Source organism: Gallinula chloropus (genome assembly GCF_964237585.1).
Source record: "Gallinula chloropus genome assembly, chromosome: 9".
Taxonomy (NCBI): domain Eukaryota; kingdom Metazoa; phylum Chordata; class Aves; order Gruiformes; family Rallidae; genus Gallinula; species Gallinula chloropus.
Window position 1 is genome coordinate 5,580,998 of NC_140094.1, and position 116,704 is coordinate 5,697,701.

The 116,704-nt window shown below is 48.3% G+C and overlaps 3 protein-coding genes across 4 annotated transcripts in view; 1 reads left to right on the forward strand and 2 right to left on the reverse strand.

The window, feature by feature from the left end:
* The window catches only part of ADPGK (ADP dependent glucokinase), an 8,765-nt gene extending 2,134 nt beyond the window's left edge, over positions 1-6,631 (forward strand). Inside the window, exons 2-7 of one of the 2 annotated variants that reach the window (XM_084267876.1) lie at positions 847-1,072; positions 2,262-2,324; positions 2,616-2,736; positions 3,728-3,924; positions 4,683-4,781; positions 5,566-6,631. In XM_084267876.1, coding sequence (XP_084124002.1) covers positions 847-1,072; positions 2,262-2,324; positions 2,616-2,736; positions 3,728-3,924; positions 4,683-4,781; positions 5,566-6,117 — 1,258 coding nt within the window. In that variant the 3' untranslated portion in view covers positions 6,118-6,631. The remainder of the gene's footprint in view (positions 1-846; positions 1,073-2,261; positions 2,325-2,615; positions 2,737-3,727; positions 3,925-4,682; positions 4,782-5,565) is intronic. The other variant, XM_084267877.1, reaches the window with a different exon arrangement.
* A 5,883-nt stretch (positions 6,632-12,514) lies between these two features.
* Positions 12,515-50,695, reverse strand: BBS4 (Bardet-Biedl syndrome 4; the record flags this gene model as incomplete). Its single annotated transcript, XM_084267924.1, has 16 exons — positions 12,515-12,666; positions 13,451-13,661; positions 14,055-14,196; positions 18,787-18,856; positions 19,315-19,486; positions 19,583-19,735; positions 20,801-20,869; positions 21,922-21,976; positions 23,686-23,813; positions 25,526-25,579; positions 27,983-28,055; positions 28,753-28,864; positions 29,637-29,700; positions 33,114-33,193; positions 49,039-49,090; positions 50,672-50,695. 16 exons carry the CDS (start codon positions 50,693-50,695, stop codon positions 12,515-12,517), a joined length of 1,611 nt encoding a protein of 536 aa, XP_084124050.1.
* Positions 50,696-52,754: 2,059 nt separating this feature from the next.
* Positions 52,755-109,322, reverse strand: ARIH1 (ariadne RBR E3 ubiquitin protein ligase 1). The gene is made up of 14 exons (XM_084268279.1): positions 108,929-109,322; positions 84,946-85,013; positions 76,934-77,078; positions 72,137-72,229; positions 71,698-71,753; positions 67,670-67,736; positions 67,126-67,232; positions 66,688-66,730; positions 65,541-65,612; positions 58,611-58,741; positions 58,452-58,509; positions 56,911-57,171; positions 56,034-56,146; positions 52,755-53,372 (listed from the first exon to the last, which is right to left on the reverse strand). Exons 1-14 carry the CDS (start codon positions 109,295-109,297, stop codon positions 53,288-53,290), a joined length of 1,668 nt encoding a protein of 555 aa, XP_084124405.1. The 5' UTR covers positions 109,298-109,322; the 3' UTR covers positions 52,755-53,287.
* Between the last annotated feature and the right edge of the window lie 7,382 nt (positions 109,323-116,704).

Below are 116,704 nucleotides of genomic sequence, written 5' to 3' on the forward strand. Positions count from 1 at the left end.
TTAAATGTTTGGAGTATATCAAAGTCTCTCTGAAATGAAGGACTTGGAAACAAGGGCAGGTGTTGGTAAACTTTCTTCCTGTTTGCAGCCCAGAAGCTTTGCTGTTCCCTGGTCTGAATTAGGCTGTGTTTAAATTGATGTAATCGATAAGAAACGGAGAGTGGAAGATTTGAGCTGCAGGTTAGGCTTCTCATGAAGTGTAAATCTGCTAACATGGTTTTTCCTGCTCCCCAACTATTGCAGGATTTTCCTTCTGTTTCCAGTATTTGAGAGAAGGCAGCATGGCCATTCTGGAAATTTGGGATGGACCTTTTGAAATTGCAGTTTGCAGTTATTTCAGCTGAACCATCGCTCTCCTGACTTCTTATAAACAGGACCAGCCTGGGTGGGGGATGTTTGTGTGTGTGGTTCTGGTTATTGGTAGGAGTAATTGACACTCCAGAGGCTCTTCTGGTAGACTTAAATATTTTCAGGGTTGTTGGGGTTTTTTTTTAAAACTATTCTGAATTGAATTGTATGTACATTTTAAACCAGAAATATGTATTTTATAAAGCCCCACCTTATTATCATAAGAATTAAGAATTTAAAAGTGTTACTGGGCCTATTTTCTTTTGAGCAAGACTAAGGCAGCACACAAAGCACGAAATGTGCACCTTTGGACCACGAAGCTTAATCGTTCATTTTAATTCAGCAGGATGTTAGCAATCCTTCTCTCCAGTGCTGGAATGCATGTAAAAAGGAGGATGCTTTAGTAGAGAATTTGATGGAATTCTCATGCCTTTGGGTTTGTTTGGGGTGGTTTTTCATCTGGTTTGTTGTTCCCAGTGTTTTCCTTCTCTCTTCCAGTGTCAACGCCTGCGTAGACGTGGTTCTGTCTGGTGTGAAGTTGTTAGAGGCGCTCGGTCTTGAACCTGGGGATGGAAAGAATCATGTGGTCTTGAACTCCAGGCAGGACCTGAAAGAAGCATTCACTCACTTCATGGAAAAGGGGGCAGCTGCTGAGCGCTTCTTCAGCGATGCCGAGTCCTTCCATCACATTGCACAGACAGCCTCTGAGTACCCTGGTGCACAGGTATGGCTTCCACCTGAAAAATAAGCCTTGAGAAGCGTGTTTGTTATTTTCTGCATCATTGGTGGCTTTCATTCTCTGCCTAGTGAGATGTCAGATCGTTTAGGAAAGAAACCAGTGCCACAGCTTGAGCATGTTGGTGACTTTGCACACAGTGCTGGGGTTTTGAATAGTCTGTCCCTTGATTGCTTTCCCAAGACCGACAGGTCAGTCAGAGGTGTCTCTGTGTGGGAACCAACAGGGCTGATGCTGTAAAAGGCTCCAACGTCTTCTGATGAGGGAGGAGGTGAGGAAATAGATCCCAGCACTAAGAGTTGTAAATGCTTTGATCAGTTTTAGCTGCTCGATATAGAATTTAAATTCTCTCTGGAATGAAAATAAATAATTGTCTGGGTTTGTTTTTTTTTTTCTTTTCTGAAGCCTCTATTTCCAAAAGTGAAGGTTTGTTCCTCTAGTCTATAGGGGGTCTCGTGAACCTGCCTTGGTAACTTGTTTGGCAGGTGGATAATTTTCACAAGCTATGTAATGCAGCCTTCTGTGAGGTTCACCAGCTGCTTTTGAAGATGAGGAAGAACTCAGGGTTTTTCTGTTGGTCAAGCCTCTCTTGTGTTGACTTGGCTCTCACTCCATTGACTTTCTGGCATCCCCTCATTCCTAGCTGTACCCTTTGATAGCCTGGTTGCTGCCATGTCTGCCTGCCTGCCATCCCCAAGACAATCTGTATTCTCTGGTTTCCAAACTCACATTGGAATTTTCTTTCTTGAAAGGTTGATCTTTCTTACCTGAGGAGACTTTCATGGTTCCACTCAGTGCACATGGGTAGCAGCTTTAACCATGATTTCACACTGGACTGAAGTGTTATTGCAGTTTTTAAATGGTTGCTTGTCAGTCTTGCTAATACACGTTACACAGAGAAGTGCACTGAAGTAAGGGCTGTTTATGTTATGAATAAGTTTGTGAAGGGCTGCAAGTTACCTAAAGGCAAATATTTAAATACAGAAGGAGTCAGATTTGTGATCTCTCAGAGAATTGTAAAATTGTTTTGCCTTCAGCCTCAGGAAACTTTATTAACTTCCATAATGCTAGATCCTTTTCTAAGAAAGCTGAAATCTCTTGCTGATAGTCCTTACTCAGCATGTATAATGCTGTCAAAGCAAGGGAATGCCCACACCTGCCTCTGTTTGTTTTACAGCTTTATGTAGGAGGAAATGCTGCTCTCATTGGCCAGAAGCTTGCAACAAATCCGGACCTGAAGGTACATGTCCCAAACGTTTCATGCTAACCGCTTGCCTGTAATGAGGCTCACATCATCTGTAGAATTTAGGGAGCTGGCCATTTTCTTAGGTTCTGGTGGAACATATGGTTGGCCTTACAAGTTACGTAGCTGTTGTGAGGTTTTCTTTTTAAATTGAATTAGTCTCTCTTATTTTTTTTTCTTTTTTTTTTTTTTAAAGCAATTGTCTAGGTGATGCTTGAATGTCCTGAAATAGTGGCAGGGGACAGGGACAGGGATCCTTGATCCTTGATTGCTTTTTCTTGCTTCTAGATCCTCCTTTGTGGCCCAGTTGGTCCTAAACTTCATGAACTACTTGATGACAATGTGGTTGTGCCACCTGAATCCATGCAGGAAAGAGATGAATTCCATCTTATCTTGGAGTATCAAGCAGGTACGTTGCCAAAGGCTGGATGTTGGATGGGAACCCTGAATATCACTCAGACAGTCCTGGTTTTAAAAGTGGGGGGTTGGGTTTGAATTCCAGAAGGACTGTAAGTTCCATGTGCTTCGGGCAGCTGTGGTAGGAGAACAGACATCTAACAGTCTTTTGAAACCTTTTCCTTCTGTAATACAGTCACTGTAAATGCAGATTCCTGCTGCCATCTTGCCATCCTTTTGGTTCTGTATACTACAACCTATAGAAGCCAAGCGGGCTTTTCCTTTCGTTGTGGTGCACAGCCTGAGCAGCCTTGACGGGTGTAATTCTAAAGCTGTATGACCACTGAAATCCTCTGGTAGTGTTCTCTGAGAGCAAAGGTACCGCTCACCCACGCGCAGAGGGAATTCAGGGTAACCCTAACACAGGCAGACTGGGTTTAACCATTGGATTTTGGAATCATTCTGCTGGTCCTGTCTCAGTGTATAGCTGCAAAAAGAGTTACATCAGCCTGAGAGAAGAGGGAGGATTTGGGAAGGAGGGGAGTCAAGAACCCCCAGAATTAAATCTTTTCAGCAGCAAAACGAATGTGGAGATTCTGCTTAGAATACCCCAAAACTGCTTGTTTCTCAGGCTTTCTGTTCAAGCTGCTGTTTGTAACCAGTGTTTGTTTATTCCCTTATGCTTCTTTCTGTCTGGTTATCCTCACTGGCACAAGGAACCGCCCAGAGATGCGTATACGGACAGGGAGAACTGGTCGGGTGGACTGTGATTCCTGTAGTTTGGATCCTCTCTAGGCTGTCATTACCCTCTTTTCTCCCAGCTTGGTGTCCTGGCAATGGAGCCCACAGTTTATGCTCTTACCCCGGTATAAACCAGTTAACACAAACAGTGACGATGCCGTTCCGTTCCACAGAGCGTTTCCAGGAGCTGCGCAGTAAGGAGCAGTCAGAACCATGATTGGCTTCTCTTCTGAGTTAACTTGCCTTTTGTTGTTTCACCCTAGGTGAAGAGTGGGGGCAAGTGAGAGCACCCCATGCCAACCGCTTTATCTTCTCCCACGACCTATCAAATGGCGCCTTGAACATGCTGGAAGTGTTTGTGTCCAGCTTGGATGAATTTCAGCCAGATCTTGTGGTACTTTCAGGACTTCACATGATGGAAGGCCAGAGCAAGGAGATGCGCCAGAGACGACTTATGGAGGTGAGATACGGAATACCAGAGTCTCTCCTAATTTCTGTTCCAACAAATGCTTCATGGCAAAGCCTTGGTTTCCCAGGTTTGAACTTGTAATTAGGCCAGATCTTCAGATCTTCTCAATACTGCATGCTAAAAGAAGGTGAACTGGAGGAATGGCCAAAGTCCAATCCCGTAACACTCATGTTGCTTGGATTCAGTGGGCTGTCTGGGGAGGAAAGGTATGGTCTGGCTGGAGTGTGCTGGCGCTGTTACTGGAGCTTCTCCGGTGGCTAAGTTACACTTCTCTCCTGGTGCTAACATGGTTCAGGGTATGACCAAGGTTTGCATTCCTTAAGCACCACCTGTTAGATAATCCAGAAAGCAGCTTTCCCATCTGAGCCCAAGAGAGCTACACCACATTTTCCTGTCTTCAGCCAAGTGCCCTTCCTGAGGCCTCTTTTTCCTTCATTTTCTCTGTTCTAGGATCTGCTCTGTTACAGCTGCTTCAGATATGTCCATTAGCAAAGCGCTGAGTTGGGCACAGATTGGGGCAGATAAGGTTTTCCTGCTCTGGGATTCTGGAAGCTAGAGGTTGTTCTTCCTTCTTCCCCTCAGCAGCACATTCGGGCACCTGTCAGACATCCTGTTTGGAATTGCTGTTAAAACCATACTCCAGAAGATGAAGGGATGTGTGTGTCTGAGTCCCAAACCTGTTTGCTTTTTCTGTTGCTTAACGTGTATGTATTTTAGGGTTGTCTTTCTCTCTTTCTGCACTCCTGTAGGCTGTGGCCTCCATCTCAGATATCCCTACTGACATTCCCATACACCTGGAGCTGGCCAGCATGACTGATCAGGATTTTATGAGCAACATCATACATCAGGTAACAAAAACAAAAGGATGTGCTCTTTTTTACTGCTTTCCTTTAGTATCACCATGTACAGACCTTCAAAATAAGGGCTGCCCATTTGAAGATCCGTTACGAACATGGGGTTAATGTCACCTGTTCTGTTTGGAATGCTTCTGTTTTCTCTCCTGAGCTTACCAGTGCCTCCTCTGTGCAGCGAAGGAGAACTGTAATGACTTCTGGCATAGCAGAGGACAGATTTGTTTTCTTGGCTCCAAGGGAGTACTCTAGATAGATCTCTCTGGGACCTTTCACTAGGAAGGTATCTTACAGTGCTCCCAGTTGACGGTCAGACCCTTTTCAGCAAGGGCTGGGAGCTTTTTTGCAAATCTGAGTTTATTCAGCAACCATATCCAAGAAAAATACTATGCAGTACAGCTGGGCTCTGTTTTCTGACACACAGATTTGCAGTCATGAGGGGGAAGGTGACCCAGGAGAATGTTCACAACTCTATAGATCCAAATAACTTTGGCTGGTTTTAGATTTAGCAGGCTTGCAGGTTTCTAGAAAAAAACCCCAGGATTTTAATTTGAGCTGAGTTAAAATAACCCCACTCTCTATTCCATTGCAGAATTTCTTTCCTGCAGATTCTGATGGGTCCCAGTTTTTCCTCTGCAGGAAACTGGGTGCTCTCTTCTGCTCAGCACGCTGGTGGTACAGCCAGTAACGCAGCACTGTTAAAACAGTACCCTGAAGGAGAGAGACCCAAGTCTGATTCTCTCTCTGAAGGGAAAACGGTTGTTCCTGTGGTTTCTGTTAGCAGGTCTTTCCCCTGGTGAACTCCATCGGGCTGAACGAACAGGAGCTGCTGTTCCTCACGCAGTCTGCCTCTGGTCCCCACGCCTCCCTCGCCTCCTGGAGTGGGGTTCCCGACGTGGGTGTAGTCAGCGATATCCTCTTCTGGGTCCTGAAGGAGCACGGGAAGACGGAGGAGCGGGCCTCTGACCTCACACGGATCCACTTCCACACCCTGGCCTACCATATCCTTGTCACAGTGGATGGGTACTGGGGCAACCAGGTTGCTGCTGTGGCTGCCGGCGCTCGAGCAGCGGGGACTCAGGCCTGTGCAACCGAAACCATCGATACCAACAAAGTCTTCCTTAAAGCTCCTTTGGAGTTTGTGACCTCCCAGATAGAGGCACCTTCCAAAATCATTTTGAATCCAGATGAGCCAGTGGTGCATTGGCACAGGGAAGGCATCTCATTCCATTTCACCCCTGTTTTGGTGTGTAAAGATCCCGTCCGGACCGTGGGACTTGGGGATGCTATTTCAGCTGAAGGACTCCTATACTCTGAAGTACATCCTCAGTAGAAGACTTCAGACCCTGCTTTTCCTCTCGATACCGTTTGGTGTCCGAGGAACACACCGGTGTTCTTGTTAGGATTTCAGCAGTGATGGTATAGGAACAGAATTGGGGTGTGGTGTGTTTTCTGGGTATAACTGAAAAAGAGCCAAAGAATAATTCCAGGTATAAACTGTCAGATACATTCCAGTCCCTTGGTAGTGACTCGAATGCGTCACGTTTGGGTGCAGACGTTTCAGTATTTAATGTGAAGCTTGGCTTTGCTTTGTTTTAAACGTGTGAGTGAGGAGGGAAACAAGTATCAACACCCCTGTTTGGCATAGGTGTGCTGTTTGTAACCCCGAATGGGTCTTGCCTGTCAGCGCTGGGAAGTCTGGCAGCTGGGAGAATTCCCTGTGTCTGGGTCCCAGGGAGAGCACGACAGCGCTCGTCCCTGGCTTGCCTCTGATACATTAAAATAAAAGGCTCTTGCATTACCTCCTCGCAGCACATTGCCACGTGGCAAGAGCAAACCTTTCGCTTGCTTGGTGTGATGATGAAATCTTTCACTGATGAAATTACCTCTGGACCTCGGTGCCCCCAGCACTGGAGGGAGCTTGGGCCCCGAAATGTGACGCACCCCATACCTCCCCCTTAAATGCACCGAGAAAACTCAACTCAGGGTTGCAGAGGTTATTTTGGGCATCCATTCTCTCTGTGACTGAAGGTACTCAGCTGAGCCCCAGCAACTAGAAATTACAATAATCAGGGTTTATACTGGGAGACAGCATTACCATCCTGCCAGATAAGCCACAGATGGTTCCTTGTGTTGGCTGTACGCTACACACCGAGAGCTTCAGTCAACATTGCTGGTGTTCTTTGCTCGCAGGGAGTGTCTCTATCCTGTAGCTCACAGAAAAGCTGTTGAGTGCTGGAGATGAATTGGGTTTGGTTTGAGAAGGGTTGTGCAGACTTTTCCATAATATACTGGGGAAGGGCCTTCCTGAGGCTTAAAAGCTGCAACAGCGTTCTCCAGGTAAGACCGAAGCCAGGAAGGGGTTTTCTTTAGGGTGTGACATTGGTTTGGTTTCTTCCTTTGATTTAAGCCACTGATAGTTTCATTCCTCTGGACTTGAAATTAAAAAAGTAGAACCACATCTCCTTGTTAAATACTCTGCTTACTGTTTTTCTTCCTGGTACCTGCACAGAAGCATCACTGTATTTATGATGTTTCTCCTTTCCAGGCATGGTTTGTCTCTGGCTGTTTCCAGAAACTTCCAGTATATTTGTGTAATGGGGTTTTTTTCAGTGCAACTGTATGAAATGCTGTCAGCCTGTCTCCATGAGCCTGTGCTGGACTGGAATTTCTAGGAGGTGGCTTTAGCTCAGTCTCTGCATCTGAATGGAGGGGAGGAGAATCCATAATATTTTGGGCTGGAGTGATGCGGTTCACTGATGCTGTCAGCGATGTTCTCCTAGTGGAACATGCCACAGTAAATGCTGTGTAAGGGTTAAAAAACACTGGCTGTTCTAACTCGTACTGACCTCACACCGTGCTGTCTTGTCAGTGTGCATGTCACTTCTGCTGCCCTCTGCGTTTTACCAGAGGAGAAACAGGGGCAGGGCTGTTTTCCTGCAGCTTACCCCATCCTGATCTCCCCTTGCCTGTCAGCATTGATCTTGGTGTGGGATCTTCTTAAGACTGCAAGTATTTTGATGCAGGTTTATTATTATTATTATTATTATTATTATTATCATCAATAAATTGTAGCATGGGACTCCAAGTTCTGTTTTAGTCTTCCTGCAGGAGAAAAATAATTTGGAAAGGTGTCTCCTTTTAGCTGTCTGGGGCTGGTTGCAGATTGTTCTGCAACCTTGTATCGCAGCTGTCTGGCTCACTGCCCCCATGGCCACCCAAGGCCCTGCATCTTGCCAGCTGGAGAACTAACCCGTTGCTCACGTTAGGTCCCACTTGCACAATGTTGGGCCAAGCACGGTGAATGCGTGAATCCAAAGTGAAACATCAAACTCACCTGGTCACCAACATTCACTTAGCAAGGATAATTCTTAACAAGAGTGAATGCTTAATAAGACATGCCCTTAGTATCCCTGATTAAATTTTGAAATGATCTGGGTGATGATAAAACTGAACTGAAGGGCAGGACCCAGCAGCCCATTTTAACTTGGTGTTTCATGTGATGTGCATGCCTTCTCCCGCCTTCCCTCTTGGAAGGCAGGCTCCAGAGTCCCTTGCAATCCTTTTCCTGCACACAGAGGCCATCAGCACCTCTGTGCAGCTACAACAGTGACAGCAAAGCAGAGCTGCTTGGCTTTTAACAGGAAGGGAAATCGCTGGAAAGGTCGTGCTGGAAAAATGTAGCGATGTTTCTAGTGACTGGAGGGGAGTTTGGTGTTTGGTTTGTGAAGTGCTTGGCAGGTCATTTTAAAACACACATCTTGCAGGTTCTAAAACTCCAGAGCTCTTTGCCACAAAGAAACAAAATGTGCAGAAGTACCAGAGTGGCAGCCCCAGGCTTGGTGTTATCTCTGCTTTCCCCCATCCTCCCTGTCCACAAGTCCTGTTTGCTCTTGTGTGTCACTGCTCTGTGGCAGATGACTGAACACACAGAAGGGTTTCCATGTTGGTATTTCTGCTTCTGCAGGCCTGTAGCTAGTGCAGCCACGTTGGGTGAGGTTTTCTGTCTTGTCCTTGATGAAAAACAAGTGATACTTTGTGCCTTTTCCAGGCATGTCACCTACAGAAGGTGAAGGGCTGGGTTATTTGAGGAGATGAGTGAATGGCAGGAGGCTGGCAGGCCTTGAAAGGATACCTTCCTTCCCTGCTCTGCCCAGGGTGATGTGGGGTTGCTGCCCAGCCGTGGACAAACCTGTCCCAAATTCAACTATTTCCAAAGGTTTAAAGGCTCCTTATGTTCTTCCTCTGCATGCAAGTTTGACTGAGGAATCACTTGATTTTCTTTACTTCTTTATCTTCTCTCCTGTAGCGGTGTGTGAGGTCCAGGTGAGTTAATTCTTCTCAGAGTTCCTTTGTACAGAATTGGTGCTGAGATTTTCCTCCTTTGCCTCTACCTGTTGCCTCTGGCAAAGACCAGTTAACTGCTTTGACTGACTATATGTGCCACAGGGTCACCTCTCCAGCCATGCCCTGAGGAAGGGGGGTGTGAGGGAAAGTTAAATAGTGGGACAGTTTTTTCCGGAATGACACAATGCATCCTGACTCCTTCCAGTTCCCCTGACAGCTGTTTACACCTCAGTGCTCTTGGGCACTTTTTTTGGAGAGCTGAGGTGAAAGCTGACGCTGCTGCCAAGAAGCGAGCAGCTAAATCATCTCTGCGGTGGTATTTGGCTCTGGCTGCCGCTACTCGTGCTGTCTCGTGGCGTGCTGCAGTGCCGCTTCCAGCATAAGGAAACTCAGCGATGGTTTCTTAGCACGTTCAGGACAACGGTGTCAAAGTGGAGGAACAACCAGACTTTACACTGTTGACTGCTTGAGTTGGCTTCTTCTCAGTCCCGTGGCAAAGCAGGATTGGAAAAGCGGTTGTTTCTTCCAAGTGCGTTAGTCCTGTTCTTCCCCAGGCCAACAGATGCTTTGGTGGAAGCAAGACAGTTCAGTTCTGGACCTGTGGTGATACCAAAGTGGTAGTTATAGATAATGTCATTATTTTTAAACCTTTACACTTGTGGGTTAAAATGACTAAACCAGACAATCTCGTGTTCTTCACTCAAGTTCCAACGAGCCAAAAGGAGAGCAATGAAGGTTTGGGTCTGAGTGGCAGTCAGACGCGCTCACAGAGCCAGGGTGATGGTTCCGCTTGTTCCAAGGTGTCAGGTGGACGTTTCTGAAACACATGGAGTGGTTTCCTGGATAATCTCTCAGGTGGATCCTAAGCACCGACTGAACATCTCAGGGACGTCCTGATCCAGACTTGTGGGAGGACGTTCCCTCAGCAGAGGAAAGAAACAGAGGTTGGGAAGAGCGTGCATGGCCGTTTCCTTCTGCGCCTGTCGCCTTCAGAGCTGAGTGCAGTGTTGGCCTGTGGTGAGCAGAGCTCGGAGCAGCTGAAGCATCCAACCACCAGCAGCTAAGTAAGCCATATGACTTACCCTGGTCAGTGCTACGTGTTCTTCTACAATTGGGGGGGGAAAGCCCTAAAGCAGATGGTTCCTATTTCCCTGGAAATTAAGCTCATTATTTTCCATCTTAAAATTTCAATTACAGAGGGAAAAAGAGATTAGAATCATGGCTGACACCAGAAACAGGTTTCAGACCATACGGTGCAATTTCCAGAATCCCTGAGTGACTTGGGCTGGTCCCGCTGAACAATCCCTCGCTTAATTTGAGTTGGGAGAAGGGTCCAGCCCCATCTTCACCATTAGATCACCTTAAAAAAGGTGTCTCCACAAAGACACATGGAATTTACTGCATGCAAACGCCATCGTCCCACCACCCAGGAGGAGAGGGAACAGGACAAGGAGTTGCAGCTCTATTTATTATCCAACTGTCATTACGTATTTAAAACCGGTTCCTTAACTTCCAGACTGTAACAAGGTGCTACTGCTCCTTCTCACTGGAGGAGAATTGGTTCATCTCCGTAGGCTTTTCTCCAAACTATTTCTCTTAAGGACCAAGTACCTCCCAGCATAGTATACCCTACATCCACCCCCCACAGTGTAGCATACCCTACGTATTAACATGTAACATTTACTCCAGAAAAGAAGGTAGCAGGTTGCAGTAGGAGGATGGGGTGAGAAGAGAGAGATCGTGGGTGGTTCCTTGCCTCTGATGGGCTAGAAGTTGAACATGGGGTGAGAGGGGGGCTGCTCCTGGCCAGTGCATAACAGAGCAAAGGAGTTTAAAAAAGATCATAACCATCAAAATGGTCTTGAACTAAAGTTCGGGGGGTGAGCTAAAGCGTTCCCTACCCTTGCTCTGTACTCGTAGCTGGTTCTTCCTAGTAACTGGTGGTGTAAAACCTGAATGTGATGCCAAAGGTTGCGCTGTACCCGAGTTACACTGCTGCTCTGGTTTGTTTAACTTTGCTGCTGCCCCAGGGCAGATCGTGTTCCCTCCAGCCCTGTGCCCGAGAAAAGCCCAGAAGAACCCAGCAGTGGCTCACAGCAGCTCCCTGCTGGGGAGGGACTGGGGATGGGACACGCTGCTCTTTGCTGCAGCGAAGTTTCCATTAGGGAGTGCTGCAATGCAACACTGTGGAGCTAAAACAGGAGAAAGGCTTTGGAGAGTCTGGGCAGCCTCAAATAGTCTTGAATACACTGAAGCTTCAGCTTTGCTGGGGAAGTGCTCTGTGTTCTGCTGGGAAAACTGGGATCAGAATTTCTCCAGCCATGTCAGCTCTGCGTACATCTCCACACATAGAGGGGAGAGATACAAAAGCCCCATTCCCAAAACCAGTTGTTCTGAGGGGCTGGCTCCAGCTCTGGATAAATCCCAGAGCAGCAGGGAAAAGGAAGGTTCAGGTTTTGCTGTCCAAGGACAGAAACATTTCCAAAGCTTCTCTAGTATCACCCGGGCATTAACATTCCTCACGCTGCCTGGCAGCCGGTGTAAGCAGCCTCTCCTAAAACTCAACTCTAAGGAGGGCACAATGACATTACTCAGAGCTTGGCTGCTGTCGCCCTATGGCCGCTCAAATTCAGTGTCAAAGCTGAATCGCCCCTTCTGAAGAGGTTTGCTCTTCTCCACCCTCAGGCTGGGCAATGCACATTGCCAGGGAAGAGCTCTGGCCATAAGAGCACAGAGCTTCTCCAAGGCTCCCTTACCCCAGTTCTCAGAGAACAATTACAATGTGGGAGACTTCTTCAGCTGTTGTGGCAAACCCGCTTCCAGCCCAGGCGGCCTCTGAGCACCAGCCTTACTGTGGGCCAGCTCTGTGCTTTTCTTGGCTACCCCAGGGAAACTTATCTTTAAAAATAGGTTGGATTCAAGAAATTAAAAACAGGTTGGATTCAAGACTGCTCCTGGTGGGATCAGAAGGTGAAAAGCCCTAAAGTAGTGGGCACTGTCAGCCCACCCACACTCCCGCTGGCCCCTCTGCTTTGGCTCCCTTTCCTCAGCCTGGGAAAGCATTTACAGGGCCAAGCCCCTGGTTCACAGTAAGCCAGGCTCTGCTAGTCCTGAGCCTGGCTAACCACTCTTCATTTGCCCTGGCCAGGTGCATGACCCTCACCCCCTCTCTGAGCACATTACCACTGACCTAACTACAGCCCGCATAGGACTTACTCAGCTCAGCCACTGACAGGGTTTGATCCGGGACACTAGGTAGAGCCCAAGTCCTAAAATCATTAGGAGAAAACAGTTGCAGTTGGACTAATGGATGCAGGGTGAAGGGCCTATCCCGACAGGTCAGGAGGCAGCTCTGGACCTGCCCAACCTGACCAGAGTCCATCCTACTCTGCTGCCTGTCGGCTCTTGCGCTTTTCCTTCTTCTGCTCCTCGGCCACTGTTGGTGCTGAGGTCTCCTCAGGGCTCGTTTCTGAGCCTGATTCTGGTTCCAGGGGCAGTGACGGAGACTTCGCAAGCGGAGCCGATGCTCCGGCACCTGGGGAGAGAAAAGAGTTACAGGTACTGTATGACTACACGTCCTCTGTCGATTCTTTTGGCCCTTCCCAGCAGCACAGTGATGCAGAACCACCACAGCCAGTAACTACACTCAGTTCCCCTGCCCGGTATTATCTTATCAATAGTATTTGACTCATGTGACTTACCCAGGAGACCTCACAGTGCCCCAAGCCCTACTGAAGGGTATGGGAGCTCATTCGGGGCTGCTGTTGGAGGTCAGGACAAACTTAGGAATTAACTCCTGTGTTGGAAGGGGAGAAGTTCCCTGGAGGGCGGGTTGTACTCACGCTGGAGCCAGAACCACAGCAGCGCTTTCAGCTCATGGTTTCAGCAAACTCAGGGAGAGTTTCCAGGCAGTTCAAGTCGCTGCTTCCAGAATAAAACCCTAAGAGGCCACTTGCATGCCCAAGCTGTTCCCACAGCTAGATTTAGGCTGACAACTGACATCATGAACCAGGTCCCTTTTCTGATGTGGATGATAAAGTCCCTTGTGCAAAGCCTGGTTTACTATCCAACTTCCCTAGGCTTTCCACGCAGGAGAACCAGCACAGTTCCTCTAGGGTGCCAAAGAAAGTGGCCTGGATTGCACAGCCAAGGGAAGCATCATGAGCAGTATCTCTGGTGCACTTCTCCTCAGCAGGACGATATTGCCCAGCCCTGGCAAGAAGCGCCACATACAGCTGGAACTCAGTACTCCAAGAGAGATTTCTCTTCCTCTCCCTTCTCCCCACCCACAGTTCTGCTTTAAAGAGAAAGACAAGTACCTGAGGGAAGCTGCATGGTTTTCCCATAGCCCGCAGCTGAGGACATGGCTTGGCCCAGGGCCTGGTTAGAGCCCAATGGCTGCTGAGCGCTGGAGGATTTCCCCGACGGAGCAGCTCGCTGCTTGGATTTAGATTCTTTAGAAGTTTTGGTCCAGACCAGGCTCTCCCCAACCTGCAGGGCAGCTCCCATCTTCTGGGCAACCTCCACCATCTTTGCAAGCAAGAGAAAGAGGAGATGCTCATGAAGAGGAGCACTTCAGACAACAGAAAAGTCAACAACACTGCCAAAAAGAAAGAAAAAAAGCCAGAAAGCGAGAGCCGCGCAGCGCTGGCCACTGCCATGGCGCTCGAGGGAAACAGCTCTGCTAATAATTCAGTCTCTTAATTAAGAGGAAATCTTGTCTTGCTGCGTATTGATTGAAAAACAGGGCTTCAAAGAGGAGAAATGAAGCGAGCAGCTCTCAGCAGGTGGCTGCTCTGCTCAGAAAAATCTCATAAGCAGAGTTTCTCCCTAATCATTGGACTCCAAAGTCAAATTTCCTCCTCAATTGTTGCCACTCTTAGGGTGGCTACTTAGTTCAGCTGTCAGCTGGTAGGCACATACCTCAGGGTCAAAGTCAAGAGCACTGCTCTCCTTGGCAGCTTGGACCTTCTTCTCCATCTCCTGATACTGGCAGAGGGCTCCCTTCTTGTCACCCTGGTTATAGAGCAGGACAGCATAGTTCAGGTTGACAAGGGGGTTGCACCTGCAGGAAAGACACAGGAAGCTCGGACATGTCGGAGAAGCAAGAGCAAGTCCTTGGAGAGACTCGGTGCACGGGCTTGGTGATGACAGTGTAAATGATTCCTCTGTTTGCCTCGGCCCCCACAAGACTCTTCTCTGCAACAGCCACGTCTTAGCACTTGGGGACAGCTTGGGACTGTCTGGAGGAAGCAGCAGTGCCCCCCCCCCAGCTCTTGGCACAGGGGGCTTTCATCACACTGCAAAGCTGCCCCAACTTACCCAGGGCTCTCGCGGCTCTCCCAGTTTGTAGAGCAGATTTTAGTGGGACGAGGCAGCAGAACAGCCTCTCATGCTATTTTCCTACCTGACATGCTACAGAACACACTGTTTACGCTGCATCTCCCACCTCTCCTGTTCACCTAGTAAACCCATACACAACCCTATGCAGAGAAACTGGGTGGTATCTGCTAAGGAAGGACTCAAGGAGCCCAGCACCACAGGTAAGGCTGTGACCCTACACAGTCCCACCTTCCTTCCCGCTCAAACACTTCAACAAGGCAGAATGGCTCCGTGTAATTCTCATTCTCCGGAGGAGAGAGAGCACTGCCTCCCTGGTCTCCGTACATGGTAAGAGAAGGTCTCCAAGACCTGATCCGCCCTCAACTGCGTCAGCAAACCGTTCTGGGCATACTTCAGCGGTCTGGATTTCACCCTTAATTCGGAGAAGCGAAACGCACGTGTATTACGTGACAAAACAGAATCGGGAGGGTGACCGGCCGCAGAACCGGAGCTCAGGCGGATGCTCAGCCCGCCCATGTCGGACTGCGCGGCGTGGGCGGCGAGAGGCGCGTCCTACAGTTCGCTCAGTAAACCTGAGCGTGGGACTGGTGCCCTCTGCTGGAGCCTGGCAGGGGTAAGCCGGAGCCCTCCGGCACTCCGCACCCAAGACAGAGAAGTGTCAAGACAGAGAGACAAGCCTTCCCTTTGTGAACAGTGCAGAAGGGAAGGCTTCTGCTAACGCTGCTCAGGGAGTAGAAAGCGTGACCTGTGAGCCAGGACTACCCGTCCTCGGTAAGTTCAGTGACAGTGCTGTGGGACAGGAGATCTGGTGGTGTTTCAAACCATCCACCTTCAACGGAGAAATGGGAACACTCATCCTGGCTCAAAGAAAGAAAAATCCAAGCCCAAACCAAAGCCAAAGCAAAGGAAGAAATGCATGAAGAAAGAAATATTACCCCCCACCCCCATTTCTTTGGCAGGGGGTTGGGGAGCCGAAAAAGACCACACAAAAACCCACACCCACATATTCAAACACTGAAAAGGAAGATCAGAGAGATCTGGAAACAGCCAGTTTTAAAATTAAATGGACCTTATCGAACTAATTAGCCTTCAGGAGCTGAGAAGCAATAGGACAGTTAGAAAAATCATTAGCTAAATCACAGCAGCAAGAAAGGAGAGCTCCGAGCTGGAACCAGGGCTAAGAACCACTCTGGCTTTCCATGCCAGAGCGCCACAGGGCACTGAGGCCAAACGTCACAGCTCCACCACAGAAACTCTGATGGCAACGCAAAGAGCCAGAGCTCTTCACCCAGCCACCTTCATCCCACCCAGGCAGGTCCTGATACGCCAGTAGAGAAAGCTGGTGGGGACCTGGGTCCAGCCTTCCTCCTGATCAGAGCTCATCAGCTCACGACTGAGCAGCATGAGCAATCTCGAAGGCTCTGTCCTGCCCTGCTGGGCATGGAAGGAAGGCAAAGGAGTCAGCTGGACTCGGTCAGTGATGCTGGGAGGAAAGACCAACGTGTCATTGCAATAACAATGAAAAAAAGAGAGGAAAAAATAGGGGGAAATTATGAAAAAAGGTGAAAAGAGTGATTAAAAATATGAGAGATGTGAAAGATATGAAAAGGCATGAAAAATATGGGAAAATGATGAAAAATGTATAGAAATGTCATGAACCGTTTATGAAATGTTTATGAAAATATTGGAAATTATGGGAACATTATGAAAAGCTTCTGGAAAACTGAAAAATAGTGAAAATTTAAAAATGTTTTTTACATTGTGAAAAAATTGCGAAACATTGTGGGAAAATTCTGGGGAAATGTGAAAAATTGTGGGAAAATGTGGGGAAATGTGAAAGAATTGTGAAAATTATGAAACATGAAAAACTATGACATTTATGGAAATTGTAGGGAAATAGGAAAATTATTAAAAAGTACAGGAAATTAAGAACAATTCTATAACTTTCTGACAATACATGACAATATTATTCCAATATTATGAAAATATAAAGATTATGAAAACTGTGGGGAAATATTACAAATTATTTACAACTATTAAAAATGACTCCATGTGTAAATCCTTGGCCCCACTTTGCACAGGCTGGGATCCTCTGAGGTTGCACAAAGCTACTGATATTGGAAACAGAGCCACAAATGTTTACACAGCCTTTTGCTGCAGGCATGCAAATATTCCCAGGAAACTGAGGAAAAGAATCATCGTGGGATCAGCTAGAAAGTAAAATAGTAAAAGGAAAAGGGAAAACGGAAGCAGATCTGGGGAGCCCAAACTATTCAAAAACCCTGAGATGTTTGTTTCACAGAATCACACGGTTGGAAAAGACCTTTAAGATCATCAAGTCCAACCATTCCCATCCCAAGCTAAACCAGGTCCCTGAGCACCTCATCTCCCCATCTGTTAAACACATCCAGGGAAGGTGACTCAGCCCCTCCCTGGGCAGCCTGTACCACAGCCCCACAACTCTGCCAGGGAAGAACTTTTCCCTCCCATCTGCTCTGACCCTGCCCTGGGGCAGCTTGAGCCCATTGCCCCTTGTCCCATCTCCTGTCCCCTGGCTGAAGAGACCATTGCCCACCTCTCTGCACCCTCCTGGCAGGGCAGGGGAGGTGGGGAGAAGGCCTCCCCTCAGCCTCCTCTTCTCCAGGCTCCCTCAGCTGCTTCTCAGAGGATTTGCCCTCCAGCCCCTTCCCCAGCCTGGTTGCCCTTCTCTGGACTCGCTCCAGGACCTCAGGACCTCAATGTCCTTCTGATGGTGAGGAGCCCAGAACTGGACCCAGCACTCGAGGTGCAGCCTCACCAATGCCCAGTCCAGGGGCACAATCCCCTCTCCAGACCTACTGGCCACACTATTTCTGACACAAGCCAGGATGCCATTGGCCTTCCTGGCCACCTGGGCACAGTGCTGAGTTCCTCTGGCCACAGCACTGCAGTAACGGCAAGGCTCCTTTTAACAGCCCAGTTGCAAACACACTGTTAACAAAACAGAGGAGAAACGGCTACACTGCTGCCCTCAGACACGCTCCACACTAAGCTTTGTACCCACTTTCTCCCAGTTAAACCTTCCCTCTGCCCAGTTCAGAACAGGCTTTATCCCAAAACTCATGGCTCTGCACAGTGCTCAAACTTTGGGTTATAGAATATTCCGGGACAACTGGTTCATCTATCAAACCTGCTGCACTGGGCACAGATATTCACTGGAAGGCGACAGCCTGGAATCCAAAGTCACGGTGGGTCTGGGAGAACCTAATGAGGTTCAACACCCCAAAGTGTCAGGTGTTGCACTTGGGCCAGAGGAATCCCAGACATAGATACAGACTGGGAGTGGAGCTTCTGGAGAGCAGCCCTGCTGAGAAGGACCTGGGGGTGCTGGTAGGTGAGATACTTCCCATGAGCCAGCAGTGGCTCTGGCAGCTCGGGAGGGTGAAGAGATCCTGGGCTCCATCAGCAGAGGGGTGGCAGCAGGGACAGGGAGGGGATTGTCCCTCTCTGCTCTGCCCTCAGGAGGCCCCAGCTGGAGTCCTGCGTCCTTGTCCCCGTTGAACTGAGGCTCCAGTCCAAGGAAGATGTGGGACTGTTGGAGAGGGATCAGAGGAGCCATGAAGATGCTCAGAGGGCTGGAGCAGCTCCCCTATGGAGAGAGGCTGAGGGAGCTGGGCTGGTTCAGCCTGGAGAAGAGAAGGCTGTGGGGGGACCTCATTGCAGCCTTCCCATTCCTGAAGGGAGCAGAGAAACACGAGGGGAATCACCTTTTTAAGAGGACAGACAATGGCAGGACAAGTGGGATGGATTAAAGCTAAAGGAAGGCAGGCTTAAATTGGATATTAGGGGGAAGTTTTTTACAGAGTGGTGAGGGGCTGGAACAGGCTGCCCAGAGAGGGGGTGGGTGCCCCATCCCTGGGGGTGTTCAAGGCCAGGTTGAATGGGGCTCTGGGCAACCTTGTGTAGCTCCAGGCCTGGAGGCTCGTTGCCCTGCCTGTGGCAGGGGGTTGGAGCTCTGTGATCCTTGGGGTCCCTTCCAACCCAGACCATCCTATGATTCTGTGATCACCACTGACTCACTAACTAACCAGTGAAATAACCACCAGCGATGGTTGAGCTGAAACACTTCCCCTGTGTTTCTCTGAGCTGACCTGAATTAAAAAAAAATAATTTAAAAAAAAAGTGGTTTCAAACCAGGGACTTGGAGAGGTGCAGGAGCAAAAAAATCTCCCTGGGCAAACTAGGTGGGGTCAAAGCAGAGAGAGGGAACAAAGGAAGCTGGGTGAGGAAGGCAAAGCAACGCGATCAGCCGCCAGCTGCGATGCAGACCTACCTGTCCAGCGCCACGGCCTGCTCGTAGGAACGTTTCGCGTTCTCCACGTCTTCCAGGTTGGTCAGAGCGACTGCACCAAAGCAGAACACACACCCAAACTTCATTGTGAGGACGATTCTGAGTTGTTAGGTTTTACATTGTAAATAACTCGGTGGTAGGAGCGTGGTCCAGGCTCTGCTGGGATCAACCCCACAACTGCCATTTCTGACAAACATTGGTCTCGCTGAGAAGGGCCCAGTGCTGGAAATCCACACTCTCTCCTTAAGCAACCCAAACTCTGCCACATAGAAAGTCTTTTCTAACAATCAGTTGGGACCTGATGGCAATTTAACCTTCCTCTTCACCACAGCGAGAGAACAGACTATTCTGACTTCAAACCTGTTGATGACCCACTGGAGAACCTCTCCTCTGTAAAGCCTTGCACCACTCTTTACTTCAGCCCACACTTTCTTCTCTCTCTCTCTCTCTCTCATGTTGCATCCCCTAGGCTGGCGACCCACCGGAGCTGGGGGATGGAGAGCTACATACCTGCAAGGAGCATGTACAGCTCTCCCATCTTGGGCTGGAAGTTGATGGCGGCGCTGAGGAAGTGGAAAGCAGAGGCGTACTGCTGCATGGTGAGGTGGACCAACCCCAAATTGTACAAGATCTTCCAGTCAAAGGGAGCCAAGTAGTTTGCCCGCTTGAGGCAGCTGATAGCCTTCAAAAAAGGAAGACATGTGCTGACCTCTGCCCCAAGAGGGATCTTCTTCTTGAACAAAGTGAGGGAAGAAAGGAAAGGGAAGCGGGTACTTACCGCTACGTATTTCTTCTTCCCAAAGAAGCACATCCCGATGTTGTTCCAGAGCGGGGGGCTCTCCGGCACAGTGCTGGCTACCACCTTGTATTTGGAGAGGGCAACGTCAAAATCTCCATGGGCCTGCATCATGCTGCCAGCTGCCAGGGTAGCCTGTGAGAGAAGACAGGGACCAGCTTTCCCAGATGTAGCAAGAAGGCAACAGACCAAAGGAATACACTAAAGGTGTCTCAAGAGCAAGTGTTTCACTGTTTTCAGGTGTTTTCTTCTAGGGGCTCCCAAGACTGACAGTGGGGAGCATGTGGCAGCTCTGGAGTCACTCAACATACAGCAGAATCAATCACAGAATCACAGGATGCTTTGGCTTGGAAGGGATCTTAAAGATCATCAAGTTCCAACCCCCTGCCATGGGCAGGGACACCTCTCACCAGCCCAGGCTGCTCAAGGCCCCATCCAACCTGGCCTTGAACCAAGGCCCCATCCAACCTGGCCTTGAACACCTACATTGAAGCTGGACATGAGCCACCAATGTACTTCTGCTGCCCAGAAGGCCAAACCCATCCTGAACTACATCACCAGAAGTGCAGCCAGCAGATGGAGAGAGGGGATTCTGCCCCTCTGCTCTGCTCTGGTGAGACCTCAGGAGTGCTGTGTCCAGCTCTGGAGCCCTCAGCACAAGGAGGACATGGACCTGCTGGAGCATGTCCAGAGGAGGCCACAAAAATGATCAGAGGGCTGGAGCACCTCTGCTGTGAAGCCAGGCTGAGAGAGTTGGGCTTGCTCAGCCTGGAGAAGGGAAGGCTCTGGGGGCACCTGATAGCAGCCTTCCAGTGCCTGACAGGTGCCTATAGGGAAACTGGGGAAGAACTGTTCCCCAGTGGAATGACAGGATGAGGGGTGATGGGTTTAAACTAGAAAAGGGGAGATTTAGGTTGGATATTGGGAAAAAGTTCTTCAATATGAGGGTGGTGAGACACTGGCACAGGTTGCCCAGTGCAGTGGTGGAGGCCCCATCCCTGGAGACACTCAAGGTGCCTGATCTAGTGAAGATGTCCCTGCTCACGGCAGGGGGTTGGACTAGGTGACCTTTGAAGGTCCCTTCCAGCCTAACACATTCTATGATTCTATGAAACTGGAAGTAAAAGACCCTGGATACAGATGGCAAAGCTCTGATACCATCTCATCATCATTCTGATTGTTCTTTTTCACTCACACTACCTTGTAGTTGCCCGGGTCGTAAGTAAGCGCGTTTCCAAGGTGTTCAAAAGCCTTCTGGTAATCCCCAAGCTGGGAAAAGAAGTAAATAAGCATTGGAAATTCAGGAATAATGGGGGTTAAGGAGGAGAACACATGGCTGTTAAGACAGATACTCAGAGAAGTGAATTTTACAGTGCTTCTGTTGTTCACACGTGTTCTTGTTTGAGAATTTACAAAACAGGTTCTAAAAAGCCCTTGTTTTCTCTGAGCTGGAATCACTGCTGGGGAAGCTTTCCACACAGTTTGCACTGCGACACTTCTAGCCAGGAGCCAGCCAATGGTTAATACTCCTCCGCTCCTTCCTCTCTTCCAGCAAAGAGGCTCCAAAGCGCTGTCACCCCAGCCATTATACTGAAGCATCAGAGTCCAGCGCCTCCCAAAATTAACAGCACGTGGGGAGCTGCAGAAGCATCTTTAAAACCCCTCCAGAGAGACGCCGCAAACTCAACGCACAAACCACAACACAGAAATGCACGGGGGGCTGAATTCCCATTGATGTTATATCCGAGGTAGCCCTGTCTTACAGATCCCCTTTCCCTGGTCACACTCCTTTCCAAACCCACTGATATCCACTTAATTTATGCAAGGTTCCTGTGGAACTTTCCCAGCTGGAGCAAGGCAATGTTTTTTTTGAGCTCTACATTTTATCCTGTAGCACCTAGCAGGTAGGACAGTGCCTTTGTTATTTAAGTACCTTTGTTATTTAAATGCATCCCGATTTTCTCCTATGGGTTAACGCTATCAATTTCATGGCTGCTTTCGTAGGAGAATAACTTGCTGGGCTCCTCCTGCTCCAGAAGCAAGGTAATGCCTGGTCATGTTTCATTGTATTTGGAGGATTTTTAACAGAATTAGGGCAACTGCCAAACAGGATTCCTGCTCTGACTCAGGGCCAGGAAAATCAACTTGCTTTTCCCAGCAAAAGGCAAAAAGACGACAGAGAAAAACAAGCTCCATCACGTTGAATGTGGTCTTTAGCACAAGGTGTCCAAGTCCTAGGAAGTGGGGTAGAAATGGGCTCTAAAAAAACCTAAAAACGTGGTCATTTTCAAAATGAGGTAATAGCTACCAGTCTTCACTACCTGCAAGTAAAGCAATCCCAGCGCTGTCAGGATGTCCGTGTTCTCCGGGGAAAACCTGCAATGCAAAACCCGGAGAGCTGGCTGTTCACCAGGTACAAACAGGACATGGAATTAATGATGCTACATCAGACCAGTTTCACCCCAGGAAACTAAGGGGGATTATTAAAGGCAAATAGGGGAACGACTGCCATCTGCACGACATTAAACCCAAGCCTTCAAAACGTCTTCGAGCTAGAAATGGGAAGTCAGCGCAGCTCTGCGAAACAGATCTGGATGTATAATAGGATCAGGGGGTTTTGCTAAGCTTCAGAGTCAGTCTGCATCACTGGCCTGGAAATACAAAATGGGATTTTCCATTGCCTGCCCCGAACCAGCCCGTAAATCCACCCCAAGCCTCTCGGGCCACCTAGGCCAGGCAATCATCAGGACTTGGGATGGATCCTACGCACGCTCTCCGTCAGCCTGTTAGCTTACCCTACAAAAAGACTACAAACCTGGTTTCCAGCTCCCTGCTACAGACCAGAGCTCAGAACCACGGGTTAAGGTGTCCCTGGCCACACACACCACCCCGCTTTTAAGTGAAAGCGACTCCCAATCCTTCCCTGCTGGTACAAGGCTCACGCCACAACCTTGTAAAAGCATCTCCATTCCCACTAGGCTGTGAAGGCGTAAATAGGATGAAAATTTAGAATAAATAGAGAGTGGAAAGAGATGCTGTGTGTTTGTGACCTCCCTCATCTTAATAGTGGATGTCCCTGCTATCAAGACCTAAGAAATCAGATACTTTCAACCACACAGGCACGTTTAAACCTCAGCAAGAAAAAAACCACCTCTGCCCGATGGTGTATGAACAGGGAGCAACGACAGAGCGTCCTGGAGCCCGTAACAGCAGGCAAAGCATAATAGAGAGGTGAGAACAGAGAAAGGAAAGCAAAAACCCAGGAGTGAGGAGAAAGGAGGGCAGGGGAGGGCAGGGGAGCACTGAGATGACATCTACAAACCCTGTAAGATGCCTCTCAAGGATTATTTCCTTAATAAACATTCTAGATTGGTCCATATATCAACCGAACCCCGTATACGGTCACACAGCAGCCAAAAGCAGGTGTGTAAGGAAAGAGCGGGTGAGCAGAGCTGGTATGAAATGTAGATCCCCCAGCTGCTTCCAACAGGCTCCTGCTTTTCTTTAGCACTGGCCTCCATTACAAAACTACATTTTAAAAGCTCTGGTAAATCAGATGCTCAGGAATGCCCTAAAACAAGATAGATGGGTGCTGAGAAACAGCGACGGGGTGGGAGAAACCCTTGGCACACCAACCCATCCCTAGTCTGCCCACTCGCACGCTTTCACACACAAATCACTCCAAGAGAGAACAGCATGTGAAACCCTGCAACTCTTTTTGACAATGGGGGTTCAAGAGACACCCAGGGTTAGATCTTTTTGGTAGATAAACCTTTGGGATTTATGAAGGCAGTTTTAGAGAGGCTGGCTCCCAGGAATCTCTGTCCATTTGTTTTTCCACCTTGGTGTTTTTTTTGGCAGCCCTTCACAGAGCTTCCCTCTTCCCTGACACACTGTCAGCAGGAGGAGGCCCACAGCTGAGAGCAGAGACAGCCGAAGAGCTCCAAAGTGCCAGCTTTGCACAGAGACACTATAATTACCATTCTCTTTTTAATCACGTCCTCAATTCAGATCTGGGACACCAATCAAGTTTTTCCTGGCACAGGATGGGATATGGGCAGACAGAAAAGGGGATATATTCTTACTCTACGGCTTTCTTATAGACTTCGATGGCTTTATCCGTCTCCCCCTCCAATAGGTGAATTTTCCCCAGCATCATGTAAGTCAGATCGTGTCTGTTGAGCTCCAGGGCATGGTTTAGCTGGTCTCGTGCCTAAACACACAACCACAGAGAAGAGAAAAGGAATGAATAAGTGATTTGAGACCTCAGTGAAGCGAGAGCCGGAGAGCAGCTAGTGAAAGGCAGCAGCCAACACCCCCCAAGCTGAACTCTGGCAGCAAAACCCAGCCTAGCTAATTGTTGAAACGAGCCCTGCATCAGGAGCCACGTGCTTCGAAGGACAGGGAAAGGCAACGCAGTAGGCTTTGAGCCAAGGAGCAGAGGAGCACGGGCCTGTTCCTGTATCTGACTTTGCTTTGAGGGAATCTCGGGGTGTGGGAGGTTAACGGGGTCACTGCAGTTTATTCTTCACTAAAACGCTTCCTCTGGCTCGAGTAAGCACAAGAAGCGAATCAGCTCTGGCCAGGCCCACAGTGACACCCTCCAAGAGGAGACCCCTCGAAGCACACCACCCTCTCACTTCCTCAGGCCTAGCCAGCGGGCCAGCAAGGCCTCTTTGCTCTCTCCGAACCCGGGGTATATTCAAACCACTGACACAGTAATGCAGTCCTGCTATATTTGTTACCAGCAACTGCTGAGTTGCTGGGAACTGAGAGAGTCCACCCTGAGGGCGTGGAGGCTGCTGCCCAGGGTGAGCAGCTATGGCTCTGACAGCAACGCTGAGACAGTAGCAGGTCCCCATGCGGAAACCGTTAGCGCTGACAACACACCCCAAGCGGGAAGCTACGCTCCAGAGCTCTCGGCTTTGCGGCCGTGCCTCCTATAGGGAACATGGTGGGGGTTTGCTGCACAAGGACCGCAGCCCTCCACCAGGAAGAGCAGCAGGGAGCAGCTGGTCCAAACTGGGAACAAAAGGTTTCTTAAAAGCTGGATTTCCCCTTACAGCATAACCCCGCAGGATCAGAGGCAGCTCACTATGAGCACCCAAGGGAGGGTTAGGAGGAGAGCTGGATGCGCCGTGCTCAGACCCAGGAAGAAAATTCCATTCCAAGCTTCCAAAAAGTTCCTTATCAGCTACAAAGCAACCAAAGTTATCATGGCCCAGATTGCAGCTATGCTCTTTGATGATGTTTTGCCCTGGCTTTGGTGCAAAAGTTGCTTCAGACACAGGAGCAAATCCCTTCCACAGAGGTGAAGAGGCACTTGCTGTGCCTCCAGCAAACCAACCTCTCTGAATCCTGCCAGACTCAAGGGGCAGCAAGTTTCCTTCAGAAAGTCTCTGCAGGAGTTTGAGCTCTACGCCGGAGAAATGGTTTGGGTCATTTCTATCACTTTTATCTTCTCTTTCTTCAAGAAGATGGAACCAGCATGCTCCACGAATTGCTGCTCCTCACAAAACCAGCACTGTTTACTGTTCTGGTTTTAAAAGGTTGGGAAACAGAAGGGGCTCTTGTTGGAGCACAGCTGGTTTTCCGTCTGGTTTGAGGTGGCTCTTGGAAGGTTTCTCAAACATTCCCTTTAAAACCAGAAACACTCACTGAAGAAATCCCAGTTCAGAGAACTCCTGACAGGCAGCAAGGCTAACCAACCTCAGTGTCACTCCTTTCCAGCTTTGCTAACTTGTGGCAGACTCAAAGTTACTTAACATGCAAATGAAACCAGAGACAGCCCACAGCCTTTTGCTCCCAAAACCCAACGCCGAAGCAGAAAACTTCCATGACTCGCTTCAAACTACCAGAGAGAGTGAGATTTCTGGGAACCCTGCTTCCCATCTGTCAGATAGAGATGACAAGCGTTTGCTTTACCTTGTTGAAGTGTTTCAGGTACATGTAGCACACACCCAGGTTGTGGCTGATCTCCTGTAAAAAAATAAGACACAGCATAACCCCCAAAACCAAATCGGCACGAGGTTTGAGATAGACACTATGTAATCCATCTGTGGCCCCAGTCAGCACTGACCTGGATGTGCCTGCCCACACCTTTCCTGCTTTGCGGATCAAGTTAACCCAAGTTACATGCAGTTTTGGGTGCCACAGTACAGGAGGGACACAAAAATACTGGAGAGCGTCCAGAGGAGGGCAACAAGGATGGGGAAGGGTCTGGAGGGGAAGGCTTAGAATGAGAGGTTGAAGTTTGCTTGGTTTGTCCAGCCTGGAGAAGAAGCAGCTGAGGGGAGACCTCATTGCGGTCTGTGGCTTCCTGATGAGGGGAAATGAAGGGGCAGGCTCTGATCTCTCTCTGGTGACCAGTGACAGAACCCGAGGGAACAGCGTGAAGCTGTGACAGGGGAGATTTAGGTTGGATGTTAGGAAGAGGTTATTTACTAAGAGGGTGGTTGAGCACTGGCACAGGCTTCCCAGGAAAGTGGTCACAGCACCAAGCTTGACCGAGTTCAAGAAGCGTCTGGACAATGCGTGCAGTCCCATGCTCTGACTTGGCTGGACCTGTGTGGAGCCAGGATGATCCTTATGGATCCTTTCCAACTGAAGAGATTCTATGATTCAGAGAGCCAAAGTGTGACTGCACACAAGAGGCTACAGGCCTCCGAGAGAAAACCCACAGAAATGGTGATGGTCTCTTTGGAGAGCAAGGTGCAGAGACTCGTTTCTTCACAGAGACATGACTCAGTAGCCAGCAAAAACCCTGGACTAGCCAAACTACCCTTATGGGTGGCTCTTACCCAGCCGGTCATGAGGATGTGCACAACACTGCACTCAGATGGACAACATTTGAAAATGTGCCTAATTTTCCAAAATAGAAGTCAAGTACCAGAAGGGCCAATATCCCTCTGGCATCTTAAAAACAATTGCAACAGAGTAGGAAGATCGTTTTGGGGTCCTAAACACACCCTAGGCAATGATCATGTCCCAAATTCATCACCAAGAGTTTAAGAGATGATTCCCCACCCTGGCACACCCTGGGGAGCTGAAAAGCAAGGACCACAAGTTCCTCATTTCTATTCTGGTGAGCATTTCACTGCTTCTTCGGTTTAGACAGCCTTGACCTTTAAAAGGAAACTCTCTTATTCCCCATTAACCCTCTTAGGGCCGTATTTTCCTCCACATGGTCTCTCCGACTGCAGGGAACAGCAATGAATCTGTAACTCTTGGTGACTGCGGCCTGCGGAGACAGCGCGAGGGAAGAGCACAGGCTGGCTCCACCACCAGCTCTGAGCAAGGGATGGGAAATAATGCAACTCAAGTTGGCTGCTGCAGTTGTACACAGGGTGATAACCATGCAGGTCATTTGGTGGGCGAAGGGAATGCCAGCGTCAAAGAAGACCCACGGTATAAAATGGGAGTTGTTTGGCACAAGCCAAGCTGAATAATACCAAACACACCCTGGTGGTGAGCCTGAATGTGAAACTTACTGAGCACCACAAGTATGGCTGAAGTCAGCGAATGCCCAGTGCCTCGGGGAACAAGATCACCTGCAGCAAGTCTACCTTAGAAACAACACTTCTCTGGGCAAGAGAGTCACCTGCAGCTAACTGCAAGTGGGGTCCTGTCTCCTCTCGCTCACTGTCACACATTTCCCTTTGCAACACTCTTAGAATCACAGAACGTTTGGAAGGGACCTTTAGAGGTCAATGAGTCCAACCCCCTGCAGTGAGCAGGGACATCTTCACTAGATCAGGTCGCTCAGAGCCCCAGCAAGCCTGACCTTGAGTGTCCCCAGGGATGGGGCCTCCACCACCTCTCTGGGCAACCTGTGTCAGTGATCTACCACCCTCATATTGAAGAACTTTTTCCCAATATCCAACCTAAATCTCCCCTTTTCTTGTTTAAACCCATCACCCCTCATCCTATCGCTCCATGCCCTCAGGTACAGTTATTCCTCAGCTTCCTTACAGGCACCTGTCAGGCACTGGAAGGCTGCTATCAGGTGCCCCCAGAGCCTTCCCTTCTCCAGGCTGAACAAGCCCAACTCTCTCAGCCTGGCTTCACAGCAGAGGTGCTCCAGCCCTCTGATCATTTTTGTGGCCTCCTCTGGACATGCTCCAACAGGTCCATGTCCTCCTTGTGCTGAGGGCTCCAGAGCTGGACACAGCACTCCTGACGTCTCACCAGAGCAGAGCAGAGGGGCAGAATCCCCCTCTCTTATTCTTCCTTTGCTTTTGGGTCTTCTTAGAAAGAGGAGTTAATTTAATTACTGCTTCTACAGCTATCGGCCTATGTTTTGCCCAAACTGGTAACACTCAGGTAGTCAATAAGTTTGAGGGCCCCACACTACGATGACCCGCAACTCACCAGAACACTTACCCAGTCCTTTTCATCCAGTTTAGCCGCTTCGTTGTACACCTCAATGGCTGCCTTGTGCTTCCCCAAAAGAAACCTGCAGAAGTATTTCCATGTTTATTGTGTTCTTGCTCCAAAACCCCACTATACAACCGCTATCACCTCTGCCAGTGAGCCACAGCACCATTCACTAGTTCTCCAGAGCCCTGCTCGAGAAGCCTCCAGAAGTTTACAACCTCAGCCGTACAACAAGGCCCTTACAACCTCAGCCACATGACAAGGCCCTTACAACCTCAGCCATATGACAAGGCCCTTACAACCTCAGCCATATGACAAGGCCTGAGCACTGCTCCCTTTCAGAGCCAAGGTGAGCAATCCTGTGAAATGAGGCGCTTCCTGACCTTACTGGAGATGCAAGGGGTGAATTCACAGTCTGCCTTTGTCTCAAAGGAAAAAGACAGGTGATTTAACTGGACATTCAGAGGCAGAAAGGAGCCTGCAGGGCAAGTTTACACAGCTCCAGTCAGCACCCTTAGCTCCGGAGCTAGAAGTCATTGTTTGAAAGCACAGAGAAAAAGAAAACACAATAGCAGCCAGGCAGATAACAAGAGATTCTGCTTTCAAGGGTAGCCTATGCTTGTGGAAACCAAAAGGAAACCAATTTGAGTGTTGATAAGGGGGAAGCACGTTTGGAATTAAGCAGCCTGGGATTTCACTTGATGCCTGGGAGAAAAAGAAAACATGGAACGTCCTGGGCGGCACATCAAAGAAGAAAACAATAAACCACCACTCACAGCGATCGTGCCACCTGCTTGAGGTTGTCAGCGCTTCGAGGGTTCAGAATGGAACACGTCTGAAAAAGTTCAAGAGATTCTTGAATTTTCCCCTCCAAGCGAAGTATCAAAGCTGTAAGACAACACAGGCAGGCAAATTAGTCCATTATCTGCAGGAAAAACGTGCCTTGCTGACAGCAGGGGAGGAGGGGGGGGCACAGATACATTATAAAACCGCTTCTTTGGTCTCAGCCCCTCCATCAGCAACCTGGGACCGAAGGGGGTGAGACCAAAGAAGCATGCCCGGAGAAATTCCTGGTTTTCAGAACAAAGGCAGCTTTAAACCCTGGGCAACTGTTCCTTACAATGTGGTTTGGATTTACCCCCCTGCCCTTCAACTTCCACGGGCTGCAGTTACGTCCTTGGCCAACGCATCTCAGCTGTCCTCCACCATGGCACTCTGAAGTGCCAAGTTCTGGGACGCCAGGTTTTGGGATGGCAGGTTTTGGGGTATGTTTTTTAGGGAAAAGAGGGCAGGGGAGGAGGAGGAAAACCATCCTTAAAGCTAACAACAAACAGTAAGACAACAATCACTTGAGGCAGGTAGCTCAAACAGAAAACACACAACCCAAGCACGCACCAACACACTGAAGGCCAGGAGCCCCTAGGAGGAAGAGCTGACAAACTCACTGATAGAGAGAAAACAGAGAATCTCATCTCCCCGTTCATGTGAAAATCCCAAACTTCAAAGCCAGACCTACCAAGCTGGAAAAAAGTCTAAATATTTTTTACATGGGAAGTTTATACAGTTCTGTCATCTCTTTGCCCTGCTGTCTGCTGTCTCTCAAATCACAGGTAACTTCCTTGGGTAAAATTCAGCCTTTGAGAGGCCTCTTGAGACGTACCTTGGACGTAGACAGCGTATTCACACAGCCCATTAGACTCCTGGAGCTGCTCTTTGATGAGAGCCTGAAATGAGAGAGCACAGAGGGTTACACACCACGCGCAACCTCCCCCACCAAAAAGCCCATTGGCTGGTTCCCTGTTACCCGACTGCAGCGTAGCAGCTTTCAGAGGAATAAAACCCTTCAAATATTTGAATGAAGGAAGAGAAGTGATTTCTGCCTGACAAAAAAATACCTTCCACAAGCTTGATCTGGAAAATAACTCGAATTCAAACATCATGCAACACACTGGACACGGTGCTTCCTTACATCACAGGCACAGTGGTATCACACAGGACTTGAGATCTACAGAATTTGTTTAGTCAGAACTTATGCTTGGAAAAGGCAATATTAATACAGAATTTGTTGCTAGTTGCTGTCAGAGACTATATCAAAACGCTGTAGAAGTGGTAAACTGTCAATATTTTCACAGAGCTAATGACAGGGATTCGGTTTCAGTTACAGACACCACAACCCCACGTACGATGGAGGTACCGGACTGCGGCTGGGACAATGCCAGGAGCACACGGAAGAGCGCAAGGCAGTCACCGTGCCAGGAAGACTGCAACCCTTTTAGTATTTCTCTGCTCATTCCTATTACCCAAGATAATTAGATATTACCTGGGGAAAATGCTGCAGGGCATCTCTAAAAGCATCCTCTGCTGATAAGGGGTATCTACTCTAGGCCCTTTGTGAAGAAATAAATTGAATTGGAGCAACTGAAGCTGAGTCAATGGAAGCCAAATGAACAAAAGATGGGTACAGGGGGAAGGGAAGGGGGAAAAACTTGGTGAAAAGGTAAATTCCTGCTGGCTGCAATTGTGCAGCTGGCAGTCTGGGGTGCAAGCACAGTTTGGGTATATTCAACGGTCATGCATGACCCAAAATTACAGACCTAGTCAAAAAGAGTGCCCTCTGGGAGGATGAGTGCCATGGCAGCGAACTGAGAGCGGCACTGCTGCTCTGAGATGCCTCTTCTGCTTGGAAGAGACAAAAGGGGCTGGGGAGGCAGGGGGAGAGAAGGATTTCTGGGCTAGCGATAAGCCGGCGCTCATCTGGCACATCTGTCAAGCAGCACTGGCATCTCCTGCCTCCGAGACAAATAGAAATGAAGGAATCAAAACGAGGAGGATAGCTGAACCTCAAATACAGCACAGAGGAGGAGAGGGGGGTGAAGGCAAGGAGGGGTTATTACTGAGAATCTGCACTCGTAAAAAGGAAGCTGAAGAGAGGAAGGAAAAGGAAGAACAAGTCTAGGCTGCTCCTCCCTTATCTTCTAATCTATCTGCACAGACTCTTCCAAATTACATTATTACAGAGCACATAAAAACCCCTCAGCTATAACCAAGCACCTCCCAGCATATGGAAACTCCGTGTCGCTCCATCTACATCAAATCAGTTTCTCAGAGCAAGAGAGGGCAATAGAGAGCTATCTTTTCCAGAGAACTCATACATTCTGTAAACCCCAAAAAATCCCAGAGCACAAGGCCTCGAGCTGAAACATACAATCTGTAATCCCAGCCTTTCCTCCCAAGTTTATTTAACTCGCTGACTGGCAGGAGACCAACCGGCATGAGCCATTTTCATTAATTAAAAGCATCTGGTAATTTTAATAATTCTTTCCTCGCACGTAACAGCAGCGGAAGATTTCTGTTGGGAATAAAAGGTTAGGGGGCAGGGCTGGGATCGATGCTGCAAGCGGAAAACACTGGTTTCTTCGCTTTGCATGCGAAGAGCAAGAGCTGAGTGATGATCAGAGTTTGTCCCTCCTCTCCCCCTGCTCCTCTCTGCCCATGGGATGGCAGGGGATGCTGCTGCTACGGGCTATTGGAGAGTGTTTGCCTCACATCTCGCTGGGGGGAAGAAGAGGCGGATCACACAGCCGGTGTTATTAACCTCTCGCTGAACGAGCAGCAAAAAAAGCTGAATCTCCTCCAAAGCGTGGAGGAGATTCAGACCAAACTGAACAGCATCACAGGCCATTCGTTTCTTAGCTGAGTCTTAAAAGAAAATTACTGGACTTTAATGAACGCCTAAACCACACTGACCTCAAGGGGGTTGCAGCAATTTAAGCCACAGGGGATACTGTCCATACCTCCGTGGGTTTTGAAGGTGTTAGCCCCAAAATGCCCAGGCAGAACTGCCCACACTTAGCCCACATATGGAGAAGCACCTGGGGCATCCAGGTTAAATCCATAACCCCACGTAACACCAGCGGAGAGAGACAGACACTACCACAGGGCAACTCAGCATGTGTCACCCCCCACCCCAAGATCTGAATTGCCTCTCGGATGTGCCTATCGCTCCTTAAGAAGCATCCTGGCATGTTCCTCCCTTTTTTTCAGACAAATCCAGGCCTCTGAGCACACATCCATCACATCTGAGCAAAAGGATGGAAGATGTTTAACCTGCTACAGCCTGGTGCTGAACTCTTCCAACTTTACTGTTGTGACCCCTGAGGAAAGGCTTTGCTGCCTTTTAGCTTTGACAGCTCCTCCAAAGCCGGCCCACCAAGCAAGAGGGTGTTGGCTGCCTTGTCTCGATTATTTTCCCCACATTTTTCTCATTTCCATGACTGAGGAAGATGTGGAGAAGTCAAGGTTGCCATTATATCGCCCACCTGGTTATTCTTTCTGTCTCCCTGAGCTGTATGTCTTTCTGCACCCTGGGATTCTACGGCACATCACAGGAATGGCAGACGTGCACAACTGGAGACCGAAAACCCACAGTGGGACCCACAGAAACCCATTTTCTGCTTAGATTGCTAGTCCAACTTTTGTTTATATCTATTAAAGCCAAGATCTGAGAGGCAATCGCTCTGCTGATGATACAACCCTCCAGCTCTATTAATTAAAAACTAAATGATTCTCCTCTGGCCTGCCACTTCCCTAAGCACCCCCAGGAGCTCTCCAACAGACGCAGACAAGTCCTGACCAACCCCAGTCTTCCGGAGGGCAAGTCTTTTCAGATCTTCTTTGCATGCGACAAACAGAAGGGCAGCTCTGATTCCCCTCCTCCTGCCCGCTGGTGGATCATCTGGCATCAGGAAAACACGCCCTTTAATACTTTTGCCATTTCCTCAGTCCACTTAGTTACGAACCCAAACCAAACAGACACTTCCAGGCTACTCCACAGTACCCACACCACAGAGCTGTGATATTATCAGCTGGGGAGACCCCATTCCTCTTGGAGCAGTAGAGGTTTGCAATTCTTCCCATTTATCCACTCCTACAGACACACCGAGCTGAGATATTGCGCCAGAGAAGGGAATCCTGAAGGCAGCCAATGATTTCAGAACAGTAAAGTTATTTTACTTGTATTTTCTCCCAGTCCTCTCATTCCAAAAGAAGTTGGGAAAGAAGGTGGTTTGAAAACAGGCCTGAAAACGGTACATCAGTTAAACACGTTCTCAGGCAAAGACTCCAAAGCAGCTCTTACCTTACACTCCTCGTAGTCCTGGCGAACATACAGGAGGTAGATCAGCCAGTTGTTCCTCTCTGGGACTGGTAACTCTGGTGCTGTGTGTAAAACAGTAACGGAAAACAGGAAATCAGACGGGTTGGCAGAGAGTCTGGGCACAGCACAGAGATCTCCCGAACCACCCGACCCGCAAGCACAACTCATTCAAGAACTGCACTGGGCAGCGCAATTAAACATTCACCTGGAGCGTGGATGCACAACCTGTGCCCAGTTCCATCTAACCTGTCAAACTGGTGGATAAAACGCCTTGTTTCAGGCCAATAAATAAAACCAAAAGACTCAAGGGGCCGGCTCTGTCTGGTGCAGTTGCTGGAGCAAACGGCTCCAAGCACCAACTACGCAGCACGCGTTTTAATTCAACACCATTGCTGGTTCGGTGGAATCGGTTCTTCCAAATAGGCCAGAAGCAGCTTGGAGGGAACCAGTGGGATTCATGTTTTGGAAGTGGAGCAGAAGAATCAAAGGTCTTTACATTTCTGAAACCCCAGAAATTTCTTTACATCTCGTGAGACCCAACCTGCAGTGCTGCGTCCAGCTCTGGGGTCCCCAATACAGGAGAGACATAGAGCTGTTGGAGCAAGTCCAGAGGAGGACACGAGGATGATCAGGGGGCTGGATTGCCTTTTCCCATGAATTCAGGCTGAGAGAGCTGGGGTGGTTCAGCCTGAAGAAGGGAAGGATCCATGATGACCTAATTGCGGCCTACCAATACTTAAAGGGGTCCTACAGGCAAGTGGGAGAGGGGCTGGTCACCAGGAAGTGCAGGGACAGGACAAGGGGCCATGGCTTTAAGCTGGAAGAGGCCAGGGTTGGGTTAGACATTAGGAAGAAATTCTTTACTGTGAAGGTGGTGAGGCCCTGGCACAGGGTGCCCAGAGAGGCTGGGGAAGCCCCTGGATCCCTGGAGGTGTTCAAGGTCAGGATGGATGGGGCTTTGGGCAGCCACGTCTAGTGAGGGTGTCCCTGCCTATGGCAGGGGGTTGGGACTGGATGGGCTTTGAGGTCCCTTCCAACCTAAAGCATCCTGTGATTTTATGATTCTGGAAGGGAACAAGAAGGAAATGGGTGACACGCTCAAGATTTCAGAGGTGTTGCTGGTTTGAAGGTGTGAATAATTTAAAGAGGTCAAATTTGGTTCTTTGGGACTGTGAAACATCACAGGACTGAGATACTGTGAAGCTACTGGTAGAAAAACACGTTTGATGCCGAGGAGGAGAGAGACTTGTGCTCCTGCATTTCCATCCTAAGGAGCTTGCAGCAGTAATTATGGCAAATCACGAATGGATGTTGCTTAGTGATATTCATGTTGGGTTTCAAAGTTGAACACACTGCTGTGCATTTCATTACGGCTTGAAATGTATCACTAGTTACCCGTTTCTAAGGTTCAGATGCTGGGAGCTGCGAGGTAACTATAGCAACTGGCCAAAAAAAAAAAAGCAGCTATATGTTTGCAAGTCAATATTATGACAGAAGTGCAGAAGGAAAGCAAGGCAGGGAGGGTCGCAGAAGCCGGGGCAGCGACGAGGGTGGCAGCACAGCACCTTCTCCCAGCACAGCACAGAGCTGCACCGCGACAGAGATGGAGGTTTCATTTGAAATGGCCGCAGTTCCCTGTGCACGGGGTCAAGATCAGATGTAAGGAAGAAGAAACTCTGCAGCTGCAAGGGCTGCATGGCGTCAGCAGACATTAGCCTTGTTCTCTTCTAGAAGGGCCCAGGTTTAATCACGAGGGCTGCATGCCAGCCTCTCCCCACAATTCACACCAGGCCTAGTACCCCTGAGAGCACTTAAAACCAACCCAAATTCCTTCTGCTGATGAAGTTGAAAAAAAACCACTTTGTGAAGCCATTCCAGATTTGATGTGGGGGGTTTTCCCATCAATTCAACAATATCCAGCCAGATTTATACTAGAGCTGAGATCTAAGTGAACCCAAAATCAAAGAGAAAACTTAGAGTCCAAACAAAAAAGCAACCCAAACAAGCCAAGCTTATGTAAATGCAAAGATCAGGGATCCAAACGTCTTCAAAATCTGCTCTGTGGTGTAACACCCAGGTCCTTGTAGGGATGGCATTGTAACATGCATGTTCCCAGAGCAGATTCAGTGATTTCTGATGGCTTCACACTTTCTAGTTGTCCTTCTTACAGCAAAACCATGAAGGGAAGGGTTAGGAGGCTGCCAAAATAGCTACAGATTTCATAAAGCGTCTGGAGAAAGACTGTGTTAGAGCCTACGCACGAGTTTTGAGCTAAGCTAAAAGGACAGTCTACCCGAGAGCGGATGGAAGATGGGTTGGTTTATTCCTGAAGGAAAGAGCTTTTTCACACTTTTAAGACCAGAGGGACGTTATACTCCACTCCCACGCTACGGAAACGCCTGCTGAGCACAGGCTCGGAAAGGGAGAAATGCTGAACGCCAGAGTGAACGAACGCTGAACAAAGTAACGAGCTGCAAAAGGAAAGGGTAAAGCAGAGACCGCCTGCTTTCTGGATCCTGGGCTGCAAAACCCAGCAGAGTCACCTGAAAGAGAGAAACCAGAGAAATCAAAACACACCATGAAAGGCAGGAGTGGACAGTGTTCACATCTGCAGCAATAAAACAGATTGGCTTCCCCGCTCCTGGCGATACGCTATGGAAAGCCATGTGGAACTGGGAAAACACGTGGAGATTTTACACTCCTAAAACTCATTTGGAAATAGCAACAAACCTGACTGAGAGAACATTCCTCTCTTTTTTATTATTATTATTTGATTTGCATTTTCCTTAAGACAAGGAAATTGAAAAAAACCCAACAGGCAGATGATTCCGATGTCCTTCCAAAAAGATGTCTAGATTCATCCACAGATATATCTGAACACAAACAGACTGACAGAAGAAAGTTGGCAAGCTCCCTGAATCTATTCCAGAAGTAAAGGTGAATAATTTGACCATTTCCCTGAAGAAATCCAACCTAAACACCAGGAACCAAACCTGGCGTGGAACTCACAGAGGTCAGAGAAGGAGGACATCAAAGTAATTGTGAAGAAATTACAACATTTGACACAGGAACACGTCTGGGTCCCCTAAAAACAAGCAGTGGGAAGGGATTATTGGTGGGCTCTAGACTCTATTCAGAGTGGGGTATTTTCTTCCCCAAATTCAGTAATTACCCACAGAATATCTAAAAAAAACCCACCCCAAAACACACAGAGGATGCATGTCACTCAGCTCTCACTGCACTGGCCGGATCCGGCGTGGGGGGGATTCCGCTACTCCGCAGGGCAGAAGTACAGAACAGAGCCCCGGCAGCACACCCTGGTCTTCTGAAGTACAAGGACGCTCGGGAACAGCGGAGGCTCCATATGGCACATAATGGTTTGCAATCTCACTCTAATTAGAGCTGGGAACACATACTACTGCTGCTACCAGTCGCTCACAGGGGGTGGGGAGTTGGGGAGAGGCCACCAAATTTGGGCTCGCCGGGAAGAGCCAAGCATGTTCATTTGGCTCCTCAGGCTAGCTATACTGCAGTTCTCTATCTCCTTCAATGCCCAGACCTGCAGAAGTCTCTCAGATGTAGCTGCTGGGGAGTGCAGGAAGCTGCACTTTCCTCTGGCATCTTTTGCAGAGCTCTTGCAAATAACCCCAGCATGGCAGGGAGCGGGGACCACAGGTCAGCCAACAGCACTCTGTACCGTCATAGCAACAGGGAGAATAGTCCCTGTAAGTTAATCTGCTGGAGGGCCAGTCCAAGGAAACACAATTATCAAAAAAACTTGGTATCACAGTGAGTTTATAACTTGTGTAATTATCTTTTGGGCTCTCATTTCTGGGGTTACAAAAGTCTGGTCTCGTTAAGCAACTGCGACAGGGAGGCAGGCACCAGATCTATGATTAAATACCTCGAGCCGAGAGCCGTGCCAGCTTCTCTGAAGCGTGTTTTGATTGAATTCAGAAGGGAATCCAGCTGATCCCCCACTTTCTCGGTGGCCAGTGATTGACTGCACAACCCATTTCCAGCAACGTGATTTTTCTTTCTGACAATCCTTCTTTAAGGAAGCCACCGGAGCGGAAACCCCGACAGTAAGATCATCAGGTTCGTATCTGTGCTGCGCTATCATCACTCTTTGCTTTATTCATCCTCTTATAGATTTTCTCAAAGGACTGAAGAAAGAACAAAAATAATCAGTTATTCCCTTTTGTGTAAAACTCCCTAGGAAATGATTTCGTGCTTGCATCTCCATATTGGGTAATTATAGCTTAGCTATGAACTATCAAACAGTGGGGTTCAGATTTAATAAAAAGGTTTTGAAATTGCTGTAAAGAGAGACAAGGGGTGGAGGGGGGAAAGCCCCAGAAGGCTCTTTTCACCTTATTTTCTCCAGCATGCAAACCTGGAGCACCCTAGCAGCCTTCCTGGGATCAGCACAGATCAGCTACAACTCTCTGAGGTGGAAAAACAGCTCAAGAACATATTTTAATCTCATCAGACTTCAATAATAATAATAACAAATATAGACCGGAGCCCAGTTCTTCTTCCACACCAGCTTACTGGAAAGAGTCTGAGCCCCAGTTCACTTCACATGCCTCCAGCTTTGCAACCAAACCTGCAGCGACCCAAGCAAGAGCCTGGAGGAGAAGCAGAGAAGGAGAAGTCTCCATATGACACAAAGAAGAACAGTCCAAAACCCATAATAACCTCAACCCCACATAACGTACAGCACAAGGAGGGAACAGAAAATCCCGAGCCAGTCTGGATCCACTGCAGTGGGTACCACGTTCAAGGGTAAGATTACCCCAAAGGCCTAATTTGGATCCTGACACAACCTTCCCTTTCCAAACTCAAAGTAAAACTGGCACGTCGTGAAACAGCAGTCAGGCACCCAGGTATGTTCAAAATGAATAAACAGAGAGACAACGACTCAAGGCTCTGCTGTAATGTTTTGCTATTGAGAGAGCTGCAGCGAAGAGGAATTTGGTAAAGCGCATCTTGCTCTGAGAAAATCAAAGTGGGACGCTCTGCTGCGGCGAAGCCACGAGGGAAGGAGGAAGGTTGTCATCTCCTACCATCAGGCCAGGCCCAGAAATGATTTCAATTATGAGATTCATTTCCCATTTTAAAGTAATTCCGGCCATTGCCTTAACATTAGCATAAAGACAATTCACTTGCCACTGCAGAGCATCCAAATCAGAGAGGCAAAGTATCAAAGACCTTCGGGCTCAACATCCACCCCATCCCTCAATCCCCAATGCATCTTCCTTGAGGTATTTGCCCACATTATTGCCAGGGTTATGATTACTCCCACTGCAGGGCTTGGGGAAGGTTAAAATCCTCCAAAATGTAGCTCAGTGCTCTCAGAACCGTGTTAAATAAACTGTGATAGGGAGGGAAAGGCGAGGATGAAACCAGCTGTGCCCATCTCCTTTCTGCCTTAGGTTTCACGACACCAGGATCAATGCTACGGTGGAAAGAGAGGTAAAGGTGCATCACCTAAACAAAGCTAATATGAAAATAAGAAGGCACAAACTCAAAGGGCTACTCTGAAACGCCGTACCACTACCAGGGAATTGTATTTTCCCTGAAAGAAGATTTGAATAACAGATAGAAAGTGTTTGTAATCTCGAGGCCTGCAGATTTAAAAACAACAGACTGCCTTGGTAGCAGTGGAGCATCCCCCAAATCCCCAGCTAGGCTGGCGCAGGGATTAATTTCACAAGAAATCCTCTTCCTTACTCAGACACGCAGAGGCTTTTCTTGAGAAGGCAGCAATATAAATACATTGTGGCTTTGAAAGACAAGGGATACAGGAACATCGGCCTTCCTCCGCCCAGATACACCCTTTGGTTTGAAAAGGGAGAAGTAATATATTCAAAACTCCTTAATGATTAAAAGTAACACTGATGATGCAGAGGATGCTCATGCTGCATTTCACTCACTGTGTGTGAGTTATGCACATAGGTGTGTGAGAATACCCAACTACCTGCAAAGGGGTATAGACAACGGGGAGGGAAAGAAAGAGAGCCCTTTGCCATCTCCGTTCTCTCTGTTTAATCCCCTTCCCCCTGAATTTCCTTTTGCAAATTGCTGCTGAAACGCCTTTAAATCAAACAATAAACCCATGTGGTTCCTCGTTATTTACAGTCTGCTGGGGTTAATGAAACTCATCATACACAATTCTGGCGCCGGCAAGAAAGCCATAACTCACGGCTATGATCTTCCTATCGTGTATTAATAGCTTCGCAGTACGCGGAGAAAACCGGAGGGAGGCTGGAAAAACAGGAGGTTTCAACAAAAACCCAACATTCCTGACTCTACACCTCCCCCTGCAGGAAAACTAACCAGAGCTGGAGAGAGGACAGCCGAAAGTCGTTGCTTAAAGCTGATGTATATGCTACGGTGAAGAAAAAAAAGGGCATTTTTTGTTGTTAGTTTACTCTTCTTGGAGAGCTGCTAGCTCAGACTTCAGTGGCTGCTCTGATTTAGGGCATTTGAAGGTCCGAGTTACTCCAAATAATCATGTTGTTTATTTACCAGACAAATACCTACCCTGATCCTTTGAAATAAATGTCTTGTAGTACATGCTGTTCAAGTTTACCCTGAAGGTAAAATTATCTCTAAGTAAATAAATACCTATTTGCGACCACCCCAGACTTCCCAGCGCCACGGCGAGGTTCCCAGTGGCAGAACCAATCTGGTTAGTGGGAAATCTCCGTTAGCAGCACGAGGCTGATGAGATCCCACCCTGTCACCCTGACCCCATTTGATGAGAGAGGGGGAAATTACAGCCATCAGCATGAGTACATTAGCCTGATCGTTATGACACCAAAAAACAAACCCATTTGCCTCAAGACTCGTATTGCTTAATTCAAACCTTAAAATCTCCTTCAAGAAAATAACGGCGAGGTGAACTTGAGGAACACAGGCGTGTGTTAAAAAAGGAAATTGGAAAAGTCTAATAGTGACTTGCTTGGAAAGAAAAACCCTTAAACTGAGACCTTGGTTCCTCTGCACGAGTCAATTCTGAGGGTCAGCACTGCTGGCCAGGCAGAGGCACACGCTGCCAACAGAAGAGAAAACAAGGACCTGAAAGCCCTTTTTGCTATTTTTGTTTTTAAATGGGACCCAATCTAGAAAAAACTAAGCTGGTTCACCACAACAGTTCTCAAATCCCCAAAGATGCAGAGACCCTCAAGGACCCAGACCCCCAGCACAACACCCCGACTGCTATTTCCTTCATCTAAACCACTATCCCCCCCGCCCCCTGGCTTGATGCTTTGTGCTCTGGGAGGCGAGGAGCAGAGCGGTTTCCCTCTGGGTGTCTGTCTGGCAACACCGTTCCTAAATAAAGGAAGGAGAGTACTCCATCACAGAGGGTTGCCGAATAACATGGTTTATAAATAGTACAGAGGCCCGAGAGATTAACTGGTGACTCCCCACTGCCTCCTCCCACAGCAAAGCAGGGATGGGAGATATTTTCCCCACCAACGAAGCAACGCAGCTTCAGGCATTCCCAAAATAACCCACATAAACCAGCTTCTCATTAATTCCGGTATCGGGAGCACGGTAGTTTTGGGATTTCCAGTCTAATCCTTCCTTTGGCTTAAATTCTTATGCTCAGCCTTTTTTCTGCCTACAGCGTGAGGTGTTTTACGCAGCAATTGAAGCTAAAATCATTAGAAGGCGTTTGTAAATAAAGCTTTCTTCTTAAAATCCAACATTAAATTACACCAGGGAGGGTGCACGATCCAGCCCTGACGGTCTCTGAAGTATCCTGCTCAACAAGGAGCAGCACCTAGGACCTCTCCTCATTTCACAGAATCACAAGGTTGGGAAAGACCTTTAAGACCAAGTCCAACCATTCCCATCCTTAGCTAAACCAGATCCCTGAGCACCTCATCTACCCACCTGTTAAACACACCCAGGGAAGGTGACTCAGCCCCTCCCTGGGCAGCCTGTTCCAGGCTCTGACAACTCTTTCAGTAAAAAATGTTTTTCTAACGTCTAATCTAAACCTACCCTGGTACAGCTTGAGGCCATTTCCCCTTGTCTCCCCTCAGCCTCCTCTTCTCCAGGCTGAACACCCCCAGCTCCCTCAGCCGCTCCTCAGAGTTGCCCTCCAGCCCCTTCACCAGCCTGGCTCCCCTTCTCTGGACTCACTCCAGCAACTCAATGTCCTTCTGATGGTGAAGAGTCCAGAACTGGACACAGTACAGTTTCATGCACCACCAAAGAAGATTTCATATTCAGTCTTGCAAACAGTTCAACATTCCCTGCTCCCAGCCCCTGGGTTTTGACAGTGCAAAATTTTACAGGCTTGTTGCATCGGGATAAAGTTTTTCCTGGCAGGATGTCTGTCCCAGGATCAGTGTTTGCCCATGAAACATTCACTCTTCCCTAATGCACACGTGTCTTAACGATACAGTCCTTAATGATGCAAGCACAGCAACAATTAACAGGAGCAGGCCAGTATTTTCACCAGGCGCGCCGCCTCAACGTCACAGTGATGAACAGAAAAACGAAGCGAGGTCAGACAGCAAATGAAATCGTTGAGAAATATGAATAAAACAATGACTAAAGCACAGGATTTCTGTTCCGCCACTTAAAACGTCTGCAGCCAAGGGGTCAGTCCCTGGAAGGAGTGAAGGAAGAGTCTCTGTGGTGAGACACCATAAAACAGCAAGAAACCTCACTCGGTTTCTGTGGCGAAGCTGGGAGAAAAGGAAAGGTCGTGTCTTAAGAGGCTTTAACGGGTAACTCGTGGTTTTGAGTATGACACAGAAGAACTGTGCAGCACCGGGGAATCTACCGATGGGATCTGGTGGCTGAAGGGAACCACCACACTGAGGAAGAGAGGTATCTTTCATTTTAAAAGCCCTTGTGCGAGCTGTTCCTTTTTCGGCGAGTCCCATCATTCCTGCACAAGGGTGTCGGAGAGCTGGGCTGAAGCCAGCACGTAATTATGCCACCAAAGACTCAAAGGCTCCAATTAAAGTTGCACAGATGACGTTAATCCTGCTGTTCTTGAGCAGCATACATCACCCTCAACTGAAGTGCCTGAAAACTGAGACATCTAAGTTAGTTGCCTTGAGCTGTCTTCGTGGTAGAGGAATACACATCCTCGGGGAGCGATTCGGCACATCCCAACATGGGTGTCAGGGAAGGGGCAGAGAAATGGCATCTGATGGGCTTTCCACTGACTGAAGAGATATCTAATAGAGATTATCTCCATTCAAAGAGATGAATCCCTTCCTAAATTTGTTACTTGCTATCATTTAGAACATGATTTATTAAATTCACAACGGGAGATGCCAGTTTATCTGCAAGCTGCACGCCAACAGACAACTGCGAAGGTGAAGGCTTTAAAACGCCAAGGAAACTTGCCTAGCACCAGGGACTTCCACACCAGCTCCCAAAGAATGAATTTACAGATCTAAACATCATCCTGAAGTAATGTTTCAGTCGTACAGTGAGCTCCTCTGAAGCCAGGCTATCAAACTTTACCCTCCACCTGATCCTAATCCAGTGCAATATATACATTTTTAATTATCAAATTATCAAAACCCAACCAGATTATACTTGCTTGACGTGAAAGGTGGCACTTTCATGGCACTTTTTGCTGCTGTTTGCAGCAGGCTTAAGGAGCAGGCAGAGATTTTTCTCTTGACAGAAAGGAAATGAAGCAGGCCAACAACCACCAGAAGACGTGAAGCTCGAACTGAAACCACGAATCCTCGGATTTAAAAAAAAAACCCAGGCACTAAAACTTCATGGTGATAGGAGGCTGGAGAGAAAACCCCACCCCTGCCATGCTGCCTGCAAATGATCCCTTGGCGCTGCGATTGCGGGGATGAACGTACACGCAAAGGAGGGCAGAGATGTGCTAACGCGTTCAAACCTAAACACTACCTGTTCTCTGTGGTGCAGGGATTGCCGGGCTCTTCTTCTGGGGAGAAGGGGATGAAGTGGAGTATATTCTACAACTGGATTACCTCAAAATAGAGAATTCTTTTCTTTTTTAAACTAAAAAAAAACAAGCCCCAAACCTAACAGCTGCATTAGATCCTGAACAAGATACACTTACAGCAAAGAGTATAAAACAATCTAAATATCTAAAATTCCGTAAAAGAATGATGTCATTCCCAGCTAACCCCTGTTATTCCCACGAGGTTGTAGGTGCAAATGGGCTAAAAAATCCAGCTTGTGCATGGCCAAATGGAAACGAATCGATACATACAGATACAGGAACTGCATTTGTTCCCCCCCAACCATGACATCTCCACTGATGGCTTTTCTTCTTGACACACTTAAAAGTATTAATTAATTTAACTCAAGGGGGGTTGGTTTTTATCTGGATTTCTCAGGCAGCTTCGCTGTTACAAGTTCAAAGGCAGCTTTGAAGCTGGCTCAAAGAATGGATTTATATTGATTTAAGGAAATGTATCAGGAATTCAGAAATTATCAGCTCCGAGTGCACACAGAATCGACTCCTCGGGGTACTGAGAGGTTCCCGCTCTTCAGAGTGCTTGAGCCTTTAAAGCACTTGCAGGATCACTTAAGATATCTGCAAGAGCAGGAAAGATCTTCCTCGGTTCACCCACACGAGCGGGAGCTGCCCAGAGAGAGAGCTCACGGTGCATTTATGCAGGACAAATCATCGGAAGCTACTTCCCTACTTCTGCATGATCTGGAAGTTATTTATTATCCAGCAGTCCCATTTTGAGATTGCTTATCATCAGGAGCACTTCCTAACCAGAGACAATACCAGATAAAGCAAGTTTTACCGCCTGGAAAATCAGCACAGGCAATTATTTTGTTCCTGGAACCCCTTGACTACACCCTTAGCTTCCAGGGTGAGCATCCACATGGAAATGATGGCATGATGGGTGTCTGAGCTAAATCCCCACGCACCAGGCTGTGGCTGGACAAGAACGACATGCGCCATTTGAAAAGATTTCAAACTTCAATGAAACAAAAGAAACTACCCTGGGGAGATGCAAAATACCATGGGGTTGTCTTCTCTCCAAACCCCGGGTTTCTGTGTGGTAACTCTGAGCCACAAAAAACAATGGTCCCATTACCACAGAGTTTAAGAACCAGACACAACCACGGCTTTACAACACACGTTTCCATCACGTGCTTCCCTATTCCCATCAGCTGATTTTTCTGAATGAGACGAATCTAATTGCTCAGCTATTACTTACAAAGGGACACCGAGCTCTTGCATGAGCTGATCACCCACCTCAGCAGCTGTTGTAATCTCAGGTCTGCAATTTACTTGCTGAACATTGATAAAAGCAGAGAAAACTTTATTTCTTCTCTTCCAATGACTCACTGTGGCCTTACAAGGCATTTTTGCCTGCCACGCTTGCCATCGCGCCAGACGGAATGAACAAGATCACAGAATCAGAGAATCACAAGGTTGGAAAAGACCTCTGAGATCATCAAATCCAACCATCTCTGTCCTATGCTAAACTACATCCCTGAGCACCTCATTTCCACATCTGTTAAATCTGTCCAGGGGCGGTGATGCAGCCCCTCCCTGGGCAGCCTGGGTCAGTGTCCGATAACCTGTTCGGTGAAGAGCTTTTCCCTCACATCTGAGCTGACCCTGCCCTGGCACAGCTTGAGCCCATTGCCCCTTGTCCCATCTCCTGTCCCCTGGCTGAAGAGACCATCGCCCACCTCTCTGCACCCTCCTGTCAGGTCAGTGGAGGTGGGGATAAGGTCTCCCCTCAGCCTCCAGGCTGAACACCCCCAGCTTCCTCAGCCGCTCCTCAGAAGGTTTGCTGCTCTCCAGCCCCTTCCCCAGCTTGGTTGCCCTTCTGTGGACTCACTCCAGGACCTCAATGCCTTTCTTGTAGTGAGGAACTCAAAACTATGACAAAGACTCGCCGGCCTTGAAACATCCCGATGCCCCGTGTCTTTTACCTGAGTGCTCCGACGGGCTGCGCCGAGCAGGTTCAAATGCCCAACTGACAGACCTGACCACAGGGTGCACTAAAATTTCTCCCTATAAAGTCTCCCCCTCGTCCGCACCTGTTCAGTACTGTCTTTAGCAGCACTCAGGAGACCAAGCAGCACATTGCCATGTGGCCCTTTAGTTGATGTTTTTCATTTAATACATCCAAATGTTTTCTTAACCAAAAGCCCACAGCATCCAAACACTGTCACTGGGTATCAGACCCATCTCATGGGCGATAAACACAAAGAAACAAAAGTCAAAGGCCCTTGCCCAAGGTCACAGTTAATCCCAGGCAGAAGAATTCCTTGCTTCAAACCCCAAAAAAACATAGCTAGGAAGCATCCAAAAACCATCCCAGCACCCAGGACTGGGGAGAACACTTAATCCCTGCTAATCCTTTCACAATTCACAAGAGGGAAGATTTGCGCTTTGAAAATTATCCCCCTCACCCTTCCCTGGGTAAGCACAGGGTTGGGAACAATTCCGACTCTCCGCAGTCTCGCGGCTCTCTAGCCCAAGCTCTTCCCAGTGGGTGACTCAGGTGAAAGCTATTTGATTTTGCTTCAGTGTATTTATTATAGTGCATGGATGTATCTAGCAGGATTCTATGCCATTATTAAAAAGCCATCATGCATATCCCACAATCTGTGGCCTAACGGAAACCCAAACACATTTAAAATTGTTCCCTCAACCTCTGAACCGCGGTGAGACTAACCTTTCTCAGTATTTGTCTTCCCCACGATAGGGTAGGATGAGAGGGATGGATTAAAGCTAAAGGAAGGAAGGTTTAAATTAGCTATTAGGGGGAAATTCTTTACAGAGAGAGTGGTGAGGGGCTGAAACAGGCTGCCCAGAGAGGGGATGGATGCCCCATCCCTGGAGGTATCCAAGGCCAGTTTGGATGGGGCCCTGAGCAACCTTGTGTAGCTCCAGGCCTGGAGGTTGGTATCCCTGCCTGTGGCAGGGGGGTGGAACTCTCTGATCCCTAGGGTCCCTTCCAACCCAGATCAGTCTATGATTTTATGATAAAGGGAAATAAATTCAAGATACAAGCTGGTAGAAACACTTCTCCAATATGGTCAGTGCCTATAAAACCACTCGACTGGCCCGCGTGTTGAAAGGGAATGGGTGCAGCCTAGTTCCATTCAAAACCAGTAAAACGTTTGGGAAAATACCTGATTAATTTCAAATGCAGCAGGGAGATTAAAACCCCATCTCAGCAAGGCTGGTATTACCTCTCTGTCGCTTCATGGAACAGAGCTCCCTTTATTCTATGACCAATTGCTCGGGGACAAAATATCAACACAGGGAGAGTTATGGATCTTGATGAAGCAACAAAGGGAATTGATTTTCAGAGCAGTTCTCCCCACAGGGGGTAAAGGGCAAAATAATGAATGGTTTTCGCTACCAACGTGTCACCTGCTGAATAATGGTTGTCACCAAGCATGGCTACGAGATCCTCCAAGGGGTAGTTTGCCTTCTGCCCATCCCTTTAGTTTCAACTGTTAGGACGTTGAGGTTCCTACCCCAATTGCTGTGTACAGCGCCTGTCCCCAGCCCCATCACACCCCAATCCAGAGCAGAGTAAGTCGAGCAGCACCGCTCTCTTCATGCAGAACTGGTGTCGACTTGGCTGGCTATTTAAAAGTTCACCGCAGCTCTCCTCGGCCAAACTAAGCCAGGGTGTTTCATTAACAACTTCTAGAAAAATCTTATTTTAAAACAATACAACCACCTGTCAGGGGAAAAAGATGCTGTCTGTTCACGCCCATCTCCACAACAACATACACACCACCACTTTGGTTCTTTCTCCCCTTCCCTCATGTGCCCCTGACCTCATCCCATGCACAAAGCAATGCTGTTACATCACTCCCTGTCACAAATCTTTCCCTTGCCCTCATTTCCTAGAGATTAATGATCGGGGCAGCTCAAATCAGCTTTGGCCCACTGCACTAACGACAACGGAGTCAAATGTTCAATGGCAGAGCGCAGAGGATTCCAAACGTTTCAGAACTCCCTGAGGTGTGCAGGGGGTGCCTCAGTTTACCTCTAGAGACACAAAATGCCGTTACAATAGTCACAGGCTCAATGATATTTTTAATAACCTGTAGTTAGTTCTGAGTCAAGGGTTGCATTGGTATGAAAAGGGCATCACAAGCCACGAATAACTGGATTTCTCCCCTCCTCCTCCCCTCTGGCACGTAGCTGTGCGAATACCAATGCCACGGATTGAATTTTAAGGAGCCAGGGCAATCCTCCCATCAGGGAGGTGGGAAGAGCATTGATAGCTGGTGATGGAGACAGACCGATTCTTTCGTACAGCCTTTGCCCAGCCTCAGGCTTCCAATCCTAAAAATCTGAAGGGACTTTGGGGGCCCTTTTAAAAGCCACGTCCAGCTCTGTTTTCAGCGCTGCTAACGCAAAATGCCGCTGACCGGGACAGAAAACTCTTCCTCATGTGCCTGGAACAAGCAGCCCTTTATCAAACAGCAAGCAGCATGAGCAGGATCCAGAGCAGCAAGCCCCGTGAAGGAAGTTGTGACTGCCACAGCTCATTCTCCAAAATAATCAAGATGAAATGGCACACACCTAAAAGCAGGAGGCACTTGACAGACGGTTTAACAAGCAAGCTGACGCAGGCCCGACAGCTCCTACCCAGCACACCTCCATTTGGACGGCTGATGGCCCCATCTTTCTTTTTCAGCTCATGAATTATGCAGAGCTGATTTACCAGACCTCAGCCCGCCAGGAAAGAGTGCTGGAGCGACAGCCCATCTCCTGGCAAACACCATCAGCCCCCATCCCTTTACAGATGTTTTATTTAGAGGATTTGCAAACGTGTGCTGTCCTGTGAACAGCACAACCATCAGGGACGGGACTCGCACGACGCAGAGCAAGGGGGGAGCCATCATCTTCATAGGAAAGGATGGAGACGAACCATCTCGTTAAGGAGCAAATCAATGCCCCCAAGGAAACCCCACTAACTGGCTCAAAGTAACAGCCTAAAAGAGTTGGCAATCAAGAGAAAAGTAAATTTGGGGGTTAGTTTTACTTGCATACAAGCTTGGAGCCATAGCAATCGCTTCCTCTCGGCTCTGGGCAACAGAGTTGTGCAAGCTGGAGTTGTACACCAAGCACCACCTCCGGGATAGCAATGCTCCGCTCAAGCACTGGAATTCTGCTCCCAGGAGTTGGGATTAGATTAATCTACCCAAATAACCCAAAACCCCCACCCAAACCTCACCTTAGGAAGGCGCGGAAGTCCCTGCAGCAAACAGATCCATACTAGCAACATGAGTTCAATCAGCTTTAGCGAACCCCCTACAAAACCTCATGCTTTAGCCAAACATTTTGAAACGAGAACTGAAATAGTTCATGTGCCAGTTCTCAGTCAGGAAAGATTTCAAACCAACTGAGTTAACCAATTCTCAATTTCACCATGAAAAAAAAACCTCAAAAAAACCCTAAACCCAAACGAATTGAAGGTAAAACTGGTGAGGACAAGTCTGGTTTGATCCCGCTTGCACCCCTCTCTTCCCTCCAAACTTAGAAAACACAACAGGACAAATCAACACGACACAACGTTGGTTTCCCAAGATCCTCTCAAGCCATTATACTGAAGAACCCAAACCAAACAACCCCGTCTCTTATGACTGAAGAAGATAAATGAGTATCTGACTCATGAGCAGCCCAAGAGACACGCGAAAAACCAACAGGCGAACACAATGCGAGTGTAGGTACAGCAAATCAGCCAGGAGCAGCACTGAGCCAGTGATCACACAGATCCTAACAAAAAGTACTTGTACTCAGCACTCCAAGGTCTAAATATAGCCTCGTCTTTTCCCAGCAGATATTCAGCCCTTACTAGACAGCTACACACACCATAAATCTTCAAATCATCCCTCCCAAGAAACACAAACACAATCATTTCTTCAAACAAACCTTTCTTCAGGTGGGGTTTTGGAGGTTCCGTAGCCACTGGCAAGGAAGAAACCTGAAAAGACAGAGAAGAGGAGGATGAAATACACAGGGGCAAGGTTTCTTGGAAGATCTGTTCCAGAAAATCATCAGAAAAGACAAGCAGCAAATCCCAAAAGGCGGCGTAAAACCAGCAGCATCGCTGCTAGACAGGCCTAGGTAGGGAGAGAATTCTGCTCCCCGCGTAGATGAAACCACCCGCCTGGTTTCACAGCGCATCCCTGTTCCGCAGGCTCGCTGCCCTTCGTTAGGCTTCTGGAAGAGTCATCCTTACCTCGTAAAAAAATTAAAACCCAACCCAAAACTCAAGCATTTAAGATGCCAATTAGAGATCACATGGGGTTGGGGGGAAGCATTTTTTCTAAGGTGAGTTAAAACCAAATTGGTCCTGGGTAACCAGCAGAGTCTGCTGGGCACAGTGACGTCCCATCGCACAGTGGGCAACAAGCCTCGACTGCCAAATACTGCCCAGAGCTCCCGGACAGGCAGGTACCCAGCCTGGTGGGGTGGGTGGGGTTTAGGGAAAGGCCATTTCTACTTAATTTTCTGTTAAAAATCCAGCCTTTACACAAGAGAAACACAACTACACAGGGAAGCATTTTTATTTGTGACTTCCAGTTTCTCAGGGAAGAAACATTCCCCTTCCCCAGATGCCAACACTGGGTTTTATAGACCCGTGCCTCCTTCTCCTTAATCAAGGAGGGATTTTAAGCAGATATTCAGCCTACCATTACTCCTCATCACGTTTTGGTAACATTTGCTTGTTTTTACTCGCTTTTTTTACCAGAGACAGGGAGAACCAGCACCACACACAGCATCCAAGCCATGAGAACAACTCAGATTTACACAGGAAAGGCTTTTCCTGGCTTCGTTTCTTAATAAGTTCGAACATTTTATTCCCTTTTCAGATGGAAAAGGCCGAGCCAGTATCTTCACAGACTCACCCACCTCCGTGAACTCGCTCCTAAGAGGCAATAACAGGCACAAACCCCCCTTGTTCTTCGTTAATCTACTCTGCTGCCTGTTGACCCACGCTCATCGTTTCAATCCTAAACCCTGGGAAGACTGGTTTAGTTAACTGGGAGTTACTGGATTTTTCTCCTCACCCAAATCGTTTTCCAGCCCCCTTTTTCCTGCTGATCATTTGCAGATGTTGCTAATTAACCTCATCAGCAGCAAATGAAGACAAGCAGAGCGTTTATTCCTTCTTTCAGCTCCTCGCTTTTTAACCAATTATCTGTCCGTGGGATTTATTGTTTCTGGCTTAACCCAGGCCAGTTTCTTGGATGAGGCAGGGAGGGATCAGGCCACACGGCTGCTCAGCAGGAGCACCGAAGCCTCGGGGATAAGGGATCCCGCCGGGACGCTGAGGAAAAGCTCCGGTTTCGCCGCGCTGCCCCGACACCGCTCCCAGCTACGGCTCAGTCCCCGCTGCCGTTTCCAGGCCGAGCTGCACGCCTCTTACAAACCCCTCCCGCCGCCCCAGTTTTCCCTCATATCCTCTCTCTAAACCTCCCCCCACTCCTCCCAGAGCCCGCCCCGGGGCCGGGCGAGCGCTCGCCGCCCGCCAGGCAGGAGGAAGGCCGGCGGCTCTCACCGGTGCGGCCGGCGGCTCCGCCATAGCTCCGGCAGCGGGAACCAATGGCCCGTTGCCATGGTTACCCCCCCGCGCAAAGCACTTCCGGGACAAGCATGGAGGAGCCCGGCGCTAGGCCCGACGGGAAGGCGGCGGTGGCGGCGGGAGGAGCGACACAGCCGGAGCGCACCCCACCGATCCGCCGCCGCGTTTACCATGGAAACCAGCGGCGTAGATAAGGAAACAATAAAACCCTCGTTTATTGGGAAGAATTTAGTCCGTTTCTCCCCTGTGGACGAGGCCGTGAGGCCTCCACCCGCCGGGCACCTCCCCAGCCCGAGTGGGCACCCGCAGCCCGCCCCTGGAGGGACAGAGGAGGAGGGAGGAACGGGGGCCGCCTGTCTCTCTGTTCTCCCTCGGGGAGGCTCCAGGGGCGGCCTTACAGCCAGCTAACGGCGGGAGAAGAGCAGCAGGTTACTCCTGCAGAGCGGGCTCTGAGGTACCCGTCGCTCGAGGTCTGGCACCAGGCTTCCTGCCCGCAGCCTTCAGGGAACATGGAGTAACGACCCCCAACCACGGCCCGCCCCCCGCCAGGCGTTAAAAAGCGATTTAATAGATGAACTGGGAGTTATGAGAGGAGAGGGGAAGCCCAAGGCAAGCGGCACTGACCTCCAGGCAGGGCTGCACCATCCCACCCCTCGCCTGCCAGGGCAGGATAAACAGAGAGACTCTCAGGTGCGATCACTTCCCAGGGGCAAAACAGGCCACGGTGAGGGGGTGGGGGGAAGAGAAAGGGGGGAGGGAGGGACAAAACTAGAGCAGTGTTCGTCAGGTAGGGAGCTGGGAACAGTATTGGCCATTGCAGCCCTGCCTCGGAGCTGCCTCTTGTCCTTAATTTGCCCCTTGATGATTTACTCCCCCTCGACGATGGTGGAGGGAGAAGCAGCTTGGAGGACACTAACCTGGCGAAAAATACCACAGAAGGAGTTCCTATACAGGAGTAAATTTAATAAAACCACCACCAATTGTTTACTTTAACATAGCTCTTGTTACAGAAATCATAAAAATGGACTCAGTAGCTAACTCATTAGTTCTTTCCCCTTTTAATTGAAAGATACCCCACTGATTTCAACTTCTACTGTGCTAGATGGAGTGTTAAATAGTTGCCAGGACAATATGCCCAGTGACTGAGCCCAAAACAAACACAAAGACAATTCCATCACCTTTCCTTTTCAATGTTACGACTCGTTATAACGTAAGTGAAACTTAAAAACAGCAAGGAACGGTCCATTTGACAGATGAAAGGGGGAGGGAGAGGAGATCCACAGCCAAAAATCTTTCTGTAAGTCTTTTGAGAAGCCTCTTTTTCCTGCCTCAGAAGTTAGAAGAAAAAAAAATTAAGGAATTCTGAACACTCATACAGAGCCCTCAGGGTTGGGAGCGCGTGTCCTCCATGCATGGAGGGGAAGAGCTGAGTTGGATTTGGGCAGGTAGCAATCTGGGGCCAAAAAATAATAGTAATTAAGAAAAAAAAATAGGCAAAGCATCCTGAATGGAGCGTATGCAACGCACACGGGGTTACCCAGCGTCAGGAGCTGCACACCAGGGGACAGGGCAATGGGTACACGCACAAAACACCGTGGAGGCCAAAGGAACTGCAGGAAGAGGAGGGAAAACCCAACTTCTCAGGTAAAAAGGCTTCCAAAACAAACCAAAGGGGAAAAAAAAAAAAAAGAAGAGATTAATAAAATAGGTTTCACTATCCCAGCACACGCTTCCCCCACCCCAGCCCAGGGAAAACAAAAGGAAACAAAAAAAAAATAAACAAACAACCTAAGGGTAATCAAACAGAAAGAAAATGCACAGCAAATAGACATAATCTTGAAGATTTTTAAAGAATAAATATTTTTTTGTAATTAAACATTATGCAAACACGTGCCACGCTTGCTCTTTGTCCATGCATATGCGCTATATACAACTTTGAAAAATACTGCGTTGTCCTCTTTTTGTTTTAAAAGTTTATACAAAGGTTGGGTTGTTGGTTTGGTTTTTTTTCCTTGCTGTGTACCCCCACCCCCCTCTTTAAACCCCTCCCCCCCAAAAAATCACCTTTACAACGAGCCAAATGGACATTCATCCATGTACTTGGGTGGCAGAGGAGGAAGAGGAGGAAGAGGGGGGGGCGGGAGCGCTGTCGCACCCTCCCCCCCCCTTACCAAAGTACATCAAAATGGCTGGTTTGGACATGAAAAGCAGTGTCAAGAAACTGGTTTAAATTTCATCTGTACTACACACAGGAAAAGAAAAGATAGAAAAGAAAAAGGAGTCGGCTTGGAGAACGAAGCTACGTTACAAGTTAAAGTTGGAGGGTTTGGTTTTGTTGGTTTTAGTGCGTCTGTCACACTGGGATTGGCCGCCTAGAATACTGGTGTACAATGCTTTAGCTACCTTTTTTCTTTTTTTTTTTTTTCCTTTATTACAATATAATTTACTTAAATTTTCTGTTAACAAAAGGGAATCCCGGTACTACAGACCAGCGGTGTAACAGGCGTAGCGCCTTGCGTGTGGCTTTATTGGAATCGCACGAGCGCTCTAGATGGGAAAAGGTTTCAGAGTTCGTTTTATGCGGGGCCAGGCTCAGTCCTCAATGTACTCCCACAGGTCCTTCTCGTAGCCTTCATGCACGTGCTGCAACAAAACCCTTCGTCGACTCTCGCAGTATCTGCGGCAAAGACAAAGAGCACAGGAGGAGGAGGTGAGGAACCACAGCACAGGGCATCACCGACCCACTTCCCAGACAGATCCCTCCCTGCCTCCTGAAAAGGGAGGTTGTAGCCCGTTAACTGTGTTAATTAAGACTTCTGTTGCTCCAGTCGTTCAATTCCAGATCCCTGGGCTGGAAAAAAAACAAACCCAAAGCAACAAACCAGCATGGAAACTCTGAGTTTCCCATGCAAAAGGATCCCCAAAGTATTCCACAGCTGAGAAGCCTCCCCTAAGAGCTGAAAGAAGGAAGCGGCAGCAACTACAGTGTACTAAAGCCAGAGCTTTTAGTGGCAACACCTGAGAAAGGGATGATGCCTTCCTCAAACGCAAGCCAGCACTGACTCCCTGAGCCCTGTCAGGACAAGGAGAAAGAAGATCCAGGAGCTCACTGGGCACAACCTTAGGAGGGCTGAGCCACTTTTCATCCACTCCAAAATCCCGCTGGAGATGGAAACGGTCAAACTGGCTACTAGAAGTGTTCCTGCTCTGGTCAGAGCACACATTTTACCTCACTGGGTGATGCCTGTGCCTCAGAAGGGTGTTACACCCTGCAGGGTCTTCCCACCTACACTCGTTTAAACAAAGCTGCAAGGAAAACTCATCCCAGAGCCAGGTCCTGGTCCCAGGAGCTCTGGTACCAGGTACAGTACATCACCCAGGTACCAGGGTGAGCTATACCATAGGAAGGGATCAAAAGATGGCACGTTCATTTGCATGTGTTAGCCATCTAAAAAGATAAAGAACAGCAGAGAAACATTTAAAGCATTCAGGGCCCAAGAGAAAACGCAGAAGCAGCAGCAGCATTTCTGGATTAAACCCCTTCCAATGGCGATGCCAAAGTCTGTGTCATCTTTAGGCGTGCAGGGGGCAAGTGAAGCCGAAGTGGCTTGGGAGAAGCCAGCCCCTGGGAGCTGAGTGCCACATCAGGCCCACAGTTCAGTGTGGGCACACGCATTGGCCAGGGCAGCAGCTGAGGGGCTCTCACAGTTCGGAACCCGGCTGGCTCAGCAATGGCCAAACACCCACCAAAGGAGGGGTCTTCCAGCAGGAGGTCCTTGCAGTCATGGACAGCACTGTGCTAGCACACAGGCACTAGAACATCACCCTTTGCTGCTCCCATTCAGGATCGGATCAGACATCCACCCAATAAAACCATCCCGGCTCTTCTCATTGCCATCAGCTGTTGCAACAGAAATCACTGTACACATGGTCCCGCTGATCTTCCCAAGCACATGACAGCCAGCGCCCACAGTTCCTGCTTTCCCAAGTTCAGTAATTTTGCTGCTAGAGGGGGCAGGGGGGGTTTAATCCTGTTTTCTAGAAACATCTTCACAAGCTACAAGACCAAAAACCAAAGGAGGTCAGTCCCAGCAATCTCCTGCAGCTCTTCAAACCCAACCTGAGAACATCAGTGGCCTCAGTCTTGCCTCAGCGCACACAGAGCACCGGGCAGGATGTGATTAGGATGTGACCAGACCAGTTCATCAGGGGCCTGCATGGGCTTGACAGACACATACTTTCCTCCCAGGAAGATGAAGGCGGGTTTGGGATACTAAGCTTGGAGGGAATTCAGGCTGTTATCAGGTTTTAATTTCTTCTGGATAGCTCTTACAATCCCTGGAAGAGTTTTGGGAGCACACAAGAGAACAAGCAGCTTGAGCTGAGCTGCCAGCTTCACGGTGGGCTTAAATGGTAAATTATACCACATCACAAGCAAGAAGGAAGGCTGATGGTCCCTTCCAGTCCCGGACACACAGTCAGACCACAGCAGAGTGGGCCACAGACCCACCACAGCTCATCAGCTACTTCTGCTCCCCATGGATCCTCAGCCAGTTACGGGTCCCTCACCCAATTTGGTCTTTCCCCCCCCACCCCTAAGCTTAGCATAACAAATCAAGTGACTCTGGCAAAACGCCTCAAAAACACAATCCGTGATCCTGTGACTCATCCACATCTACAGCTTTGTATTTTTCCACCACACAGAACCGATTCCTTTGGGACTGCAAAAAGCACTGGTGTCACCTGGCCCCAGTTCTCCTGCTTTTCTTCCCAGAAGAGACACACCAAAGGAAACGATTTGCTCTCTTATGGCAACTCATCCCAGGCCAAAGCTGTTAGCTGGGAACAAAGTCATTCCTTGTTCTTCTCTGCCCTTCGTGACATAGGTCCCATCTGTGTCCTGGCCAAACCCACGTGCTGCTTCTGCGCAGGAACAGCGGCGTACGAGGAGCCATTGCTTTCAGTCACCCTTTTTCCATTGCCAGATTGGATCTTCTCGCCACCACTCAGGAGAGCAGAGGCAAGGCAGAGCCAAGAGCACCTCCAGCGGGCTGCCACCTTCCCCAATAGCCCATCCCCACAGGCAGCATCTGCATGAGGGCTTCAGAGCCGACACCTTCAGGGGCTGGCACGGGACACCGCTGCTCCTCCCAGATGCTCAGGGACCGGCTGAGGAACACAACGTATGGCAGAAGGCCAATGGCAGACAGATTCCCAGAGCAGAGACAAGAGGAAACCGTAGCTCAGTAAGTACACGCGCCGCTCGCTCCCTGTCACATGGGACAGTGACACAGGCGCTCCAGCAGCTCTGAGATAGAGGACTGAATCGAAAACAAACCTGTACTTATCCTGTACTTTCTGCTTTATGTCTTGCAGCGAATCTTGGGATATATCTCGCTCAAGGTACCCGGAAAGCACCTCTGTAGCATTCTCTAAGTCTGCTTGGTTATTCTGCAAAGACAAAAACAGAGTGTTTTGGGGTGGAAGGAAAGGGAGGGGCTTTTTTTCCTTCAATCCAACTGAAATCAGTAGGGAAGTAAAAAGCGGGATTAGACACGCTGTGCCTAACACATTAGTAACCTGCTCATAGCATCAAGACTGACAAAGCTGAAATTTCTTCACTTGATCAGAAGAGTATCTGCATGTCTGAGGTCTCCCATTATCCACAATATCCTGGCAAGCCTAGAATAAAACTCCCGTCCTTCCTAGTGCTCCAGTGTGGTAATAAAATCCTTCATGTCGCATTCTGTCCCTTGCCTATCTCTTGGTTTTGCCATCGAAGCCTCCGACGCCCAGTACATCCCCATGGTGTCAGAGCGGAGCCTTCCCTACCGCTCAGGAGATCCTTGCACCATCTGAAACCTTGAATGGGCAATACAGCTTCGCCTGCGAAGCAAATCAGACCTCCTCCACATTTAGACCTTTAAGTGCATTTATTCTGACAGTGCCCTTGGAAAAAAGCCAATGCCAGGAAAAGGCAAAAATGCCAGGTTTAAGCTTCCACCTGTCCAAGGCGGCATTAGGGCAGAAACTCAATTCCTGTCTGGCTTTGAAGGGCAGTAACTCAGGTTCCTCCCCCAGCAGAGAATGCCCAGCACATCCTCTGACATCTGCCCAATATTAAAAGCAACTCACTTCTGTACAAGCAAGACCAACAGCTTTTCTCAGCATTATATCCCTTTTTGGCTTAACTTGACCACTGTGTTTTCTCCTACCTCAAAGATAATGGACTGATTATTCTTTTTGAGGTAGAAGGCAAAGACGTAAGTGTACATGAGTGTGGCACGACACTGGCAGAGGACGTCGACTGCTTTCTTCAGGAACTGCACCTCAATCCACGACATGTTGTGCTGCTGCATCTCCTCCATTTTCTGCTTCACCTGAGCATAGAGCTTGTGCTCAAAGCGCAGGCTCTGCATGTGGTTCATGTAGCGGTTGCAGTAGAACAGGTACCTCTGCAGGGCTGCTCTGGATCGCTGTGTTAATTCCCATTAGGGGGAAACAGAAAACAAATAGTTAAAACAAAGTAACAGTCACAAAAGTAAACCCTTCACCAAGGCTTTTCCTGACCCTGAGAACGAGTTTCCTTTCCAAAGGTGTTTCCTCTCGCCTCACGATGGCCAGACTTGGACGGCACCGCTGCATGTGGCGTTGTTAACTCTGACAGGAGACAAGGGGCCAGACTCACAGCAGTTGGCTGTCACGTAAGGGACTTCCTAGCTCAGCTGTGGCATCCTCACTCCCAACCCTGAGAGCAAGGCAGATCACACCACTAAAGCTCAATCAGTTTTGAATTTCAGCTTCTTGATTCAAACTACAGGACTTAAATGCTTCCAGTGTCAGGACAAACAGCAAGAAGCAGGCTTTCCTCCCTGGTTTTGGCTAAGGAGGAATTCTAATTAAACAATTACTGTGCTTGCATTGAGGGGGCAACATTAGGTTGCCTGGGTCACACTGATTTTAGCACAGGACAAAGACCTCAAGTGTGAGTGATGGGAACCAAAATGACTCAAATACACAGACATTAAATCTTATTTTCTTCTCAGACAGCCCAGCTCTATGAAGTGTTACACTAGGGGTAAGGCTAAGCTTTATGTTGCGGCTGCACAGAGGCAGCAGCACAGCAGCCAAAGTCAGCGCTATTTGCAGGAGGAAGGGCTGCAGGAAATACTTTGGTTCTTGGCTGCAGCGGTGCTCTGACAAAGACTGAGGAAAGGGATTTCTGCATGCAGCAGCACACTACCCCTCCCCATTAAAAGGGGTCTGGCTCTACCCATAGTCACAAAACAGTGTCACGGAGCAGCAGGGTGGCAGTACCACCCTTCAAGGAGTGGTACTAGAGGAACCAGAGTCTGTTCTATCTGTGGTCAGAAGTTCTGCTGCGCTCAAACACCTTAGGGTTCATGTGAAGAACTCTGCAGTAATGCACATTTCACAGAGGATGCGAGGATCACTGTCTCAGCTCCACAGCACTGCAGTGACTTCATGTGAAGGGCTGCTATAAAACAGGCAAAGCAGCCTGGCAAATAACAGCCAAGTTAACACAGGCAAGTTAACTGGGTTAAAATGGCTTTGAACATTCGGGTTTTTTCTGGTACGAAGCAAGAGCCCAAAGCCACTGGGGGAACTGAACTGTCCTTTGGATGTGTGTCCCGATCCAGGAAATTCTTCAGAGCCCATTTCTAGATTTACAGAAAGCCTGAGAGCACGCCACAGGGCTGGCACTCTCCCTTACCACCAAAGGTTATGGACTCACCTCCTGCGCATCCCTTGCTGCCTTTGCATCATCCTCATTGTAGCGATTACAGTTGTACCTGTACAGGGACACCAATTCCACACATTTTAGTCTCAAAACGATGCCGTTTGCATCACGGCGGCTTCCTCACCATCCAGCAAGGCACATCCCTGAACTCACCAGGCAGATCCGTGGGGCTCCCAGGGGCCCAGGCACACCCAGCAAAACTCTGCTTTGCAGTTCTGGTTCCGACACACCATGTGGTTGCAGCCCCCGTCCTTCTCGATGGTGACGTGGCATTTTGGGCATTCCTGATCACAGGAATGAGAGCACTGTTAGCAGGGAACGCAACCACCCCACAATACTCATCCCCATGGAGGCAGAATGCTGACAAGCTCAATGCACCATTTACTTCTTCCCTTGGATCATCAAGATGCTCTTCCAAATCAGGCCTGACATTATTCCCAAAATTGGAGCAGCTAGGCAGCAAAATAACACACCCCCCCCAAGCAAGGACGTCGTATTGGTACACTGCAGGGGTGATTTCATGACCCACACCAAAACAACAGCCGTAGCAATTGTAACTGCCTGGGGAAGGCATCCTGCTTTCCTTGCTGCCGAGTGTTTGCCCTGCTTCCAGCTGAAAGCAAGCTGAACCCTGAGCTGCGATCACACTGTTCCCAGACAACCACAGATGGAAAGCACCACCCCAAAAAGTATCTGAGAACACGCAGCGAGCAACCAGCGTGCTTCAAAGAAGCTTCTGCCAGCTGAAAAGACACTTCTCCTCCTGGGGTGTTTCAACATTTCCCATCAGGTCCCTTTTCTCCTCTTCAGGTGACACCTTCCTGAAGCCTGTCAGGTGCGCAGCCCCTGGCAAGCACCAGGGCAGCAACCAGTGGGGCCGCACAGGGGTTTTAAAACCACCAATATCCCTCTCATCCATCAGCACATGGCCTTTTCCTAACGTGATACTTGACTCCTAGAGAACAGATTATTTCTGGAGGATCCTGATGAATACACAAAGCCCAGGCTGTGAGAATATACTCACACTGCCTCCCCAGCAACGGAATCCAGCCCAACTCTTCCACGGCACTTGTCTTGCGCTGGGACACGAAACAGCTGCACAAGACCTGAACCAAACTCCATTTAACTCATCAGGTTAAAATCAAGCAGCAAGAAGAGGAAAAAACCCAAACTAAACCCAAGAAGAGTTTTAGCCTGGTTGAGTTGCTCAGTGCAGCTCACAGTACAGCCACCACAGCATCTGGGGAGATTATGGGACAGCTGTTTTTTTACCTACACAGCAACACACACATACAGCCAGACAAGCGATCTGCACTCACGTCAAGTCAGCTGCAGCTTTTGGGTCAAAATATCTAAAATCCCATCCTGTAACTTCCACTTCTCTACAGGACACAATCCAACACGTGCTCCTACATCCACTCCGAGCATCCCGGCTGTTACCGCACCCCAGTTTGGCTATTTGCAGTGCAAGACAGGAGAGGTGTGCTCAGAGGACAGCTGTGGAGGTACAAAGAATCCACCCCTGCGGTCTCCAGCTGTCCAGCACCGTGGGGGAGTGCTGTTTGCGATAAGGAAAAGAGCCAAGAGACAAGATTTGACACCATGACTTCTTTTAGGCCAACATAATTTAAATGCTTCCAGTTAGTTTTGTTTCCCAATGCCTGCAAATTTGCAGGTCTGAGCACTAATGAGCAATAAGGATCATTACAGCAGCTTGCTTCAACTTTGAGGTTATCCTTGAACAAGACAATATTCCCTTCCAACCTAAGTAATTTCCCGATTCTGGTCTCCAGCACTCCACCTGAGTACTGTCATCATTTCTTCTTCAACCTCCTACTTTGGTCCCACTGCCCAATCCTGAAAAGGAAGGGTCAAGTACATCCCACATGAGCAACAAGGTTTTCCTGAGCCATTCCTTCAAGAGGAGATGTTATTCCAGCACATGTTTGGAGAGGATTGCCATCTCTTAGTCAGCTGAGAAGGGCAGAGCTCCCATCCCATCAACAGGTCCCAATAGGGGGTCAGCCTGAGAAAGGCAACAATGCTTTGTTTCCAACCAGATGACCAGGTTTGTCCCTTAAATAAGAAAATCCCCCCAAATTTGGGGCACTACTCCAGTAGCTCAATGAATGTTTCCTGCTGCAGTCACACCTCTCCTCCCCACCTCGTGCTCCGTCAGGACCCTGCACAGGCTAGCTGACTCCTCGCTCGTTTGGTTCAAGGTTTTTTGGGGGGCTGGTTGTTATTCCAACGGGTTCAAGCAGCAAGTGAGGGACGCAAGGAGACTTTTTCAGCCCTGCTTTCCTCCCTGTCACCAGTGTTTGTCCTACAGAGTTAACTCTACTACTAACAGCGTACATGGAGCAGCTAACCCTTGTGTTCCAGGGAAAGCACAAGCCGATGGGTTACATGGTAAGCACTGCAGTGCCAGCAAGTGGTGTAGAGAGAGCATGTTATAAAGAAACTAAGGAAAAGCCATGAGCAGGACATGCTGAAGAAATTGTGAACACCAACAGAAAGCAGCAGCAACTACTCAATGCAACAAGCAAGAGATTCATAGGTTAAGGAGGATACGTCGGGAAGATCTTACTGAGAGGTACGGCTACGCAGTGACATAACAGCCAGCAAATCAAACTGCTACACCAGGAGATTATTCCACACACAGTCACACTGCCATGCAGAAGTGACCTCATTAACATCGCTCCATTGCCAGTTTGGAACCAAACTGGCACTTTGAAACAAAAGCCCAGGCAAACCCAGGAAAGAACCACCTTAATTTTGTCATAAAAGGCTGCGTGTACATGATGCACCACAAACCTCAGCTGCTGCTTTAGGAATGAGAGGCTAAACAGATATGTTAGTTCAGACTTCGGGGCAGGTGGAACAGCTTAGTCCTCCTCCAGAACATCCAGAGACAACTGGTGGCCATCAGCCTCTCAGCCACATTCATGGCTTCATCTATAACCCATCCCATAAAGTGAAACCTCAAACACCACTGGGAATTCTTAATGGGTTTCACCAGATTCCAAAATCCCAATTAGGGTTGGCATAAACCAGAGCAGCATGATGACGCCTACAGTTGTTGGGCGGGTGTTGTAAACACTGCTTATCCGAGAGGAAGAGATGGTGCTTTGACATCTTGGGCAAGATGCTGTGCACAGCTCTGGCACTTGACCAAGCTGGTGAGAAATGAGAGAGCAAAGTTTGACACCAGTGCCCAGGGAGGAGCTAGCAGGCTGCCAGCATTTTCCATGTGTTAGAACAAGCTTAGGACTTCCAGAAAGTACAGAGGGAAACATGTTCAGGCATTAAAAAGTGACCTGAAAAGGAAAAGAATTGGGTTCGTGCCATTTTATCTCACTTAGAGAAGAAAGCTGGCCAATAGGTTTTTTGAAGGAAGAAAAAAATCTGCCTGGTTTATACATCAGACATTCAAGCCCCGTCTAGCCTGGAAGATAATGAGACTGTGACATGCCAGGAGCCACAAGCTGTTCTTATGGCAGGGGCATTTTTACTATCAGATGAAAAACTTTCATTAACACCAATTTAAATTCAACCACCACCAAAAATAAAAACCCAAGCAAAAAGCAGTGCCGAGGGCGAGAACCGGCACCATCTCGGTGGTTCTTCCCTTTGGATTTGGAGATGCAGAAAGATTAACACCACTGGAACTCAGGTCTGAATCAGGTTTCGTCCCTTTCTTTCGGGGGTCTCGATACACCTTAAGAGCCCAAAATAAATGCACAAACTAAAGTTTTCTCTATTTCTTACTCCTTCAAAGGTTCAGCCTAACAAAAGCACCTGGCCAATGTGGTTTCTTTCTCCCCAAAGCCACACAGACCAAACAATACCTGAGACTCGCCTCGCTTAAGCAAGAATCATTCAAGAACCAAATCTGTACAGCAAACTGAGAAAGAAGCATGGTCTATTCAAGCTTTCTCCACAAGGAGACTGAAAATTAAAGGCTCAATAAAGGACTTGTATTGGCTTATCTCAAATTGAAATTAATGTAGTTAAGCCAAACTGATACAGTAAGTAGCTCATTTGACATGAAAGGCCGCCTGCTCCAGCACAGGCTCTGCCACAGGGGCTGGATCTTTTGTAAGGAGGAGGAATTCAGCACAGGTCTCCTAAGTGCAAGTAAATGAATGCAAAGAAACCCCACCAAATGATGGAGCAGCCCACAGAACTCGCTGCTCCAATCTCCTCGTTTCTCATTCAAGCTCGTTCTACATAATTCATCAAAAAACACAGCGCGTCTCTCTGGTTTGTGAGTAGAAACCAACTCAGCTGGGTTTCACTCCTCTGCTCTGTCATACAATTGCCTAATTTTCCTTTCCTACTCTGTCTCCCAAGGCAAGCTGGAACAAATGTATCTCACGTTCTCCCGCTGCAAAGGATTACCCAGATTTCAAGCCCACATTCCAGGAGGACTGGTATTTCTCTCTTCTACCTTCATCTTGGCAAGATGGGAAGTTTTCTTCCCTGAAGGGAGACCACATGGGACAGGACCACAGCTCGGCATCACGCTTGGAGGACTCAAGAAATCACTTTTCACAAGCTAGAAACAGCAACAGAGACCATAGTGGCAATTAAATTACCTGGGAAAGATTTTCCCCGTGAAATTGGATAGTACCTCATCCAATTCCCTTCTAGATTCTTCAAAATGCAGAAATCCAGGATGGAATCATGTCTCTGACTTGCAGTTGCTGAAGCAAAGAGCTATGAAGGCAGAAGAAAACCCTCCCCAAACACAAAGGCCCCACTCCCCTGCCAGAATTGTTTAAGGATGGCTGTAGGTGGAATCTGACTGTGTACTTCCTATCCCAGTGTAACGCCACGACCTCACATGGTGGCAGAAAAGGATTTTACTTGGTTCCTTTCTCAACAGCAGCAGGACCCTATCGCTGTCAGATGAGCCCTTGGGTTCCTCTGTGCCTCTGGCTGAGGGCCAGCAGGCAACTCAAGCCAGAGGAGGTGGTGGCTGGCAGCCCTGTGTCTCTGGGCTGATCTGGTTCTCCGGAAGTTGGGAAGCTCCAATTGCAGGCACTCCAGCAGCCAGAGCCGCCTGCGCTCCTACGGGAAGCCAGAGCTCCTGACAAGGGTGGGTTACACTTCCTACCAGCATTCCCCTTGACTGAATCCAGCGTCAGTTGGGAGAGTTAATTCTGCTGATTAAGATACCGTAAGACTCCAAGACAACTGGCTCACTCAGCTATCTGGTGTAGTTACCCTGAGGTCATTTTTCTTCCTGCTGCTGCTGTACGGCCCAGGCTCTGAAGTATCTCCTTGCTGCAAGAGCATCTTGCAGGGTATTAGAGGAAGTAGCATAGACGGCAATGTTCAAGGACAGCAGCTCTTCTGCTGCCAACACCAGGCAACAGAAACCAACAGGTAAGCTGAGCTGATGCCAGCATGCCTTGGCCATACTCATTTCCCCTCCTGATCAGCTTCTGGATGGGTGTTTCCCACCAAAAAAAGAAAATACCTTCTTACTCGATGTTTTTTCTGACAGTCTGAGCTACGCTTTAAGTGCACTGCTCCTACCTCCTGACTGAATCTAGATACTGGGGGGTAGAGGAATCCAACCCAAAACACCAAAAACACCCATCTTTACAACAGTATTTCTGTGTCTGTTTAAGTCTGTGGGCAAGCAAGGTGCATAAAGCCTCAGGATCTCAGCTGAAAAGAGACAAAGAGCTTCCTCTTTCCAGCAGCAGCGTACGTTATTCACGTTTGGTCTGCGTTAACACGTCTGAGTCCATCACTTCAGCCTTTCCAAGGAGCAGTGGAAAGCTTAGCACTGGATCATCACCAAACCCAGCAAGGAGAGCTCAGCTCCTGGGGTTCAGCAGCACGTGCCAAGACTAAGGCAAGTTGAAGACCAGGAGAGATACAGCTGCAGCCAGTATCACACCCCTGAGGGACATGATTTGGCTCCCAAGAGCTTTCTCGCAGGCAAAGCAGGGCTGTGGCCATTCTGCTGCCCCAAATATTTGATACCCACTGCTAAAAAAGGTGCTTTACGCGTGCTCACACTCCAGCCCTTTCCAGGTACTGGGTGACCCTTCCTTCTTTGAGCTTCACACCTGAAGGCCAAGAGAACTCTGAGCAAATTTGGTTCAGTTCTTCAGCCACATAACATCTTTGTGCACACCCACTTCAGAAAAAGCCAAGCTAATTGAGCAACACTCGACCTCCGAGCAGGGACCACCCAAGTCTGGGCCCAGGAAACGAAGCAGCCAGGGAGGCTGCAGGATCTCAGCCTGGCTTTAGCCTGCCTTTAGCCCCACGTTTCAGTGCCATGGGTGTTGCTGCTTTCACCACAACGCAACATTCCAGCTGAATGAAAAACACACCACCGAAGCAGCCTCGCTGCTGCAAACAATACCATTAACCAGTTACACAACAGAGCTAAAAAAACAAAGTATCCATTTCCTCATGCCCTCCCTACCTTGTTCCACCCTCCAGGCTGGGCAGTCTTGAGCCCCAGGTTTGCTCCTAACCCCACCCCCCCTCCAACAGCATCTGCTGCTGCTGTTTTCTTATCACCATGTCAACTTTGGATTTAATTTGTCCCAAATGGAACAAATGCTGAAGTTTCAGGCGAAGTTGGGCTAGCTGTAACCAAGGCATTTATATAACATCTCACCAGCTGTTCTGCCAGTCTCTGCCTGGAACCCTGCCCAGCGGAAATGAACAGCTCCTCAAGAGGCCAACCCAGGGGACTTCAAGGCAGATGTAAATTATCAGGGCCAAATCAAGCCACGGATGGTGTTAACATTTCTCACAAACTTGGGAGCCAGGCACAGATTTGCTTCGGGAAGCCAGCAGTGCCAGGCAGGAGCCCCAAGTCTCCAATTAACTCTTTCTTCCAAGGGCAAATTCCTCTTAACCCAAAGAACCTCACCTGATTTGAGGCAGTAACGCTTAGTTGCTCTTCAAACAAGAGCTGTGGCTTTTGAGGCTTGCTCTTAAGTAATGGCACATGGCAGAAAGAAAATCATCCCCATACAGAGAAATCAGGCTGTCACTCTTCTTTTCATCCGGTAGGTCTATATAGCACAGGAGAAAACCCCTCACCTTTGTGTTCGCTGCAATCCAATTAGAAGTTTCACTGTCATCATCACACTTCTTAATCCATTTCTTTAACCACTGTTAGAAAAACAAAGAGAGAGTTACATTTAATGAGAACTGTAAAGCTTCCCTGGGCAACTGCTTACGCAAAGGTAAGGGATCCACATCGAGTATGGAGAGGGGCTGCTGAAAACAACCCCAACAGCAAGGAATTTAGTTGGACCCATTTCCTACAGCACCACCCTGACCCAAAAAAACATGATTGCTCCAGCGATGAGTTTGGGGTTCTCAAGTTCAATCAGCACAAATCTGATGGGACTCTTGAATATTACAGCCATGGCAGAAGCCAGCTGCAGCCTAAACCGCAGCCAGCCCCCGCCATGCCTCGCTTGCCATCAAACCACGTGTTCCTTAGGTTCAAAAAGCCCAGACTTTGCTGGGTTTTTTCTTTATACCTTACCAAGAAGGCAGCTGTGTCAAACAAGCACCAAGTAACAAAGGCAAAGCTTGCTTGTACCTGTCAGATAATGACCTGACCACATCTAGCCCAGAAAGACTAGCTAAAGCTTTGTGGAGGTTCCTCTCCCCTCTTCCCAAGGAGGTTTTTTTCCCCCCACATTCATCACTAGGAACGCAGACTGCTCTCTCCAAGGCATGAAACCTGGCTGCCCACAAGCTCTGCATAGGCCACAGCATCTCAATTACAGCTTCTGACACCTTCATGATACAACCACCAGCCCAGTTCGAGCTCACTGTGGCAGCAGGCCCCAGGACCAAATTAATTCCCTTGGCATGCCAAACCACAAGCCTGCTGAAGCACTGAACCCCTACAGAAATTCCTGGCATGGGAATGCTTCTTGTTGAGCCAGACTGTGCCTTAGTTCCTCTTCAGAGGGTCAGAGATCTACCAGCCGCTCCTCCAGACACTACCCCACCTGGCTGAGCCACTGGTCCTTCCAAGTCAAACTCTGAGCCGTCCCAAAGGCATCCAAGAGGACTCGACCAGTTCTTTGCATGCTCTGATCTAAACAGGTGAACCTCTACGCTTCTTCACGTGAAGAGCCACAAAGCTTGTGCTTCATTTCTATGTCTCACATGTAACATTGCCTTTAGGCTTTTCCAAGTCACACAATAAGACCTTTGATACACTCACCTTGCATTTAACGGGATCATGCCAGTTTTCACCGCAGTTGAAGCTGTGAGCGAAAGAATGGGGAAAATAAGCAACTAGGGCAGATGACTGTCCTTTTCTCTAACTAGGTTAACACCATGCAAGTTTTCTTCTGAGTTGCTCTGCTGAAAGACCAGGGCCAGTCCTAACGAAACATTATACACATCCAACAAAACCCCAACCCAAACCCTCAAATCCCTTGATGGTCATTTCAGCGCAGTTTCTATCTCAGTAAGTTCTGATTCTCTCCAGTGTCTGCAGCTGAGAACCTTGGCATCTCATATGGAATCCTGGCTTCCTACTGGAAGCCCATCCTGTGCTTCTTCCACCATCTAAACCACATCCCAGTAGGAAGAGGTACAGAAGACACGCCGATGTGCTTCAAGGTGGCTGGTAAGAAGCAACAGGAGTTGTTCTTACCAAAACTGACGTCCACATTTGCAGCGAACGGGTTTAGCATCAGGATATTGGACTTTAACGACGTGGTGGCAATCTGGGGCAGGACACCATTTTAACAGTCGATTACACTGCAAAAGAAAGCAGAAAAACAAACCCAAACAAACCCCTTTTTCATCCTTTCAGCCACAGTCCGTCCTGTCTGAACACCAGCCAGACTGGGCTCTCCAGCAAGCCCGAAGGCATTCGGCTGGGAAAGGAAAAACCTACCCAAGCACCTTTATCTGAAGTGGGAAAGCTCTTGGTATTTCACTAAGAGCAATATTGCAGCTTTACTTCCAACAGTTTGCTGCATCTTTGGGTCTGTTATCCTGCAGATAATTTTTGGTATTTTCCTACGAGTATACAAGATAACCCCTGCGAACCTCTACTGTGTAGTGACGCTCCATTAGAGATGATTCAAAACCCCCCTCGCCCCAACGTTACAAACAAGCAGCACTTCTCTGGCTGGGCACCCAGGTGAGGAAAACAACCTAGAAGAAGTTACAAGTTTCAAATCAAAACTCACCTCTACAAAACTATTGGTTATTAAATGCTGGTACTTTAATTTAACCTTGGAATCTGTGATCAGACGCCTGCAGAAAGGGAAGAAATAGAAAAATTATTGCAGTCAACTTTTTTCTATACATAGTAAGTTCAGATAAATGACTCCCATTTGTCCTTCTGTGCTTTGAACTTGCCCATTCTTTATTGTTTCACATTACTGTGAAATCTACAGCTATCCTACTTCACTTTTAACACTAGCTTTGGAATCCCACAGAAAACTCCAGTGATTCAGAAGAGCTGAACCTCTCGGTCTGAAGTTTTTTTTTAAGAAAAAAAAAAAACCCAAACACACACAACAAAACACCCCCACTTTCCCGAACAACCCAAGAAGCAAAGCAGACAATTGACATCATTAGTTCATTTACATTAAGCAGCAGGTTTGCAGCAAATCCCTAGGAAAACTTGTGTTAGTTACTAACGTGGGTAGACCTGATGTTATCTGGGTTTCAACAGAATGCTCTGGCTGGAAAGTTAATGTGGTTTAAATCAATTTATCATAAATTGCTTGAAAAATTCAACTTCCCAGACGCTGTCCTCAACACAGACTTGGATTTTAAGAAGCTGGCTGGCTCGGAAGCAGGAAAGCAGATGAACAATAGACAGAGGAATCCTTTAAATTCCTTTAAAAGCACAGTGACCACTTTTACCCTGGACACACCGACCCAGGCAGCATAGCCACATACTAAATCATTTCATTATGTCTTGCTGAGCACCTTCCAGTTATGACCAAGATCTAAAGCTGGGCTAACATGCACTCCTGTGGTATTTCTGCTTTAAATTCAACTGTGCAGTACAGCTTTACACAGGCTGCAGCTCAGATAAATACTGGAGTTAATAGATTAGCCATTTCAGGGTGCAGCCAAAACTCAAGCTCACCCCTGCACACTGGGGTGAAGGGGATTGCTTATCACAGAGCAGCATGTGTGATGATGCGATGTTGTGTAAACCCAGCCCTGAGCAGCCTGGGGAGCTCCTCACCAACAACACGATTATTACATAAACATAGCACGTGGCAGCCAGATTCCCAGTGTTCACAGAAATCCCCATCAGATGACAGAGCACCTCGTCACGCCCGCGACCACGGCGAGCCAGCAATTTCGGAGTGAAACTTATTGAACAATGAAAAAAACCCCAAACCACCCCAACAAAAGCAATCTGAACTTCAAATACGAATGATAAATCTCTCTGACTCCATACCTAAGCTTCTAGGCATCATAAATGTCACTTTAAAGGTTTATTGTATTACAAGTACGTATGAGGAACTGGAATTTAAACAAGAGGAATGCCATAGCTAACCAGAGCACAGGGAGGATGCAACCCGCGGGTTTTGCTTCATTTTAGCCGTCTCACCTGCTCTGGGTTCAACACCACTTCCACAGCAGCACCTAGGTTAAGACTCCAAGAACTTTACACTGATTATTATGGTCTTTCAACAAGTAAATGGCAAATGAAGCTGGGCGGGAGATGAAGCCCGTTCCCAGTGCCCACAAACTGTACTTTGGGGTACATCCCTCTGTGAGCCAAGCTATACAAGAAGCCACCTCACTGAAGAAGCCTGGTTGGAAAAGAAGGCTGCTTGCAAAATAAAAGTAACAATCCCCTTCACCCTTCCAGCAGCTCAGTTGGGATCTACACAAATCTCAAAAACTCAAAACTCATTGCTGACAGCAATCCTCTATCAGAGAATCTACACTCTTGCTCCATTTTCATCACGCCACCTCCTCAAAGACACAAATTGGTGGAATGAGCAGAACACATGACACCTAAGAGGTCAAACACGCTCCCAAAGCAACTACTTCAAGACTTTGACACAGCAACAACTGTCTCCACAATTCCACGAAGGAAGATGAAAAACAAGGCAGCGCTCCACCTAACTTCCACATGGGAACCCGAAACCCATTCCCACTACGTGGGTTGATTCTCAGAGGTTACTACAAGGCTACTGCCACCCACAAGCAGCAGCCATTACACACAGCAGTAATAAAGGCAGCTTGCGTTGCATATTAATGAAATCAACATCTTGGCATGAAGGTTAAATCAATTACCAGCAGCATCAAAGGTGAAAAAGGAATGGAAACAGATTTACCTTCAGCCAGTTCATAGGTCTGGAAAGAGTCCTCAGCCTGCCTACTTCATCTCAGCAGTAACAAGGAAAATAGACAATAAACTAGCTAAATAATCTATGTTAGGGAGATAAGTCAAATTGCAGATGTACTGCCTTGTCAAGGGAGGAAATGGAACGACTTGGCCGAACTCCTCTGCTTTTCGGATGGAGAACTACTACATCTATGGGTTACACACTGATATAGGTTTCCAGGCTCTAGCAACCCAAGAGCTGGCAGCTTTGTCAAAATGCAAAGATTAAAAAGAGAAAAGTTAAGGACGGGGAGGGGATGCATGCATGGTAAGATGGCTGCACAGTTGTCCATCTTTTGCTGTTTAAAGAAAGTGTTAGGCTTTAGCCAAAAAATATGCCTCCCTACACCAAACATCATCAGGTCAGGGAAAGGGGAGGGGATGTGGGGCGTGTGGTTATATACGTTTATACACATAAAGCACCTATCACTGTATTGATAAACATTCTTTGGAACCACTCTGACAGCAGAGGTAAGACCTGGAGTCAGCCTGTCAGTACTCTGGACAAAAAGAACTTGGCTGCTTTACCACCCAGATGCCATTTTACTGTCACTGTTCTCAGGTACCTCTGGCACTTCTAGGCAAGGGGGAATCCCACAGCACATGTGGGGAGTTGAAGACTGCCCAGACTCCTGCCCCCATCCCGTGTCAGGGGTTTCTGTGCTATAAGGGCACTAGTGAAAGGTAAGGACCACCAGCCCTACCACAGAATCAATGAGAAGCCACAGCAACAAGAGGCAGCACTGCTCTACTCTCCTTCCATCCTCCCTTTGCTACTGCTCCCACCACGGCCTTTGCTGAGTTCAGCTCACGCACTTCACGTGCACCAGCTGAACAGCTTATTCCAACTGTCACAGTCAAGAAAACACTCAGCAGCTTCCTGCTGAGACTGTACCACACGAGTTGAGTTCAGCCTCCAGTAAACAAAAATCTCAATCAAGTCCCTTGAGATACTACACCAACTCCAGCTCAGTTTCCACCCACCAGAGTCCACAAACCAGCCTTCAACAGGGCATAGAAACATTTCAGCTACTTCCACTTCCATCAAGCCTACACTTGGTGACTAACACAGAGCCCCTAACGCAGAGGGCTGTGGGAAATCGCTGCTCTGAAAGCAACTGATATAAAACCCTGCAAATTAATATCAATGAGTGAGTCAGACTCAGGAAGGAAGGAATAAGGTAGCAGAGAATGAGCTGCTATTTAAATGCTTTTTAGCATGAAGAATTAAAATGAACTTAATCAAGGTTGGGAATGATGACGGATGTTACTCACGCAGGAGCATCACCCGATAGAAGAGAGAAGGAAGCTCATGGGATTCACCGCCCCACCACATACAAGTCATCATCCTACTGCTGGCAGGCTTCATAAGCCAAGTGACAGGGGCTAATGCACCAGCGTAATCAGATCTCACATTTGAGGGTCAGCTGCTTCCTAGCAGCAGGCAGAAAACGCAGCCTACATCAGACTGTGCGCAGGACTTCTCTCCTCTGACTCACCTACTAACTACAGCTACAGAACTTGGTGAACCAGTGGGTTGACCTAGGTAGCGAGTCCTAAATTCCTACATAAATCAAAGGAACTAAAATGCACAGAGTAGCTAAACAGGGCTCAGGAAGACAGCCTGGTGTTTCTTCTGCTGTCACACTGACCAGACTGGTCAAGGAGTACTCCCCTCCGAATACCGCAACGTGGGTTTTTCAGAGGTGACCACAAAGTCAAGAGACATATTGGGGTTAAAGCAGTTTGAGACCAAGCTCTCTGCTCCTTTAAAGCCTCTACATTTGCACAGCACATGAATACCAAACGGAAGGAGAGAAGAAAGCCAAAGTGGTAGCAGCTTCAAATACTTACATAACTGTATTGTCATCGACTAAGATATCACAGCCATGAGCAGGGCATGAAATGGTCTGGAAAAAAAAACAAAACCAAAGTCGTAAAAGGAACAGTGTTTATCCTATTTTTTGCATCACAAAGAACTCCAAGGCATCAGACTTCACTACAATCCATAGTAAAAATAGTACAGTGGCTCTACCATCACGTCCCAGATGTGCCGCTGCGCACAGCATGATTTCTCCCACCCAGAGCAAAGACCAACTCCGTGTCCTTCCCTCTAGCTTCACCCGTGATGAAGACTGCAGCCCCAAAAGGTTTGGGCCTTGAGCTTTACTCTTTTTTTGCTTGTTGTTTTTCAAAATTCAGTGGGAAAGGACTGTCCCCTTCCCTTCCCCTTCCTCTCCAATAGACAGAATTCCAGAAATAAATCCCAAGGTAGGGGAGCTGGAGGTTTTACCTGTCCCATGCCTTCCTCCATTATTTTGGTAGTTAAATATTCACTCCAGCACTGCATACAGAACTTGTGTCCACACTCTAGGCCAGTAAAGTACTGCAACGACAAAGACAAGACAAGAGATCATTTTATGGCTCTGCTTCACTGGATCCTTTCACCCTTCCCTGTGCAGTTTATCACATCCCCAACACCAAACTTGAGATGCTACTTCCTATCTCGCATCATCACCTCTACAGGACATCACCAAGGCAGCTTCAGCCACACCTTCAAAGCCAGATGTGAATCCCCTTGGTAGTGGCAAGGAAAGGCACAGCCAGCTTTGCATCCTGCTGCCCATTTCAACCCATCCTTGCTTTAGGAGTAAGCACATGGCGCTCCCCTGCTTTACTCTTGCAAATGAGTACAAGAAGTGCACCGACAACCAAATCACAGTTATAAGACAACGTAGATACTTCTTTCCTCCTATATTTCCCCACTCTGATTGTTATTCCCTGTAGGGGCTGCCTAGTGGTCCTGGAATACCCACAGGCACTGATCTGGCTCTTTTTTAACCCTCTGCCAACCTGCTTGGTAAACTTCTCCCTGAAACCCAGTCAGTCATCAGACAAAGGGACTAGAGATCCTAATCTGCAAGTGTAAATGACTAATTTAATTTCAATAACAATTAGCCTTTGCAGACATCAACAAGGACAACCTCACCCGGGTATGTATCACCCACAAAGAGCATGTCATTATGTGGCTGGTATTTAATGAGGGGCGTGGGAGCAAACATTGCAGAGGAAAAGTACTTTTCTCGGGTCATCCTGAAGTTATTTCATACCCAGAGCCAGGGGGCAAGGACAAGCTACATTTACACCAGGAGGTTACAATGTGACAGCTTTGCTTCTCCAGCCACCTTCTCCACCAGTAAAATAAACCAAGAGCTCCACCCTGAGATACCATCAACTTGTATGAAACTCCAGAAATGAAAGAAACCTCTGCACAACAGCCCAACACAGCAGCAAAAGGCTGTCAGTTGAGTAGAAAACTCCTTTTAAGAGAACACTGTTACACCAGAAACGCTTCCTTGACCTTCAGACTCTTACCACCACCACCACGTTGCCCGGACACTGGTAGGTGACCTCAGTTACACCTGTCTCTAACCACCACTGGGATTGCGTAGGGAAGGTGCCTGTTCGCACGCTCTTCCCACGGCCTGTCCATGATTCACACACGCCTGGCGCGCCTGCCATCACCACGGGCACAGGTTGGAACCTGAGGCTCGGCTCTGCCGGCCGTTCTCACGGCCCTGCTGGGAAGCACTCACTGCGGGAGCAGAAGGAGCTTGTCCCTGAATTACGGCTTCTCCCTGTGTGACGGGAAGAAGCACGGAATGGGGGATCATCCCCACATGTACCCCAACGCTCCCGCAGCAAGCGCACACAAGAGTGAGCTACGGAAGATCGGTAAGCACACATCTTCACTGAAGGCTTCTCCAGGTTCTTCTAGGCCACAAACAGATCACAGAATCACTGGGTTGGAAAGGACCTTTGGGATCAATGCATCCAACCATACCTGTCCTGTGCTAAACCATATCCCTGAGCACCTCATCTGTTAAACACACCCAGGGATGGTGACTCAACCCCCTCCCTGGGCAGCCTGTGCCAGGCCCTGACAACTCTTTCAGGGAAGAGCTTTACCCTCACATCTGATCTGACCCTGCCCTGGCACAGCTTGAGGCCATTTCCCCTTGTCCCATCTCCTGTCACTTGGGCAAAGAGGCCATCGCCCACCTCTCTGCACCCTCCTGGCAGGTCCATGTAAGGCAGTGATAAGGTCTCCCCTCAGCCTCCTCTTCTCCAGGCTGAACACCCCCAGCTGCCTCAGCTGCTCCTTGGAAGTTTTGCTCTCCAGCCCCTTCCCCAGCCTAGTTACCCTCTCTGAACTCACTCCAGGACCTCCATGTCTTTCTTATGGTGAGGAGCCCAAAACTAAACACAGTATTTGAGGTGTGGCCTCACCAGTGCCTAGTACAGGGGCACAATCACTCCTCTGGACCTGCTGGCCAGAGGAGTGATACAAGCTAGTGGAGGATAAACTGTTCAGCCTGTGCCTGCTCCTGCTTCTACTGTGGAGAATGCTAGGAGCAGTAAGAAGGACAGGAGAAGGAGTCAAAAGCTTATGTTGTTTATGCGGTGAAATGCTATGTCTGGGGCTCCAATTATGAGGGGTACCAGTCAATTGCCAAAGCCTCTGATTATAATTGGTATTACTATAAAGAAAATTATTACAAATAATAACGATACAAGCCAGGATGCCATTGGCCTTCCTAGCCAGTCGGGCACACTGCTGGCTCACATTCAGCCTGCAGTCACCCAATACCCCAAGTCTTTCTCCTCCAGGCCGCTTTCCAGCTGCTCTGCCCCAAGCCTGCCGTGCTGCACAGGGTTATGTCACATCCCAAGTGTAGGCCTCCGCACTTGGCCTTGATGAACCTCCCCCGCTGGTCTCAGCCCATCCAGCCAGCCTGTCCAGGTCCCTCTGAAAAGCCTCGCAACCCTCAGGCAGATTGACACTTCCTCCCAGCTTAGTATCCTCCCCGAACTTACTGAGAGAACATTCAATCCCTTTATCCAGGTCACATCGAACAGGACCAGCCCCAGGAACACCACTTGTGACCGGCCTCATGCTGGGTTTAGCCCCATTCCCCACCACTCCGGGCTCGCCCATCCAGCCAGTGTTTTACCCAGCAGAGGCTGCACCTGGCCAGGCTGGTGGCAGCCAGTTTCTCAAGAATCCTGTGAGAAACAGTGTCAAAGGCTTCGCTGAACTCCAAGTACACTACACCCACAGATGTGCTAAATGCCCACATGAAAGGCAGCCATCACGCTGCAAAGAATTCAGAGTATCTTTCAACTTACTTCTTTACTTTGAGGGAGTTCCCAATTATTTTTGGCTGAGCTAATAGCAGATGTCAAGAGAGCAAGCAAAAAGGCCAACATAAAACCACCAAGCAGAAAGGGTAACCAACTTCTGAGACAGCATGTTATCGCAGGGGACAGCTCTGCTTTCACCATACCTATGCTCATCACCTACTTCTCCTGCAATGATGGGTGCTAGCAGCAGGCTGTTTGACCTGTCCCTGCTCAAACTGAAGTCGTCTGTGTGTCCTCAGAACAAAGTTTGGATGACAGTATGATGTTTCTCCAGCAGGGACCCGAAGGGCAAGATGCAAAAAGTGGGCGAAGCCAGGACCCTCTCAAGCCTTGTCTTCACCACTAGGGCTTGACACAGGTCCTGGGGCACCCAGAGTGAGTAAAATAAAAGCTGATGGACTGCAGGAGGATTTGAAAGCTGAGATCTTAGGTTAGGTATTGAATGTAACTTATCCAAGAATTTAGAATTCATATTGACCAACAGATCCCCAAACCAAAGGGCTTAGAGTCACCTAAGGCACACTGACACAACTAACTGCCTTTTAAAGAAGACATCATAAATATTAGGTTTCCTACATGGTCCGACTTCTGCATGTAGCAAAGAAACAGGTTCCCCTGTTATCTCCTGACTTACATAAACACTGACATCATAGAGATGCTCACGTGCAGCATCTCCCTGCTCCAGCTAAAAAGCTGAGAACTGGGGTGCTGCTATTTTTCACATGCTATTTGAACTACAAACCCCAAGCAGCATTAGCTCGCTTTGCGCCGTCCTTCCCAGGCAGCACACGTGGCCCCAGCCTCTCGGTCCTGAGCGTCGGGCGCAGTGCTCCCACCCAAGACAGCAACTACCTTAAAACGGGGGAGAACCATACGTTAAAGAGACATGAAATCTCAGTTTGGAGTTTCCAAAGGAATTCAAGGGAATCAGTGCACACGAGGCTTAGGAAGAGATGGTCCAAGTCTCGCAGTTACCAGCAACAGCAATCCTAAGAACCTCAGCTGCCTAAAACCAGGCTTTGTTCCCCTCCAGAGCGAGAAAAAGTGCCATCACCAATCTTACCACGAAGCAGAAGACGTTTAAAGCCCCAGCAAGCACTTCTACCCTAAGTGTATGGACATAGTAACAAGCCAAAGACATCCACGTCAGGTGTGTTCTCCCAACGGCACAGCTTCATTTCACTCCTAGTCCTGCTTAGTTTATTCTAGGCTTTCTAGCTTGACTGTTTTGTATCATTATTTACTTGTTTTTAAGTTGTTTCCTGTTTTGTCATTCTATTTCAGTAAATCCCCACATGCATCACACTTTCCACCTATTTTTTCCTTTATGTATCATTTATTTGATGGCTGAATTGGCATCTGACCTTTGCAAAAAATAAATCACTTTATCTACTGCTTGCTTTTTTCCCCCCCGAAGAGCTTTGCTACTGCTGCACCCCAGACACCAGCAGCCTCAAAGGGTTTTGCAGAAAATATCTGACATACAATCCCATTTGGGGGAATACTGATATAGTTTGAGGTTTGTTTTATGCAAGAAAAGTTTGTCACACCAGACAGTAAGAACTGAAGAGAACTTGTGAAGTGGGACACGATTCTGTGGGCCCCCAGCATGTTTCCCGGCCCAAGCTGCGGCACATGAGACATGAGGTTCATCGCATTAAGGAACAATTCAAACACTGTCTTTTTCATGTGTCTACTGCAGATTAGAAGATTCAAGGATAAAAAAAGTGCAATCTTCATTTCATTTCAAAGGTATTGGTTTTTTTTTCCCCAAAACCATACTGTTGGACATGTCCTTACAGCCTTCTGCTCAAACATTTCATCTCAGATAGCAAAGTGGGGAGGAGTTACTGGCCGGCCCCCACGCCGGGTGCCAGGTACTCACCGAGTTTGGGTAGTTCAGATAGCAGATCTGACAAGGCATATCCTGGGCTGATGACCTCGTGTTCATCTGGCGCGTTCGAGACTTTTTACTGGGATTAATTACATGACACTCTGCAAAGAGCTTCTCCAAGTTGCCATCGAAGTACCTGCAGCACACACACAGAGAAGAGAACAAAAATTTAACTATCTTCCCTTAAAAGAATGTTTCCAATTCAATTTGGGAGTTCAATGTACAAAGTTGGGTTTAATACTTGAAGAAGCTCTCACACTCACTACTCAACACAACACAGCCTCGACGGTAACAGTGAATACTGGACAACAACGTTATTTCAGAGGTCCAGGCTTGAACTGCACACTCCTACAAGTCCAGCTACACCCAATTCTCCAGCTGCATTACAGTGATTTATTTGCATTACAGCTCCAGGACAGGAAGCTGAAACAAGAACGTCCTACTCCATAGTCCCAGCATCAGGACACCTTGCCAAAGCACAAGGTTGATGGTCCTCAGGTTCAAGTCTCTTCTCAACTTAAGCATTCCACTTTCCCTAATGTTTTCATCACTACAATATTAAAGAGGAGGCAGGAAGCAGCAATCAGTCATGGTTTGTGATTCAGCAGGTCCCTAGCTCCTGTACTTCACCCTCTCCTCCATGCACTCAGCCTACATAAAGAAGTCCTGACTTCAATTCTGGCACTTCCTTCTCTGATCTATGGAGGAAGGAGTCAGCAGTGTTAAAAATCCTACTCATCTGAGTACTTTTATCTCTAGTCCACCTGAGATACTTAACAGCCTCCTAAGAAAATACAACTCCAGGTTTACAATCCTTCTTCCAAAGATGGGGTATCTCACAGAAGGGAGGAGGCAAAACTGGTCAGGGGGAAGTGAAAGATCACTCGATTTCCTCTTCTCTTAAGGGAAAAGGATACTGCCTTAGTGTTCAGTCTCATAGAAACCTCTTCAACTTGGTGAGGACATCCAAATTCAAAAGAACCACAAGTAGGCAAGTTAGCCCCCTCCCAGTATCAAGACCCTGCATTTCTTTTCCTCCAGCCTGCAGCAGCTGCAAAGACCTGATGAAATCTGGTAAGCGACCAGCTTCATGCCAGGAAACCAGTCCTTCCCCTTCCCTCAGGGCCAGCAGCAAGTTAAACACACAGAAGGTGGCAGCTCCCTAGGAAAAACCTGCCTTTGACCACTGCACTCCCATTTCAGACGAGTAAATTTACTCACAGCAGGTAGCTGCCCCTGTAGCTATGTGCACAGGCAGGGCTGAAGCATTTCTCCATGCAGTTTGGGTAGCTTAGATATTCATTTCCAAGACACTGAATTTTGAAGGTAGCGGTGAAGACCAGCATTGCAGCACATGCGAGGCCTTGCTGCTGCTCTCCCATGTTAGCTCAGGGATTTAACTCAACCAAATCATTTTGTTTGCCATCAGGATTACTTACATCTAGAAAATTTTAGCAAGTGAATTAAGAGCAGGGGTCCTGGTAGATGACAGGGTGGCCATGAGCCAGCAAGGTGCCCCAGGCACTAAGAGAGCCAATGGGATCCTGGAGGGCATCGGGAGGAGTGTGGCCAGCAGGTCACAGGAGGGGATCCTCCCCCTCTGCTCTGCCCTGGTCAGGCCCCACCTGGAGTGTTGTGTCCAGTGCTGGGATCCCTGGGATAAAAAGGACAGGGATCTCCTGGAGAGAGTCCAGAGGAGGCTACAGAGATGATGAAGGGCCTGAAGCATCTCCCCTGTGAGGAAAGGCTGAGTGAGCTGGGGCTGTTCAGCCTGGAGAAAAGACGACTGAGGGGGGACCTTATTAATGTTTATCAATATCTGAAGTGTGGGATGCAGGGGGAAATGGGCAGCCCCTTTTCAGTGGCCTGTGGAGACAGGACAAGGGGCAATGGCTGCAAGTTGGAGCATAGGAAGTTCCACACCAACATGGGGAAGAACTTTTCCCCAGTGAGGGTGAGGGAGCCCTGGGACAGGCTGCCCAGGGGGTGTGGAGTCTCCTTCTCTGGAGAGATTCCAGCCCCGTCTGGACACCGACCTGTGCAATATGAGCTGGGGAGCTGCTTTGGCAGGGGGTTGGACCCAATGAGCTCTCAAGGTCCCTTCCAACCACTATCATCCTATGATTAGAGGCACTATTTGTTTATTAAATAGTCACAGATAAATATTAACTCCACAAAAGGTTTCTGAGCCTTCAGATCATCCCTCTACATGCAGCACCATGAGCGCAGGGCACCCTCTGGATGAAAAGAGCAGGCAAACACCTGGGTGTGATGTTTACAAAGAAAATAGACACACTGTGATGCAACTTTTAACACCCGCATCTGTGGTCAGCTAAACACTCAGGGAAATACCTGAGGTATTTCTAATGGTGAGCTGGTGTTAAGGGTGCGTATCCACATCAGGAACTTGACTTGACCACTCTTTTTACAAGATCTCTGCAAAAATCTCCTCTTTTGAGCGATGGTACCCACTGCTGCTAGAGCAGATCGTACGGAGCAAGCGGCCAGCAACTGCTTTTCACCTGGTGGTATCTAGAAGGGATCAGTAACTAACTCAGACCACCGCTTGCCTCCCTGGCTTGCAGTAGTTTCCTAATAACAGATTAAAAAAATAAGTGTTTTGGCATGGGGTGCTTGCTGGGGCTAAAGGCTAGTGAGGATAAAGGTAACTCAAACAAGATGGATGTCAGTCCTTCACCAATTTAAACAGCTCCAAAGCACACAGGCACAAACATTCTGGCACAAGAGCCACAGCTTGGATTATTTGGTTTCCATGTCAGAAGTGCCGCTTCAACAGGAGAAGCAAACAAGGAGCTGAGAGACTCAGCCAGGGCTGGGCAGAAGAAAATACAGGAGGAAAAAAATATAAACCTGAGGAAAAAGAAGGTCAAGTTTCACCTTTTTAACTCTGCTGCACTCAGTTCTCACAGTATTCGCTCTGCTCTTTGGAATGGCCACTTGTAAAGCTCAGGAGCATTGAGGAGGAACAGGAGATTGGGTACTCCTCCTTCCCCGTGCTCTTAGCTTTTAATGCAGTGGCTTTTCTTGCTGTGCCCAAATGCTCTGTGTCATTTCCACACCTGTCTGCACATACGTGTCTCTCAGTCCCACTGTCCCCAGAAGACACGGATATCCTGGCACACACACCATTGGGATGCATACTGCAGAGTAAAGTCCAACACCGCTCCTTACGCAAACATGCCAAGGGCCCAGTCAAAAGGCTGTTCCAAGCTCCTCTGATGGACAAGAGCCATTCCCAACTCCTATTACCACACCTTTTTTCCCTACTTGTTCAAGCATCAGCACAGGCCATCTGCTCCAGCAGCTCTCCCTTTGCCCTTCCTGTGTCTTCCACCGAAGGATGCAGGGGTAGGAGCTGCAGCACCATTTCTGACACAGTAGAAAAGCTTCTCAGGACATTTCTCCACTCGCTTGCCCCAGTGAATCTTCTCAAAGGCTGGTTTCCATTTCCAGTCATCCTCCTTGAACCCAAGGAGGCCAAAACAAATGCAATCCTGGTTAAGATTCCACCTCCATCTCATACAATGTCACCTACGGCACTGCTACAGATCTAATGCATCCCCAACATCTACCTCTCTCCAGAGCTCCTTTTCCATCTCTCTATTGATGAGACTTCTCATCACACTTCGTAGTGCCTTCATTGCTAAGATGCTCACAGAAACCTGTTTTTCCTTTTGCCCCACCCCCCCCAACATCTGGATTTGCCTCCAGATTTGTGCCAAGATATTCATTAACATTAAAGTTTATCTCAAAATTAACTGATAGCTAACTTACTAACAGGTTCCATCTAGCCTGCTACTTCCCTTATGAGCAAAGTAACTCTACACACACCACACTAACAGGTGAACCCAGTGTATGCTGCATGTCATCTCTGCTGTGAAACATGGCAGAAAGCCCTTTTAATTCCCACCTTGCTTCCTGCCCAACTCCAAGGTTTTCAGTTTTCTTCAAGCCATCCCTCGACTCCTTGCTTCTTGGCAGCTCACTCCTTTTCCTTTCAGTGAGGAGCATGACACCTCTAAGCCTCAGAAACCCTTCATCCTCCTCTCCCTTTCCAAGCAGGCATTCAGTCAATTTCTGTCAAGTCCTTCTATCCTTTCTTCAACACGAACTCCAGACCAGTATCACATCTTTTTGACAGGGGTTCAACTTGGCAGCTTCTTTCTTTCCTCCTGCTGTTGGTAACTGCTAATCCCAGTCTCCTAAACATAATCAAATCCTTTCCAATGGACTACCAAAGTTCAAAAGCCGTTTCACTGAGAAAACCCCCAACACTTCTAGTACATGCTCTGGGATATTTACTTCAGCAAAAGGGTGTGAGTGTCAGAGAAGCAGGATACTCAGTAAATCTATCCCCACACCAAAATCCCTGCCATACACCATCTTTCACCTGCTAGGCCTCTCTGCTGAGTAGTGTTAAGTAGTTCCTTGCCCACAGGAAAGCAGAGGAAAGGCACCTACAGAGAGAAGTCAGGTCCCGAATGAAAGTGGAAGAGGCAGTCTGGGCTATCAGCCAGGTCACCGGGACCGGCCCAGCATCTGTCCTCTGCTCAGAGGGACAGTGGACTTGTAGCCACCAAGATAAACACCTACAAAGGACTGCAATACCTCTGACTGTATACATCATCCCTTTGATTTCACAATAAACTACTTTAAAAAAAATAAAACTAAAAACAAGCAGGGGAAAGCACATAGAGCTGGAGAGCTGCATCTCAGTCTCTTCTTCAGAAGCGGGCTCATCCCCAAGTTCTCAGAAGGGATGGATACTTTCAGCCATGGTCAAACAGGAAGGTAATTCCTTCCCTGAATGCTGAGGTTACCTGGTCAATGTGCACTCTCGGCTCTCCTGTCTATTAACCAAGCTTGGGAGACCAAGAGAAACACGTAATTAAATCACTTTAACCTCCAAAACACATGCTGCAGGTCAGAGGCTGAACTTGAGTACTTCCTCCAGTACCCACTTCCATCCTGCAATCCAATCCACTCCAAAACACCCATTTTTCCTTGGAAACACAGTTGTATTTCACCAGCGGATAGAGCAGTTTTCCAATTGCAGCTATTACATCATTGTACGTGGAATAAATCCCTGTAATATCTGCCCTCGTAATAACACCCACAATTACTCCATGACAAAGCTGACACAGGACAACAACAACAACAACCACCTGCTTAATAAAAACACCCATAATACCAAACAGCAACAGAGGTTTTTCATGGTTTCAACATGGAAATTTCCACCTCACAAGCTCAGACCGCGTCAAACTGAACACTTCACAACAACAAAACCCAACAAAACAACCCAAACAACCCCAAAGAGCCACGTGGTTTATCTGCTTTACTACAGGCAACGTTTGATACCACTGCCTGCGGGGTCATGCTGACTCACCATGAGCTAAGGTAACACAGATGTCATTAAGCAACTGAGCTTGAGCTCTGACTCTGTTCGGAATTAAGCCCCAAAAATCACATCCAAACGTGATTTCCTCACACACATGCAACCCACCCAGACCACATGCAGCAAAAGGAGTTTCCTAGGAAGTTCGGGGGCTTTTTGGGCCAGGTACTGAGGCCATGGTAGAACAGAAGATTTGAAGTTTTTCCCCTTTAGAAGAAATAAGAGTTTAAATTGAACTTCTTGCCTGGTAAGAGCGTGCCTCTCCCCCTCACCATGAACACTCCCCAGTGGTTTTCAGCTCCTTTACACTAGCACAGTTCTGCAGTAAGTTCTGCTGGACACACAGTCAAATGAGTCTCAAAAGCCACCTCCCTCCTGGAAGAATAACCAAGCCTGAACTTGGGACTTAATCAGTTTATGTTTGGCTAAACAAGAACCACCTCGATTTCCTCAAAAGACGTGATGTGTAATCAGCTCACAGTGTCATTTCCAGCCCCTATCACCTGTTGTAGAACCGATTTGTTTTCATCCTGGCTATTGAAACAACTACCTGCTTCCCAACTCTTGCCTTCACCTATCACCACAGTGATGACAAAACCCATCTTGAACCCTAAGACCAGCTCTCAGCCTCCTGTTCCTGGTTTCACACAACTACAGGCCAGCAGAGTGCTGGCAAGGGGCTTCGTGGGAGCTCTCTGCCAAAGAAGCGACAGAAAGCAGCACCAGGTACTTGAGAGAAAAAGGCTTTGTGTTTTCTAAACACAACCAGCACTCAGAACTGTGTGACTAGTATGCAACAGGTCTGCATAAGCAAGGGTCAGGCTGACATTACTCACGGGGTAATCCTATAGAATTAAGATAAGTATTTTAATGAGTATGTACCAAGAGTAAATGTTTACCTGTGGACTTCGTAAATATTTACATGTACTTAAAGCATTCTGGTTGGGAACACTAAGAGCCTTAACACTGATACTTCACACAGAAAACAGCTGACCACCACCTGCCCTTTGAGAAGAACACCCTACCATGCCAACTAATTTTTTTAATTAAATTGATAGCAGCCTTAAACAAGCTTTTGGGTAGTGGGGGGAACCCTACAGAATCAAGGGATGACATCTCAGTGTACTACCATAGAGGTCTCCAACGTGAAGGAGGTAGCCAGGGAGCCTGGACTTCAGCCTGACCAAAAAAAACAGCACAAGAGGAATGAAATGCAAAGAGAGAATAGACACGTTACAGAAGAGGAACTGTATCAGAATGGTTGGTAGTTGTAGCCAGAGTTAAATAGCCTCAATGTTACTATATTTGTCACACAAAGCTTCCCTACTTCCAATGTTAGCTCAAAGAGGTCCATCTCAGGAAAATAAAAGATAGAAAGCTTTGAAAAACACAATTTCAGGGAGGAGGAAGATCTAGGCCAAAGAAAACATAAAAGACACCTGAGTGTCATCACTAACTGAAAGTGTCACACAAAGGGGGCTAAAGGTAGCCTACATCCATTATCCCAGGAGAGTGGGAAGATTGAAGCTCCAGAACTACCTCCTAACAGGTTGAACACACGTTGCTCCTCCACACTGACTCCCTGGGTGAGAGAGCACCCAACAAGCCAGCCTCAGCCCCCAGCATAGACTAACTATGGGCTGTTATTGGTCAGTCCAACAGTTGTTTCTGCACATGGCTTTACAGATTGCAATGCATCCCACTGCCTCATACCCTGAGCATCGGGGAAAGGAAATGGCAATGGAGAACAGGACACGCAGACAAAACTCTCAGGCACAGCGCACTTCTGCTTCACCCTTCACCCACCCAGGGTCTCAATCATTGTAAAGACCAGCTAAGACCCTAACAACCAGTAAGTCCCTGCATGGCTTTGCTGCTCCTCTGATCCAGACTAATGCTCCCCAGAGCTTCAGAGGAAACAAATTCTCTGGCTTTCCTCATGCGCTCTTCAACGGCAACACTGGTACCAGAAAAAAATATTAATTCAGTGAGTGGCTTACCACTGCAGCTGGAGCTGGCCTCCACCATGTCACTACTACACATTCCCCACACACCAGGAATCAGAGATGAGAAGCAACCACAAAACACTCCGCTCTGACGAGGAGGCAAAAGTCAAGCCATCACTGGCACACACGCTGAAGGAAACCCAGAGCTGAAAAGGTGAAGTCGAGGCAGATGCACTTTCCCAGTATCCTTCAGCCTTGGTTTCAGCAAGACCAACAAATAAACATTTGGAACAGTGACACTCAAGAGCAACTCAATCTAAAGCTGATGCAGCTGCAAGCTAAAAGGAACCCCTTCCTGCTTGCTTCTTCCCTGAGCCCATGAAAATCCTGGCCCTGTACACAAGTGAAACAGAAGGCCCCCCACTCCTCCAAGGCTCCATACCTTCTCTGAAGCCTAACAGGCATCACTAGCATTCAACCAAGTCACCAGTCTTTGCTGCTAAAGGGGAGACATTCAGAGCTCACAGAAGAGATGCCCCTGCCACCTACTGTGCATTCATCCCGTCTCTCATTCATCCGGTAATAAACATCTCTTGGAGGGCAGAGGAAAAACGTGGCTGTGCGCTAAGATGGCTCCTTACCTCTCCATCAGCTTCTCTTTATCCCAGTTGAAATGGCTAAGCAGTATTCGAGTAATAGTCGCTGGATTCTAGAGAGAGAACAAAACAAAAAGACAAGTGATAAATAATTGAGCAGTTGCTTGGCTGGGCTGGTAGGAGAGCACCGAGCAGAGGTTTGAATAAGCAAACGGAGGAAGAGGTGTCTGGTAACGTGTGCCGTCTGCACAGATTACCTTAAGTAACACACACCAGGGAACACTTTGTCCTGACAGATAGAAAAATTGGGAAAAAAAACCCTCTATAAAGCCAAAGGGTGATATAAATCAAGATTATAGTTGAAGACTTAAGGAACAGGATGTTTACTGCTGTAGCAGCCCCCCTGCCACGTGCCAGCATCTCCACACTCGCACGCTTGAATCTGGGGTGTTGGGCAGGCTCTGAGCCGGTTTTGTCACGAGCTCCATGCTATTTGAGGAACAAGAATATTCCTTGTTTGTCCCAGGCCAACCACCAAAATGCTGGGGCTGAAAAGACTCCCACAAACTATACAGCTGCCAGAGTACGATGATGGTGCTCTCTGAGGTACCCAAACATTCCCAGAGCACCCCACGATTCAAAAATTACTATGCATTTATACAACTGTGAGAACACAGCCAAAAATGGGACCAGAAATAAAAGCTGATTTTCACTCATACATGAATCCTGCTTCCAACCAAACCTCTATCATCAGCCAAGGGCTCAGTGAGATGAGCCGAGAAACATAACAAACATATGGTTACGCCCCAGAACAGCGTTTTACGTCCCTAAATCCAGCCCAGCTTGGTTTGAGGACCATTTACACGTACCAGAGGTGAGAGCGAACACCCGAGAGCGGCTACACATACTGTAGCAGGAGACTCCAAAATGGAAGTTTGCCTTGGGGCAAATTTTCAACGGACACTCCAAAGCTGTTGAAAAGTAGGACATCAACTAGCAACATGATTTTCTGAGCCCGCAGGCTACAGCTATAACTTCAAGCTGCCAAAAACCACCACTGCCACCCGAAGCAGTGATCCCACCCCATCCTTACCCTCAAGCCGCATGCTCACACACCCTGCACTTCCCACCCTACTCTAGCACAGCCATCTTACACTGCAAATGACTGGCTCAGGAAATGGGATTATTATTTCTTCTTCTTTTATTCCTTGAAGTTGGTGCTATTGAGTTGGTCTTTTTACTGAATCAGTGCCCCAGTCCGTTTGATTGGCTGACCACACTGACAGCTGCACTAGCAGAAGGGGACAAGTGGGACAGCATCTTTCAGCAGCAACACCAACAAAACATTCACCAAAACAAAGCCCGAGGGTCAAAATCTAAACAGAAAGAACTAGTCTTGTGGATTTTATATATATAAAGTGGTACTCCTCTCCCTCTGCAGAGTTTCTTACTTATATTAATGGCAGCACAGCTTGTTTAAAGGCCAAATTAAGATCTTGACACACACACACACACACACACACACACGCTCTTACAAAGCCCCCATGAACAAAAGCAGCTTTCCAAAGGTTAGACCAGATCCCGGATCCATTCCCTGTGGAGCCTCTGAACAACCTCCCAGCTGATACAGTCCCGGTGCCTAATTGCAATGACACAGAGGCACTTGGCTGGCAGCCGTGTGCAAGTGGCCATGAAACTGCGAGGCAGCACCCTGACCTTCAGCCGCAACCAACTGCTAAGGGGGGGACCCCATTTTCAGGCAGATTTACCCCATTACCTCGCAGCAACAGCACAGTTCTGGGACAAGCTGAACCAGCTCATCACTCCAATGGAGTTATTCTCCCATCTATTTGTAGCTCTCAGCCAAGCAGCAAGCTGATACACCTTGCTGTGTGAATGCAATAAAATAGACATATGCAGGAAAAAAGCTCAAACCACCTTATTTCTTATGGCATCCACGACATCTTGTTCTATAATACTACTCATAGTATGGAGCAGTACCTGAAGGAGCTCTTAATAGACTCACTTATACACGCACAATCTCTAGAGCAAATTAACCACAGGGGAAAATATACCTTAGTACACAACCCGATCCTATCTCTAGATGATCTTGGTTACAATACCAGCTCCTACAGCCAGCACAACTTTTATTTTTAAATAAAATTAAGTTTTCATGGCCAAGTCTTGCCTCAAACCAGGAAACCTCCAGCAATCCCAACAGATACCACACACAGGTTTCTCTGTGTAATCATTCCAGCACTCTCACACCTATAAAGCCCATTATTTCAGCCTCTGCTTTGCTCCAGAGTTACATACAAGCAAGTTTCAGGTAGTAAAGTGTGCAGCAATTCTCAGACATGAAGATCTCTGAGATCTGCCAAAAGGGATGCACAGAGAACAAATATTTTCTTAAACTTCTCAAGCAACAGTGCGAAGACTCCAGTTCTACTTTCTGCTACAGCAGCCCACTTGGCCACCACATTAAGGTTTCTGGGAATACCTACTAATCCCTTAATAGGCTACAGGACACAGAGGTAGTGGCCTTTTCTTTCTGAAGACAACAGCCAGGTTCTCTCAGCACTACAGAAGTTATGCCATAACAGTAAGGGTTTCCAGTGGTCTCCAGTAATTAGCAAGTGCCACATGGCAAAGCCAACAAACACTGCTTCCTAAAACACAAGTGCCCATGAAGAACAAGAGGTTCTTCTTTCCTTTGTGGCTTTTTCCCACTTTCCCAAGGGGCACTGCAGCTTTCCAAGGAAGGTTTCGCTAATCGGATCCCCCCTCCCACCACCCAAGTATCCCAGTATGCCAAAAAGCTGTTTTCCCACCACGAAAGCAGAACAGGGTGTTATTTAGGATTATACTTCTATAGGACCTGAGCCTGCATTACGCAGGGAGGACTGAAGGTGGGGAGGGAGGCAGCGCTAAGAGGCTTGTTTGCATCCTGTAAAGCACAGTTAAACACAGAGGTAAAAACCCCTGGCATTAAGGCCTGTTCTAATTTAAGGCAAAGCACCGTGCAGCAGCCTCTCCGCATTCATTTCCTGTGCACACACTTACCTGGCCATTATTTATGAGCAGTTCCCCAGGAGTAAATCACAGTCTGTCACAACGAGAGAGGTTCACTGCTGCAGAGCAGCAACAGCCCACGACTCGGACATACCGAGTTAAACCACCCAAATAAGCTGATGTTTGAAGCCCCGTTTTGACAGAGGTTCTGCTGCAGCCCCCATCAACCCTGCTGTACCTCAGCAGTCGCATGGGACACTTGCTCTGCCCAGGGCTGCAAATATTAACAGTATATTGGTATATAACTGGTATATTGGGATTTTCTTTCCAGGAGGATGGGCATCTCCTGTGGCACACTGGATTGCCCTCTGCGACTCCTGCACCAGGGAGATTAGTTACAAACAGGCTACGAGGCTGCTCAGACAGGATTACTGCTCGGGATAGAAGCTGTGCCAGGGAGAAACCTGCTTTTACAGTGGGGATTTTCTGTTTACAGAGGAGAACTGCAGGAAGTGACACAGCCAGGAAGAGCCGGGGAGCCAGGGTGGGGGAAAGTGTACGCGTTCAAACTCTGCTTTTCCCTCCAAACGTGGTGGGATGAAAGCTGAAACACTGGATCACATTCACAATGGCCAGCTCTTCAATTTCACATGGAGAAGCCAAGGAAGACTGCCTGGAGCTCAGGGCAGCCAGCCTGTTGATACCCAGGTGGGAACACAGCCATTTTGTGGGAATTCTTGGGGCACCCTGAAAGATGCCATCACAACTTTCCCTCACTAAGGACAAATTCAACATCAAGCTCTGCCCAGGGAGAAACACAGCCAGTCCTGCAGCAGTGATTTAGTTTCACTTTTTTCTTATGGCTAACCAAGCAAACAAGTCCAAAATGTGTTTCAAACAGATCCCACTTCACCAGAGGTATTTATTTACACTGCCTGTCCTTCCCTTGCCATGCTCGGGAGGTACAGGGATGCAAAATCCAGCAACAGTCTGGACTTGTCCAAAGCAACATTATTATGTTTTCATAGAATCCCAGGATGCTTTGGGCTGGAAGGGACCTCAAAGCCCACCTAGTTCCAGCCCCCTGCCATAGGCAGGGACACCCTCACTAGACGTGGCTGCCCAAAGCCCCATCTAACCCAGCCTTGAACACCTCCAGGGATCCAGGGGCTTCCCCAGCCTCTCTGGGCACCCTGTGACAGGGCCTCACCACCCTCACAGTAAAGAATTTCTTCCTAATGTCTAATCCAAACCTGTCCCCTTTCACCTTGAAGCCATGGCCCCTTGTCCTGTCCCTGCACTCCCTGGTGACCAGCCCCTCTCCCACTTGCCTGTAGGACCCCTTCAAGTATTGGTAGGCTGCAATTAGGTCTCCCCACAGCCCTCTCCTCTACAGGCTGCACAAGCCCAACTCTCTCAGCCTGGCTTCGTAGAAGTGCTCCAGTCTCACTGTCCACCAGTGGACTCACTCCAACAGCTCCACATATTTCCTGTCCTGGGGACCCAGCGCTGGACTCAGCACTGCAGGTTGGGTCTCAGCAGAGCAGAGGGGCAGAATCCCCTCCCTCGACCTGCTGGCCACGCTGTTCTTGATGCGGCCCAGGACACAGTTGGCCTTCTGAGCTGTCAGCACACCCTTCCAGCTCACATTGAGCTTGTCATCGATCAGCAGCCCCAAGTCCTCCTCCTCAGGGCTGCTCCCCATCCATTCTCCGCCCAGCCTGGAGCTGTGCTTGGGATTGTCCCAACCCACAGGCAGAACCTTGCACTTGGTCTTGTTGAACTTCACACAGTTTGCATGGGCCCATCTCCAGCCTGTCAAGATCCCTCTGGATGCCATCCCTTTCCTTCAGCATGTTGACCTTATCACGCCACTTGGTGTCATTGCCCAACTTGCCCAGGGTACATTCAAACCCACTGCCATGTCACCAACAATATTGAACAGTGCCAGTCCCAGTACCGACCCCTGAGGAACACTGCTCGTCACAGACCTCCACTTGGACTAGAACTCCTTAACTGAACCGAAAGTTTGGTCGCTAATATCAAAACAAGGAAGTACGAATCGGAAGGATGACCCTCTGTGCACTTTAAGGCAGAAATTAATTCTAAACTAAAGCTAATTAGGACACTGCCTTAAATAGGCATGTCCAACCTGCTGATCGACAGCTTGCAGTCCTTGGTCCATTCATGTCTGCATCCATCAGGATGAGCTGTGTTGTGAATTCTTGCAGTTATTCACTAAGATAAGGGTATTTCAGGGTTTAATTTCTCATCACATGCTGGGAGCATGCTCCTGCTTCAATTTCAGCCCTTGCTACAGATCCAAGAACAACTTACACTCAATTCTCCAGCAAAATCCTTCCCCACTTGCTTGGGACCAGGTATATACATTCTTCATTTTGCTCATTCCCATTGCACAGCTGGTTTTATTTTCTAAACACAGCAGCTTTTGCATTTCAACAGTCTTCATCCCAACTGCAGCACCTGTATCCCAGTACCAGAGGTTCTCTCAGCCTCAGTACAGCAACATGACTTTGATACCCCTTCCAGTTTCGTTTTCTACATGATTGCTTTTGCAGAAACATTGGCTTTTCCCAAGCCTCAGACATCTGCACATCACATTTGATGCTAGCAAGGAAAAGAGCAACCTCACCACAAGAAGATTTCTTGTTAAATTAAAAAGAGATTCTGCCCCTTGGCTTCAGCTGTAAGTCTCACTGATGATCTGAAGACAGGCATCATCGGATGCACTGCCTATTTTTCTCCATCACTCTCCAGATGACTTTAGCTCATGGAAGTGTTAAACTTGAAGGCCTCAACTGCATTAAGTGTCACCACCGAGGAAGAGCCTAAACCCCCCATGAGCCTTCAATTATTTCAAAAACCCAAGAGGCTTGCATGCCAGCGCTCCTTTCTGAAGGTAAATGGCTCCTTCCCCACCCATGACACAGAACAAGGGCAACCAACACAACAGACCAGACACAAAGTGGAAATCAGCCCAAAATTCTGGTATAACTAGGTCATCTGCTCTGGTTTAGCACCGCTGCTCTCGGTTTGCATCTCTCCCAGCCCTGCGCAGGTAACCCTAGACACCACCACACACAGAACATGCTTTAGATAAGCTTTTAGCCTGAATCACATTACAGGATGACCGTCACCATAAGGTCTGCACTGTCTTGCGAGCAAGCTGGGCAACCTTGGCTTGGGAAGATCTGCTCACAGTTATTCTTCCAGGAGACAGTCACAGGAAGTTCTACAAGCGCAAAAACTCATTTTCAGCAGCTTAATACAATTCCCAGGAAGCAAAAGATGAGATTCAAGTGTTGAGTACTTCCAAGGCCATGATCTCCCAAAGAGGGTATCTTCAAACTTGCTTTAAACACCACCCACTGAGCACTCTGAGAAGCTGCTGGAAAATTTTCATGTAATCGAATATTCCCTGGCTCGATTGCAGCCAGAACACAGGAGGGCTCTTGAGAAGATGAGGACAACAGCTAAACAGATCCACCTGCCACCGCCCCTCCATCCTCTCCTCCTCTGCCACCCTGAGAACTACACCAAGGTATCTTTCTGACATCAGGGCCAGCCCAACACGCAATTCCCAGATACTTCTCATCTTCCCAATGCCTCTTTTGAGCAAGAAAATCAGTTTCAGTTCAAGCTCCATGCACCCACTGATGGTATGGTCTTAGCATCCTACGGCCCTCACTGAGGCCCCAGTTAAATGGCTTTTTTGACTTGTTCAGCTTTGAGTCACCCCAAAATTTACCTGTTTCATGCTCCCAGCACTTCCAAACAACTCTGCATGAAGCCAGGCTACTTCCCTGTGACACTGCCAATCACCACCACCCGCTGCTGGCACCTACCGCTTCAGCGTAACTTACCGATAAGTTATGTCTGTCACCTCCTCAGCTTCCTACACCTTTCCTCACCTCATTAGCTTCCCTTCACACATCATCTCTTAATTTTGAAAAGGAAGTTTTACGTAACACCTGAAGCAGTACCGTCAGCAGCTCGGTGTCACTGTCTCCGCGGTACCTTACCTGCACCGCATGGTTGTTTCTAGCTCCAAGGAACACTGGCTTTTTTTTTTTTTAGTAGGGGAAAATAATAAAAAGCAACTTTGGAGAACACTGTGACTCTGGTTAATTGGTTCAAGACACAGAAAGGAAGCAGTCAGCTGCTTCACATTTTCTCTGAGCCTTTTGGAAAGTTTTCAGGTTAATGATAGATTCAGTGTCTAACGAAGGGGTTTTAAATCATAAAGAAAAAAATAGTCAAGCAAAGATTGTGAGATGAACTAGCATGTTTGGAAATGCTAAAGATGAATTCACCCTGTAATAACTGAAGATGGGATGGATTTGCCATGCTGCTCTCGGGTGACTGCAGAAGCTCCACCACCAACTCAACACAAATTAATAACTGTATTTGACCAGTAAACACCAGTAGAAATATTTCCCAGTATTTCAAACACACTTGCTTCCATACCAGGAGATCTACAGTTTGAAGACAGGATACAGCGAGACCCTAACCCTTCATTTCAGACCTTTTAAGCCTAACCTATATTTAATTCCCTCCTCCTGGTGTCTCCCACCACAAGAAATCCCAACCTATGACTAAATGCTCAGCAAACCTGCGTAAGCCTCATGAGCAACAGCTGTAGTTTCCAGAGTTGCCATGCTGAGCGAGAACTGGGGTGGGAGCACACGGGTACCAGAATACGCTTCAGAATGGGTTTGTTCAACCCATTGCCTCCCACTCATGAATTTGCAAAAAAACTTGCCTTAGAAGAGTAGGAGAGGGTGATGGCATCATTTCCATATAATTCTCCCTGTTTACTATTTCAACAGCTCTTTAATCTCTCTCCACTGTGGAGGAAGAAAAGACCATGCAGCACAGCAGGTAGGCTGTGAATGGGGTGGTATGAAAAGCCCCATGCATCACCCAAAAGAGTTTTGGCTGTTCTGAACATAGAGAACCTGCAGGTTCACCCAGGTGGAGGCCAGGTCCCTGGTAATCATCCTTTCTCCCATCACACCAAACTCCATCAAACAGGAAGACTGTGGTCCAGAGAAAGCCAACAAGCATCCCCAATTGGTTCAATTCTTGTCTCAAACCAACATGACAACTCAGCAGTACGGGGCTCAAAGAACAAAGAAGAAGAGGTTGAAGAGGAACATGAAAGCACTCTTGTTCAGCCTCATTTCTTTCTGTAGACAAAGGCAAAGGAGTTTCGTGACCAGGTGATACGTACCAAAACCCATCCCTCTGCTCAGCCAAAGAGCACAGGCTGATCCCAGCCAGGTAAGAAATCGCTTCCCTTCCACAAGGCTTTCAAGCAGCAGCTACTTGGATTATAACTTTGTTTAAAGTAGGGCAGTAACTAGGCAGGGCAATAAAAACATACTCCATCAGAGCCTCCCGTGAAGAAGCTGCACCTTATCACCCCCAGCCCAAAGAGGAGCAGCTCAGGAAGTATTTATTTTACCAGCAACACAAGCCCATGCAACTGCTGGCTCCTGGACACACTGCCACTGGCTCAGCAACAGGAACACAACTGTGTGCACAGCTACAAGAGAAGCAGATAGAGGAACTGACCTAGGTGAAGGGGGTCGCTGGTTTATTTTAACCCAGAGCAGGATCACCATGTGGCCAGACAGCTGAGCTGGCACAATTCCCACAGCAGGGACTCGCTTCTAAGAAATTTTGTTTGTGAAATCAGACTGCAGAGAGCCACATGTCAGATACAAAGTTGGGTTCCTCCCTTCAGACTCACCAAATCTTCACGTCCCAAAGACTTTAAAACATATTAAGGTACAATTTGAAGAGGTCCCAGACTTCTCCTCCATCGTCCCACCAGCAACTTGATCTTTCATCTTAGAAAAGGTCACCCAGAAAGATCTTTTCTCATGAAGATGAACAACAACGGTTTGTCCTACCTCTTCCAAAAAGCTTACTCCATTTGCAAGACAGACCTGAAGGCAGATGCCAGCTCAGGATCACAGCCCAGCTATCCAGCAGAGGATCTAGCTCTGTCTGGATCATCACTACAGCATCTATGTTCAGCTGGGCTACCAAACAGAAGATTTTGACTGTAAACTGTGTGAACATCACCAATCTCTAGAAATATATGTCCTCAACCCAAGACAGAAATATAAATTTAAAAAACCAAAAAAAGTGTTTTCAGTCAATGCTGGAAAGATTAAATGTGACACAGGTCAGGTCAGCAACCCATCAAATGGGCAAAAGGAATACATCCCAAAGCAGCAGGTTTGGGATTCAGGATAATGCTGTCTGCAGTGACTCAGTTTCTGAATGAGCCATGTGTTTCTGGGGAAGTACAGGCCTGCCAATGCAAGCCACAGGAACTGCTGTTTGGAGGCAGAAAGTAAAGGAATAAAGCTGAAAGAGGAACTCTACACTTGCTTTTTCCTTTAAACCTTTTTGTAGAAGTCTTGAGGTGCCTCAAAAATAATTTTTTAAAAAGCCTTCTCTGCTTATTTTTCTTCATTCAAAAACATACCAGTACATTAATTGCACTCTGTCACCACAGTCAGCATCAGACACGGCCAGGTCCACTCCCAGTGCTGTACCCACGTCACAGGCTCTGTGTGCCTGGTGAGGACCATGGCTGTTTTTTTTACACCAGGCAGAAAAACCACTGTCTGCTGGCTCCAGTTTCCTGTGGCTCATGCAATGTAAAAAAAAAAAAAAAAAACCAGGTTGAACTTGGCCAGTGCACTACTTAGCACTTACTGGTCAGCAGTAGCTGAGACTTCTCTGTGGATTTTGCATGCCCTTAGGGTAAAAGACCTTCAATTTTGCTGCTTTAAGCACGTTCAAAAGCATCATTTTGTCAAAAGGACCTGGATGGGCTGCAAGCCTTTGGAGCTCACTATTAGCAGGTCAGCAGAGGTATAAGAAGTTGTACTTGATCTTTGTAAGAAATCCAGACGGTGCCAGGTTGTGAGAATATGCTTTTCTGATGGTGCCTTTACAGAAAGCATCTTGCAGCACAATATACAGCAGAATGCCACGTGTTGTCCACAAAAAGGCCACAACACCCAACAATGTTATCATCCTTCATTTGTGAGGATCTGTGTAACAGAACAGCATCTGACCAAAAAACATCTACTCCACTTCAAGTTAAAAAAAGGCACCACACACCTAAATCCATCCTAGATGAGTATCCTGTAAGTATCCTCTTATGAAAGTAGTCCTTTGACTTCCACCACCGGGGGAAGGATAACTTGGAGAAATAACCATACCATGACATACTTGAAGGGGGGAAGAAATCAGGTGAACTGGGAGAGGATGAGACTTTTGTGACACACAATGTCACAGCAATACCAGGAAGGGCAAATTCCATGGAACTCGTGCTCTTGTTCCATAGGCCCTTTCCACGGCAGGTCTGTCTCTAAGCTCCAACGTGTGCCAAGAAAACACCTACTGGATCCTCTGGATTAAGTTTTACAAGTTATCTGGAAATCTCTCTCAAATCGCCCTTCGCATGGTCTCAAAGGTCCTTCCAGTTGACGACTGAAGAAAGACAGAGGAGAAATTTATCACGAAAAAAAGGTAATCCAAGCCAAACTGTACATCACCTCAAGACAGCTACCTTTGAGCAGATTCCTCAGAATCAGTTGTTTCCAGGATAACACCTGACAGAGCTGGAGCTCAAAGCGCACTGCCAGCACAAACACCAGTTCTTCTCACCCAGCAGTTATTGCTGTGCTTGATTACACAGCATTTTCCTCTTCCCAGAGCAAAGAGAGCAAAAGGACATGCTACCTCCTGGCAGCAGGAGTGAGAGCTCTGCGACTCACAGGGACCTGGAAGGAGGGAAATACTCACTACACAAACATCTTAAAATCAGGTGCCAGTGAAGGCTGGGCCCTGAATCCAGCCTTCCAGCTCACAGCATTATCATTCACGTTTTCTAACGAATCTACAGAGAGGGAGAGCTACAAGGCACAGTAACCTCTTCGATGAGCATGAGCAAGTAGCATCCACAAAAACTACTAAATTAAAGATCTACCACTAAAACTAAATGAAAGGCACCCCAATCCAAACCTTCTCTCATCACAATGGCCAGCTCAGCTCAAATACTCTGTCATCAGTGGCACACAACCGTGACCTCCCACAGAGACGACGAGATCACAAGAAGCACAGGCTTAGATGAAGAATTTTGGCCCATTGCACTTCACAGGAGAATTCGTGGTAGTTTAACTCTGGCTGGTGGCTTGGTGCCCCCCAAAGCCACTCTGCCACCCCCCTCCTCAGCTGGGTGGGGGACAGAAGATACAACAAAAGGCTCGTGGGTCAAAATAAGGGCAGGGAGAGATCACTCATGTCATTTGTTACCAAGCCAGAGTGGAGGAATGAGAAATAAACCCAAATCCTAACACCCCTCCCATCTTCACAGGCTCAGCTTCCCTGCCCATTTCTCCCTCCTTGGGATGGGGTTTGGGGTCAGTCCATCACACACTGTCTCTGCTGCTCCATCCTCCTCATGGTCCTCCCCTGCTCCAGCATGGGGTCCCATTCACAAGACACAGTCCTCCATGGACTTCTCCAACACAAATCCTTCCCATGGGCTTCAGCTCTTCACCAGCTGCCCCAGTGTGAGTTACTTCTATAGGGTGCAGACCTTCAAGTTCAGACCACTCCAGCCTGGACCCCTCCAGCATCACAAGTCCCTCTGGCAAACCTGCTCTGGCATGGGCCATCACCCTCCATGGGTTGCAGGGGTACAACCTGCTCCACCATGGTCTTTTCCATAGGCTGCAGGGAAATCTCTGCTCCAGCACATGGAGCACCTCCTGCTCCTCCTTCTGCTCTGACCCACCAGGCTGCCAAGTTTCTCACCTCTTCTGACTCCTCTCGCTGCCTGCAAAAACTGCAGTTTTGGGGTTGTTTTCCTTCTTAAATACGTTATTGCAGAAAAGCTGTCACCATCACTGATGGGCTTGGCCTTGGACAGCAGCAGGTCCATCCTGGAGCTGGTTGGCATTGGCTGTGGGACCTGAGGGAACCTTCTGGCAGCTTCTTGCAGAAGCCACCCTGCAGCTCCCACTGCTATCAAAGCTTTGGCCTGCAACCCCAAAACAGCATTAAGTAATTTTAATGAAGAAAAACAATTCTTAACATCCTTCCATCTTATCTTTCTCCTCCAGGCCTCAATTGGTGAGCATCCAAGCCCTAGATATCTCTTCACTTCCCTGCCCCTTAGTGCTTTTGATTTTGTCCCCTCCTAAAGGCAGTGCCCACTTTAATGACTCGTTCCCCTCTAGCATGCTTCCCTTGGATTGTTTTACCCCCTCCCCAAAGCAGCAACACACAATGTGGTACTTCAAGAAAGAAAAAACCCACCTCCCTTGGGCTGACTTCACCTCCCCACCACTGCACAAATGCCCTCAGCTTGTTTCCTGCTGTTGCACCTACCTGGGTCCAGGGAGCATTTGGGTGTGCCACACTGTATGATGGCCCAGCACTCACCATTCAGCAGAGATTTAACACATCCCCATCTGACAACCCAGCTCCACAACTCGATCCCAGTTCTTACTGGCACCTTCGCGCTTGCCAGCAGCAGCCCCTGCCCACAGACACGTCTTGCCAAACTGCAGTGCAATACAAACAGGAAGAGCTTAACTCTTCTGAAGTATTTACTGGCAAAGTAGCTTTTGTACACACCATGGCATCTTGAGAACCAGCAAGGTAAATCTGTGATTGCCTATGCCTCTGTCTGCATCCCTCAATCAAGGAAATCAAAACCCAAAATCCACACAAGAATTTAGCCACCTTAACACTCTTCAACTCTAAAGGCCCAGGAAATCGTTGCCAACACAGCAGCATCTTGGGAATGTAATCTTTGGCAACATCTTTACATTGGCAAAAGCCCCAGAGCAGATGTGGTTATAGCTCACATCACTTCCCTGCATAAAAATGGCTCTACCTGCAAAAGCACTGACTGGGGTGGGTTTTTTTCCGCTGGCAGAAGCTGCATCTGCACTAGGAAAACCTGCCAGCATCCTTTTCCCAACAAGCCTCTTCTAGCTCAGGCCGTTCTTTAGTGATGACTTTGCAGTTTACTTACCACATTCTGCTCATTTAGTCTTGCTTAGGTTAACGGACAACACCACAGAGCCCCGGCAACATCCTAGTTTATGAGCTGGGATTTCCACTACAAGAAAAAATTTTTCCTATTTATACCCCAAAACCTCTGCTGAAGGCTCTGCAGAAGCCATCTTTGAAGAAAGGAGATTCTAGAGGCAGGAGTTTAGCTGTTCTCTTGCTTGTTCCCATTCTTTAGCAAGAGATAGCTAAAATTGTAACTGTGGTCTCTAACTACTGCAGCTATTTTTAACCAACTACCTGAGCTCCCTCGAGTTAAGAGAAAACATCCAACATGTTGGGATTCAACACAAAAATAGCAAAACAAGTCATGCAGCAGCTGGGAAGCCAGGAAATCACCAACTTCTTGCCCATTTTTTCATGTAAGGGCTTTGAAGACTCAGCTCCATGAGAAGCATTTCCAAATCAATTTGGTTAAAGCAGCATGTACACACAGAGCTTCCGAAGCACCCGGAGCATCTCCTCTTCCATAGGGAACAGGAGACAAACCTACATGTGCAGCACTGTTTGACGGACTGTGCATTAGGTGACAAGGATATCCCTTGTTCCTTCCCCCTTAAGACAGGAGTATCTATCATCAGACACTGGGCTTCTGCAAGAGAAAAACCCCACCTCATCAGTCCTGCATTACAGCTGATGCAAAAGCTAGCAATATGAATAATTATCTGCCACTCATTAATGTAATTAAGTGCACTGAAAAGGCTGGCACCCAGCTCTTTGCAATTCACAGCACCAATGGCCTGCAGAGAGAGCCTGGCAAGGGATAGCAGGACACCGGTCGGGGGAATGACACTGTGGTACACGAGAATGACAGATCCCAAATATCTCTGAGCACCCTCCCTCCAGGTAGTTCTGAAGTTCATAGGATCCCAGAATGCTTTGGGCTGGAAGGGACCTCAAAGCCCACCTAGTTCCAGCCCCCTGCCATAGGCAGGGACACCCTCACTAGACCAGGCTGCCCAAAGCCCCATCCAATCTGGCCCTGAACACCTCCAGGGATCCACGGGGTTCCCCAGCCTCTCTGGGCACCCTGTGCCAGGGCCTCACCACCCTCACAGTAAAGAATTTCTTCCTAATGTCTAATCCAAACCTGTCCCCTTTCACCTTGAAGCCATGGCCCCTTGTCCTGTCCCTGTACTCCCTGGTGACCAGCCCCTCTCCCACTCGCCTGTAGGACCCCTTTAAGTACTGGTAGGCCACAATTAGGTCTCCCCAGAACCTTCCCTTTTCCAGGCTGAATCAGCACTCTCTCAGCCTGGCTTCATAGGAAAAGGCAACACAGCCCCGATCATCTTTGTGACCATCCATTCTCTGAAGCCATTTCCAGTATGTTAACACAGATTTCCCAGTTTAAGCATCTTACACTTCTAAACTGCAACAGCCTGAGCTCTGCATCATGTTTTAAGTGATCTTTACTGTCCCACAGAGCCACACCTGCCTGTACCATCAGCTGTCATCATCCGACACAACAATGTAAGAGCAGACATTTGTGGATAATAACTTCAGCTCTCCTAACACAAGTAAGGAATTCCAAAACACATCACTTTACCACGCACAATAAAGAGAAGGGTTATTAGGGAACATGCTAGTGCACATATAAAATACATCTAAAGCAAATAATATTACCTCCCTTGGCCCAGGCAGCCCTTCAGCCCTCACTGAAGTACTGCTAGCTATCAAAACCAAGATGTCAGGCACATTTCTTCATCACATCTTCACAGTACCTAGAAATCATTATTTTCCTGTATGCATACTAGGTGAGGTTTGACACCAAACACCTTCCATCTCACACAAAAAAAACCAAACTTCATGTTACCAGCATCTATTTGGATCAACCATTTGGGCACAGAGGAACACAGACCAAGAACTCTAACCAGGCTGAGAGGCTACCTTAAGTGCAGGAGCAGTGGTCTTCCTATCATCTTACTCAAAACTGATAGTCAGCACAGTCTCAACACGCATTGACAAGCAAAGTTCTGACTTCTGAGCACCTCTCCTGAAGTCAAACCTCCTTGGGCCTTAGGAGGTTTCTCCTTCAGTTACTCCCCTGAGAAATGGCTCTCCCACACATACTCCCTCCTCCCCTGAAGAGGTCTGTAACTCCTCTTCTTTCCAGACCATTCCTTCCACCTCCCTATTTCTCACATCTGTGCACCCAACTGGGTTGTAGAGTTTTAGGAGTTAATGTAACAAATCATTCTTCCCACACAGGAAAGCTCACTGAAAAGGAGACTGTTAACTCATGTGAATTCTCCTGTTTTCCCCTAATCCCTCTCCACATTTCTATCTGCCAAACAAAGGAATGCTGATTGCGTTTGTGTTTTGTTACACAAGGACACATGCAATCCAAAGTTATCAGTTGCAGAGGAAATCAGAGGTCCAGAAAAACAACAAACTCTCCAGAGCTCTTTCAAAAGTTGAATACAAACCCCAAACAGGCCACAAAAACCTTGTCTTCAACAGGCATTTCTTCTGCTGACAGCAGGGAGCCCAGCAATTCAACCACCATCACTTCTGGCAAACGGAGCAAAGTGACTGCTCACAGGGTCAATCGGTGGGCTGACTGATAAGAGTGGAGAGGAGGCACCTTTCATCAGAAGGTTCGCTGACCCCACTTGTTATTTGGCCCTGCAACAGTTGTACCCATGCAGCCAAGAGCAAGGCACATGTAACCACACCTGCCGCAAGGCACGTGTCTATATGCCCCCCCCCCATCCCAAAATGTATTGCTTGGGACATGTATTAGATGCCCAAAGCAACTCAAAGCACCAGAACTCATTTGAGTTTGTTGGGTTTTCAAGCCAAGCAGCAACAGGGACCTACCAAAAACCGCTCATACCGCCTCAGGCCAGAAAACCAAAGAAAAACCCTACAAGGAAGTTACCCCCAGTGACGCAGGAACCATTTCACCAACTTCCATCCACACAAAGGGGGACAGGGATGATAAGAATCAAGTATGTCCTGCCACCATGTTTTTTCTACAATGGGCTTCTTCAAATACCAGCTCTTGCCTCAGTAGCTCCTGAAAAGTTTCACTAAAGCAAACAGGTGACATGCACTTTACCAGGGTAGTACGCTATGTAACTTACTCAACACACTCCTCCCGAGACCGGCCAAGCTTACTAATACCAGGCAGGAAGCAGAAACCTTCAGAACCCCTTAAAATTTTCATTTCTCTACCTTGGAAGAAAGTCTCTTCATGCTGTCTCCTAAAGGGGAATAAGGCAGATGCAGGTTTAGAAAACAATTCTGTGAAGTAACAGTTATTTTGCCAGATGACTATTTTCAGAAGCAACTGCACAGATTCTTCCAGTTCTGCGTTTTTAGTGCACGTTCTCCACTCAAGAAGACTTCAACTATGCACAAGCAGGATCCTCCTGAGCAGGAGCTTCTGCTGCATCCTGCTTATCTGCTGAAAAGCAGGGCTCAGACTCTGCATCCTGCATTTATCTGCTGAAGCACCACACAAAACATCCCTCCATCGAGCACAGATGATTTTTCTTGAGGGCCATAAAGGCAATAAGCAAATATCCAGGCTTCTCCTTTCCAACATGGGCAATTATCTCCCCTTCAGTTCCCAAATTCCTCAAATGACAAAGCAATCAAAGCATGATCTTCTGTAGACTAGCACGCACCCTCCCACGTGAAAAGACACGTTCACGGTGTGCTAGAGCTTGGATGGTACCTCAGACCAGGAGGTCAGGCAGAGAACTGAGTAAGCCGTAAGAAAAACCTCTCTCACACCTTTACATTCAGCCCCAAGTGCTCTCCCAAAAGACCTATTTTTGAAGCATATGGTCAAGAAAGGATCCTTGGGCTGCTGGTCCCTGAAAACGAGAGGTGCCATGTGGTACTCTGGGATGCCAAAGTTGTAACTGAGGCAGATAAAAAAACCAAGAATGCCTCAGAAAAGGTTGAGAGGAACTTCACATGCATCAGGAGAACTCTGTAAAAGGCCAAGAGGCAGAATTTTAGGTAGGCACATAGGCTACCACCCAGTTACTCTTCGGTTACAGCCAAGAACCCTCTGCTCACAGGACTCTCAATGGTTCAGCAGCATTTATTTCCTCTCCCCGGTCTAAAATATCTGCAGATAACTACAACCTTCTGCCATGGAGCAGTGCTTAACACTTAAGCCATCCAGGCTCCATGCTTCTCCAAAGGAAGGACACCAAAAGGATACCCCTATCCCTTCCCAAGCCACTTCTTCCAGGGTTTTTCTTCTTTACCAGTCAATGCCTACCAGCTAGGTGCCCTACCAGCTCTCAAAGCCACTCACAACAGCTGACAAGACCAGTGGCACAGCCAAAAGGCACCACCACCACTGACGAGACACTTGCACAGGGCAAGCCAACATGTCTAAAAGCAGGCAGCTAAGCTACAATGGGAAGGAGCAATTTTATTTTTAAGTATTCAAATGGTTTGTCTTCTTCCTTGTTCTAAGTGACTTAGGAACCTTTGAAAGTATCTAGGTAAGACTTCGAAGTGACACCTGAAGTTTGGCAAAAGTTCTCAGTCTCAAAACAGGCAAAGACTCAATGCTGACAGTTGTATTTGAGTGCTCTGTACGTACAGTGGTTCAAACACTTGCCACAGCCAACTACTCCCGATACCAGCAATAATTACGCAGCGTTACTACGCCATGTAAACAACTCTTTTGAAAAGAGCGTTTCAAATTCTAACAAGGCACCAACTTGTGAAGTACAACCACCACCAAACTCAGTTGCATGTGAAACTTACTGAGGAAGCCTCCAACAGCAGCTTTCAAAGCTTTCATCTTAACAGTATTTCCATCGCAGCTCAAGATCAAAAGCTCAAAGCTAAGGAATCAAATGCAGGCCAGCCAAACCCAAGGGTTTCAACGTTACCAACAGCAAATACCCAAAGATATTGACATTTTAGTAGAACTTCTGTAATCAGATTAGAAGATAACTTTTTTCTCCAGCTCATGCAGTCTGTCACTTCCCAGTGACGCCGGAGCCTCCTGCGCCAATACCCTGCACGAGCTCAGCGGTGCTCTCAGCACGCAGGCATCTGTATGCCAGGCTGCACTTGGATGCACCACTTGGCACTGCCCAGGAGCTACCAAACCTCTGAGTGAGTTCTACAAGTGATGCTGCAACTTCGCTGCAAATGCAGCAGCTACTGAATGACTTGGGGAAACTCAGCAGCATGGTATGCTTACACACACAGCCAGTATCGCTCACAGCTGCCGGTAATACAGCCACCAACAAAAGAAAACATTGCTGGATACAGTTTTAGATCCCTCTAATTCCAAAAGTAACACAAGTCTAAAGGACAGGAAGCATGAGCCTGAGCAGGTAAGTTTCAGACTGAACTCCTGGGAAAGGATTTTGAGCCTTCACAGGAACTTCCCACAGAAACTCACAGCTCTTGTGATGAACTCTGGATTCTTCTCCTGGTTCTCGGCTGTTCAAAATCATCTTTCCTAAGCACAGGAACAAACAGCTACATTCTCCAGAAAGAAAAAACTCCTAGAAATTATTTCTCTAAGAAAACTGTGAGTGACTCACTATTACAACACAAGCTCAGCTTGGAGATCAATGATCACTTCCTTAAACTGCTCCATCACCTCTGACACCTAACAGCAGAACCCATTCTTGTTTATCTCATTCATGGACCAAAGGGGAAGAGTGATTACTTGCAAAATAAAAAAAGGTGAAAACAACTCAACAGGTAACAAGGGCCATACAGGGAGTGACTCTTAATTTAGGAGTTAACATTAAAGTCCTCCAGGTCTCAGTTTTCATTGCAAGCAGCAGAGAGTCAAACCGTAGGTCTGCATGCTCCTAAACCCAATGCCACTTGCCCAGCAGTGCTAAGCAAGAAGCACAGAGTGTTTCTGAGCAGACACAGGACTGCCTCATGCTTCTGCATCACGTCACAGGAACACACAGAGCACCAAAGGTTTGGGGTTTATTTCTTATAACTAAGGAGTCCAAGCTTGGGCTAAGTATGAAAGGGTAAGCCACAGATCTGCTTTTAATTACACATTACACTGTTGTTTCGCATCAAGGACCGCAAACACCGCAGTCTGGAAGATGACTTCTCCACGACACACCAATTCCCAACGTAAAGCTAGAACACTTCCACTCTGCCCGGCCAGCACGGTCCCGCTCTCTGAAACTAAACTCACCAGGCATAGCAGTAACTCCATTTACTACTCATTTCTTGCTTATAAAAATGTTTAAAAGTAGCTAAAAGAACAAAGAGCATTTTCAGTTTCACTTTGACAACATCCCTGACACACACCAGTCCCCAGCTGCATCCTTCAAGGCCGCCTCGCTGCAATTTCTGCCAAGTTATCCTGAGACAAAAGAGGAGTATCAATTTATTCATTCTTTTCACCCAGGGCCAGCCACAAGGTTTATATTCGGCCTAACAGAAACAGAAGCCTAAAGCACTACACAAATAGGTCATTTAAATATAAAGTTTCAATTACTCTGGAGATATTAACAGATGAAACAACTTTTCTACACTGACATTTCAAATAAGTCTTAACAAAAGTAAGATCTATGATACTCAGAAATACAGGACTCATCAGCCAGGGAACAGATACCAGGTCACTTCCAAAAGCTTCGCAGCAATCACTCCTACCAGGCTTCAGGAACACTTTGTCTCAATGAAGCATACTCCATTCCTTGAAGTATTAAATGCATTCCTACTATAATGAAACACCTTAAAACTGCCACGTGACAGAAGCAGAGTTTAACAAAGCATTTCCTCCCAGCATCGTAACATTTATGGCCCCAACAAGAATTTTATTATCAAATCACTAACCACACACAAGGAGAAGTCAGAGCCTTGCAAATTCACCTCATGCCGGCAGCACGAGCAGACCCAAAGCGCAAGAACCGTCAGCCTGAAGCGCATCCACCCACAGCCTCCTACCTAACGCTTGTCAAGCGGCTTCAAGTACTCCGAGTCTTCAAGATGCCATCTCTAACATTAGACAGAGTTCTGGGCACAACCACGGCAATCCCTGCCATCCCAATTTCCCCACAGCACCAAACTGTCACGAGCACCAGGGAAACATCCTAAGTTACAACCAGTACCTTTTGGCCAAGAACGTGAGGCCGATGTTTAATAAGACCCCTTCTGCCGAGCAGCAGCAGGTTGGTGCTTGCCATAAGAGAGCTGTATTGAACTGCAGAACCGTAGCATTCCGGGGACTATCAGCTCCGCTGTAATGCTGCCAGCACGCAAAAACCCATTCCTCCATCAACTGAAGAAATGTGGATTTGTAACATAGGAGCAGCCCGGGACTTGGGCTTGTTTTAATGGTAGAGCTGACGCCCGGTAAGAACCTGACCTCGTTTCCAAAGATGTCATCAGGCTCTGACACCGAACCAAGAAACCAAGACTCTGCACAAACACTCTGATGTCACACATTACCTGCTCTGAAGAACCTTAAAGGCTACAGTATAAAGAAGAGGTATCTTTGAACGAGATGAGCTTCTCTTTGATCTAGTGATGCCACCTCCTTCCAAAGTAAGGAAGGATATGAGGAAGGCATTCAACTGGGAGGGAAAAGGCCTGTACAAGGAGAAAGCCTTTTGTTCAACGCCACCTCTAGGTTTTTACGGCTGTTCAGCAATTTATTCTGCCAGAGGTTGGGAAAAGCACTGGAAATCCACCTGTTTAGCCAACTAAAATCCAAAATAAGAAGTCGACTCCCCATAATTGTAGTGATATAATGGAAGTCATACGCTGAACGAGGTGGGGTGTAAAAGTCTCGGCCAGTAGACTGCACAAGGTTAAAGAGCTTATTTATACCCCTATTTTTGCATTTGGAGAGGAAGGGGAATTCTTTGTGCAACACATTGAGTCGAATCAAATTAGAAGCGTAAATGCCAACTGCTGTGCAAAACTCACTGTTAAACACCTGAAATCTCGCTCACACTCAGACAAGAAAGAGCAAATGCAAAATACTCCGAGTATTTGAGTCATTCTGAAACCTCCCCAGGTCACTGCAAGTGTAGTGGGCTTAGAAGACCACGCAGTCACCTTCAGGAGCCCCTTACAAACTACAACCTGAAGTACAGGCTTTGTAAGTTTACCTCACACTAACTACTACTTCTGCAAAGTCTTCAGCAGCTCAAATCCTCATCCGGAAGAGTTCAGACTTTTCTTACAGTTTGTATTAGGAAATGATTTAATGGATAGGACAACCAATTTATTTTAGTTCCTCCAATTTATTGCCAGCAAATAAGCTGTTCAATTCCAGCATTTTAATATGGACAAAAGAGTAATAGAGACAGCTATACCCACCGTGGCTCAGATAGCTGCTTACAGATCCTTCATGGCTCACTGACAGCTTTTCCTTTCACTGCGGCCATGAAAGACGACCAGCCAACAAACAGAAATCCTCTTTACTCCTTACTTCTGGAGAGGAGTCAGCCGCTTCACCGGTAAGAGATGGAAGCTTCCAGGTACGGGCTGCCTCTGTGTTACATCCTTGCTCCAACAAGTCCCAAGCACCGAGCAACATTAACCATGACCATCAGTGTTTGATACCAAGAACCTAACATAGGCGCACTGAGACCAAAGCCACCCAGTGCTTGACTGGAACAAGTGAATCACAGCACTGCAACCAAGGAGCCGCAGCAGGATCCTGAGCCAATGTAACTCCAGAAAAGGTTTACTGAACCAGAAAAGCAGCGGCAGCAATCCTGGTCAGATGCCAAAAGCAAGGAAATAAACAGAACAGAGCCCTGGAAGATTTCACCACCAGCAACAGAGGATGAGCAAATACCGAAGCATCAACTGAATTCGGCTCGCTTACCTCTGAACAGACTAGGAACCCGAAGCCAGTACGCTGGCATTTAAAAGCAGTTCAGAGCAACTGGATGTGTTTCTACTCTCTTCTGAAACATTCCACGGACAAAGCTTACCGACGCTACTCTAAACAAGCTGCCCTCCTGCGCTCTGCTCAGCCAGGAATAACTACGCCAATCCCAACACGAGTAACTACAGCATAAGCAGCACCCACAGTGGTTCTGCATAGGGGGTTTGCAAGGCTTCTGCAGAGCCCGATGCGGCCAAGTCCACCGCAGGGTCATGCCTCTCACCACCACCCCAGGTACAGGAGCAGGGTGTCTCGACCTACATTGACTTCTCTCTGATAGTTGTGCAACCAGAGGCCAAGCACACAAGTCGTGTGGCTCAAGGGCTGTATGCAGGGGCAGGGGGGAAGCCCACTGACCAGAAACCAGGCCCTTGTCTACGAAATCAGTTCATGAGGGCAAGATCAGCAGAAATACTCACTACTTCTCACTGACAAGAGCTTTCCCACCACTTGGCTCTTGCAAAGACAGGACAAATGGTGGAACACGTCCGGTACAATTGGTACAGGTCATCTTTTCGCAGGCAGAGTCGTTAAATACCAACTCACCAACTAAATCGCTACCTCAATGAGTAAAAACATAAAGTTACCAATTGTTTGCACATCTACTTGCCATTTGTTTCTCTCCCTGTATCAGGATCAATATCTGGAAGGAACCATCCATACTTAACCATGAGATCTTCTTTAGCTCCAGGGTAATCAGCTAATCCAGGCAGACTCCTTTATTTGGCTTTACATGCAGAGCCTAATTATTAAAGTTATCGAGTTGAATTTGACTTAAGAAATGCCATTTACTAATTTAGTAACCAAATACTTTTTACAGTTGTTTGCATTAAGCTGCATGTAAACTACAGCGGATTTATAGCCCATAAAGCAACGTTTAAAAGCAGCTGTTATGGCCACTGCAGAATGCAGAATAGTCAGGCAAAAATGTTCAGTGAAACATCTCTCATCTCAGTGGATTTACCAAAGCTGGAAGTACATACAACCAGCAAAACAACTGGTTTCCAGGCACTCTATCCATCATTAATTAATCTCTGTTGATTTCATCTTCTCACACGATTTCTGTTTGTATATAGAAAGAGGAGAAGCGCTTTCTATTTACTTGCCATAACTCTGAGTAACAGCAAGTAAATGGGAAAAAAAGAAAACCTACACTCTCCAGTCACCTGCAGGAAAAGTGAACAGTGTCAGAAACTTTGCCAGGAGCCAGAGCAAAACCTTGCCATAAACATTTAGAAAGGGATGCTTGATTTTTATTTTTTTTTTCCTTCCCAAAAATTCAACAACCAACAGGTAAGACTTAGATACTTTCATTTGAAAACAGCAAATATTGTTTCAACCGCAATTTCAATTCTAAAGCATCGTGCTTAAAAACTGAGGGTCAAAAAAGTCATCGATAGCTCACGTCCTTCCTGGTCTGTGCTGGAAATAAACACGACAAGGCTCAACCCCACGAACAGGAGCGTCTGTATGTGGCGGGGGGAAGGGAAGGGAGATGGCAACAAAACCAGAGCGGTGCCTGGCTGCCTCTCCTCAAATTCCAAAGCTTGCCACCGACTCGCCGGCTGTCTGAAGGAACTGTAGGGGCTCTAACACCCTCGCCCAAGCCAGCAGGAAGATAGAGGGGTAAGAGGCAAAAGACAGATCGCAGCCCTCGGGCTGGAAGCCACACAAAGAGGAGCCCTTTGAGAGCCAAGGGCCTATTTCCCGACGCTTCCACGGCAGGAAGCGAGCTCCTGGCCTGCCCCGAGAGGTTTCCCGGGGGAATGGGGTGCCCAGGAGCCGCCCCCCACTCTCCCGGAGCGACTAAGAGCTCCTTCGAAGTGTGCGGGGGAAGGAATCCGGCCCGCGGGAAGGCCGGGCCCGGCGCCCCTCCGGCGCGGCCCGCTGGCTGCGCGGCCCGCCCCGCCTCCTCCCCTTCCCGGTCCCGTCTTCCGTGTCCCCGTCCCCGCCCGGTCCCGCTCCCGGAGAAGGGGAAAAGCGGTGGGGGGTTTGGGGGAGGGGGGTCCGCACCTGGATGACCTCGTTGACCTCACGGATGCACTCCACCATGTGCTGCAGGATCTGCTCGGCCGTCAGCACCTCGTAGCGATAATCCTCCTCCTGCTCCGGGCCGCCGCCGCCTCCGGGGCCCGGCCCGCCGCCCAGGCCGCCTCCACCGCCGCCGCCGCCAGGGCCCAGCCCGCCCGTTTCACCGCCTAACAGCCCGTCGCGCTCTCCGCCAACGCGCAGCCCGGGCTCCACCAGCTCCACCTCGCCCAGGTCCAGGTTATCGTCGGGCTCGTCCTCCTCCTCGTCTTCCTCGTCCTCCTCCGCGCCGCTGTCCTCGCTACACTCCTCGTCCTCGTCGAACTCGTAGTTGTAACCCTCGTCCGAGTCCATGGCGAGGCGCTGAAGAAACGGCGGCGGCTCCCGCGGACCCCCTCCCACCCCACCCCGCCGGCCTGGCTGGCGCCCGCAGCCGCCGCCGACCCCGCACACCACCGGCGCCGGCCCGGGCCCCGCCGCGCCTCAACCGCCGCCTCAACCGCCGCCTCAACCGCCTCAGCCGCCGCCAACAAAGGGACGCGGCCGACCCGCTCCGTCACCGCGCGCCGCGCACGCACGGCACGTCACGCCGCGGCGCGTGACGCGCGGCGCCGCGCCTGCGCGGCGGCCGCCATCTCCCCTTCGCCGCGCCGGCCGCCATCTTGAGTGCGCGCCACACCCCCACCCCCCCCATCACACACCGCTCTCACCCCGCCCTCCGCCGGCGCCATCTTGAGTGTGGCGAGGAGCCATCTTGAGTGCGGCGGGTGGAGGGCGGGGGAGTTACCGGTTTACTGGGCTCTACCTGCTACCGACCCGGGTCTGCGGAGTGACGGGGAAGTGTAACGGAGGTGCGGAGCCCTCCTGAGGGGTTCCCTCAGTCCAGCGAGGAGGGAAGGCTCACAGAGCCGCCGTTAAGTAAAGAGCAGTGCAGTTGCCTGTGGGGAGAGACTCATGAGGGAAACGTGAGGGGAAACAGTTTGTTCTTCCTCAGACCCAGAATAAAATTGCACTGAGAGGCTCCAAGCAGAGGTGCATGTGAAACCACGGGGTAAATGTGCCTGCTGTCCCCAGAGGGCACTGCGGCCGTGCCGAGTGGCATCTCTAAATTCCACCTCTGGCCAGCGAAGATAAAAATCCACGTATTTTTCCCCCAGTGATGCTGGGCTTGATTCCCTTTCTTCTCTTAATTTGACACCTTGCCGGAAGGAAGGATACCCATGAGCGGCTTGGTTGCCAGATCACAGACAGCCGTTTTTTCCCCCTCTGGCAGATGGCTGGGGCTGAGCCTGCCACGGGCAAGCGCTCCAGGCAGATCAGGGATGTGGAGCCAATGCTGTTCCTGGGTGGGCTCATCCCTGCCACTGCCTCTTGCTCAGACACCGTGCTGCCTGCGAAGGGCAAGGGTGGGCGTCGGGGTGCTGCAGAGGCTGAGCACCCACCTCCCAAGCATTCTGTCATCATGACAGCCTGGTCAGGGCAGCTCTGCTTTCGGTATCATCCAGGACTGGTATGGAGGAGGCGAGCCAGGCTTATTGTTTGCAGCCGTTTGGGGAACTGAGGGACTCCGGTTGGCTTGGAAACAAGGCTGCAGCCTGGCCCAGAGGAGAGCCTGCAGATACCAAACCCTCTCCGCTGCAATTCAGGGCGGATGCGTGACGGCACAGCCCCAGGCAGCACTGCTAATCCTCCAACTTCCTCACGCCCTGGGGAATTGTTTCTTCCGCAGGTAAAGTGGGGCCTTTCTGATGTGGGTGACATTACTGACCCACTCTGTCCCTTCCTGATGAAGACATCCCCACGCCCAGAAGAGACTCAGCCCGGTGATATGCAGTGTAGGTGTGATGAGTTTCGTCAGCTCTCTGGGGCAGGAGTCACCGCAACGCTTTTGCAGGATGCTACTTCCTGCTTCAATTATAAATACCTTGTGAAACAGAAAATTAGAAGCTTCCTCCAAAAGGGTGTCTATTTTCTGCTGGAGCACATAAAGCATAACAATGGTCATGGTGACCGGGATTTAAGCTCAGGGTGACGCAGGCAAGTGGCCTCGGGGATCTGATGTCCTAGGCAGATGTCTTTAAAAACCTCCCTTGTTACCAGTCTGCATCTTCACAGCCCCAAAAATCAGCTCCAGGTGTTTCATAGCATTAAAGCTGCTTCCAGTGAACTCACTACAGCCACAACTGCCCACCATCCTTCCCAGTTGCCCAGCAAAGCTGTCCCTGAGCTCAGCTCTGCCCAGGTCAGGAGTGGCACAGGGGGGCGTGGGTCGAGCACACACATTGCCTCACGTCAAGCTACCCAGGAAATAAAGCCTGTTCCCTAATTACCCTGTCATTTGGAATGGCAAAGGCCCAGGCATTAATCATCCTGCCCTACATAAATATAAATAACCCCGGCGTGGTTCAGCTCCAGATGCAGCAGCTGGAGGTTCGTTTGCCAGGTGGGTCCCATCTTTCATGTCGAACCTCAGGGGCTTGGGTGGTCACCCCAGATCTTTGCCCTGTGCTTTGTCCCCAAGGGGGGCTGCGTTTCCCCCACGTGTCCTCCCCAGATGGGGACAAACCCAGCTCCCAGCGAACCCATGAGCAGGCGTGGGGCAGCAGATCTGAGCTGAGACAAGCATTGACCAGACACCCGGAGCTTCACAAAACCGAGGCGCAACCCTCGGCCGCAGGTGACCTTTCCGGGTGGGGTGGTACAGGGGCACGGGTGCCCCCCCTCACCGGCATCCCCGCCGCGGTACCCGAGCGCCTCCCCGCTGCCCTCTCCTGGCCCCAGCAGAGGCTGCAGAGCTCCGAAGCCTCTGGGCAAAGCCCTGCGAGAGGAGGTGTTGGTTGCGAAGCATCGCCTCGCACAGCCCTTACAAACCCAAGGGGAAGAACCAACCTTCAGCAGCACCTGACTGCCTCCCTTTCTCCTATAACCCTAGTAATAAAGATGTCTAAACAGCGATGGGGTCGTCCCTTTGCCATCCTGCAGACACGGGAATGTGTTTCTCCTCCTGAATGGTCCCAGCCTTTTTACCACAGGAAGACAGAGATCAAGCTCAAAAATTCTCTTTGGTGTGAAATTTTAGCCATGCCCTTTGCAAAAGGTCTTCCTGACGTTAGGAAGTGTCCAACCCAACAGAGCCTTGGGTACCCACCGGCTCTTTGTTGGTTGGGAAAAGATACCTGAGAAAAACAGGGATCCCACTGATCCCAAGCAGATCTGCGCTGCCTCTGGGAATGTTAGGACTCCAGCTCTCGCAGATGAGTGGCATGCACCTGACTCAAAGGAGAAGCAGCAATATGCTTTATTGAGGTAAACTAAGAACTTGACAGAATTTAATAAATTGGGTGGAATTTAAGGAAGTTTAACAGTGCTTTACCATGACTCAGTAATTTCAGTGGTAAGGTCTGTCCTGTCAAATACTGCACGGAAAGGCAAATGGAGTTTGAATCCATATGGAATGACTGACACAGAGACCCCGATGTGAGGAAGACACACACACACTGTCCCTCCTCCCTCCCCCAAACTGGTCCTCTCACTTTCTAAACTGCCAATGCAGCCTAGGCCCAATCTTAGTCTCAGACTTGGTCAACAGTTTGTGACTAATGGAATTAGCTAGACAAATTTTAGAATAACTGAGTAGCTACATGGATGAATAACGTTTCATGAGCATTAACTCAGCACGCTATCAGTCACTGACTGCCACAAGTATGGGATCCCTCCACCCTGGGCAAGGAAGGGTCTCCTAGTCCCAGGGAAGCAATCTCAAACCTTGAGAGCATCAAGGGGAGAGTGTCTTGGTGCACAGTCCAGCTGCAGTTCCGGGAGAGCTCGAGCTGCGCCCATTCCTGGTACCTTTTGTAAAGCGAAGCACTCGCCTGCCAGTCAATAGCACAGACAAGCAGATGTCTTTGTTTCAGTTCTGGTTCAGGCTGGGGCTCACACCAGCTACCGAGGGAAGCTGAGATCCACTCTTTTATCCACTCGGAAAAATTATTTACACAACGGCGCTTTTAATTTTCTTCTTGCAAGAGTTTAATTACCCAAGTGATTCTGTAACTGTTAACGGCGAAGCCGACAAGAATAAAGCCTTACATTGCGGCCGCCTTGCTCCGCGCAGCTAAGCACACACTGACGGGACCCACGGCCGCCTGTGCACCAGGAGTTTGTCACTGCACATCCATGGGCTCTGATTGGTTCCAACTCGGCCCCACAGCCACGATCAAGAGCAGCCAGGGATGGCAGCCACCAACACTCAGCCTCCGCAATAATTGCCAGCACCTCCCTGGGACAAGGCCTGCTTCGCTAACCAAACTGCTGCGAAAAGCACCACTGCCTGTGCATTTAGGGTGAACCTCCATCTCACCCAACCTCCCTCCAGCTCCACTGCTCCTTGAGCCAAGCAGGATCTCTGGAAAAAGACCTTCTCCTCCATCACCTGAGCCGCACTGAGATCCCGCACCAGGAGATTTCTTGATGCCTTGGGTTTGATTTTGGCTGCCTGCACACCCATTAACAACCCTGACAGTGAGCGTGGGCTGAGATGCCACTCAGATCACTGCCGTTTGTTCAGCCACCCCAAAGCTGTGAGAGCTGGAGATAATCCAGAGGAAGAAAAGGCTTTGCAAACAACACCGATAGTGCAAATACCACTAGGCTGAGCTCGAGTCAGGAGCCCAAATCCTTCAGACTGATTAACACATCTCACCTCAAGCTTTTTGCCTTAAAATCCCCTTTAAAGTTCAAAATTGTTGAAATATTCCTCCTCGCCGAGACCCGCTCCTGCCTGCTCGCTCTGAGTCTCCCAGGCCTCGCTCCCCTTACATGTGCTCTCCCATCTGAAGAGGTCCCTTCTGTTCAACTCCATCTGTGCTGAGAAATTCATTTACCACGTGCATCTGCCAAAGCGTTCGATGGCAGCATCTAGCGTGATGCGCCGTGGTCAAGGTAGAAATGCAGCGATACAGAAATGAATCGTCCCGTGCCTTGAAAAGCACCACAATACATGTTAGCAGCTCTGAGAGCAGCCTGACGTACACCAGCCTGCTTCAGCCCCTGAAAGAATGGGTGTTCCCCAGGAGCTGAGCTGTCAGAAAGATCTGGCTGGTGAAAATACCCTGGATGTGGATTTAGGGTCATCTCTTGTTTAGAACTATGTTTAACGCATGCTAAAGCTCCACTAATCATCTCTCCTGGCTTTTGCTGGGTGTTTAAGTGCAAGCACCCCTCTGTGTGATGAAATAGGTGCTGGTACCTCGGCTTCTCCAGCTCACAGCGTTGGGGCTCAGCGGGACACAGAGCTACCCTCGGGGATGGGTATCTCTGGCAGAGCAGGAGAGGCTGGGGGATTTACCTGTTCTCCTACAACACTCAGTTTGGTTTGGGTAGAAAGCCCCAGCTCAGGTCACAGTGCAGCAAGGCTGGTGGCCTGCTGTTGGTGCACCTTGGTGCACCCTTGGAGTCCACCGCAAACTTCAAGGGAGAACATCCAGAAGGAAAAGATCTGTCCTCACTGTCCCACCTTTGCATGGAGTGGCCACAAACTGCAACAGCAGATCCGTCAGCACCAACTCCTGCAGATGGCTTGTTCTCTGCCAGCGCTTACGTGACACCGGCGTCAGGCGATATCATCCCTGAAATGCAGAGACATGCAACAGGAGGGTCCATGCCTGCACAGACCCAGCACATGTCAGCCCTTACTCCCCCTGGACCACCGCCACAAGTAAGGTCACTTCAACAAATGCATGGCTGCAGCCCTCACAGTTGCAATCAGAACACTGTAATTATTTTACCAAGGATGAAAGGGAGGTAAACAAGCAAACAGAGAGAGGGTGTGTGACCAGAAAGCTTCTGAAATATCAAAATTCAAGTCAGGATCTAAAGCTTCAAAGAGGCCAGCTTTCCCAGGTGGAAATACCACCCTGGAGATATGCCTCAAGACCATGAGCTGGTCCATTGGAAAGCTACTGAAGAGCATCAGCATCTTCTAGGTACCACCACTTTGTGTCCAATGTGGGACAGAACATAAATCACTTTCTTTCAGCCACGCTCCAAAGTCAAACACATGTTTAAGGGGGTTTTTAGCATAAAGATACATTCCTGAATCAGACTGTTAGTCTAGATTAATGCCGGCCCCAGCTACAGATGAACTTCTCTGAGTCATCCTCCAGAGACATCAGGTCCCCTAAAATAGCAACAACAGAATCCATAGAAAGGCTGGAATATTGCGCCTGAAAGCCACGAACACAACACTTTACATAAGCGTGGTGATCACACCACCCTCCTCAGACTGAAATAAAAATAAGGATTCGCTTCAGGCCAGGGCACTTTTGCATTTCAGTCTCACACGCTGGGAAGCGCAGCCCTGCCGATGCTGCTGGCACTGCCTGATGCTACGCAGCAACAAACTCCCTCGGGTTGTTTTGTTGGGTGGTTTTTTCCCTCCCCCTGCAATTTTAATCAAGTGAAGCTACTCGAGAAAAAGTCCAGAGATACTGGAATGAATCGATGTTGTCAGAAAAGCAGCAGCAAGAGCTGGTGCTCCAGAGGTTTGCACCCTGCTCAAGGTGACAGAAGAGGTCTGTAGACCAGCAGCAGCTTTGAGACAACCAAAGGAAAACTCAAGCATGAGGAATGTCAGGAGCCATTTTCCAGAAACCCAAGGCAGGCTGGAATACAGGTGTTCTTCTCCATGTCCCATCTCGCTGTGTGACATGGACAGAGAAGGACCAACAGCCTGGAACAGTGGCAGGAGTCACAAGGAAACAACCTATCATGTGCTGTTGTGCTGAACAGAGGTCTTTCCACCTCTTCATAGGGAAAACAAGGGACCAGTGAGAATTTTCAAGAAACTGAGAGCAGCAACAGGCTTTAATTGCCCCAGTTAATCACACTTGGGTACTCCACCCATAATCCATTGCTCCAGAAGCTCTATTTAAGCTGAGGCCCGGGCAGTTCCTTCTCTTTTGAGCCCTGCTAGAGGCACATCTGTTCCTAGGGTCTTCTAGATTAATTTTAATATTGAACTTTTAGTTATGCTTAGTGATACTTGAACTGTTTGTGAGCCTCACCGTCACTGCTGGGTTGGCTGTGAGGCAGTACCTAGCTGGTAAGGTTGTTGTGTGTTCCACAATGTGTCTGTTGTAGGTTCTCATTTTCCCTTGAGTGGAAGGGTGTCTTTGCTGGTACCTTGTGGCTTCCTTTTCCCATCCCTCTGAAACCTTCCTTCCCAGCTCTGCTGGAGCTCCCCCATGTCCTCCCAGTTCTCCTTCTGCTATAAATCCCCAGTTTTGCACTGGTGCTTTTGCAATCCTCAACAGTAAGTTTCTCAATGGGTCTTTTTTCTGCAAAATGTTTCTGTTTTTCCTGTTTTCCTGGCTCTCCCTGTGCTGCTGACCTGAAGGACCCCATCGGACCTTTCTGTAGTTGTATCCTGCTCATGCAAAGTGGTTTGCTATCTTATGGTGGGTCCATCTCCCTTGTTGTGCTTTCTCCCATGGCATTTGTTTAATTTCCTGCTTGTTTTCCATGCCTGTGGCTTGTGTCCTGGCACTCACAATATCTTGGAGCTTTCTGGTGGCTCAGGAGGGCCAGGACAATGATTTTTTTAAATAACTTTTTTTAAATAACTTGATAACCTGTGTAGGAGCTGATGGAGTCATGCCGGCAATTAGATGGGTAAAACCTGAGATGAAGGGTCCTTATTTGACTTGGGCATCACTGAGGAATTCGGAGCCGGGAGGGAGGAGGCAAAACAAGAGTTCATCT

What these genes read in the sequence shown, in the direction of transcription:
- ARIH1 (XM_084268279.1), bottom strand. Translation starts at nt 109,297, where the DNA reads ATGGACTCGGACGAGGGTTACAACTACGAGTTCGACGAGGACGAGGAG. An exon ending in AAATGTGGACGTCAGTTTTG is followed by an intron (nt 66,731 to 67,125) that starts GTAAGAACAACT and finishes TTTCGCTCACAG; the next exon opens with CTTCAACTGCGGTGAAAACT. An exon ending in GGATTGCAGCGAACACAAAG is followed by an intron (nt 58,742 to 65,540) that starts GTGAGGGGTTTT and finishes TCCTGTGATCAG; the next exon opens with GAATGCCCAAAATGCCACGT.